Raw genomic sequence first — 144,179 nt, 5'->3', positions numbered from 1 at the left:
ATGAGACCATTGATAGGGACGATTCCGAGTCTACTTCCATTACGCATGGACGATTCTCAATGGCGACCTTCACTCGGATCTTTCTTGCATCCAAGGATGATGCGTGACCAATGGTAATGGTTTGATGCGCCTCTTCCCGTCTAGCTGACGCAGCAGGCGCTCTATTTCTGTAGTGATAGTGGTTCCATTGGTGATTCAGGCGGTTGCGATTTACAGGTGGGCTGCCCGTTGTTTGGCGGAAGTTGCTTTCTCTTCAGATTGGACTTGACCCTTGCTTGCTTCTGCAGACCTTTGCGATGTGGCCCCTCTTTCCACAGGAACGGCAGAGTGCGTCGAGGAATTTGCAGTCAGATCGCGGGTGATTGGCCCCGCAACCGGCGCATTGACGCGAAGGTTTCTGGCTCCTCTGGTCTCGCTGGTCGCGCTCTGACCTGAGTCGGTTGACCTCCTCTTCCTCACTATCAGACGAGGATTCGAGGTCTTCATGGTGAGCCGTTGTTGAGTGCCTCTCGGAAAAAGGCGTAGTATCACTGGCGAGTTGGCGGAGCGGTGCGTTGGTGCGGCGCATTCGAGCGGCCGACGTCCTGGTTGCTTCTGCTGCAGTAGTGTTGGCGATGACATCTGCGAGGTCGATGTCCCCTTTAGCCATGATCTTGCTCTGGGTCGTGTGGTCATCTAATCCCAGAACTATTCGGTCTCTCATGGCTTCCTCGAGGTTTGAAAAACCACAGAGTCCACCCAGGTTCCGGAGGTCAGCGATGAAGTCTCCAACGCTTTCGTTTTTCCGTTGGCCCCTCTGGTAAAACTCGTGTCTCCTGATGAGTGTTGGCACCACGGGTGCATAATGGGCCCGAAGGATAGGAGCGAGGTTATCCCAATCCATTGTCTTAACTTCCGCTGGTTTAGCAAGTGCCTTAGCCATTTTAAAAACAGCAGGCCCGCAATGGGTCAGGAAGACCGCTCGTTTCTTGCCAGGCGCAGCGTCTTTCAGATTGTTGGTCTCCAGGAACATCTGAAACCTGTCTATATACGAGTCCCAGTCTTCGTTAGCCGGGTCAAATGGAGCGGGTGGTATGGCGCCGCTGGTCATCTTGCCGTTGTTGGCGCGCTCTTAGCCACATGCTCTGTTCAGTACTCAGCGAGTGCTCAGTCGTCTCCGCATCCCACCTTCGTCGCCAGTGTTAGATCTGGAGGAGTGGGCGCAATAACGGAGACAAGGCATCGGATAGTGACTCAACTCTTTAATAGTGACTTCAGAACAGAACGAAATACTTGGGCAGCAGCAGCTCTTTTATAGAGCTGGCTGCTGTCACAACAACCAATGAAATTAAATTAACCACTCTAAAAGCATCCAATCAGAGACGGCCCGCTGTCAGCCAGAGGCGGCCAATCACGATTCGCTTATCCGCGGGCCAATCAGAAGTGCAGGATTACGAGCCTGCTGCTGAAGTAAAGCTAGTAGGGTTATTGATGAATGAGTTTGCTTAGTTCGTAACACCGTGCAATAGAAACATTCAAAAACTCTTAAAGGTTACTATCCTGGCAACTTAGAAGATGGCGGTCTTTTATGCTTTTGTGGGAGGATGGCTCATTTTATAAAATGTCAAACATTACAACATTTAGAATTGTGTTTTGTTTTGTGTTATTTTTTAAAGCCTCCTTATTCTGGATGGTAAAGTAATATATACATGGGGGGAAAGCCTTTGTTTGTGTAAATGAAATTGTGATTTACTTGTAACTGTGAAACTTTCTATTAAAAGATGCATAGCTTCAAAATATGAAAAGAAACTTGCAACTGCAAATTGATATGATCAATTTGCTACTCCCCCACCTGTTTAAAGCCAAAATCTATTTATGAGATATTATTAAGTGCAAATAATTCCCAGAGCTTCAGGAGAGAAGATACAGCTGCAGAATGTGGTCTCATTTGCATATAAATGACATGATTTCAACTCAGAGAGGAATATTGAAAAATATACATTTCTACAGTGCAAGTTTGGAGAACTACACATATTAAGGTCAGATTGTGTTATTCCCACTCTCCCCTCCCAAGTTTATTCTTGGCAGTGGCAGCAATTGATTGCATTTCCAAATGTGTGTAAGTTGTGTTAATTTAGCCCACCCTGTATATTTTTACATCTATACTAATTAAGCTACCTTTTTGTAAGCTTGCATATGCACACATATTAAAAACAAAACTAAAATGAAACACCATTCTCAATGAATTAATTCAAGTCCATTAGTTCCCCAGCCAGCATGGGGGTGATGAAAATTCTAGTCCCATAAAACTGAAGAGGGCTGTATTAGGAAAGAATGATTTTTAAAAAATAATTTGAAAAATGCTAAAAAAGAATTCTAGCAATGTTAAATGTTGATATGCTTCCTTCCAGTTCTAAAAAGAAATGATGAGCAAAGCTTCAGATTCAATTCCCAAAAGGAAGAGACGAAGCACAGGAGCATGAATGTACCACATACTTGTGTCTCCTTAATTGTGCAGTGACATTTTAGCAGCATTTTATTCCAGCTATGAAGTGGGTTCTGCTCCAGTTGCATGGTTTTGGAAAAAGAGGTAGCTGATTTAATGGTCATTGACAGGTGTCATCCTTGTCCTTCCCAGGCAATCAAAAGCAGCTTTTCAGAATTAAAAATAAAGTTTTAACAAAACCACACCAACAGTTACACTAAAAGAAACATGTATTTAAAAAGCCCCCCCAAAATTAAGAATACAATTTTGTAAAAGTGTATGCAGATAATCCAAGGAATGCAAGAACCATAAAGTTAAGTGACAATCACAAGAGATCACAAGAGAGAAACTGGTAACTATTCTATCAAATATAAAATCTACTTCTTTATTCTATCAAATATAACATCTACTTTTAAAACTAATGGGAAATATTTCTTTCCATAGTATGCCTCTTTTCTTCTTTTCCTTAAAGTTCTAGTCTTGGTAGGTAAGCATTCTATGGCTATTAACTTTTTGGATTTAGCAGATTAACATTTTGAGATAATTTTAGTCCCCCTCTAAATATGCTTCTTGCTGCTTAACAGTGAGTTATGGAACAACTTCATGGTTGTTCAATATTGAAAGAGACAGACAGACAGAGAGAGGCAGACAGAAAAAGAGAGAGAGGGAGGGAGAGAAAAAGAATCAGAAAGAGAGAGAACCTTTATTTTAATCTTCTTTAACATTTTCTCCTATTGTATATGACCTTGGGTCTTGCCACAGCCTTTGTTCTGTTGGCATTTTTACACAATGACTTATTATTATCCATACTTGCCTCTTTCTGAATGTTTCCTTGAGTGACTTCAGCTATGGATAAAGAGAAGAGAGACGAGGGGACATAAGAGCAAGGCAGAGGGGTGGAATTTACTTCTCGTTTTATAAGAAATGTCAACCCAAAGCAAAAGGTTAGATTAACCTTGGGAAAACAGGGGACAAAAGTTGCAGTCTAAAGAAAGAGAGTCCGATAAGATGCTTCACAGAGAAAAGGGAGAGCGGGTGAGCAAAACAGATCTGAACAATAGGTTGATGGCCCTAAAAGGATCTTCTTTTGGTTAACAAACAAAACACAAATAAGTATTTGATAGGCATATGTCCATTGCTCAGATTAACAAAAAGAATGACCCAGGATGATTATATTCCATAGGGAATCTCTTTAAGGATATCTGCCTTCTCCCAAGACCAGCAATCAAGTGCACCATTGTGCCTACCATCCCTGTCCTATTGTCCCCATTTATTCGTACCTATTTCCTCTATTCTTACTCATGTTTATACTTATACCTATTATCTTGTAAGAGATTGACAAATCAAATAAATAAAATAAAACAAATCAGTTATGCAAATGGGAAGAACTTAGGGGGGAGGTTTGGAAAAATCATCTTTAGGTCCTTTTAATATCATTTTCATTCCCATTTGCTGAACATGAGGGATCATGGTAAGGACAACTACTTTATTTCAATTTGAGGTCCCTGCAGTTTTCTTGGCAAGGTGTTTCAGGAGCGGTTGGCCACATTTTTCTTAGGCTGTGAGAGAGTGATTGGCCTGAGATCAGCCAGCTGGCTTCCTGCCTAAATTGAGACTATAACTCACAGTCTCCAGATTTTTACCCTAATACCTTAACTACTACACCAAACTGGTTCTCTCCCACTGGACCTGCCTGCCAAATTCCTCCTTGTGTACAAGGGTATCAGTTTGACTGAAGGAGATGACCATTCCTGCAATTGGCATTTTTGGCCTCTTGGCTTGACCATAATATTAAATCTCCATAAATCTTGAGTTACATTGGAGGGTTCAATGTTTTTATTTGGGGGGCGGGGTGGGGTGGTATCATGGAACACCTGTCATCAACTCTAATTACTTCAGTGGCTTTTTAAAAATTCCATGTCTCCTTCCAAAAAATAAATTCCTCTTGGCCTTTCAAGAGCAATGAGAGAGAAACTGTGGCTCTTCAAACTTTGGAGAACACTTCAGAAATAATGGTTTAGATGGTGTGATGACAGATCATGTCCCTGGCAACGCCATTTCAAGAGAAGCATGTAATATTAGAGAGCCTATAATGGCCACCAGGCAAAATGCTGGGCTATCAATTTAAATAGGCAGATCTGGTTTAAGGCAGCTTCTGTGATTGCCCTCTAAAAGCATTGCTATTCTTATGTAGTCAGCTCTGTTGAGGAAGAAGGATACCGAAAATTTATTTATTTATTTATTTATTTTATTTGTCAATTGCTTACAAGATAATAGGTATAAGTAAAAACATAGTTATAAATACATGGATACATATAAGATATATCTATATCTATATCTATATCTATATCTATATCTATATCTATATCTATATCTATATCTATATCTATATCTATATCTATATCTATATCTATCTATCTATCTATCTATCTATCTATCTATCTATCTATCTATCTATCTATCTATCTATCTATCTATCTATCTAAAAGAAACAATGGGACAGGGATGATAGGCACAATTGGTGCGCTTATTCACGCCCCCTACAGACCTCTTAGGAAAGGGGTGAGGTCAATAGTAGACAGTCTAAGGTTAAAGTTTTTGGGGTTTGGGGAAAAAACCACAGAGTCAGGTAGAGTATTCCAAACATTGACCACTCTGTTGCTGAAGTCGTATTTCCTGCAATCAAGTTTGGTGCGATTAACCTTGAGTTTGTATCTATTGTTTGCTCTTGTGTTGTTATGGTTGAAGCTGAAGTATTCATTGACTGGTAGGACACTGCAATGTATGATTTTGTATACTATACTTAGATCGGACCGAAGGCGGCGTAGTTCTAGGTTTTCTGGGAACTGAAAACCACAAGCATGTAATTTTAATATGTTGCCTTTCTACTTCACTCAGTCAAAAAAAAAAAAAGTGCAAATCAATTCTCATCCTTTCCAGTCATTTGCTGGAAATGATGCATTCTCAGATCCAGAGTGTTGAGGAAGGGTAAAGAAAGACTAGGCTGATTTAAAACCTGCCCCTCTTGCTGAGATAAGTTTGTCCCAGGCTACTCAGGGGTGGGATTCTGCCGGTTCGGGCTGGTTTGGGTGAATTGGTAGCTCCGAAGATCAGCTGGGAGCAAACCAGTTGGCTCTAAAGGTCAAGGTATTTCCCACACCCACCCCCCACACACACTGATCAGCTGTTTACCAAAGATCCGCTGTGCTGCGCGATTTAGATTAGCTAGAAAGCAGGAAATCGTTGGATTTCTTGCTTTTTAGCTAATCTAAATCACGCGGCACAGCTGATTCCACCCCCATCGCTGTTGTATTGCTTTGCCCAGGAGGCTTCCCTGAGGCCCAGAACCACTGTATTAGTAGGGGCTTGGCTAAATTCTCCCTTTTTAAAAAACTGAACTGAAATGCCAACCTGCATTGGGGATAAGGGTGATATAAGTGCTTTTGGGTCCTGCAAGGAAATTAAGCCAGCAGTTTCAGTTGTTGTGATAAGCTTGTTATTCCATAGAAATGAATCCCAACTCCTGCAATTTATATCAACCAATCAGGATATTCTTAAAAGTTCAGGCAATTAATAATATCTCACATCTTGGTAGCTTAAGGAAAACGGTTTTCAAAATTACTGTAGTGTGGGAACAATAAATCCCTGCACTGGAAAGGCTGCATGCCATCTAATTTATTTTAGATTTTCATCTAGGGTATATTCTGACACTCCGCTTGAAAGTCAAATTGTCCATGTAAAATGTTTTGCAGGTGATAAGTTTACCCTGAGGGTTCCAACAAGAGAATAGATTCAAAGTAATATCTGACTTGGATATCTATAAAAGCTGGTTATCAAGGGTTTTTTAAGCATCTTATGAGCAGGGGCAAAAAAAAAAAAAAAGATAATCAGTAGCATTTGGACACCAGCATTTTCTCCTTAATAAGAGCAATTAGCTACTTCTGGATTTGGCAGTAAATATTCTGATGACACCCAGGGCTGGAGTTCTGAGTGATTCAAAGTAGGTTTGTCTAATCTTATTCAGGAGGGCAGGACAAGTAGTAATGGGTGGGAAATCGTTAAAGAAAGATCCAACTTAGTACTAAGAAGTTTCCTAACTGTGAAAAAATTTATCAGTGGAACCGTTTACTTCCAGAGGTTCCAGCCAGTCACATGACCATCAAGCCACGCCCAGTCAGCAAGCTATGACCACCCAGTCACATGACCACCAAGCCACACCCACAAAGTAGGGCATGCCCACAGAACCGGTTGTTAAGAAATTTGAATCCCACCTCTGCTTCTGGAACTTGAAATGTTTTTGCCAACTAGATTTTTAAGCAGGTTGTTTATGGATTTTTTTGTTTTGTTTACTATGTACTGCTATTCATTCCAGATCATTGTAATTTAACTATTGGATTCTATCCGTCACATCAGGATACAGAACAAACAAAAATCATCTTTTTAATGTGGGTGTAAGGAGGGAAGGAAAGAGGCAAAAAGCTTTTGATCAGCAACGTCACTTTCGTCCTATTGTTTTCCAAAATTGCAGTTGAATGGATTAAAATCTGTATTGTGAAATACAATCTTGAATTATTTATTGCCCCTGTTCAATTGAGCTGCAAGCCATGCTATTTTTTTTTCAGGTCTATTGCTTTGAAATTTGTTTGGTTTTTTTTAAAGCAAAATCATTCATAACTCTTAGGAAAGTACAAATTAACTAGATGGGAATATTAATCTGCTTCTTAAAACATATTCAGCTAGCCCAGAAAGATTGGACCGGTTCTGGAACGGATGTGGATCTCCTGCAGAGATGAGAGCATTTTCCTTCCTGGATGAGTCCCATGTGGTCAGATGGAGAACTAATCCTTTCCTTTCCCAAGAATCCAGAAGAACAAGTCATGATTAGGCAGCAGGCGTTGTTAGGAAGGAAGAAGGCAATGACCTTCTTAGTCATGATCTCTTGTTGGAAGAAATATCCTTCTGGGTTCAGTTCCAAGTGGGGAAAAAGACACTGGAAACAAGGAGGCTGTTTGGAAAGGTGGTTTAATGGTGGACAGGATCACATGGCTTGGAGCGCCAAAGTGAAAAGGACGATCACATGCTTCAAGATGTTGGGTGAAGGAAAAGAAGGAAAAAGGGGCAAGATGCTGATTGTTTTATACCCTCTGTTGGGCCCCACCTTAGTGTTTCCTGTTCCTGTGTTAAGAAATGTATCTCATTGGGTGTCAGACTGCCAGGGTCAGGGGTTTTAGCTAACTTTGTAGGCTTTGTCTGGACCACATGGCTTCAACTGAGTGCTGGCTGATGCAATCTTCCCAAGCCAGGTGGTGAGATGGGTGGAGGCCTTTGTTATGTAGAATATTCTGGCCCAGGCCTTAATGGCCTTTAATGGTGGGGGGTGAGGTTCTGCTTCTGAGGTGAGTTTCTATTTCTAAGTTTCTACTTCTCTTTATAGGGGACATAGTCTGCCTTTTAAACATTTCTTAAGATATTTCATTTTTCTAGGAGAAGGGTGGGTGCTAACTTCCTACACTCTATTATTTCCTTTGCCACCAAATGTTTTTACATATGATTACTTATAGCAAAGAAAGGCTTCTCTCTCTCTCTCTCTCTCTCTCTCTCTCTCTTTCTCCCTCCCTCCCTCCCTCCCTCCCTCCCTCTCAGTAAAGATTGATTTTATTTCTCTTTTGAGGCTGATCTGTCTCCCCAAGTGTTAAATGTACACCAACACTTATCTCATTAGGGAAAAGAGGCTTGTAAAATGTCTGCATTTGAAAAAGTCAGTACAAATATGCCCATTTGGGTGAACATATGCATGTATATATTCATATATGTGTATATAACTGCATGATTTGGGACACAGGCAGAGCGAAACCAAAGATTCCTTCTAATGTGCGTCATGATGTCTACAGATGTGAAAATCACATCTGGTAACACTGCGGTCAACTTCTCAGAATCCTGTGCATGCAAATTTGAGTCTAGTTACCCAAAACTACCGTGTTTCTCATATAATAAGGCTGGGTCTTATTTTGTTTTGAACCCTGAAAAAATGGCTAGGCGTCTTTTCGGGGTGACTTAATTCTCCCCCCTTGCATCTTTGGGTGGGCGGGCGGCGACGGCTTGGATGTTGACCTCGGCGTTGGTGGGGCACCGTGCTCGGGTCAACGTAGGCAGCACCATATCCAGGTGTGCAACAAAGTACTTCCTAATGGCAAGCCCCCCCACCATTCCCCCATTTTGCATGTTTTAATATAGGCCTTAATTTGGGGAGAGGGGCTTAATTTCATTTCATGCCTATAAAACATGCTGGGACTTCCTATTGGGGGAGGCCGTATTGTTGGAGAAACAGGGTACATCTGATGAAATGGGCCCAGTGTGACTGGTGCATCCTTCAAACAATATTTTGAACAAAACCAAAGAAAATGAAACACCCTTCTCTCTTCCTCTTATCTTTTTCACAACACAATGTTTTTACTCATTTGAAGAAAGACTTGGAAGCCTCTCATCCCTGCATTTATATTCTCATGTGGTGCAGAATTGAAATGCGAGGCGCCTTTGCTGGGAAATGGCATTAGCCAAATGGCATTTCATGTCCTGGCTAACATCTGTAAACATCTGCCCTTGCCTACCGATTTCAACAAGAGGTTTCAAAACATATTTGTTTAAAAGGTCAAGGAGGAATACAAGCCTCCTGATGCACCACACACTAAGTGGTTTAATATGGCCTTCATACAGGTCTCATATTGGACATTTTCCCTTCCTAATTATGCTAACAGCCTCCAGCCTGAGGCATGCTTAAGAAATCTCCATCTGTTTGATGGGGGTTGGATGGGGTGGGGAGAAGCAAGCAACCTCTCTCTCTTTTGAAACCCAGCATTATGTTTTTTTTCCTGATATCAGCCCTTAAAGGAACATTACCTCTTTTTAAAAGTAGCTTTGCTGGCTGAGGAATTCTGGGAGTTGAAGTCCACAAGTCTTAAAGTTGCCAAGGTTGGACACCCCTGGTTTAGCATATTGAGAAAATTCCCTCTGCTGGCTACCTCTAAGCATGTTTGGCAAGGGATAGATCCCATTGATGACAGGGGGCTTACTTCAGAGAAACGGTGCACAGAATTGTATGTCTGCACGTGTTTTGAAATGAAAAGCTGAAGGACTAGCAGCCTTCCAGAAAAGCCATCTATTATATACCACGTCCGGTTCCATTGTTTTCCTGGTACTTTCCTGTTATGGACCTCAGCTGTTCTTTCTCCTTTGCTGCAGCTTGGCTCACACGTGAGAACGAGCAAACAAGGTGCCTAAGACAAGAAAACCCTGGCACTAGATTAAAACCTTGGCGAAGCAACTGTTCCCGGACACAGCAGGTAGGCAGATGAAAAGAGCTTTGGTCTTGTCTTTGCAAGAACCGGTTGGGAAGGCAGGGCTGCAAGAATCAAGGATAAGAAGTGCCTCTTTCTTTAGCTGAGGCTAAAAGGGAGGAGCAGAGCTATCCAACGTTTTCGTGTGCTGAGCTCTACAGATAGATAACCCATTTGTGAATCATTGAACAAGAAATGTTAATCCAACTCTCTGTGGTGAAACATGACCAGGTGACTCAAATCCCTGTCTCTTGTCCAGAAGTTTGTTCTACCTTCTGATGGTTGATACGCCTACATGCAAATACATCCACGCAGGTAGCCACCATGTGATTACTTTCAAGGTAAGTAAAAATTATGTATGGTGCAGGAATAAAGTAAGAAACAGCAAGGCAACTAAATCAAAGGCCTGAAATGGGAAAGAGAAAAGAAAGCAAAGATATAGTTCACCCCAGCATCACTTACTGTGCTTTTCCATCCAAATCAAAAGACCCCTTGTAAATCATCCTTACTTATCCAATGTTGTAAATCCTTTTAAAAATAAGGGTTAGAAAGCCTTGGGATGTTCTCCCCATTAACCAGGATAAACCCTGCTGAGACCTTTTGTGGTATCTAGGCTCTCTATAGGTGTTGCAGGGTTTTGAGTAGGGAAGTTAAAATTCAATGTCATGATTTTAAAACTGAATAAGAAGTCGATGGGAAGGAAATCAACTGATGAAAATAAAGGTGAGTTTGAATATTTATTTGATGCATCCATTATTTGCTTTCCCCTCTTCAGGCACACAAACTCCCACAAACAGATGTAGCCCTTGTCCCAGAAAAGGTTGTCCATCCATGAAATATAGGAAGTATTCCAGCAAACGACAATCCATTAACTAACCATCAAATGGCCAATCATTTTTGTTTATTTCAGTGACCGAAAGAACTTAGCAGAGTGCTGAATGGAGGAACTTATGACTGCTCCCCAAAGCTATGCTCCCACGGTGGCGCAGTCACATGAGGTCATGCTTTACGATGCCACTTTGCAATGGAAATTCCAGTCCTAACAGCCATTGTTAAGTGAGGACTATGTGTACTAGGACACTTTGCAAATATTAAGGCACTGGATTGAAATATTTTATTACTATTACATTACTTTTTATTTATTGACCTTGTAATGATTTCATTTAAGATTTAGTGTTGCAAATGAGCCACTCACTGTATTTTTTTTCCAACCTAAAGTACAGACAGTTCTCATACATGTCTATTTAGTATATCAGGGGTGGGTTTCTACCGGTTCTGTCCACCTCTGTAGAAACCGTAGTTCTGAAGAGTAGCAGACATAGAACCGGTTCTATGTCTGCTGATGTTTTTGCCCACCCACCCACCTGGGCTCTTACTTGATCTTTATTTCCTGATTTTTCAACTTCAGCTGCCGAGCAAAGCACAGCTGCAGTTAAAAAAACAAGAAAAGAGGGCTGTTTCAAAGGCTGCTTCTCGGCAGGCAGCGTGCTAATGATGTGCTAATGATGATTTATGATGATTTACAGGCACATGGCTCACAGGGGGCAGGGAAGCTCATAAATCCCGAACCGATAGTTAACCCTTTCATATCCCACCCCTGTAGTATATTCTCCATTGAGTTCAGTAAGGTCAATATTGCAGAAATGTAATAATTGGCTGGGCAGTTCTGTATGTCAACCACACTGAATTCAATGGGTTTTATTGCCAGACATGCTAATTGTTGTGTGCACCACAACAAACTATCATTGGCTCTTAAAAACATAGGTGTACGAATCAAAACTGGGACAAGAATGTGCTGAAGCTACATCCCATCACTCTATTTATTTACCTTGCATGCAGAATATATAAGGAAAACTAGGTTAGGAGAAATAGAATTTAAATTTCTGGGAGAAATATCAATATTCTCAGATATGTTGATTACACCCTTTTTGATGTGTAGAAGTGAAGACTCTTTTATCTCTTCTGAAAGTAAAAGAAGAAAATGCACAAGCCGATTTCTGGGGGGAGGGGCGGGAGAGAGAGTCAAACAGGCAATGCCAACCTCGTGAAACAGAAGTGGAAGGGCGTGACTGAATGATGGGATTTATAAAAATGCTTCCATTTCCCACCATTCAGTCAGAACTGAAGACGCTTCTTGGATGAGAAGTGAAATGTCTTAAAGGAAAAAAAAAACAAGAAAGTCCAGTTGCCTTTTGGAAAAGCACCTTGGGAACAACCATGACCTGGATAATTGAGAATCTCCATAGACAGATGTGGAAGAAGTTGAAAGAATAATTTATTTTATTTTTCTAGGCTCAAAATTTAGCTGGGACAGTGACGATTGCCATGAAATTAAAAAAACAGAACGAAAAGCATCGGTTTCTTGGGCGAAAGACTGACAGAATATTGAAGAACATACCGGTAAGCAAAGTATTATCAAGGTCCTGTTTTTTTCAAGTTATAATACATGCTTCTGAAATCTGGATCAATAATAAAGAAAAGAAAGTGCATCAATAAACAGAACCTGAATATTTCAAATTGCAGAATGTTTAATTTGTCTGCGCAACGTAATGGCAGCCAGTGAATCTCAAATATCTTTCTATATAAATGTCACATTCTCTTGAGCTATGTAGCTGTATCCTGAGTTTAATTTCTTGGTAACATGATAACATGACCCTGTATATGGAACATTGTACATTCATGTGTTCATCTTTGAATTAAAAGCTTCCATATTAAACTTTCAGAGGCAGAATGAATTAATCCAGATGGAGCTGTAAATACATAGACAATCCAAAGGAAAATTTCCATAGTTTTCTCATTTCTTTTGTTCAATAAAAAATAAAGCCTTCTGCACTATGATAGCCAAGAGAAGAAAACGTGCATACTAGCATACATAGAGGTTGATTAGCTTGGGAAAATAATGAGAATACTAAATGATTACTAATAATACTTAATCAAGATGCCGGTAAGCCTTTTCTATATTAATTTTCTCTTTTGAGGATAGTTTGAACCCCACTTTATTAAAGAAAAGAAAAAGTAACTCAGGAGTAACTATTTAATCTTCAAATGGAAAATGTAATTTTGAAAACCATTATCTTAGGAATGCAGTAATCAAAGCGAGTAATCATAGGAGTTAAACTTGGTTTGAATGTTATTTAGAATACATCCTGGATGAAAGCAACAATTGGCAGGCCCATCCCAGCATCTGTTGGACTCTTGTTTTGGTCTAAGCAGTTGCACATTTAAGCAATAAATGTGTATTCAAATATATATTGTGACAGTGCAATTTTTTCTAAAACCATCTGAGACCATGTTAGCCTTGCGAGATGGTTCCCACACACCATACGATACAATACAATACAATACAATACAATACAATACAATACAATACAATACAATACAATGAATCATGAACATTTTCATTTTCCATTTGGAGGTATGGAGATGGTTAGAATTAGACCACAATTACTCTGCCAACAGCAGCAAACCCCATGGGGCCTACATTGGTGAAAGTGCACAGAGGAGCTCAAGTCATGAGCTAGCCAATATATACCTGGAGCACTCAAGCTATTTGAAGCCAAGCCAATAGGACAACTTCTTTACAATGCCCAGCTGGGCTCCTTCTCCAACCAGGCACAATTATTACAGGTGGTCTTTGACTTACAACCTTTCACTTAGCAACCAATCGAAGTTACAATGATGTTTTAATATGTGACTTATCACATTTATGCATTGTGTGATCAAAATTCAGACACTTGGCAACTGGCATGTATTTATGATGGTTGCAGTGTCTCAGGGTTGTGTTTTTGTCATTGGCCACCTTCCCAGATGGCCTCTGGCATGCAAAGTCAATGGGGGGGAAGCTTGGGTTCTATTAAGAACCACGTGATTCACTTAAAAACTGTAGTGATTTGCTTCACAATGGCCAAAAAAGGTCATAAAATTGGGTGCAATTCACTTAACAAGCTGCTTTACTTAGCAATGGAAATTCTATTTTCAGTTGTGATCATAAGTCGAAAAACTTGTAAAAACTTGTTCAATCTGCCTGTAAAAACTTGTTCAATTTCTCATTCCAGGTCAGCTCTTCAAGTCCCCAAATGTGTTTCTAATGCCACCCTGAGACTGGAGACAGGTCTCATGAAAGTGTGTATAGTCACATGGGTGACTATACTCCATTGGCTCAAACTATCTCCCCACCCCCCTTGGCCTCATTCTACTAACTTTGAAGGATGATTTTCAGTCTACATGGAAGAAGGCAGTATCAACTTGGAATTTCATCCTTCTCTCTCGGTCTTCTACTGAGCATGCTCAGGCCATTAAACAGCACGTAGCATGTAGCAGACTCAAAGTGCCAAATGGACCTAGCGGTGTCCTGATCTTTACTGTCAATAAATACAATACTGCCTCTTCTATGGTTTAGTTACGTTGAATTACCTAGCCCTGAAGAAGGGATGCGGTGGCTCAGTGGCTAAGAGTTTGTCGATCGAAAGGTTGGGAGTTCAGTGGTTCGAATCCCTAGCGCCGCATAACGGAGTGAGCTCCTGTTACTTGTCCCAGCTTCTGCCAACCTAGCACTTCGAAAGCACGTAAAAAAATGCAAGTAGAAAAATAGGGACCACCTTTGGTGGGAAGGTAACAGTGTTCTATGCGCCTTTGCCGTTTAGTCATGCCAGCCACATGACCACGGAGACGTCTTTGGACAGCGCTGGCTCTTCGGCTTTGTAACCGAGATGAGCACTGCCCCCTAGAGCCTGAAACGAGTGGCACGTATGTTTACCTTTATCTTTACCTAGCCCCAAAAGGCCTTTAAAGTGCATGATGTCATGCTCTCCCCCAGCTGTACTTGAAGGCCAATATAAGGACCTGTATTGAGGACCCAGGTTGTTGGGGACAATATGCTGACACTGTAAACTGCTTAGAGAGGACTGTAAAGCTCTATGAAGCAGTATATAAGTCTAAGTTCTATTGCTACAAGAAAATTCCTTATCCAGAGACAATCTCCTGTGACTCTGGACACACAAAAACCACACAGCGTGTACTCCTCTTCCGGTCCCTGTATTACAGAGACATTCCTATTAGCATCATTTCACCATTTACGTGTGAGCCCAGAGTATACAGACAATTCTACACATCCTTGCTGCTAGTAGATACTAATCCTGCTACAACATACACTTTTTTTTACATGCAGCAGTTTTCAAAATCCATCAGATGATGACCTGTGCCTCAAACTAGTTTTAATGAGCATCTCTAGTTTATTATTTAAGAGCACCTTACACTGTAATAGATTTGGTTAGCCATATACCAACTTTTATGCTCTGCTTATCCATTTAATGCTTTTATCCCTCCCTTTAGATTTTGCTTGTAGTTTTTTTGTTTTTATATATGCCTTTTAGCACTTTTTAAACATATTTTTATGCTTTTTAGCCTTGTGTAACTTTGTTTTCATATTTTCTTAGCCTTTTAAAAATCATTGTGTGTATCCCATCCTCCTTATGGGTCTGTGACCATAATCAAGATTTGATTTGTTTTGACCACAGTTACAGCTGGGTTTTTTAAAATTTTAAAATCATATACTTCTGAGAGGAATACAGTGATATTCTCCAGCAGCAGAATGAACCTCAAGATTATACAGAGGAAAAGAATGAAAGTAGAATTTGGCTATTTCTATTCTAATACTGCATTTTAATCTTTTTATGTCCATCTATAACAGGGGTGTCAAACTCACATCACGGTAGCGTCACATGACGTATAGGAACTTTCCCCTCTTCATTAAAACAGGTGTGAGTGTGGCCAGTGCATAATGCATCTGGCTCGCTGGCTGGGAGTTTGACAGCCCTAATCTATAGAAATCGGTAACTCTGGGTCTCCCATAAAACAAGGTGTATATTACTGTGGATGGATTTCACCTATTAGTAGTTGTAACTCCCATATTTCCATTGTATTCTAGGTCAGTGTTTCTCAAGCGGGCCACCTTTAAGATGTGTGGACTTCAACTTCCAGTATACTCAAGCCAGCTTGGCTGGCTGGGGAATTCTGGAAGTTGAAATCCACACATCTTAAAGGTGGCCCGTTTGAGAAACACTGTTCCGTGTAGTATTGGGATACATAACTTTGGCAAAAGGTGCAGCCTTCCAGCAAACCAGAGCTACTCCAGATGCTGGCATTGATTTGCAATTTGGGTGCAAAATTATGTCAAGAAAGGGATAAAGGAAGTAGAGAAAACCAAGCTGGATTTAGAACTGGCCATAGTTGCATGTTCCCTTAATCCAGTGTGTGTGTGTGTGTGTGTGTGTGTGTGTGTGTGTGTGTGTTACTGGGAGGGATGAACAAGGAATGCCAGGAATCCAAGTGTATTTAAGTCCAGAAGGGTCATCCAAGGTGTGAACACACTCCCAGCTGCCAATTAAAACAAGCAGGCATATCATTTGTGTTAAAGAACAGTAGAAAGGAAGAATTGTGAGCTTTTGCTAGAGAAATGTGAATATAAGCCTATTCTTGGTTGACTGCATCAGTATATGATAGGGCAGAAATCTACATGTTTGCATGTTAAAGATTCCAGATGTAATTCCTTGCGTGTCCAGCTAAGACACTTAGGGTAGGCTCTATTGTATTGGATATTTTTGGGGGGAGGGGGGATGGTAAAGCAAACATTATAGGCTTGATGGCCTAACTATGAGATCTGTATGCATTTTAAAATTCAAATTAAAGTCAATAGGAGTGGTACCAGGGAGCAATGTCACAAAGAAACTGCCTTATAATAATAAGAAGGTGCCATCTGCTGGCAAGAAAATGTAAAAGTGGAAATATAAAATGGAATGCATTTTATATTCATGCAAGGGGCTTTTTGAACTCTTACAATTGCACTGCACAAGGTATACAGCATGTTACAGTGAAAGCTAGAAGTTATAACTTTCTTTGCATGGTGGAAAACCTAAATATTGCTGAACTATAAAACCCTACATCCTTAACTGTTAGTTATGCAAACGGAAGGATCTGAATTTAGCAACATTTGGAAAGTCAGAGGTTTTCCCAGAGTTGTTACAAAGTATATCCCATGAACTGGTAGTTTCCTTAATTCTCTCATATGGTATCATTTAAACAAATTGTGAGCAATCCAACCAGGCTAACGTGTTTGTTTGGACTTTATTCCTCCCCTGTTTGGCTTTGATTTCCTTGCAAAAGCAAAGCAAAGCAAAGCTTGCTGTGGCCATGGGTTCATACTCATGTTAATTTCCCAATCTTGCTAGAATTCCAGGGAAGCAAGATTTCTCACATAACCTAAATGCAAGCAATAATGACAAAATGTGTTGTTTGCCACCTCCTTCTCTCCCTTCCTTGTCCACTAGTGAAGACAACAAGTGGAAAGGGATTAAGTGTAAAAAGAGGCAAGAGAAGCAGGCTCATTCAAAGATCTATCACAGGAAAGAGCCATCCATGGAAAAGAAAGAATGATTCTTTGCCATTGGTAGGAGGAATAAAGAAGCAGGGGAATCCACTAAGTGAAGCCTGGAGAGAACAGTAGGTCATCACCATGAGATTTGAAAACCAGAGAAGGATTTCTTAAGCTAGTTTCATTTCTAGTGGTTATGCGCTGGAGTCTTGCAATCTTAAAAGTTATAGTGTGAAAAAGCCCTGGGAATTTTTCTATAAACCCTGCAGAGGAAGTTTGAGAGGGCAGTTCTTTCTTCTAAAGACCATTTCTCTCTTACTAACGAAGAGAAATCTATAAAAGCCTCTGCCTCTCGTGATGCCTTTTTAAAGGTCATTGGGTTGCAGCCTAAAATAAAATGGAAAACACTGAGTATTTCCTGATAACATTGGCCATAATGATTGGATGAGATGAGAGATGAGAGATGAGAGATTATATATATATATATATATATATATATATATATATATATATATATATATATATATATAGAGAGAGAGAGAGAGAGAGAGAGAGAGAGAGAGAGAGAGAAAGAAAGAAAGAAAGAAAGAAAGAAAGAAAGAAAGAAAGAAAGAAAGAAAGAAAGAAAGAAAGAAAGAAAGAAAGAAATAAATAAATAAATAGATTTGGAGGGGGGGAAGAGAGGGAGAAATAGATTTGTAGAAATGTAAACATGTCAAGTAAAATTCAGCAAAAGAGATTTTATTGGAGAGAATTACAACTAATTGGGTTATTTAAAATTACTTTAGGGTTTCTTTGTTTTTGAAACTTAAATATAGCATCTAGTTTACACATAGACACCAATGTATTTATATGCACCAGTGTCCGTAAGAACGTCTTTTGTCATCAGCTTGTTACTGTATCCAATATAGCTTTTCCATATCATCATCTTTATCAGATTGCATTAATTAATATGATTTGAAAGTAACAAGCAATCTTACTAATTTACTGTCTGATAAATAGCTATTTTGTAAGCAGTCATCACCCGACTGCTATTGTTAAATGATTAGGCAAGCTTGCCCTTGGCATCCATTTTGTAAATATCTGTTACATGCTCTCAAAATTTCATCTATGCTTCCCAGTACTAAAATGACTAAAGTCAGTTTCAGGTTGAACTTGGCTCTTAGTGTCACATAACTTGATTCTTACACATTCACATTCATATGGTTCTCTTGGCAGTAATGCTAAACTAATTTATTCACTGCTTTTTCCAAGAAGCTACGGTCATCTCACCCTTTATGATTTACTGCATCATCTTCAAGTGTCCAACTAACATTCCATCACCATTCTGAGGACATATTTATATATTGGCTGGATAATGCTATAAGATGTAATGTTACAATCGAGGATGTTACATACCTACACTTCTGGACCTTTCATATGGGCCCTCATCCATGTCCTAACCCAGTTTTCTTAGTTGCTTAGTTTTCTACATAAGACAAGCTTGGCTAAGTGCTTTCTATTCCATAGCAGTTTTTTTCCCCAACCTGGTGCTGTCCAAATGAGTTGGAATTATGATTTCCAGAATTCTCAGTGTCTACATGGGATAGCAATTCTTGGAATTGCTAACACATTTGTGGGCACCAAGCTCACAGAACTGCAGTGTAGAACTCAGTTACCACAAGAATCACTGAGGAGAATTGCTCCATTTCAAACTTCCCAAGATTTTTTTTTTTTGTTTAATTTTTCTCAGTTATGGGTTTTGACATATTGGGAATCCATGTGTTATAGTAGTTAATAGAAATTTTAGGTTTGACACACCCAACTTGTAAAGAAGATGACTAAGGTTTTCTTTTAAGTGTCTTATTTAAATAAAAAAAACTCCCCCTTTTATTTTTCAAACCAATTCTAGTAATTTTAGAGCACTCAGAACAAAGTGGCAAGTAAAAAATAGGTCAGCTCTTGATTTGAAATTGTAGATGAACATGTATTTGCAGTGTTCCTAAGATTTGTTTCCTTAGAGTAAAGTTGGCAGGTATGAGAGGAAGTTAAAGATTTATTTTTGGTGCTACTTACCAGATGTCATACTTGTTCTTCTGAGACAGTTGCTTTCATCCTCAACAGTATTAGTTCTAGTAGCAATGAAAGCATGATTTCCATTCCATTTTAAGCAGTATAACACACCCTGTTCAACATGCCATTAAAAGTAGGGAGCTGAATTGTTTGAGAGACTGCAAGCAGAGAATTAGCTGTCATTTGAAAACTAAAGGTATTTATACCAGCTTTCTTGACTTTGGAAGAATCATTAAGGCATCCTTTATTCCCAAGATGAATGCTGCCCTTATGTATTGTTTGATAGGTTATATTTTCAGTATAACTGACAGGCTAAGTTCTCTGCATAGATTAATTAAATAATCTGAATAGAGGAAAGAAGAGAGTAAAAGGTAAAAACTACTATCTCACTGCACTGTAACCTTTAAAACCTTTCAATATGAGGGAAGATTGAAGTCTTTGCTTGGCACTGAAAAAAAAAATCTCTTTATGGGGACTAGCCTGCCTCCCTTCCTGGGAAGGCCATTCCACCAGCAGGGCTCCAGAATTTAGAAGCCTGTCCTTAACTTTACATGATATGGAGTATCTTGAAAAGGGCTATAAACGGAATACCTGGGACAGGTGAATATGAGATGAGATGTTTCTCATGATATCCTGGCTCTGAAACATTCGAGGCTTCACATTTTCTCCCCCCCATCAGGGGGAGGAAAAAAAAGCACAAAACTGGCAGCCAGTGTAGCTGACAAAGGACTGGGACCCCAGGGATCAGAGCAGCCGGTTTCTGCTAATAACCTAGCAGCTTTGCTTTGTACAAAGTTTTTGAGTCATCTTCAAAGCTTGTAGAATGCATTGCAGTAATCCAACCAGAAAGTTACCAGAATATATATAACCGATGCTATATTAACCCTGCCCGAGAAACTTTGCAGTTAGAATATTAGCCTAAGGATATGAAGCCCAAGATATTTAGTTGCCTGAGGCAAAGTATAAAAGGCTGCCATTTTGTTCTACCATACCATAGCAACAGAACAGTATTCATCTGAAGGCTGTTAGTGTGGTAGCATGAAACGTAGCCTCCCAGCCTCTGCCAGTTAAAGGACTACCTCAGTCTTTCTAGTGTCAGGAATGGCCTTCAGAAGAAAGAGGTGGAGAGAGGTTCTCTTCTCTGGACATCTGCACACAAAGGCTGGATGGTGATCTGTCCAAAATCTTTTAGCAAATTCTGCATTAATGACAGCTGATTTCTGACATTTCTTCCAACTTGGAGGAAGGACTGTATGGAAAGTCTACAGCTGTAGGTATGTAACTTCCTCAGTTGTGACATAGCATCGTATAGCATCATTCATACATCATTAAACTAATATAAATCTTCAGTATGCTTCTATTGGTGGAATAGCAATAGTGCTTAGCCTTATATATAGTGCTTTATAGCCCTCTCTAAGTGGTTTACAGAGTCAGCATATTGCCCCCAACAATTTGGGTCCTCATTTTATCCACCTCGGAAGGATGGAAGGCTGAATCAACCTTGAGCCTGGTGAGACTCAAACAGCCAAATTGCAGGCAGCCAGCAGTCAGCAGAAGTAGCCTGCAGTACTGCACTCTAACCACTGCGCCACCATGGCTCAGTGATGTAATGATGGCTAGATGAATGTCGATGACGCTAGAGGTCACAAGTGATGAAATTATCTTAGACTCTTGCAATCCCAAAGATTGGGGGAACCTAGAAAGCAGGCAAGTGTGGGGGAGAAGCCTGTTGATAGCCACCAATTAGTAAAGTACTGAAGGAATACTAGCTGTTTGGGAACTTCAGGCAGGTGGTGCTCCTTCCCATAGACATCCCACTTGTCTCTGAAAAATGAGAAAGCTAGATTAAATATGCCTTTTGTTGGATCCACTATAGGTCTTCTTTTGTTCTTATATAGGCACCAGTGCTTTTCAAGTTATAGGTGGAAGGTTCTCTCAGTTTAAACAATTTTGAAGCCTTTTCACTGAAATAAGATTCTCAGGGATTTTCAAATGCTATTAAGATTTGTTCCAACAACATATCTGTTTACTTCATTGACTATAAAATTCTTATTATCTGTCTGATATATTCTCAAGTGTTGGTTTACTCGGAAGCAGGACATCAGAGAGGAAGGGCTCAGCAGAATAGAGAACAGCGTCCAGGGCTTAGCTACCTCAGAACACCACAATAGCATATTTCATCAGTGTCAACCGGAGCGTAATCGAAGAACAACTGAAATAATAATATAAATTAATAATATTTACCTTGCCACTGAGGATCATTATGGAGTTAGGTCAGAAGGGAAAAGATGGGGCTTATTTTAAGTCTGAAATTCTATTCCATCACACACACATTGATATCCCCTAGTGTTTTTTCTTCTTTTGGATTTCAGACTGCCTTACTTGAAAGGAGCTTGAACAGTAGGAGAAAGACCTGACAATTTGTCAATCAAAACAAAACAGATGGTCCTTACAGCTTGAAGAAAATAAGGGTCTCAAGAGTGATGTTGTTAGCTAAAGCAGTGGTCCCCAACCTTTTTTATGCCGCGGCCCGGTACCGGCATCAGCTGGGCGCCGCGGCCCGGTACCGGCATCAGCTGGGCGCCGCCATCTTGTTTTGATGAAAAAGTGCTTCCGGTGAGCTTTCTACCCGGAAAAACTCACCGGAAGCACTTTTTCATCAAAACAAGATGGCAGCGCCCAGCAAACCAGCGGCCCGGTAGGATTTGTTCCACGGACCGGTACCAGTCCGCGGATCGGTGGTTGGGGACCCCTGAGCTAAAGGATCTACAGCATCTTTAGATTATAGAACTCCTGCTGATTTCAAACTGAAGTCCATGAGGCCTCTGAATGATAGTGATCACAAGATCACCATAGATTCAGCTGAATAGCAATGAGATCCCCTCTCCCTTGTTAGAAAGTGAATGAGTGCATTCAAAAAAATGCTTTCGTTGACATATGCTGTACAAGCTTCTAACTTCCTTTTTCACATTTTAAAATTAAAGATACATAAATGAATGGGAACCTGAAAACCAAACTGCATCATCTATTTCTAAGAATTGCATTTTGTGAGATCACCCACAACATGCTTTTAAAATGCCAGGTGCATTTTACAGCTGCTGTAGGTGGTTCTTTGTCTGTCTTGAACAATTCGTCACTTTAAGGACCAAGAACCACCTAGAGCAGCTATTTAGGTTGATGAATGCATTCACAATTTTGGAAGCATATTATGGGTGATCTCACAAAATGCAGTTCTTAGAAATATTACAGTTTCTCGGTTTTATTAATATAAAATAGAAGTGGGGAATGAACAGATTTGGTACAAAGTAAGTGGTATAAAACAGATCAAGGAAATAACAGATAAGGGCCATGCACTTATAAGCACTGAACGCCGTCTGCCACAGGGAGACGCATTACACAATTAATACTTAGAGCCAACATGATTTTCCCAAAGAAACAGAATCTCTTGACTTTTTGCACAGTATTAGTATTTTGCCCTGAGACTTATAAATTTAATGTCCTTTTTGGACTAGAGACAAACAAAAAACAAAAAAACCCCACTGTATCAGAAAAAAAAGATATTTTTCCAAGGTTTGGGCTAATGGTGTTTTAAATGACCGTGATAATTTATTTATTTTTTATTCATTAAGAAAAATTATATGGCTGCCAAACTCACATTGATTCCAGGCAGCTTACAGAAATAAAACCCCAAAAATAATATCCCCATGATATTATTGTGTAGTATGCAGATGACTGATCGCTGTCCTGTTTGTATAAATTGTTACAGTTTTTATTATAATTTATTTCATACTAGTAACCACACAAAGTTTATGAAAGGGTAGTGTGTAATACTAATTTGTTTATTTCCAATGTTTCTAGCCCACCCAATTCCCAAAGGACTTCGAGTAGTAGGCAGGATAATAATAATACAGTATTCTCAGAGGATGAACAGCGTTTGAAACGATTAATGGGAAAAGTAGGTATTTGTCAAAATGAAACTTCATGAATGACTAATACCTAATCAATTTGGCAGTGTATGTAAAGCAGCTTCTGAATCTTATTCTGCTGACTGATTCGTCCAGGAAGATGTGAGACGATTAGTCTATGAGGATCATCTCTCTCTCCCTTTCTGAAAATTAATGTTCCTGTTTGAAAGCAGTTCATTAAAGCATAGAAAATTTGAATTTAAGTGTGAAGGACAGTACAGAAATATGCTCCACCACACATCCTGTGCTTGAGCCTTTGAGATTAGAAAATTAAAATAGTGGAAGATGTCAGTTGGGTGGTAATATGGATTCCGTGTTTTATCTTATTTTTAAAGTCAGACCTGTCAGGAATTATTTAGACTGATGCAAACAAGGAAAGATGCAGTTTATAGGTGTTAGGAACTTGTGAAGGGATACAGTAAAAATAAGAGACTATTAATATAGAAGTCTCTGATGGAGATAATAATAATGCCATTTGAGTATGTACCTCTTTGGGACATATAATTATGGACAAATCTAAACTGGTCTTATTCTTTTTTTAATTAATGCAGCTGCCTCTAATTGATAAAGTTTCACTCTAAAGGACTTTAAGAAACCTAATTGGTTACTTCATAGGCTAGTCAAACAACTATCAAATAAACCAAACTTGGGATAGCAGTTCAGGGGCTAATAGGAAAATTAGCAAGCAAAGATAATGCTGGAGATGTAGTCCCGAACTTGAGGAACAGAGATATTAATAAGGATATATTGGACAGCAAAATATCCAGATTAAAATACTGAGGTATCTAGGTTAAGGCTTCCCAACTTTAGCATATTGGCTGTGGAATTCTGGGAGTTGTAGTGCCAGAGTTGGAAAAACCTTGATTTAGGTCAGGGGTGTCAAACTGGATTTCTTTGAGGGCCAGATCAGCATCATAGTTCTCCTCTGCAGGCCGGCTGGGTAGGGGAAGATGGGCCAGACACCTCCTGCAGCACCCTGCCTGCCAAAATGGAGCACAGGGGGCCACACACGTCCCTCCACACCCCATTTTCATCCTGGACAGCCTCCTGTAGCACTTTGTTGGCCAAAACAGGGTGCGGGGCAGGGCAAAACATTTTGGTCAGCAGAGTGTTACAGGAGGCCGTCATTTAATTAAATTAACCTCTTGCCACAGAAGTGCATTTATATTAATAGAACATTAGAATATCCTACAATATTCCCTATGTTAATGGGGCAACTTTAAAATTAAAGTCTTAAAAAAGACCAATCAATTCTATATTTTCATATCTAATACCTCTTACTTTCAAGAAAATATTAGTACATTTTGATGTATGGAGAGATGCAACAGCATTGAGATGATCTATGGAAATGAACAGCACATTTCCATGAATGCTCCAAAGCTCCCATACTTTTATAAAGTCATGGGGACTATAGCCTTTATTATTCATAGTAACAAGCAGCAGCATTTGCAAGGTGTTGATGCTATTATGGGGAAGGTTCTACTTTATGCTATAATTTCACCAGAAGTCTTATTTTCTACCCTTTTCCACTGAATCAACATGGTGAAAACGTGGAAGTGGTAAAGTGGTTTGTCATTTCAAAGAAAATGAATCACTAAATGGGAACATGGAACATTTAAACTGACCACTTCTACATTTAGTTTGGGCTAAAAAAGCAATAATGGATGAAACATAATTCCAAATGGAATAAATACAAAGACTGAAATTTGTACATACTTATGGTTATTGTATTTAAATGTTATCATCTACTTTTAGCATGAAATATTTTTAAAAGTATTACCTACATAAAAACGTAGGAACAGAATTTCTAAGGAAATCATACAACTAAGAAACATAGTTGGATTATACCACCATTTAATAACATATTTTCATTACTATTTGTTCAGTTGATTATACATCTTTTTTGGGAGTCCACTTTATTTGAAGAAAGAAAATTCAGAACTAATTCTTTGTAAATTTTATTGAGAATTGTAGTTTTACACATCAATTATTGTACTGTACATAATGTATTGCGACATTACAAAATGTTTTAATGAAATATGGTCGTATTTACCATATCAGAAACACTTAAATTTATGCTAGTTGTTGCATGATATGCTCAAGTACACAATGGCATATATATCTGTCTCTTAAACTTTTATTGAATATCCTATTTATTTATATGAAGAACCAGAGACTAACTTTTAAACAGAAGTAGAAGTCTAATATATTCGATTGGGAGGTAATACATTTTTTGTGTTAGCACTTCGTACATTATGGGATGTGATATCGTATTATCTGAAAATTAAATAAGATGTGGATAGTTTTATAAGAGCTAAATGTCATCTTGCATATCTGTAAATTACTGTAGAATGAAACAGTATTAGATATCAGTGGCTGGAAAATGTAATGTCCTTCTTCCTCATCTGAGAATACAACTACAAGCAAATTTTTTTTGATTCTGTGAATGGGCATGTTAATATCATGAAAGGTATCCTGTCAGTTGGCACACTGGAGTGGGAATGTCTTCTGTTGACATTATAGCAAGTGAGTATTCAAAAGACATAGGACTAATTGTTGGGACTATATGACTGCCACAGCTTCTGACTTGTTTCTGAATCCAGTGATGTTAAATATTACCTTTAATCTCTAAATGCCTTAGATTCTAAAACCTAAACATTGCCTTCTCCAATACAAGTTGTGCTCAACTTATAACCTTAGTATTACGACCTACCAAGAAAAAGGAAGTTATGACCCAGTTCCAAAGTTCTGACAGTTGCCTCCCCCCCTCCCCCGAGGTGCTCAGCAATATGGCTGCTTTTACAGTCATTTTTAGTGTCCTGGGGTCATATGACTGCATTTTATGACAGTTTTGCTGAAAAAAACCCCCAGAAGTTTCTCTGAATTTTTAGCAAAACCATGGGATAGCAAATAATGGTTCACTTAATGACTATATCATTCATGTAATGAGTACAACATTGATTTTACAACCACTGTGGTTAACAACTACCACAAAAAAAGTTATAAAATCAGGTTGATCATGGGACCAACCCAATTTACCACCATTACAACATATGACCGTAATGGACAAGCTCCATTACAATTGTATGCCGAGGATTACCTATACAAAGCTATATATAAAAAGGTTGGTTAGGCTGCTTTGTTTTGCTCCTAGTTATGCCATGTTTAGCTAGCATGTGAGATCTTCATAGTGGCTGGATCCAATTGTCATCCAAGGAGCAATTGACCTTCACTATCTCTTTGTTGCCGTGTAAAATTCTTTTTATTTTAGGAGATGTCTAACCTGCTGATTTGCTGTTTTTATGATGTTCTCATGCTACTTAAACAAATTATCATCTGCTGTTTCTCCATTTTCCAGATTGTACTGCATCCATTGCTAGGTAATGAATTGCTTTATTGGCTTTGTCTAAGCCATCTTGGGTCTCCAGTATTGGAGTACAAATCATCCTAATAAATATGTAATAGTATTTGTAGAAACCCTCTGCAGCTCTTCTAAGGAAGGTCCAGTGCTCCACATATAGTATTTAATCCCACTCAGAATCATTAATTCTCTTGGCAATGTGTGGATATAGAAGACAGTTCGTCCACATAGAAGCATCATTCCAGGTCTTTCCTACCCTGTTGTGTTTAGAAAAGTGTATAAAGCCACTTTATACACTTCTCTGCCTATGGTTTGAAAAATATGTTTCTTATTTCATGTTTCTTATCCAGGAAACATGGAAAGAAACAGTGCTGCTATAATTCTCACAATGCTGGGACAATGCATAAAGTTTTACTGATTTGACAGCTTCAAGTTACATTTGAAATTGGAAATATTTGTTGTGTACAAGGACTATTTTTCAAAACAACTGGTTCTTTAAAGCTTCAGTGCACATCATCATATCTACGACTTCACAGGAATCTTTATTAAATCATTTGTTATTCCAGTGCCTCTGATTATCTTATACAAGAGCATTAAAATAAGAACTTTAAACCTGTAAGATAGGCAGAAGAGAATGTGTGATAATATGTGTGCAATGTTGTAATCATATAGGTGCTGCAATGGTATATGCAAATATAATTTACACCTCCTTCTAGCTTTCACCTGCAAGCACCAATGGTGGTGGGGCATTCAACATTCCAATCACCCCGTTGATGCTTATTTACAAATAATGTTTTATTTAAGTTCTTAAAGTTATGTAAAACTTCTTTCACCGAGAATTGAAGGAAACATTAATTTTTTAACTTCATCAGAAAATCAAGTTAATCATAGGCAAACATGCAGTGTAAACTGCTGGAAATATCGAATTACTAACTAGAGCATACAAAACTTTTGCCAGACCAATACTCAAATACAGCTCATCAGTCTGGAATCCGCACTGCATATCAGACATTAATACGATAGAGCAAGTCCAGAAGTATTTCACGAGAAGAGTACTACACTCCTCTGCTCACAACAGAATACCCTATATCACCAGGCTTGAGATTTTGGGTTTGGACAACCTTGAACTACGCCGCCTACGTTTAGACTTAAGCATAGCACATAAAATTATCTGCTACAATGTCCTACCAGTCAATGACTACTTCAGCTTCAACCACAATACAACAGCACACAACAGATACAAACTTTATTTTTATTGTATTTATTTATTTTGTCAAGCGATTATAAGATAATAGGTATAAGTATAAACATAAGTTATGAATACATGAAATGGATACATATAAGAAAAATACAGGGATGGTAGGCACGTTGGTGCGCTTATGCACGCCCCCTACAGACCTCTTAGGAAAGGGGTGAGGTCAACAGTAGACAGTCTAAGGTTAGTTTTGGGGGTTTGGGAAGAAACCACAGAGTCAGGTAGAGTATTCCAGACATTGACCACTCTGTTGCTGAAGTTGTATTTCCTGCAATCAAGTTTGGTGCGGTTTACCTTGAGTTTGTATCTATTGTGTGCTCTTGTATTGTTATGGTTGAAACTGAAGTATTCATTGACAGGTGAGACATTGCAATATATAATTTTATATACTATATTGAGATTGAACCGAAGGCAGTGTAGTTCTAGGTTTTCTAGGTCTAGAATTTCAAGTCTGGTGGCATAAGGTATTCTGCAATGAGTAGAGGAGTGGAGAACTCTTCTTGTGAAATATTTCTGGACTTTCTCAACTGTATTATCAGATACGTGATGTGGGTTCCAGACTGATGAGCTGTATTCAAGTATTGGTCTAGCAAATGTTTTGTATCTCTAGTTAGTAGTGTGATATTACCAGAGAAAAAGCTATGTAGGATTAGGTTAACAACTCTTAATGCCTTTTACAGTGGGCTCTATCACTTAGATCATTAGAGATGACAGAGTTTTGGATCATCAACGTCTTGACTATTCAGCTTGTATTTTATTTTCTGATTTTTTTTACCAATATGTAAGACAGAGCATTTATTTGTTGAGATTTGAAGTTGCCATTTGTTTGACCATTCTGATACAGTTGAGGTCTTTTTGAAGGGTAGCAGTATTGTCAGTGATGTTGAATAGCTTTACATCATCAGCGAAGAGAACCGCAGTTGCTCAATGTAAGCCACTTCAAACTTGATTGTAAAAAGTACAACTTCAGCAACAGAGTGGTCAATGCTTGGAATGTGTTAGGAATATAAGTCACCTAACAGGTATTTGGGTTAGAAATATATAAACCAGGATAAACATTTTAGTACTATATCTTTAAGAAAATGCAAAACTGTAGTTGGGTGTGGTTTCTCAAACGGCCATAAGATGGAGCCAGAAACCTGGGTTGTTTAGTCTTAGTCTCTGAAGAGAGTGTGTCTGAGTGAGTATCTCTGTTTCCTTCTGTTGGAAAGTATTGCTGTTCCTCCATTTCTTCTAATTGACTGATATTACTGGATTTAATGTAAGTCTGATACTGAACTGTTTTTGACACTGGACTTTGATATTTGGATTATCCCTGGATTGAAAACTGACTGATTTAACTTGTTAATGACTTTGGATTGCTTGTTTGGACTTTGCTTAATGTTTCTGGAAGTAAAAACCTACATTTACTGTACAGTGTATCTGTGTGCTCTGTGTGTATTATTCCTACACTACGCTCTATACGTCTCCCTGTATGCGCTCATTCTCCTAACGGGGAATTACCTCAATAGAATGCACTACCAGACTCTGTTGTTACATCCTCTAACCCTTTTAACACTCCTTTAACCCCAAATTAACCACTATTGACGTCACCCCATTCCTAAGAGGTCTGTAAGGGGCGTGCATAAGTACAGCATTGTGCCTGCCATCCCTGTCCTATTGTCCCCATTTATTCGCACCTATCTCCTGTATTCTTACTCATGTTTATACTTATATCTATTACCTTGTAAGTGATTGACAAATCAAATCAAATCAAATCAATCAATCAATCAATCAATAAATAAATAAAATTTATTATAATCAGGATCTTATATATGTGACAGATATACCTATCGGTATGAACAGTTCAAAACGTTCCTCCAAATGCCTATTTTGTATGTCCTGTGAGGGTTTCTGGATACATATGGAATCCAAATAACAGGTTGTCCTCAACTTACAATAGTTCAGTTAGCGACTGTTCAAAGTTACACTGAAAAAAATGATTTATGACCATTTTTCACACTGACAACTGTTGCAGCACCCCTATGGTCACATGTTCAAAATACAGATGCTTGTCAATGAATTCATATTTATACTATTTGCAGTGTCCTGGGGTCACGTGGTCAGCTTTTGCTACCTTCTGACAGGTAAAGTCATTGGGGTAGTCAGATTCACTTAACAGCATGTTACTAATTTAACAAATGCAATGGATTCATTTAACAAATGTGACAAGTCATAACATGGGTCAAACTCACTTAACAAATGTTTCACTTAGCAATAAAAATTTGGGGCTCAACTGAGGTCGTAACTTGAGGATTACCTGTATATATTCTGGAGAATATGGACAGCACTATTTCATGCAGAAGCACTTTTGACCATCTAGGGAAAAAGCTTCCCAGGTATAAATAAATTTAAGAGAGCCAGTTTCAGTTTGCTGTTGTTGTTAAGGCATGAGGCAAGAAACTAGAAGAGTATAAAGTTCTAGCTTTCCCTAGGCACAAAGCCATTTGTGTGACTTAGGGCCAGTCACTTGCTCTCAGCCCTAGAAAGGAGACAATGGCAAGCCACTTTGGAAAAACCTTTTCAAGAAAATATCTATGGAGATTCTCAGTCATCCAGATCATGGTTGTCCCAAAGATGTTTTTTTCAAGAGGCAACTGGACTTTCTGTTTTTTCTTTGAAGACATTTTGCTTCTCACCCAAGAAGCTTCTTCAGCTCTTTCCAAGAAAACCCGCAGGGACTTATTCAGGCAGTTGCCAGGAGTCAAAATGGATTCAAAGGCACCAAAAATAATAATAAATAAATAAATAATAATTAAATTAATTAATAATAAATTACTAATTATAATTTACTAATAATAAATTAGTCCACGGGCACAGATATTGTCAAGCATCACATTGCTTGCATTCGGCACCTAATATGCTGATTTTTTTTTTTTGTAAGAGCAAAAACTCAAAAAGACATTTACGTCCATATTGAAATTAAAGAGAACAATGCATACGGAACCACATCATTTAATTTGAGGTGTGGATGGGGGCCTAATTTTCTATTCCTTTATTCTTAATATTTGTGTACAAAAAATCCCACCCACCACTCTTGAACACCATTAACATACCACCTTCCTAAACCCGTTTAAAGGAAAACCTTATGGAAGATGGGAGCAGATGAGCCACCGGTTAGGCTAACCACCCTAAACTTAAGTATCCAAGAACTAGCTCAGTGTCCAAGAGCTAAGCTCAGCAGTGGAAGGAATAAGGCGAGCGCCTCTTTTTGCGGCCGAGGTGAACTGGTAAGGCTCCCTCCAACTGCTCATGGAAGGAACCTTTTTCTGGGAGCTGAGAGGCTCTGCACATGCGTCCTCCCGGGCAAAGTAGGGCGGAGGATGTGCTGGATGAGGGGGGAATCCAAGGCGAGGTGGCGTGATGTCGTCATGACGCTCCACGCAACTCCCCCATTCCGTCTGACGCACGCCCTGTTCGAGCCCGTGAGTTTTCCGTTATGGTTATTATTAGTATTATTATTAGTAGTAGTATTATTATTTTCAACGGGGGCGGGGGAGGTATGGGGGAGGTGGGGGGGGGAACAGGGAGTGAGGTGGGGGCAGGCGGAAGAGCGGGAACCTCGCGCGGGTAGCCAGGACCGAAAAGAGGTTGGAATGGAATGCGCGCGCGAAAGGGAGGAGGCAGAGCGGAGAGGAGGAGGAGGAGGAGGGGGGGTCTTGACTCCATCCTGTCGCATCAGAGAACATGGCGGCTGCCGCTGTTGCGGCAAAGGGGCTCGACCAGGCCGGGCTTGGGCCGTTGGAGGTAAGTAGTCGAGAGCCCGGGAGAAAGGGCGGCTTGGCAGAGAGGTGCCTTGGGAGCTAGGCCGGTGTTTTGAAGACTTCGGGGGTGTGGAAAGGCGACAGAGAGTCCCCGGCCCCGTTTTGCTTTCCTTCACAAATCTGTTGCGGGTCGGGACTGGGCCGGGCACAAAGAGCTGCTGCGCTGAGGAGGGTTTTGTTCGGCGGTCACATGAAACGGCGTAGCCAGTGAACGCGGAGTTAGGAGACGCCGCTGGCCCCCCGAAAAGGAGCCTTGGCTGGAGTCGAGAGGGAAGCCCCGGAGCAGGAATGACTTGGGCGACCCGAAGAAGGCCGCGGAGGGAATGAGGTCACCCTGGCAGCGCCTGGTTTGAGGCGGGGAGGGGGGGCATATCGTTCCTGTAAAGCAGGATACTGTAGTGTGGAAGGTGTCCCGGGCCATCCTTGGCCTCCAGTTCCTCCCCCCCCCCTCCCGGGGAGATGGCCTGATCTGTTTGATATTATTTCAGAATTATTAGCGTTAAACCTGAGCCGGCGTACCTGAGTGTGAAACGTACATTTCACAGCCATGCTTCTTGAAAACTCTCCATATTTGGTGTCAGACCTTTCCACCCTCTGTACGTTTCTAGGTACACAAGTGGCCATTCTTGCTGCCCATGGTGGCCACTAGCCAATTTTAAGGAGTTCAGGTGATCCTGAAATTACCTTAACTTGTTGGACATAAGGTGTGGACGGAATGTACTTTGTCTCCTCCTGTTCCTTCTCTCCTAGTTTCTAAACTTTCTATTGCACCCAGTGTTCTCCCACTAAAGACCCAGGCAAGGGGTGTGAATTTGGCTTGTTTTGCACTTTCCAAAGCAGGGTAAAATAAGTTTATTTTAATGCACGGAAAAATAAATAATACACATAATCTGATGTAGGAGTAAGTAATACAGGGGAGAACTGTACTTTTCAAATTGTCAGAGAAGACAATTTACTGGGTACTAATAAACACGCAGACACACATACATACTTGATGCCCTAAGTTTTGGTGTTTTGCTTTATATTTCATATTTTTTCTTTAGGGTATCATTGGTGAGGTAACTTTCAGTATAGGCATTCACACAAACATATTTAAATTTGGATGGGTAGACTAATGTTTGGAATTCTTTACTGCATATTTCTCCTTGGTAGATGAAAGATTCAAGATGTGAAAATATTGGGCAGAAGAATTCTGCTGCTATAGCATAGGTAAGATTTCAACAGACCATAGTTTTCTATATTGCCTGATATGAAAACTAAATATTCTCAACAGAGCAAATACTCCAAAATAAAACAATTTGATTTTTAGGAAATTGTAACAATTTTTAGACTAATGGACAGTATTAATGGCTCTAAAGAGTTTTGGATTTAGGACTTAAGTTTATTCTGGATGTTTCATGGAGCTGAGAACATTTTGGGATAGCTAACTTCAAATATAAGAATAACTAGAACGGAGCAACCAAACCCAGGGCAAAGAGATGTAATGGTGGCTCACTTGTGGATTATACTATTTAGCAAACAGGTGATTTTGGAATATTATCATGATTTTCTTGTAAAAATATTTTTAAGAGAGAAGAATATACATAGAATATAAATATTATGTGGAAAAATCTGCCTAGTAGTATAAGATAAACTATTCCATTGGGGAAAAACACATTAATTCTTATATATCACCTTGGATTGAAATCAAGATAAAGATAGTTTCACAACAGTTTAATATTTTAGCACTTTCAAAACTTAATTTAACTTATTAAAGTCAAAATTTACATTAGCTGAGAAATCCATACAATATAAATAAGAATCACAGTTAAAACATCGAATCTTATTTTTAAGAGGATTGAAACCTTGGATTTAGTGGGAAGCAATGTACAGATTTGTTCTCAATTAACAGTTTCCAGTTTAAATTGAAATTAAACTTCTCGTGTACGACTGGAAATTCTCAGTCATCCAGGTCATGGTTGTTCCAAAGGTGCTTTTTCAAAAGGCAACTGGACATTCTGGTTCTTCTTTGAAAAGTTTTACTTCTCATCCAAGAAGCTCTCAGCTGAAGAAGCTTCTTGGGATGAGAAGCAAAATGTCTTCAAAGAAAAAACAGAAAGTCCAGTTGTCTCTTGAAAAAGCACCTTTGGGATTCTTGTGTATAAGTATTTTGGACATAGATGTGTATTCCTAGAGATTAAGCTTGCATTCTTCTAATCAGAGTATTTCATATCATTTCCAGGAATATGCATACGTTATCCTGGTAGCTGTTATAATAATATGCAAGCTCAGTGTGTCTAATGATTTCCTTAGGATGGCTATGAAATGGTTCTCATTCCTGTTTATTTTTACCACTTTCTTGTGCCTGGAATTTTAAGTTCCTGTAAGATATGGATGCAGCATACATTTTTTTTTCTAATATTGTAGTACAGAATATACATTAATATATATATTTAACAAATTCATTTGAGCTTAACTAGTAAAAGTGATTTGAGCAGTCTGTCTTGATGTCAACTGAATTAAATGGGAGGTATTCATGAGCAGCAAGGGAAGAGTATGTGACACAAGATAAAACATAGATGGACTGCATATAGATGGATTATAGGGTCATTACTATAAACAGTTAAACCAAACTATAGCTAGAGTTGTCTCCAGTTACATTTGTTTTCATGTAGCTCTCCAAAATATAATAGGAATCTGAAATTTGACCTATCTCACTCAGTTACATAGTTTACTGGATATTCCAAGGCAATCATTCTCTCAGTTGACTCCTTTAGAGTTATGTGGAGATAAAATGAGATCAAGCATTTATTTTGCCCTGAGCTCCTTCATGAAACAGCTATACAAATATGATGTCCAACATTCACGAACAGATTTCCCATCATTTGCATTTTCTTTTCATATACTCTGTGTCTTATCTTAGAGAGTCCCTCAGCTTCTTGAAAAGTTTCCTGGGAGAAATACAGAAGAACAATATGCCTCTGTTGGCTTCAAATGATGAAGGGAGCTTCTATCAATGGCAGTGCTGATGTTGCCCCTGAAATGTAACTGAAGTAGTTCAAACATTAATTAGCAGATATTGTTAAGTATATATCTTCCTGGGTGTAATAGTGCAGTAATCCATATTATAATTTGAAGAATTAAATAGGTTTGTGTAGTAGAAGGAAGAATTGTTTAAGATTTAGCATATTTAAAATATTTTTACCGTGTTTCTCATATAATAAGGCCGGGTCTTATTTTTTTTTGAGCCCCGAAAAAATGGCTAGGTTGTCTTTTCGGGGTGACTTAATTCCCCCTTGCATCTTTGGGCAGGCGGCGACAGCTTGGATGTTGACCTCGGCGTTGGTGGGGCACTTCGTATCGGGGTCAACGCAGGCAGCACCATATCCGGTGTGCAACAAAAGTACTTCCTAACAGCAAGCCCCCCACCATTCCCCTCATTTCGCATGTTTTAATATAGGCCTTAATTTGGGGGGAGGGGCTTAATTTCATTTCATGCCTATAAAACATGCTGGGACTTTCTATTGGGGGAGGCCATATTGTTGGAGAAACAGGGTATGATTTTAATATATTTATATCCCTAATATATATATTTTTGAAATATAGACATATGAGTCTCTGTTTTATTATCCTGTGTGAATCATTTCAGCAATGTTGAAGTAAATAAAAGGTTCTGTGGAGGATGAGTGGGTATGTATTCAGCACTTGCTGGCAGTTCCTTAAACCAGCTGCATTTTTTCCTAGTGTAATTGTAGAGGACAGAAATGATCCTGGGAAAAGGTGTGGCTGCTTTGAAGAGTTTCTGACAGATACTGTGTGAGTGGTCCTGTGTGTTTTAAAGTTTTTTTTTTTGTAAATTTTATTTGAGTTTTCACAAAGAGAAAAAAAATACAAATAAAACATCTTTTTTGAAAGCAGCATAATCCCGGGTTACATTTCTTTGTACAGACACAAATTCAGGTTCATGCTCATTTTTATATTCTATTCCATATCTTATTACTATTTTACATTTTCTGCATAGCTTCTCCCCTCTTTTATTTTTCTCAATTTTATTTTAATTGTCTCGTCTCAATTCAAATAATTGTATTTATATTTTTTGTCTGTCCTGTTTCAATTATCTATTATCTTTTCTCATTAAACAAAATTTCTCCTGTAGTTACTGATTGGATTATGGCGCCTTTATATCTTTTCCCTAAAGTTGTAACATTCAATATAATACATAACTTCCATTCGGATTCTGCTTGGTACATTCTTAAAATACACACTGTATTCTTAAAAAAAGAAAAAAATTATAAATGTATATAATTAAAACAACATTCCATTCCAATTCAATTCTATCATTAATATTAATATTCATTAAAGTCTTAACATCTTTAACATTACTTTTCAATTAAATATCATACTTCTATGGGAACAATTATAAGCTTTCCATAGTTAATTCCCCCCCCCTTCACTTATATTTTATAAAACATTAACTAATTAAAATGTTCCCGTTCCTTCCTAATTCAATTTTCTCATTTATTTTATTTCACTTATTTTATTCACAAACATTTCACTAAATTACACTATTTTATCCCTTATTTTAAACATACGTTGTTTCCAATTTTCTAAAATTATTTCTATTACTAATATAACAATACAATCTTATGTACCTTTATAGAATCCTTTTTCAGTTAGATTTTCACCCATTATCTCTAAATAGGTCCTGTTTCTCTATATCTTGCTCCGGTCCTTTGTAACTTCTTTTCCTTTCCTTCTTCCCTCTCTTCTTCTCTCTCCCTTTTTACCCCTTGTCTCTCTACCTCTATTTCTCTTCTGTTTCCCTTTTCTGTTGCTTTCCAGTATTATACTTATTTTTTGAATTATTTTTCTTTTCTTTGGTTGTTTTTTTAAGTCTTAAATTCTCCATTCTCTTTCCCCCCTTTCCTTTTTCTTCCCCACATAGAATTACTTGTTCATTAAAGATGGCTTCTTCTTTGTCCCAGTCTTCTTGTTTTGCAGTCTTGTTGTTTCTCATAGTTCCAAATCTCCATTTCTAAGAATTGAAAAACGAAGCCAAAAGAACCCTTCCCTTCTTGTGCATCTTCTTTGTACTTTTTAAGTTCCATTTTCAATTCATCCATTGTATAAATTTTGTGGTGCCATTGTATAAATTTTTAAACAACCACCCGATTGATTTTAGTCATTCAAATATAATAACCAAAAATCCAAAGATCACCAAATAATCCAAATACATGCACGCTGTTTCTTTTTTGCTCTTTTTTTTCACTTTCTCTTCCTGGGGTTACTATTTAGTTGCAAAGTTTCAGTTGAAATGTATCTTTTAGAAGTCTTGTTGAAGTTTTACTTTAGATTCCTTTTAATTCCAGGCAGTCTCCTCCCTCTTCCAGATCCTGCCCTTATTCTTTTTCTCTCCCTTCCCGCTTATGAAAAAGAAAGTTTTTAATGTCCAGAAATCTTTATTATCCCTTTGTTTTATTTTGTTTTATTTTCAGCTTAATTGCTTATTGATATCAAAGTGGATTTTTCCGATTTCTTATTTAAATCTCTTAGTTGTCAGTATAGGGAAGGAGAGAGAAGAAAAAAAAGCCAAACCTTTCCCTTTTCACTTTCCTTCGCTGCTTCCGACTGTTCTTTGGGAGCGATGTTATTTTTTGTAAGTTTAAATTCCAGGGTACCTTGGTTGTTGCTTTTACAATTTAACCCAGTCAGCCAAAACTTTCACTTCTTATCTTCCTCCTGCACATTCTTTTCCGGTCGAGTTCTTCTTTGTGGTGGCCATTTCTGACCACCACTGTAACCGCCTTCGGGAAAGGGATTAATGACCAGCTGAGGAGGAGAGATGCGGCTCTCCTCAAGCCTGCTGGCGGTCTCCCCCCTCTTCACCACCTCTACGGGGTGGCTTAGCCCCAAAACCAGCCGGCTCAGGGCGCTCCAGCGGTGAGCCCAGACAGAAACCGCGCATGATCGTGGATTTCTGTCTGTCGCCAAAGCACTGTTTTAAAGTTTTTTTTAAAGCATAGTCCAAATGAAAAGGAAAAAAATATATTTACATTTAAGAAATCTGAATCAAAACCTGAACATAAATTTTGCATTCATACAAAGTTTCTTTAAAACAACAACTAAGTCCTAAGTTAATTATTTAGTGCAGACCTTCAGATTATTAGATCTGATCTTGATCATCAGATACCTTTTTTGAGAATATCATGCACTTTGCAAATATCATTTTCTCTCTATCTGCTGATTAATGTTAGCTGTCTTAAGTGGGACCAAATTGGATGTGAAAAGGTACATGTTTGAATTAAGGCTCAAACACCAAAGGGATAAATGTAGAATATAAAACAGTGCATTTTCATATAATCTCCAGAGAGACCTCTACCTAGCAGAGAGTAGAGAGGAAGACCTATGAACCAGATACCAATAATGTTTCCTAACACAGAAAAAAGGAAGTGTCTGAATAGTTGTTATATTCTGTGTTTCTATGCCTTTACTAATAACTTTATCTTGTATCTCACTTCCTGGGAAAAAATGAAAATGAACACCTGTACAAGGCTTCAGAATGTAGCTTTGTTTAAAAACAGGGATAGAAAGCCAGTTTGCTGTAGTAAAGTCATCCGGTTATAAACTGGGAGACTGAGTTCTAGTCTGCCTTGGGCACCAAGCTAATTGGGTTCATCACCTTTCAGGTCTAGGAAGGAGACAGTGGCAAACCATTTCTGAAATTTGCCAAGAAAACTGCAGCGACTTGTCCTGATAGTTGCCAGGAGTCAAGGTTGATTCAAACACGCATGAAAAAAAGGATATGTTCTGAAATTTGAATTCAGAACTTTGCTATTCCCTAAAGTGTGAGATACCATTTATACAGTATTTATACAGTAATTCAGATTTCTGGCCCTGGAAGTACCAATAGTTCTTCAAGGCTAGAAGGAAGAATGAGAGTTCAATTGATTGTTACAGGCAAGTTGTTGTCTGCAAGTTGTGGTAAGCTGTTAGCCAGAGTATGTCTACCAAATGTGCATTCACGCGCATTCAGATTTACGGGGAAAAATACAGCATTTGAAGTTGTCTATACAAATTTCATTTGGTTCAGTAGATGCCTATACTACCCAAAAAAGCACTGTCGGAGATCATAACCCATTTTTCACATTGTTCTACGACCTGTTGTGTAAAGAGAAAATAACAATGGTGTATGCACCTATGGAATTCGTTTAATTATAGCTGAATGTTGCTAAAGACTTTCAGATATATTAGTGAATAAACAGTAGAGCACACCATTAAGTTTTAAATGTTTTGTTTTACGGTGTTCATTTTAATGAAAAAGTGCACACATTTTTCAAGATCCAATTTCAAACTGTTTTAAATGCTTAGGATTTCTTGGTAAGAAGTGCCAAATTTAATATTCTTCTATAGAGGAAATAAAAGCTAAGGAAGTGGAATCCAAGCTTGGTATCCAGATGCCAATGGTTTTCCTATCTGGGAATCATAAGACTCGCCTGCTATAAACCACTGGAGTAATCAACTGTAGCAATGACTTGTAACAGCTTTCTGAAATTAACTGTCTTTTTAAACAATGAAACTGCACTTTAAACCACAAAATGACTTACAAATATCTTCTTTTAGCTTTTGAATATGATAGCATTTAAAAAAGAGGCTAGAATGAGAGTTGCATTCTGCTTAAAGAGGCATGTCAGCTCAGATAAAGATATCTGCTGTTGATGTTCCTAGTTTTATTCCAGAATTATCATTGCTTATTTTTAAATGAGAGCGGTATAATGGTTAAGGGAAAGATGTTGGTTGCCTGGTTCAGTTTTAGTAGATAAAGATATCCCAAAGGTGCTTTTTCAAAAGGCAACTGGACTTCCTTTGTTTTTCCTTGAACACATTTTGCTTCTCATCCAAGAAGGTTCTTCAATTCTGACTGAAAGGCAGAGAATGGAAGGATTTATATTTGTTGATTTATATTCTTTGACCCCTCTTTCAAACCAGCGGTCCACTCTGTCCAGAATGTGTACATCAAAGTCCACTCTTTGGACAGAGAGGACCACTGGGTTGAAAGAAGGATCAAAGAGGCCATCTACATTACGATTGAACAGCTCTCTCTCAACAGAGGGGAAGGATGCAATACCACCTATGTCCTATCTACAACACAGTACTTTCAGCAGTCCCAAGAAGGTTCCACACATATTTGCACTATCCAGACCCTGAGCGCACAGATAAACCTCCAAGTGGCCTGAGTCAACTCTCAGAAAGAGTGCTAACAAGCAGATGACTGCAAGGAATATAAATTGTTCCATTCTTCACCATTCAGCTAGAACTGAAGAATCTTCTTGGACGAGATGTGAAATTTCTTCAAGGAAAAATAAAGTCCAGTTGCCTTTTGAAAAAGTACCTTTGAGACAACTATGACCTGGTTGACTGGGAATCTCCCTTGATAGATAGAAATACATTTTTGTTTCTTTAATTCTCAAAAGACATGTATTCAAGAGATATCAACTTGGAGATGACAACAGCAGCTGTTGAATTCATTTTAACTGTTTATGTGTGGCAGATCTGAAGTATTTCATTTTTCAATTGGCAGGATTTGTCAGTGGGCATATCACTAAAATTGGTGTGTTAAATTCTGTAATGCTTATTATGTATATGTTTTTTTTATTTTTCCTCCAAAAGAGGAAAAATTACATATCCACACCTTCATAGTTTTCTAAGAACGATACACTCCTATGTATCTGGTGCTGCAGTAATTTATGACTTTTAATGAGCTGTGTATCTCAGATTTAGCCAATATTGGTACAGGCATCAGTGGTATATGTTTGCTGGATAAAAATCCAGTTTTTGATACCTGCTTTGGTTTCATGGTTTATAACTATGAAACAAACAGTAGTTTTGTAGAAATGGAAACTGATGCTTGAATAATTTCACTTGGCTATCTTGGACATTAAGCACATTGAATTCCATACTGACTTAGTAGCACACAAAATTGTGCATGAAGTTGGGATTGGTATGATTGGAATTTTCTACATATATTAAAACTAGGGTTTTGTTTTGAACTATCTTCAATGTGAAACTTTGTGAAATTCCTTTCCAAATGTAAAAACTGTTGCATAGAATGTAAATTGGATAATTTGAATCACTTTGAAAAGATTTTGTACTCAAAATGAGAAATTCTTACAAAGTTTCACACATGAAGTGATTTAGAACAAAGTTTTTGCACACTGCTAATTAAAAATAACATGCTTCATCTGATATAGATTGACAGAAAAACTTGTTTTGTTAATGTAAATTGCACATAGTTGATCTAACACAGTAATTTAATTTGTCTCTGGAAAAAGAACAATAGGTAAGAATTAGAAGAGAATTAGGAAGTTGTGGGTCACATATGTTATCCAGATTCTTGTTTTATGATTCCCAGAACTCCTTTAAATCATGCAATTGAAATCTGTGTTTTTAAAAACTTTTTGATGGTAAAAAAGGTGCAAAATAGTTGCATAAACTCTGTGAAGCTTAATGCATCAAGTTTATCACCTCCAATCCTTTCAAAAGAAAAAAAAATCAGAATGGAAAAGTTATCACATGTTTTTTTTTTTGGTAATGTTTGCCCCATAACCTCCCTGCAGACTTCAATGACCAGAAATCTCCTGCCCTGTACTGATTTCCCATGGATCAGATTGGTAGTAATTGGTATAATATACGGTAGACTAATTTAAATGAGTATACAGAATCTTTGTGATTATGCTGGACTTGCAGTATTACTAGCTCTTCAGAGTAAATGGTACTACAATAATATTGTAACATATAAAATTGGAGAGACTGGATGAGACTTTAGCTTACCAAACATGTTTTAGTGGTCAAGAACTTCAGTTTTACATTAAGGCCAATATCATTATCAAGATATTGCAGTAAAGAATGAAGTCTAAAGAATCTGGATTAGACACAAAAAAGAGGCTAGCAGAGTACTTGTGAAAATCAGAATAGGCCTAAGTATAGTGATATGGAAAAGTGCAGCAAGGTATTGGAAATAATAACTATGAAATTCATCCTATATAGTAAGATGTGGATGAAATGAAGATTTTGTAAGAAAACTTGGCAAGGCTAGTTGTTCCCGATAGGACATTTTCTGGTGAAACAGGAAAGTCTACATGTGCAAGGATTTGGTAAGTTTTTCATTTGAAACGTATTGGGGAGGGTACAAAGAGAAAACCAGAAAAACATAGTGGTTTCCAATTGTTTTCAATGCAATAAAATGCAAAGAAAAACACCTCAACTTTTTGCCTTACAATTCTAAAAGTTTCAAGCTATTTCTCTTAACTACATAATGATTCTAATCACCAAAACCTAAAATCAAAGTTCCATTGTTTTCAGTTTTGAGCAAAAACTGAATTTTTTCTTTCTCTTAGCTTTTTAATGTTTATTTCTTTTTGTATTTTTATTTTACAATGAATTGTAATGAAATATTTTTTTAAAAAAATGAAATGTATTTGAAGTGAGGTTACTGTATCTTACCGATATTTGAAATTGTAGAATAATTAAGGTGAAGCAAAATGAAGTATGTCAAGATTTGTACTGGATTACAAAAAGGGCTGAATCAGTTTTAAATAGGAATATATTGGTGGTTTTTTCAATTATACAGTATGAGATACATACTGTATACATACTGTATACTTACTGTATAATTGATATGATATAATTGCAAAAAACCCCAATGGTATTCATATTTTAGAATTGATCCAGCCCTTTTGTAGTCCAATATGAATATAGATGGAATTTTATTAGACAGAATTCATTTTCAAAATATGATACAGTATAGGAAAATGGAAAGGAGCAGAAGTTTATCATTGCCACCTTCAGGTTTAAAGGGAGAGTGCAGTAAGAAATATAGCCTGGTCAACATTTGATGAAAAATGGAAATGACTGTGCAGCGTAATTACTAAACTGGTAGCAATGCTTGTAATTTTATTTCTGATAGAAATATGGAAATATTCTAATTCTATTTTATTATTTCAAAAAATATAATTATATAAAATATTTTAGAATATTTATGATGATAATATGTGTTAAATGCAAGGACTTAATCTGCAAGAAGCTCTGCAATCTATAACTTCTCTACAAGAAGTTGGATGGAAAAGTAAATTGTTGTGAAAAATAAGAGATGAATCCTGTTTTATTGGACAACCCTAACATTGTTCAAAATCTACTTGGAACCTTAATACGTTTATCATTGTTTTCAAATTATTGTTAAATGCCAGTGGCAAAAATAAAGCTAACGTGAGCCAGCTTTGTCTAGTGGTTAAGGCACCAGGGTAGAAAACAGGAGACCATGAGTTCTAGTCTTGCCTTAGACATGATAGCCAGCCAGGTGACCTTGAACCAATTCACAGCCCAACTTACCTCCTAGGATAGTTGTGAAAAATAGGAGGAGGAAGGCATGCTATTTGTAAAATGAATGAATGAATTCTTTATTGGCCAAGTGTGATTAGACACATAAGGAAGGCAAGATTTAAATAAATAATATAAATTTCTATCCATTTCAATATGTATGTATTTGGTTATCAGTTCTGTTCAAAATGTTAAAGAGCATAAAATAATTAAAATTAGATTAATTAAAATACACACACACACACACATATTTTAAAAGTCAGCAAAAGTCAGTCTTCCCATATCAGTTGGGGACACATCCCAGTGACCCGCTTCGGCTATGGAGAAGTCTTGATCTTGAATTGCTGTGAGATGAGGCCGTGGCAATTGCAAAGCAACTGGATTAAATGAAGAGGGGGATATATAATTATATATGTCTAGTTTTGTAAAATTGTACCAATAGATACTATACCTTACAGAGGTGCATGCATGGGCTTTTCTGTTTCCCTGTTCCTGCTGTTCGATTATTTTGGGGGCAGGAGGAACTCAGTAGAATGAGTAATATGCAGGAAGCAGCTTTTATTCGGCTCCCAAAGAGAATGCAAAGCTACAGCTAGGATAAATTGGGAGAAGATAGTCCCAACTACTGTGTATCTGCTCAGGCACAACCAGTTGGTTTGTTCATATGCTTGCTTAGGTTTAAACGTGATTTCAATCCAAAAACTCCAAGCAGGTAACGGTTCACTTTGATTGGATTTATATACTGCTTCTGTCTATATTCCAAACAGTCAATAATTCCTTACATTACAATAATTAGATTTAAAATTGCAACTTCAATTCATTCCACAGTTGATGTTTAGATCTTGCCCTCAGCAAAAGTCAATTTATTACCTTTCATTTGGCTCATTCCTGATAGCAGCATGCATTTTGGGGAGCCACTTTGTTACCTGGATATGTTAAAAATAACACACTAATAATTTCCAACCTTAAATCTGATAATCTTTCTTAGTAACGAATTCTGTTTCAAGAAGCAAATGTCTCCTGGTGATGTGATCAGATGTCACCTTAAGAAATAGGACCATAACAATGCCTCTTTGCAAATCTCCAAGGTATTCAAGAAGGAACTCTATAATAACATAACAACATGATACACATATGACATGATGACATGATACACATATAACACTGTGTTCCTGTTTTGTCTGTAGATGTTTCCCTAAACAGACATCTTTCAGATGTGTTAGATATAATTGCAAGTCTCCTAACCGAGTATGATCATCATGGTCATGATTGTTGTGTATGCTGTAAACTGTAATATGACACACAGATTCCTATTTGCGGAAGATGATTTATAATTTCAGTCTGTTGTGTAGCTTCAGTGTCATATTGTTATACATATTATTTCTGAATTATGAGATGCTATCAGAAAATTTTCATTCTGGTGCAAAGATATTAGAGCTGCTTAGATTTTATACTTTATAGTAGTAGATGTAAATGTGAGGAAGAAATGTTGAATGTCTAATTATAAATCAACTTGTAAATATCTCTAGACTCTAGAGGATATGAGACTGGTAGTCCCTTGGAATATATGAAATGTATTTATTAACATGAATAGAATAGTTAATTGAAATGATCCCCACAAAATATGATTAGACATGCAAAAATTCTGACCAGCTTTCCTACTTATTAGACTTGTGCACGCACACATGTGCATGCACACACACACAGAATGTGTGCATATGAACTATTTACATATTTCTGTACAGATACATCTGCATTTATACTGGCCATAAACTATTCCAGACAAAGGCTGGAAAAATAAATTAATATTAATTGAATTAATAACTACTGATTAAAACTACATAGCAAAAATGACCCATCAGCAAAATTTATATCCCAACCTGTTGACAAAATGCCTGTGGAAATGACAGTGGCGCAGTAGTTAAAGTGCAGTACTGCAGGCTACTTTTTCTGACTGCAGGCTGCCTGCAATTTGGCAGTTCAAATCTCACCAGGCTCAAGGTTGACTCAGCCTTCCATCCTTTCAAGGTGGGTAAAATGAGGACCCAAATTGTTGGGGGCAATATGCTGACTGAACACCGCTTAGAGAGGGCTGTAAAGCGGTATGTAAGTCTTAAGTGCTATTGCTATTGCTATTCAATAATTCCTCAGTAGAACTATATCAGCAGCTCCTGAGGCAGTCTGAACTCTTTGAGCTGATGCAGGAAGAACATTCTTTGTTGTGCCTTTTAATGATAGTTCTAATGTTAGGTGTCCATTTCAAATCCTGGGAGATTATAGAACGCAGAAACTTGAAGGTCTCTACTGTTGATACTGTGTTGTCTAATATTGTAAGAGGTAGTGCAATATGAGGACTTTTAATCTAGTTTCATCACTACAGTTTTAAGAATGGGTGTTGGTATAATTACCTGAGAATGCCCTTTCTATCTAGAGAGCCTCTGCTAGAGAGCCCAGGATGGGTTAGACTCCTCTTGATGATGTCATTAAGCTGAGTCTATCTAGTATAAAAGGACAGCCTGTGGGAGTGATCCCAGCTTTGGTGAAGATGCTTGACAGACCTTAGTGAGTGTCTCTGAAAACCAAACAGAATCTAGAACGTTAATCTTTCACCAGAATCCAGACGAAGCAAGGGAGGGGCTGGACTCTCTAGCAGCGTAGATAGAAAGGGCGTTCTCAGGTAATTATACCAATGCCCATTCTCCTTGACGCTGCTGCGAGAGCCCAGGATGGGACATACCAAAGCCTGCATGTCCATGGGAGGGTCCTCATCCGGCTGATCACTCCGACTGTGGAACCACACGCTGAATCACCCGTCTGCTGAAGGCCGCACTCGCAGAGGCAAAGGAATCCAGATGGTAATGTCTGATGAAGGGTGATGGGGATGCCCATGTGGCCGCTCTGCAAATCTCCTCCAGGGATGCCTGAGTGGCCCAGGCAGTCGAAGTCGCGGCGCTTCTGGTAGAGTGCTGTTAGGCCTTGGGGGTACCGGAAGAGCTGCCTCCTTGTAAGCCTGTGCAATGCACTTCCTGATCCAACTGCTTAAGGTGGGAGGAGAGGCTTTGTTCCCCAAATGCGATGGGGAAAAGGATACATACCCTCAGTTTTCTGAAAGGTGGTAAATTTTAAGCGGTCTCCTAACATCTAAAGTGTGCCACTTGCGTTCTAAGTTGTGGTGTGAAAGGGGACAGAAATCTGGCAACACAATGTCCTGGGGCCTGTGGAACCAGCTATTGACCTTTGGGATAAAGGTAGGATCTAAGCATAGCACAACTCTATTATGAAAAGTGCATAGATCCTGTCTGACCAATACCCTTCTAGCCGATGTGATGGCTACCAGAAAAATCACCTTCAGGGTCAAGAAATGCAGAGACAATGACCTGAGGGGTTCGAATGGTGGTTCCGTCAGAGCCTGGAGCACCCTTGGAAGGTCCCATGAAGGGTACCTGTCTACTATAGGGGGATGAAGTTTGGAAGCCCCTTTTAAAAACCTCCGGACAGAAGGATGGAGTGACAGGGAAGGAAAGGATTCCCAGGATAGAACCGAGAAAAGGGCTGCTACCTGGCAACGTAGGCTGTTAAGTGCTAGTCCTTTCTCAAGGCCATCTTGAAGGAAACGTAGGACCTCTGCTACCCGAGCTGAGGTGGGAGAAAGACCCAGTGACAGAAAACCTTCCAGGAGGCATTGTAGATGCGTGTCGTAGAAGATCTATGAGACGCCTGGATCGAGCGCACACACACACTCCCCTCGCCCCAGGCCTCTTCTACCGGCCGATCGAAGTGGCTGTTGAGCGCGCTTGGGGAGCTTCCCTCGAGGAAAAGAGTCTGCCCTAAAGGCGAGGGGACGGGCAACCACGCCTCGCCCGAAGCAGCTGGGGACTGTGTCCTTTAGGGAGCTTTCAATGGGCAGATAGAAGCGGCCTTGTGGCGAGGGGAGTGTGTGTGTGTGCTCGCCCCAGGCCGCTTCTACCGGCTGATCAAAGTGGCTGTTGAGCGCGCTTGGGGAGCTTCACTCGCAGAAAAGAGTCTGCCCTAAAGGCGAGGGGACAGGGGCAGCCATGCCTCGCCCGAAGCAGCTGGGGACTGTGTCCTCAAGGGAGCTTTCGATGGGCAGATAGAAGCGGCCTCGTGGCGAGGGGAGTGTGTGTGCGCGCTCGCCCCAGGCCGCTTCTACCAGCCGATCGAAGTGGCTGGTGATTCTGCCTTCAAGGGAGCTTCTATCGGCTATCAGGGTATTCTAGCCTAGGCTACCTGCAAGGCACTCCTAAAGGCAAGTTTTCTCCCCCCCACCCCCCCCCCCCCCCACCCCCATTTCTCTTCACCTCGTGTAGTTCTAACGAACGATGTGAGAAATGACGGGGAAACGCATGCTTTTAATAGGCCTTAATTTAGGGGGCGGGGCTTAATTTCACCTCCTGCCAATAAAACATGGTGGGGCTTCCTATTGGTGGAGGCCGTGTTGTTGGAGAAACACGGTACCTTGAGTGTATTTGCGCATATGAAAACCAATTCATCTTTATACCTTGTTCCTTTAGATTTTGCATCGATTTAAGTTCACCCTTTTCATTCAATATTTCCCCATATCTAACTGTTTGTTCCTTCTTATATATTATAGGATAAGAAAATGCTTCTACAGTCGATAACCAGACTGGAATTTTCAAATAACATTGTCTTTTAATCTTCTCTCAATTTAACCACAAAGACTCCCATATATGGTGTCTTCTAAAATATCCCTGTATTTTAGTTCCCTTGTACCATAAAAATGCGTGCCACCCCAACAACAAATCATGTCCTTCTAATGTCAACAATCTAGTATTTCTTAATGTTATCCATTCCTTCACCCACATCAAATTTGTAGCTTGGTAATACAGCTCCCAATTAGGCAAACCAAATCCTCCTCTAATTCTAGCGTCTTGCAAAAGTTTTAACTTTATTCTCGCTTTCTTACATTGCCATATATATTTCAACACAATTTTATTTAAATCTTCAAAATAGTCTTTTCCAAGCCTAATTGGGATTGTTTGAAACAAGTATAAGATTCTGGGTAGTATATTCATCTTGATTGTTGAAATTCTCCCTATTAATGACAATTGTAGATGTTCCCATTTCGCCAAGTCAAGGGCTATCTGCTGCTTAAGTTTAATATAATTGTTCTCTTTTAATGTACTACATCTTGCTGTAACATGTATCCCCAAATACTTAATTTTATCCGTGAGTTGAATTTTCAATAGTTCTCCTTAGAGCTGCTCGGATCATCCAGAGAGTGGGAGGTGCTTCAGTCTGCGTTGTTGTAGGCTGAGCTTAATTACTGAGGAACGCTCCGCCTTCCATCACGTGGCTCCCTTGCAGCGTTCCCCAGTTTATGCTCAGCCTTCGTGAGAGTTAGGCTGTGTTTCACTCCTTGGCCGATTCAGGACTCTTCTAATAAATTATAAGGTTTGCCATACTATTTTACTTCCTTTAGCCTCTGTGCATCTGGGGTGTCTCTGGAGCAAGGGGAGCGCGTTCCTCGCCCCCAAGGGGGAAAAAGTGGGCGGTTTAGCAGCGCTTCTGCACTAAACCCCCCCTCGATTTGGCTTGCTTTTCCTGCCGCTTCTCTACGCCGCCCTCGTTAGAGGCTTGAACTGATCGCGCTGTAAGCGCAGCTGGTTTTCCCCCCACCACGAATGCCGATCGCCCCAGGAAGGGGCAAATTTTTCTTTGCTGCCCCAGGAAGGGGCAAATTTCTCTTTGCTGCCCCTCTCGGCATTCTAAGCTTGCCGGAGGGGCCTAGTTCCACCCTGAGCGGCCCCGACAAGGAGATCCGTAGGCGGCTGCCATTTTGGGCGCCGCCTCGTGCTCGGGCGCCATTTTCCGACCTCATTTTCGGCTGCGAGGGTGCTAGCTTGCTTACACAGGCCTCCTAGCCCGTTAGAGCTGTTATTATTCTGTACTGTTTTTTGCTCAAAATCTCAGAATTGTTGGCTTTCCACAGCAGCGCTCAGGGCGAAGTATAGCAGTTACCTCCTCCCGGTTGTTGTCTGGGAGTTCAGGCTGCTAGAGGCCTTATCTCCAGCCTCAGGCATTCATTCGACCAAATTGGATAATCTCCTGGGTTACTACCCTCCTTGGAGCTCCAAACCTAGTTAATTAATTATATATTTTGTTATTAAAAAAATAAAAATTAAAAATAAATAAATATTTATATATATATTTATATATAATAATATTAATAATAGTAAATAAATTTATACATATATATATATACATATACGTATAAATAACAAAACAAATAGATATGTATATATATTAATAATAATAATAATAACAATAACAATAATAATAATAATAATAATATAGATTATATACATCTAAATTCCAAAAGGGAGCGCGGGCCAGCTGAAAGGACACCCGGCCTTTGCTGTAGGTCGAACCCTTGGCGAGCCAACCGCCTATAGTATCTTTATATATAATCCTTACTTCTAAAATGGCAGATGACAATTCCGCTAAAGGCCCTTCTTTGAAGGCCAGATCTAAGTCCTACCATTTGCGCAGACAGGCTAAGGAAACTTCTAAGGCCTCTCAAAGAGACGCCTTAAGACGCCATAAGGCATTGGAGAAAGAATTCGACAGGCGATCCAGGGAGTCACAACCGGTGCCTCCAGCCCTCCCACCCTCCATTCCTTCTACCTCTATACACCCCCCCCTCCTCCAGATTGCTCTTCCCTCTCCAGGCACAGCTCATCCCATGGGCATCAGGTCCCTGGACCAACAACCAGACGGACACCCGAAGCTACATTTACTCCCACGGCCGCTGGTCTGCGCCAAGAGGAGCCCGCCACAGTCGAGATCCCTGAACAAATACGGGCATGGATGGAGCTGGCTATCCGCCAGGGGATTGCAGAAGGTCTCCAACAGATGTCCAGGCCCGGCCTCCTCCCGATGGCTCCCGAACACGAGTCTCTATCAGTCAGGTCCTCGCCTAGATCGGACCCTCCCCACGGTCAGGTACCTTTACAGAGGGGCAGCCCTCTCCCAGAAGGGGAACTGGAGGAGGAGATAGAGGGCCTGGATCAGTTCAGGGAGGAAGAAGAATTTGAATGGGGGTCTACACACCACGGTGAGCCCCTATCGGAGATAGACCCCATGGAGGGGGAGATGTCCGAGGATGAGGGTCTCACCCCCGATCAACCCACCTTTGTGGGTTTGTTCAAGCCACACATGTTTAAATCGCTCCTCTTTAAGGTCAAAAACATCTCTGGCCTGTCCACACAGTCTCCTTCTGCCCACCCTTTCCCGGCGGAGGGCCCAGAGGACGCCATTTTCAGGCAGCCCGTTGTGGAAGCGGAGGTTATTCCGGCTCCACCCATCTTTCACGACCTAGTCTCAAATCAGTTGGATTCCACAGGGGCCCCTCCTGCCCCATCCAGCCAGGACAAGAGGTTCTTCAACCTCGACTCAAGCTTCTGCAACCTGCTTAATACTCTTGAGGTTGATGAGCCCATCGTTGGCTTAGCATCCTCCTCCCCTAGTGATCCTCTGGAGGCTCTGAAACCTAAGGACAAGAGGTCCGAACTAGTCTTACGTCGGGCTCACCAAGCCGACGCTTGGGCCATTAGATCGGCCATGGCCGCCTCCTTCACCAGGTCTTCGATCCGGTGGCTCCGCCAACTAAAACAGCATGTCCCCCCCTCTAATACAAGGGCCCATCAGGACATCGCCAAACTGATGGCCGCGGCAGAATTCTCGGCCGACGCCACCTACCACGCGGTTAAGTTCTCCACCCGAGCAATAACCTCTCATGTTACAGCCCGCCGCCTGCTCTGGCTCAAACACTGGCAGGCGGATGTAAAAAACAAAGTTAAGTTGGCCACCACCCCCATCAAGGGGGACAAACTATTTGGCACGGCTCTGGAGCCCCTGCTAGCCGAGACCCGAAGCAAGAAAAAATTTCTTCCTTCTCTTTTTCGGAGGTCAGAGCCAAGAGCCCCTCAGCCATTTCGGAGAGGGTCCTCCCGACCTTTCTACCAGTCTCCCTTCCCACCCAGGTACCCGAGACCCCCTCCTTTCGGCCATTCCAACCCCAGGATCGAGCCGATCCGGGCGATCAGAAGCGTCCCTTCAGGGGGAAAGCCCTTCCGGCGCCCCAGATAGATCCCGTCCCTCCCTTCCCATTGGCGGACGTCAGGCATTTCGCCGACCGATGGGATTCCTCTACTTCCGATGCCTGGGTCCGGGACACCATCAGGTTCGGTCTCGCCCTGGAATTTCAGCGCCCCCGACTTTTTCATGGCATCCCCCTCGAGGATCCCACCAAACGCAGTTTGATGGATTCCGCTATTCATCATCTCCTCAACATACAGGCTATCCAACCCGTCCCACCCTCCCAACGAGGGCAGGGTTTTTACTCCCACCTTTTTGTGGTTCCCAAATCCTCAGGTGGATGGAGAGCAATTCTAGACCTAAAACGCCTTAATCGTTACCTGATCCACCGCAGCTTTAAGATGCACACCTTACAGTCCATTCTACTGGGCACCAGGCAGGGGGACTGGCTCTCTTCTATAGACCTTTCAGAAGCGTATCTACACATCCCAATCCGACCTCCCATTCCAAATTCCTCAGGTTCTGTTACAATCACCGCCACTTCCAATATGTGGCCCTCCCCTTTGGGTTGGCATCTGCCCCTAGAACCTTCACTAAGGTCCTCGCGGCTCTGGCGGCTCACCTCAGAAACCTTCCTGTGCGTCTCCACTGCTACCTGGATGACATCCTCATCCTGTCCCACTCCAGACGCCTAGCAGAGAGGGACACCAGAGCTACTCTCTCTGCCCTCCAAGACCATGGGTTCCTAGTAAACTGGCAAAAGAGCCAATTGTTACCATCTACCCGGATAACCCACTTGGGGCCCGTCATTGACACGGTTAAAGGGAAAGTCTTCCTTTCCTCGGAAAGATTCCTTAGCATCCAGGAATCCGTCAAACATATCCGACGCTCAAAAAAGGTCTAAATTGTCTAAATTATTAGGTAAAATGGTCTCATGCATTTCCATTGTTCATCCCCCCTCAACACACAACTCCCAAGTTTTTTCTCCAGGTACCCCTCCCACGGGGCCGAGAATTACAACGCCCTCCGTTGCCCCTGGCCCCCAGGGCTTCTATACGCATTCCCCCCATTAGCCCTAGTCCCCAGAGTCATCCAGAAGCTGATCCACGAGAAGGCAGAACTGCTTCTGGTGGCCCCCTACTGGCCCAGACGCCCATGGTTTGCGGACCTCCGCAACCTATTGGTGGCCCGTCCCTGGAAAATCCCCCCGAAAAGGATCTCCCTTTCTCAGGGGCCCCTCCGACATCCGGATCCCCAATGGCTCCAGTTAGCCGTTTGGAGGTTGAGCGGAACCGCCTAAGAAACGAGAAGCTCTCTGACCAGGTTATTGATACCATTTTAGCCACCAGGCGGCCCTCAACTACCCGGATATACGATGCCACTTGGAATAGTTTCTGCAAGTGGTGCCATAATTTCCAGGTCAACCCGCTTTCGCCCTCCATCGCTCGGGTTTTGGACTACCTCCAAGAAGGTCTGAAGAAAGGGCTTTCCCCTAATACCTTGAGGCGTCAGGTCGCAGCCCTCACAACTGTCATCGCTTGTGACAACCTTGGTCCCCTCTCCCACCACCCTCGCATTAGGGCATTCCTCAGAGGAGCCACTAATTTGTGCCCCCCAACCGTTCACCGATATCCTACCTGGGACCTCAATAAGGTCCTTGTGTCCCTTACTAAACACCCCTTTGAGCCTCTCAGGGAATCCACCCTCCAGTTTTTAACATTCAAAGTCGTGTTCCTGGTGGCCATTATTTCGGCTCGCCGAATCTCGGAGATCGCAGCCTTGTCGGTGAGAAAGGATCTTTGCATCTTCCATGCCGACCGGGTGGTCCTCCGGCCTGACCCTACCTTTTTGCCCAAGGTCAACTCAGCCTTCCACAGGGCACAGGAACTCACGCTCCCAAACTTCTGCCCCAATCCCTCGCGGGAGAGGGAGAAGCTTTGGCACACCCTGGATGTGAGACGTGCTCTTCGCATTTACATTAAGCGCACCCAGCCCTTTAGGAGGTCCGAATCCCTATTCCTTTCTTTTCAACCCAAGACATTGGGCCACAAAGTGTCCCCTTCAACCATCGGCCGCTGGATCAGAGCTACTATTTCTAAAGCTTACTTGTCTCAGGCTCTGCCAGTACCCAGCGGAATAACAGCACATTCCACCAGAAGTGCGGCTACCTCGGCAGCTTGGGCCACCCAAGCTCCAATCACTGATATTTGCCGGGCCGCCACCTGGGCCTCCCCGTCTCCCTTCATTAGACATTATAAGATCGACATATTTGCCTTGGCGGAGGCTTCGTTTGGCAGACGAGTCCTTCAGCGAGTCCTCAAGGACCCACAGAGGCTCCCAAACCAGACAGAGTCCCTCCCGTAGGACAGCCAAGCTTTGGTATGTCCCACTCTCTGGATGATCCGAGCAGCTCTAAGGAGAATGGGCGTTGGTTCTTACCTGACACGCCATTTCTCTTCGAGCTGCGAGGATCATCCAGCCCCACCCTTATCCTTTCACCGTCTGGTGGGGTCTTGTTTCGGCCAATGAACCCTTAAGTCTAGTAAGATGAGAGTACGGATTTCTCTTCCCTCTCGACTTCGCATAAACTGGGGAACGCTGCAAGGGAGCCACGTGATGGAAGGCGGAGCGTTCCTCAGTAATTAAGCTCAGCCTACAACAACGCAGACTGAAGCACCTCCCACTCTCTGGATGATCCTCGCAGCTCGAAGAGAAATGGCGTGTCAGGTAAGAACCAACGCCCAATCTGCCAATTCTTCCTTTTGTCTTGATAGCATATTCTTTGTCAAAATCTTTGTCTTTGTTAATTTTCAAACCCGCCACCTTGCCATATGCCTCTATCTTTTCCAGTAATTTTGGTGCTGTTTCTAAAGGGTCTTCTAAGATAAAGACCAAGTCATCCGCAAAGGCTTGCAATTTAAATTCTTCCTTTTAAATTTTCATTCCTTTTATACTCTTTTCATCTCTAATATTTCTATTTAGCACTTCCAAAGTTAGCACAAATAGCAAAGGTGATAGTGGGCACCCTTGTCTTGTTCCTTTTCTTATATTAATAGAGTCTGTCAATTCTCCCTCTACCATTACCTTTGCCGTTTGCTTGTAGTATATAGCTTCTATTGCTTGAATAAATTTTCTGGCAAACCCCATCTGTTCCAACAATAACAACATGAATCACCAGTTCACATTATCAAATGCCTTTTGTGCATCCAGAAATATCAAAGCCATTTGCTTTTCAGGGTGTGCCTCATAGTATTCCAAAGTATCCAAAATTACTCTCATATTATCTTTAATTTGTCTCTTTGGCAGAAATCCATTTTGATCAGAATGGATAAAGTTATTTAAATATTTTTAAAGTCTTTCTGCCAATATTGAAGCAAAGATTTTATAATCTGCATTTAGTAGGGAAATAGGTCTATAGTTCTTAATCTGCAATGGATCAGTCTCTTCTTTTGGAATGAGTGTGATATAGGCTTCTGACCATGATTGGGGTATCTTCTTCTTTAACATAACTTCATTCATAACTTCTAAAAATGGAAGATTCAACACTTCTTGTAATGTTTTGTAGAATTCTGCTGGAAGTCCATCTGGGCCTGGTGCTTTTCCATTATTTTGTTTCTTAAGTGCTTCAGTTAATTCCATCATTGTTATATTGCTTTCTAGCATTTTTTCAGTCTCTTTAGGTATCTTGGGTAAGTTAGCATTCTGTAAATACTGCTTAACTCTTTCCTCTTCAATATTCTCTTGCTTATATAGTTTCCCAAAAAAATCTCGGATAATTTCCTTCTTTTCTTTATTGCCATGGCAAACTTGACCTTGGTCATCTATTAACTGCAGTATTTTCCTTGATTCTTTCTCTTTTCTCAACTTATATGCTAACCATCTACCTGGTTTGTTTGCATCCTCAAAGTAGTTCTGTTTAGTACCTCTAATTTTCTGAGTGGCTGAGGGTGGTTGATCTGGGTGCAGATCTTCCTTCTCTAAAAGGTTCGGGTCCCAGATCTCCCCTTCTTCCCGATCCGACCCTGATGAGTGACTGCGTTTATATGGAATTGCGCAGTTGCCTTCCCCATAGTCGTCCCACTCAGAGTGGGTGGAATAGGCCTTTTGCTCCTGAGGAAGAGAGCCTGCTTGTTGAGGAAAAGGTACCTGGGAGTAGGCCGGGAATAGGGAGTGTGCCCTTTCTAAAGGCCTCAGGATTTGTTGAAATCCTTCTGCCAAGCCCCGTCTGATGGCAATGGAGACCACGTCCTGAATCTCACTGGGCCTGGTGGTCAAGGAAGGGTCAGAAGGGCAAAGGCCCACAGCGGAGGGGGTGAAGGTAGCCTCAGGTCTAGGCCGTGAGGTACCTTGGATAATGGAGGGAAGAGGGGGGAAGCTCCAAGTAGTTGAAAATTAGGCCCTGACCTGCTTAGATCTTGAGGCCCTGACTGTTTCTCAAGCCTCTCTGGGGACCAAGATTGTAGGTGGCCAAGGGAATCTGGGATTTCTGATACCCCCGAAGGGCCTCCATGGCTACCCTGGGGACCATGGCTGAGAGGCCTGTTTAAGTTGTCCCCTCATCTGTTCTATAGTTTTGTTGAACTGCCTCTCTAAGGCAGCATGTCTACATTTTTCGGCCTTGAGTTGGGCCTGGGATGTATTTTTGGGAGCCAGTGCCTTTGCTCTAATTTTAGCTGCCACTTCCCTTTGGATGGATTGAGTGCGCTGTCTGTGTCTCTTTCTTCTGGTTGGTTGGAGGCCTTGGGCTTCTGGGCCAGAAAGTTCTGCCTGGCCCGTCTAGATCCATAGTGAAAAGTAGGTCAAGCACAAGAGGTGCTAGAAGCAACCCGCAATATATGCTGCCTATTAGAGGGGTCTTGCTTCTGAAATATGAAGGATAGCTGCTCTAGGGCTGACAGTTAGATTGTGAGGCCACCTAAAATGGCCACTTGCCACGTGCGATAGGGAATTGCTGTCCCAAGATGGTCGCTCGCACCTGCTGCTGAGTCTGGTTAAAATAAAGCCTCTCCTTAGGCTGCTGTAGGCCCCAAGCGGCTGAAAGATTGCTGCCCCCAGTCGTTGATGGAGCCTCTCTTTAGGCTGCTGCGAGCCCCGAGCGGCAGTTGCGGCCAAAAAAAGTGTCAGCCTGAATCAGGCGATCAGCTGGCTGGCGCTTTATCTCTGACCCAATCTTTATGATCGTGGCCGACTGAAACCGTCGGGGAGAGGCCATTGGGGGGGGCTGGATGACACTTTGCTACTTACAGCCCTCCCGATGATGTTTTTGCCTCTCCCTTGCTAGCAAAGTTGAATCCTCGGCCTTGCAAGAGAGCGGAGCCCCGCTCTCCTGAAGGCACCACTTCACTGGAGCCCCGGGAGCAGTGCCTGAAGCTCGAACGACTTCCTACTGTTGTTAAAATTAGGAGTAAATGCGATTAACACGCTGCTTTGAGAGACACCAGCTTACAGATGTAGGAAACAGAGTCAAAGCTGGGGTCAGTCCCACAGGCTGTCCTTTTATACTAGACAGACTCAGCTTAATGACATCATCAAGAGGAGTCTAACCTATCCTGGGCTCTTGCAGCAGCGTCGAGGAGAATGTTCAGCTCCAGATAGACCAGCGACTATTTTATCATTTAAAAACTTCGGTATTTTAACCAAGCAATTCTTTGAGATGCAGTCATTGGTATAGAGAGAAAAGAGTACAGGTAGTCCTCAACTTAATAACAGTTTGTTTAGGGTTCAGAATTACAACAGCACTGAAAAAAAGTGGCTTATGACTGTTTTTCACAGTTACCTTTGCAGCATCCCCATAATCATGTGATCAAAATTCAGATGCTTGGCAACTGGTTCATAGCTATAGTGGTTTCTCCTCGAGCCGCTCGGAGCATCCAGAGACTGGGATGTGCTTCCGAGTCCTCTTCTTGCAGGCTGAGCTTTAGATGAGGAAACGCTCCGCCCCTCACGTGACATCGCGGGCGCCTCCCAGTCTTTGCTCAGCCTCGAAGAGTCAGGCTGTGTGTTAGAGAGCTCCTTGGCTGATCGCAGATTTCCTTCCTATTACACTTTCTGATAAGGTTTGCCTTCTTTCTCCTCCTGCGCAAAGGGTCTGGACTTAAGGGAAAATTTTCCCTCGTCCCTGAGAGAAGCTGCGGGCTGCATAGCGCGTTTGCGCTACCCCCCCATCCTTATCAGATCGCATCGCTGCCTCCGCGTTGCCTCGTGGCACGCGTTGTTTTTCTTTCATTTACGGCTGGATTCCCCCCACCCCAAACGCCGACCGGGAGGTTATTGCCCCTAAGGCCCTAGGCGTGCCGAGCTGACCGGCAAAGCCCTCCTTTTCCGTCGAAGGCGTCCCGACGGTTCAGCTCGCGGTCGCCATTTTGGCTCCGCCTCGTGGTCGGGCGCCTTTTTTTCTGATTCTAGCTGCGGTGAATTAGAGCCCCAGGCCTTGGGTCAGAGCTTTGCTGCCCATTTCTTTCTACCTGGCTCGCTCTTTTATCTTAGTTGGCCTCCCGCAGTCCGTTTCGGGCGAAGTTGCAGCCCCCTCCGGTTTTGTTTTCCCTTGTCTGGAGGCCTGCTGCCAGAGGCCCTCTCTTCTACATAGGCCTCAGGCGTTTATTTGACTGATCCGGCCTGTACTGAGATACCAGTTATTGCTACTGTTCGAGAATAAAGGAATATATTTGCAAAATAATAATAATAATAATTTCTGTTTTTTTGTACAGTAATAATTTTTTTCATAGATATATAGACATTTACGGATAACCTGTATATATATTGCGTACAAAAAAAAAAAAAAAAAAAGAGAAAAGATAAAAGAACAAACAAAAAGAAATCAAAGGAATTACAAATAGAGTATCTATTTTTTCCTGTACATACTATATTATTCAGATACCTCACTGTTATCTCTGTACACTACAAATTCCAAAAGGGGAGAGGGCCAGCTTCACCTTCACCCGGCCTCATCCAGGCCTATTCTGGGCGAGCCAACCGCCTTTGCTAGTATTGTTACCTAACATGGCAGACGACAATCCATCTAAACGTCCTTCTTTGAAGGCTAAAGCAAAGTCCCACTACTTGCAGGCAGGACAAGGAACCTAAGGGCTCCAGACAGGACAAGGAACCTTCCAAGGCCGCACAACGTGACGCCTTGAGGCGCCACAAAGCGTTAGAAAAGAGTTCGACCGGCGTTCAAGGAGTCCCGCTCGGAGACGCCTATACCTCCTCCTCCAACCCCTTCTACCTCTGCTCTACCTCTCCCTCAGACCCTTCTTCCCTACCTAGGCGCAGTTCGCTTCAGGGTCTTCCGACCCCCGGACCTCCGACCAGACGGACCCCCGAAGCCACCTTTACACCCACAGCCGCTGGTCTGAGCCAGGATGAACCCTCTACCTCCGAGGTTCCACCTCACATCAAGGCTTGGATGGAATCAGCCATCCGCCAGGGCATAGCAGAGGCACTACAACACGTGTCCAGATCAGGTTTCTCTCCGCGAGCCTCTGAACACGATTCGTTATCACTCAGATCCCTTCCACAACCGGTCCCCCAACTGATCAGGTACTCTCTCAGAGGGATAGCCCTCCACCGGTTGGGGCCCAGATGGAGGAGGAAGGGGACTTTGGGGATTTCAGGGAGGAGGAAGAGGATTCCCGGATGGGATCCTCCCGCTATAGTGAACCCCTCTTAGAGGCTGACATCATGGAGGGGAGATGTGGAGAGGGCGAGGGTCCTTCCTCGACCAACCCACCTTTGGGGGCTGTTCAAACCACATATGTTCAAGTCCCTCCTCCTTAAGGCCAAGAATGTATCTGGCCTTCTTCCCCAGTCCCCTGCTGAACCCCCAGTCCAAGAGGGCCCAGAAGACTCCATTTTCACCCAACCAGTGGTGGAAGCCGAGGTCATCCCATCCCCTCCCATCTTCGTAGATCTGGTTGCAAAGCAACTTACCTCCTCAGGGACACCTCCTGCTCCATCTAGCCAAGACAAGAGATTCTTCAATCTCGATGCGGCTCTGTCTAACCTTCTGAATATCCCGGAGGTTGATGACCCCATTGTGGGTCTAGCTTCTTCCTCTACCCCTAGTGAGGCCCTAGAGGCCTTAAAGCCTGAGGACAGGCGGGCGGAGCTGGCGCTGCGTAGGGCCCACCTATCTGACGCCTGGGCCATTAAATCGGCTACGGCCGCCTCATTTTTCACCAGGTCTTCCATCCGCTGGCTACGTCAGCTCAAGGACCACATCCCTGCTTCCAATCTGAGAGCTCACCAGGATATAGCGGTTAGTGGCTGCAGCCGAGTTCTCGGCTGACGCCACTTACCAGTCGGGTAAAATTTTCTTCCAGAGCCATCACGTCACACGTTTCGGCTCGCCGCATGCTATGGCTCAAACACTGGCAGGCGGACGTAAAGAATAAGGTCAAGCTGGCCACTGCTTCCATTACGGGAGACAAACTGTTTGGCCCAGCTTTGGAACCACTGCTGGTCGAGGGCCGCAGTAAGAGAAAGTATTTGCCCTCCCTTTTTCGAAGATCGGAGACCAGGGCCCCCAGCCCTTTCGGAGGAGCTTCCCCGCCCCTTCTACCAACCCCCTTCCCGCCCAGATACCCTAGACCTCCTTCCTTCCGGTCCCAGGACCGCTCGGACCCGGGTGATAGAACCAGACGCGGTGGCGGCTACAAGAGACCATTCCGGGATCGGGAGGTAGGCCCTACCGTAGAAGGTAGATCCTCTTCCTCCCTCCCCATTGGCGGCCGCCTCTGCCACTTCGCCGCCCAATGGGACATATCCACCTCCGATGCATGGGTTAGGGACACAATCAGGTTTGGTCTCGCCCTGGAGTTCAGGTCCGCCCCTGATTGTTTTATCCCATCCCCCTCCTCAAGGATCCCTCCAACGGGCTCTAATGGATGCAGCCATCCATCATCTTCTTGACATCCAGGCCATTCAACCTGTCCCTCCGGCCCAGAAGGGAAAGGGTTTTACTCCCATCTCTTTCTGGTGCCCAAACACTCTGGGGGTTGGAGAGCCATCCTAGACTTGAAACGGCTCAACCATCACCTCATCCAGCGTAGATTCAAGATGCACACCTTGCAATCAATTCTCTTAGGCACCAGGCGGGGAGACTGGTTATCTTCCATAGATCTGTCGGAGGCATACCTCCACATTCCAATCAGGCCCTCCCATTACAAATTCCTCAGGTTCTGCCATAATAACCTTCATTATCAATACGTGGCCCTACCCTTCGGTCTGGCTTCGGCCCCGGACCTTCACCAAGGTCCTGGCGGCCCTGGCGGCCCATCTCAGGACCGTTCCCGTCCGCCTCCACTGCTACTTGGACGATATTCTTATTCTCTCCCGTCCAAATCCCAGGCAGTCAGGGATACCAGGGTCACCCTCTCCGCCTTACGGGCACACGGTTTTCTAGTCAATTGGCAAAAGAGCCAACTTACCCCTTCTACTCGAATTAACCACTTGGGGGCCATAATTGATTCGGTGTCACAGAGAGTTTTCCTCTCTCCGGAGAGGTTCCTTAGCATTCAAGCCCTGGTCAATCAGATCAGGCGTTCAAGGAGGGTGGCCTTGTTGGACCTCTCTAAATTGTTGGGCAAAATGGTATCATGCATCTCCATTATTCCCTGGGCTCGTCTACACAGCAGATCCCTCCAATGGTTCCTGCTCCCGTTCCAACGATCCGGAAGAAGCAACTCGAGGGTCAAGGTCAGGGTCCCTCCAAAGGTCCTCACGTCTCTTCTCTGGTGGACCAATCCCGCCATCAACAGAGGCCACCTATTCGCGGAACCTCAACGACTCACCGTCACTACGGACGCAAGCCTATCCGGTTGGGGCGCCATCTCGACTCGATCTCTGCACAGGGCAAATGGTCGCTGACCGAGCAGGGGTGCAGCATCAATTGGCTAGAGCTTCACGCCGTCCTTCTGGCCCTGCGCAGCTTTCCTCAGATCCGCAATCATCACGTTCTCGTGCTCACGGACAACGTCACGGCCAAGGCCCATATCAACAAGCAAGGGGTACCCAGTCCATCCAGCTAATGAGGGAAGCCGGCGCCTTTGCCGCTGGGCAGAATCCAACCTCCTATCTTTAAAAGCCGAACACATCTCCGGAGTAGACAATACTCAGGCGGACTGGCTGAGCAGGGCCACGGTGGACCAGGCGGAATGGCGTCTCCATCCATCCCTTAAGCGTCCAGAATATTCGGCCTTCCGGTGGTGGACCTCTTCGCTTCCCCGACCAACACTCAGCTTCCACGGTTCTTCTCCCGGTATCCGTCTCACAGGTCGGAGAATCACAACGCTCTGCGTTGCCCATAGCCCCAGGGCTCCTATATGCCTTCCCTCCGCTCCCGTTAGTTCCCAGAGTAGTTCAAAAACTCATTCAGGAGAGGGCAGAACTTCTCCTGGTGGCTCCCTATTGGCCCAGGCGACCATGGTTTGCGGATCTCCTGCATCTTATCAGTAGCGCCCCCATGGAGGATCCCCCGGACAAGGTCTCCCTCTCTCAGGGCCCCTTCTGCATCCGGAGCCTCAATGGCTCCAGTTAGCCGTCTGGAGGTTGGCGGATCCGTCTGACTTCTGAGAATCTTTCAACTCAAGTCATCGACACTATTTTGACGCCAGGCGCCTTCCCCCACACTAATTTATGATGCCACTTGGAAAGGGTTCTGCAAGTGGTGTGCGGGTCTCAGGTTAATCCCCTCTCTCCTCGGTGGCACAGATCCTGGAATTCCTTCAGGAGGGTCTTCGCAAGGGGCTCGCACCTAACACCCTCAGGCGGCAAGTTTCTGCTCTCTCAACCGTGGTCTCCTGTGATAACTACGGTTCCCTTTCTCACCACCCCAGGGTTAGATCTTTCCTTAGGGCGCCACCAACCTGTGCCCTCCTACCGTTCACAGGTTCCCCACATGGGACCTCAACAAGGTCCTCGTTTCTCTTACACGTCCCCGTTCGAGCCTTTGAGGAGTCATCCCTGCAGTTTCTCACCTTCAAGGTAGTTTTCTAGTAGCTATTACTTCTGCTCGTCAGAGTTTGGAATTAGCAGCTCTGTCAGTCAGGAGCGATCTTGCGTGTTCCACGCAGACTGGGTGGTCCTTCGTCCCGACCCTACCTTTCTACCCAAAGTTAACTCTCCCTTCCATAGATCACAGGAACTGATTTTACCAAATTTCTGCCCCAGGCCTCCAGGGCAGGGAGGTCCTCTGGCACACCCTAGATGTTAGAAGGGCTTTGCGTATTTATATTAAGCGCACTCAATCCATGCGAAGGTCGGAATCCTCTTCCTATCCTTTCAACCCAGGTCAATGGGGCTTAAGGTTTCCCCTTCCACCATCAGTCGCTGGATCAGGGCTACTATTGCGAGGTGCTACCTTTCCCATTCTCTGCCCGCTCCGGGTGGGATAACCGCCCATTCCACCAGAAGTGCAGCCACCTCGGCGGCCTGGGCCACACAAGCCCCCATCGCTGACATTTGTCGGGCAGCCACCTGGTCCTCTCCGTCCCCGTTTATCAGACATTATAAAATAGATACGTACGCCTCAGCGGAGGCCTCTTTTGGCCGACGGGTCTTACAGAGGGTCATCAGTGATCCGGAGGGGCCTTCGGGCCAGACGGAGTCCCACCCGTGGGACAGCCCAGCTTTGGTATGTCCCAGTCTCTGGATGCTCCGAGCGGCTCGAGGAGAATGGGCGTTGGTTCTTACCTGATCGCCCTTCTCGGCGAGCCGCAGGGACATCCAGCCCTAATTTCTCCGTCTGGTGGGGGCTCTTTCTTCAGCCAAGGAGCCAATAGTAGATTAGAAAGAATCAATAACCTCTCTTCTCGTTATCGCAAAAACTGGGGAGCGCTCCGCGATGTCACGTGAGGGGCGGAGCGTTTCCTCATCTAAAGCTCAGCCTGCAAGAAGAGGGACTCGGAAGCACATCCCAGTCTCTGGATGCTCCTTGCGGCTCGCCGAGAAGGGGCGTATCAGGTAAGAACCAACGCCCATTCTGTTTCCCAACATCATGTGATCACATTTGCAACCTTCTGATAAGCAAAATCAGTGGGAAAGCCAAATTCACTTAACCGGGTTATTCACTTATCAACTGCTGTGATTCACTTAACAATTGTGGCAAGAAAGGTTGTAGAATGGGGCAAAACTCACTTAAATGTTTCACTTAACAAAATTTTTGGGTTCAATTGTCGTAAGTTGAGGACTACCTGTAATGGAGAGCAAAACAGCCCTTGGGCGGGGCACCTAATTGAATGGGTATTTTATGTGATTTTACCTAGCTTCTGTAAGTCAGAACAGTAGTTACCGTATTTGCCAGCGTATAAGACGACTGGGCGTATAAGACAACCCCCCAACATTTCCACTCAAAATATAGAGTTTGTTATATATTTGTTGTATAAGACTACCCCCTCTTCCGCACGCCTTCCACTTTTGCACTTTTTTTTTTTTTTTGAGGCACTTTTGTGCACCGTGGAAACGAATCCCGTGAAGCCGAAAGGAGCAGCCAGCCTTCAGGCCGATGTAGGCGGGCCTCCTTCTCCTAGCTCCCAAGGAAACGCGCTCAGCGGCCTCCGCTCGCACCGCCCGGGCTCCGCTCAGATATCCGGCTGGGGCTGTCAGGAGTTGTTACCGCTGGCGCGGCTCCGCGTGACTCCAGTCCCGCGTTGCCTCGGGAAGGAAAGGCAAAAGGAAGAGCCGCGGTGGCGCTTTGCAACGGCAGCAGCGGCTCCTGGTTTTGCCTTTCCCTTCCCGAGGCAACGCAGGACTGGAGCTGCGCGAGCCGCGCCAGCGGTAACAACTCCTGACAGCCCCAGCCGGATACCTGAGCGGAGGCCGGGCGGTGCGGGCGGAGGCCGGGCGGTGCGGGCGGAGGCCGGGCGGTGCGGGCGGAGCCGGGCGGTGCGGGCGGAGCCCGGGCGGTGCGGAGCGGAGGCCACTGAGCGCCTCGCTTCCTTGGGAGCTGGGAGAAGGAGGCCCGCCTACATCGGCCTGAAGGCTGGCTGCTCCTTTCGGCTTCACGGAATTCGCTTCCACGGTGCGCAAAGTGCCTCGCCGCAGGCAGCCGCAGTGCTTCCCAATTACTATTTGCCGGCGTATAGACGGACCCGGCATATAAGACGACCCCCCCACTTGGAGGCATGTTTTTCAGGGCAAAAATGTCATCTTATACGCCGGCAAATACGGTAAGTCAGAGTGATAGCTTTGTTCTCCTCATTCTTCATGTGTTCAGTGGGGAGGGGAGTATTTAATCCCCTGCTGATTTTGTACATTTGCCCACTGACTGGGCAATGATCAGTCTGTAATTTTAATGGTAGGTTTATTTCAACAGTAAGAGGCAGAATAACAATAAAAAATCCCAGAAGGTAAATAAATAACGGTAGCATTTCTCTTTAAAACTTAAAGAAGGAACACATCAGAAAACTTGAAAGTAAATTGAATCATTAATATAGAGTCAGTAAAAATTTAGGTATGGGTATTAGCATGACATACTGTCTATTTGTTACAAGAAAAAATTGGTAATTGTCTCCTTGTGTAGTTTGTCTCTCAATAATGAATATGGTATAATGGCTTTGAAAAAATATGGATAACGTTAATTTACTGTTATAGGCTTGTCTGAGTTTTGAATCCAGACTTGAAGCTTAAAAACGGACAAAACAAGCATTGGTGAGTAAAGAAAAGTTCACTAAATATCTAATATTTAAATATCTATTTTAGTTTGAGTGTTATACAGTTATTGATTTTATGGAACTCTAATTGCTCTCCTTCCAAATGAATATTGAAAATAAAAGTGTTTTATTCTCATACCAGCCTGTCTAGGTCTTAACATTTTCCAGTAAGGAAACTTCTTATTGAAAGGCCCATGCGGCACATAATTTGGGGAGGAGATAAAATTCATGAAGATAGATAGGATCTGCAACACAATGCAAGTCCCTGTCTCCTCTACATGCATTGATGTGACATTACTCTTCTAGAAATGGTATCTGGCTTTGAAGTGCTATTTATTGCATGTTTATGATTGGCTTTGATTTCATTTAAATACAAAAATGTGTTCTACTTTCTACAGTGTGGCTTTATTTCTTCAAACATAACTTTACCTCTTACGCTTAAGGGTAAATGAAAAACATTTCCCTATCCCACACTTTCCCTGTGTGTTATTATCACTTGAACTATAGTTTTATTTAAGCCACATGGCAAAGAAAATGTTGATTTCTCTATGCGAGAATGAATTTGAGTATCTTAATGCTGGGACATAGCTAGTTTATTTATTAATCAAATTTATATCGTTACCCATGTCATGAAAATGATTCGGAGCAGCATACAACAACCAATAATTAAATTTAGTTTAAAAAAATAAAAATCAACATTAAAAATAGAGATTAATTAAAACTAATATATATACAAATCCCAAATAGAGAATGATTACATCCACCTCAATAGTGGAGCCATCTAAACAAGCATAACCAGATTTTGAGAATGAGAATGTTTTGGAAAGGTGGGCATTGTTGCTAAAAATTGCCTTATTTCTGTGTGAGATTAGATTGTTGAATGATTAAAACGCCGAAAAACTGCTGTGTCTAAAAGGAGTAGCTCCAGATACCGTATATGTTCTGACTTAGGCTTCCCCAAAAAGCACTAAGCAGACTCTGTGTCCCAGCAAAACCCCTTTTATTAAATGAAGGTGAATTTCTTGCATGCACATTCAGCCAAATGCCTGGCAAACAGTGTTTCAAGAGTGTAATTAGGAACACAGACCTTATCTAGCTTGGAGAGCTGCCAAATAAATATTTTCAAATGCAGCACTGACAAGGAAGGGCTCAGCACAGAGTCTGAGATGCACAGACAGATGTCCACACTGCTGCAACGAACAAATTGTTTCCTGCAAAGGTCCCCTTCCTTTTTGCTTTTCTTTTAATCCCTATGGGAGGGGCCATTCACCGTCTCACCTGTGGCTTTACTCCCACGTCAACCCTTAGTTCGTAATTGTTCTTTTCTTTTGGCAGCTCTGCGCATGTCCAAGCTGGGAACCGGCTCCAGCTGTTCCCCCGCCTCACTGCTGTCTGACTCTGAAGGCAGCTGACAACTGCCAGACAGCCCTGGCCCCATCTCTGCCTCCGAGTCAGAGCCCTCGTCCGAGCCTTCTCAGCCTCCAGGACTGGCCCATGTTCCTCCCCAACCTCCTCAGTGTCCGACTCTGCTGCCAGCTCCGTTAGCCACCGGCAGGCCACAACAATATAATACAATTTTGAGGGGTGGTAGTTCTTTTTTCAGTGCCTTCCAATCAGTGTTGACTCCTAGCAATTGCCTCAACAAGTTCCTGTGATTTTCTTGGCAAGATTTTGGAAGTGGTTTGCCATTGCCTCCTTTCTAAGGTTTAGAGAGAGTGATCCAGCTGGCTTTGTGCTTAAGGTGGATCTCAATATAGTTTGTAACTTGGTATCTTAACCACCACACAAACTGGCTTTCATGAGGCTGTTATTTTAATATTATTGCTTGTAGAATGGTTCTACTATTTTAAGACTTTGAATCCAGATATGAAAAGATGTTTCAAAGGGGATGTGAACATGATCATTGTATCTGTCAAGCCTCTTTAATGAAGCTTCAGTTTTACCCAGTTTATGCACAGCAGTTGCTGTATGCAAGAAAAACACTTGTTTGTGTTAAGAAACCATCAAAATGCCACAAACAAATTGTGCCATGTTATTACCACAAGGTCATTTTGGTAGCTTTTTAATTCAACTGTGTATTTTTCTGAGATTGCACAGTTACTGTGCAAGCCCAGGAAGAGTTCTGGCATCTCTCTTATCAACCATCAAAGCAAACATATTCCATTCAGTACAACCTACAACATTTTTTTTTCCAAATCCATTTTCAATGAAAATTGCTAGATCATTTATTTTAGCATTATAAATAGCGGTAGGGTGAAATAATACCCACAGTAGTTTAAATTAAGGATGTTAAAAATTAATATTGAATTGAATATGATTTTTGTAATTTCTGAATCTTATCCACCTACTTTTTAAGTATTTGCATTCCTAATAATACTTGCTAATACTAGATTGAGTTTATTTCATGATTAATAGTGAAACACTTCAAATCTGTAGAAAGGTTTTTTTAAGTGGTAGATTGTATTGTCTGTGGAACACAGACTAGGACTACCACTTGGTGGCACTACCTGGTTTCAAGTAAAGCAAGCAGTATTTTGGTTCTGGAAACTGAACATTATACAAGAATCGCTGGAGCTGATACAAAATAAAACTATGTCTAATCTGAATTAAAAGGTGAAGTTGCACTTTCCTTGCATTCTTTCTTGGATGTGCATCCATCAGTTTTACATATAATTTGATGTGCAGACTTTTAGAGTTTGCTGCTTTAGTCATTTATCTCTTCTAGGCAACTCAGTAGAACTTTTGAATTAATTGAGATGTCCCAGTTCCTTAGATGAAGTTGTCACGGGAATCAGTAGGTTCCTACTCCCAGAAGACTTGACATTCTTACCTTGGTTTTAATAGGGGAGAATAGAGTCCACACCATTTTGACTAGTTTCTTGAAATAAAGGGAACATTTAAGTATCCCTGAGAAATTGAATTTAAAACATAATTTGCCCAAATGCTAATCCTTGACTCTTGTACTCTCATCTTTTTTTAAAAAATCTCTAGATATTGAATTACTATAAGTTGTTTTAACTGAAATTCTGTATTTAAAATTTACTGTACATTTGTTGTACCTGTTTTTTAAGATAAATTATTGTGCATGTGATAGACTTTTAGAAAGAAACATCAAGACTTGGAAATGGTAGGACTGTATTTAATGTTTTAATGGGAGAAAATTCCTTTTATTTTGAAATCCTTCATGTTTGTCTCAAATGGAGGATAAACTTCAGGTATTATATGATAGTTACAATATTAGATGATGATTTGAAAATGTATTATTTATCTCCATAAGATAGAGTTTTCATACATGGTAGCAACACTTTTTAATAGTAACATTGTGAGGTGGGCTTCATACATTTTTGAATCATTAAATGCAAAATTAGCAATTGTGTATAAACATGGAGATGCTTTTGAAATATTTTATGCTGGAAGGGAAAATGTTCAAATAGGTTGGCTAAGTGCTTCAGTGTTATGATTATGATTGAAGCAGAAATAGATCTATATCCAAAAACATTAAGCTTAGAGCCAGTTTGATGTAGTGATTAAAGCCTCAGTTTAGGAACAGGAAATCCTGAGTTCTAGTTGTACCTTAGATTCAAAGCCAGCTGGATGACAATTTCTTTCTCTTAGCCTTAGGAAGAAAACAAGGACAAATCATTTCTGAAAAACCTTGCCAACAAAACTGCAGGGACTTGTCTGGGCAGTCTCTGAGAGTCAATGCTGTCTCAAAAATAACATACCTAACTACCTACCTATTTTACTAGACAAAATATTGATCAAGATATTTGAACAAAATATTGGATTATATAAAGAAGGATCGCCATTGAAAAAACTCACGATTGTGATTTATGTAACAAATTTTATCTGTTTTTCGTCTTTCAGCATAGGATTTCATCAAATCCAATTAAAGAGGAGTAAGTCAATTTTAGGATACATTGTATGAATGGTGTATAACTCTTCTGTATTAACATAACTACCAGTATAAAAATGTAGTTTATGTTCTAGGTGTTTTTCTGATTAACATAAATAATGGTTGTTAGAGCAACATCTATGGGCATGGTCTTAAATTATTGAAATTTATACTAAACGGATCTCTCAGCAATCGCAAGTGAAACAAAAATTGCGTATGTAATAAGCAAAAACTTGTTAGCAGCTTTAATGAGTGTTGAATCGCAGCTAGAGGAAACTGCTAGTTATTTACCACTGAAAAGATACTCATTATAAAGATAGTCATGTGACAAAGGTACAAGCTATGCAAATTCTTAGTACACAAAACAGTAACATTTCACTATTCTAAATTGAGAAGTCCATGGTATCAATTTATTTCAGGTAATTGTTTTACCCTTTTCAGATAAGTAAAGTTTGTTAATAGAACATAATGTGTGTTATTAATGTTCAAAGAGAATAACCCACTTTAAATAGATTAAAGGTTCTGGTTATTTATTCGGATGCAGATATGGCAACGTCTAATTTAGTTTAGTTAGTGTCAGGACAGTACTTGTATAGGAGACTAGTACATTTTAGAATATCAGATTTGGATTGTGAGAAACATTTGGAGAAAAGTAAAAGAAGTGGCACATTACAGTGGAGCCTCAGGTCGCAGCCGTAATCCATTTCCGGATTCCGGTCATGGCCTGATTTGGTCGTGTCCGGAAGCACAACCGACTACGCATGTGCACAGTAAAAAAAATGGCGCCAAAAGGGAAATCGGCACGGAAAGGGAATCTTTTCGCACCAATTTTGTTCACCTGGTTTTTGAATCGTGACCTGATTCAAAAATTGGGTGGATTTTTTGTTTGCCACCCGATTTGGTTGCAAACAGGAGCGTTCACAACCCTAGGTTCCACTGTACTTCTATATTGTTCATCAGAAAACTACAATGTTGTGTCCATAGTGAAGGCACCAAAAGCTCAGTTCAAGAGGCTTTATCTTTTTAAAGGTGACAGCACTTAGCCTATTTTACCGATCACGAAAAATCAAGCAGTACTCCTTTGCTTGGTGCAATTTAACAGATTTCCATTCCTTTCCATCCATCATACTTTTGAAGACACTGCCTAAATAATAGCAACAGCGCTTAGACTTATATACTGCTTCACAGTGCTTTATGCCCCTCAGTAACCGGTTTACAGTCAGCATAGTGCCCCCAACAATCTGGGTCTTCATTTTACCAACCTCAGAAGGAAAGAAGACTGAGTCAACTTTGAACGGTCAGGATCAAACTTGTGTCAGTGGGCAGAGTTAGTTTGCAATACTGCATTCTACTCACTGCGCCATCACAGTTCCTAAATAAGACATACAATTATTAACGGCTGAATTGTGACCCAAGGCTGGAATTGGGGATATCGCTTAAATTGAAAAAGACAGGGAGAGGACAGGCACACAATTATATGTTTATTGTTATTCATACAATTTAGAAAAAGTAGAAATTGATAATAAGAAAGTACCTAGTGATTTATAGGAGGGAAAGATGAGAATTCAGGGAAGAAGACAACCCTCTTCATCCAAAAGATTCAGATTTATTATTGTAATAGAGAAATGGTATTGCAATGACAGTGAATGTATATTGAATTTTCTGCACTTCTGTGTTCTTGTTCTTTAATCAGAAATTAAAAATGGTTGCAAGGATCACAATGATTTGATGATGGATCTGTTATTCCTTAAATTCCTTTTATCTTCAGTTGAAGTATGCAGGCTTCTACACATTAATAGATGGAACAGCTGTTTATTTTTTAAATACAATGAAACTGCTGGTAACCTTATTTCATTCTGTCTGCTTCCTTACATAAACATTCTTCTCCATGAACAAAGTTTTATAAAGCTCTCCCAAATATAATGGAAATAAGGGAGAGAGGCTTGTGAAAGAACAGTGAGATATGTGAGCCTGGAGAATTCAGCAGTCAGCCTTACTATTTTGTCTAGAGGATTTTTGCAGTTACGAGAATCAGAGAATATCTATTTCTTTTGATTGAATTGCTGGGGAACTCGTGTGAATGATTTCAGATAAAGAGAAGGAAATTGGGTGAATGATATCAAAAGCCATCAACCTTGATCATCATGTTTTCAAAAGATGTACCATTTTCCTATTTTTTCTTTCTTTAGAACTAAATCTTGTTCTTGAGTGTGTTAACATGAAATGACCCCCCACCCCCCAAAAAAGTATTGTGTAAGAAAACGGGGAGAAAGCAATGATCTATTTAGGGTTCTTGTTTTGCTTGGAAATACAAGAAGTAGGTATCTTGCATGACTATGTGAATATGTATATATGTACTTTCATTGGTAATCAGTTATTTCATACCAAACAATGCTAGTATTTATTTTCCCTCTGTTCATCGCTCTTAAAATCCAATTTATGATAATTTCTAATTGAATCTGACAAATCTTTTAACTTTACCTGTATTAATGGGCATCAGCATAGCATTTAATTTGGTTATATGGTTAAATGAGCTAGCATTTGAATGAGGACACCGTTACAGCTTGTGTAATAATAATACCTTAGAAAAGGTTGTCACTACGCAGGAAGTATTCAGTGAATATTAACCTACTTGTAATAAATACAATTAATAATGTACATAGAAGAAAAATGATGTGCATTTTATTTTAAAAAAAGCTTCATCAAAAGAAAGTGGGCAGCATGATATGACAGGAAGGTTGAATCTAACCTGAATTATAGAATGACCTAGGAAGTTTGCTCAGAGGGGATTACCGAATAATTATGTTAATATGCAATTATCACCTCATTTCTTTTGTAGTAACTTCAAGATGTAGTGTAGTAAGGGTGTTATAGCAAGTGCTGATAGTTTGCAAAAATAGTGATGTTTGTGAGTTCCTAGACAATAAGACTAGCCTGGGGCATTTAAGTGATAATCTGTCATCCTGAAGATGGATCTGACCTTTGTGCTTCATTTCTTAAAGCTTACATGATATGACTACAGGCAGCTCTAACGGCAGAACTCATTAAGATTTTCTATAAAAATAAAATATTTTTAAAAGAAACACCTAAAAAGTTTTATTTTCAGTTTTGAAGGGAAAAAGAAAGAATATCTCAAGACGATTCTTTATAGAGCTGTCTATTTGAACTAATTTGGGCTGCAGTTCAATAGCTATCAGTAAATGAACATTTAATATATCATTTGGGTAAAGAGGATGTCCCTTATCCCAAATGTCTGTTAAATCTGATTTTATGTTATTTGTTTCAGTATGTGGTTCTTCAAAATAAGATTATTTGCAGAAAAATCTGAATGGGCAAACTCTCAATTTAAAAAGTTTGAATGAAATATTTGTCTGTTACATATCAAGGGCTTAATGTAAAGATATAGCACTGACTGGCCTTGTCTGGACTTAGAACTTAAAGAGAGCCAGACATTAATATATGAATGGGAGATCACCAGGGACTACCAGACGTGTAAGCTAAACTGAAAAAAGTTCAGAAAAAGGCAGTGGCAACCCATTGCTATCCTATATTGTTGCCAAGAAAACAAAATTGATTTATCAATACAGTTACCAGGAGTTGAGCTTGACTCAGTGCAACTTTATCTATAATAGAGTTTCCCAAACGTAGAGATATAGAGTAGGTACAGAGTCCAGAGGAGGCATGAATAACCCTTTAATTATCTTGTTGCAATAAGTACACATTTCCCAAAGTTTTATGGTATTATTTTCATTGTTCATTAATGTTCACTTTGGTATTTGTATTTTTAGGTTAGGGCTGTACATTAAAATTGCACAAAAAGGTGATATGATGGCAAAATGTTTTAAGAACTCTTGGCCCCTTACCTGGAAGCAAGCTTGTATTGAAAACAATGTGACTTATTTCTAAATAGATACAAAACTAATTTCAAAAAATAATCTTAATAAGCCAGCTATATGTCGGTGGTATTGCATATTTAGAATGTGAAGGAAGTATTATATCAGTATGCATATATGATGTCATAGCTGGATTTGAATGTATAATTTATAATTCAGTGACTAAAAAAGAGACTATACTAAAATGAATTTTAAATATTTGTATCATTTTAGATGTATATAAAGAGAAATGCATTTCAAAATGCATTAATGAAAGGGAAGTAAATAATTTGCTTTAATGTACTTATTTGTCATGTGTAGTTCTTTATCATTTGTCATCAGAGTTTTGCTAATTTAATTTTTTAAATACAGGAAGGAAAAGTACTTTCAGTGTAGGCATAGAAGGATTTGAGTTTTACAGTTTATAAAACTTCAAGGAGGTAGTTAGATTATTTTATATCATATCTGCAAAACTTGATTTCCTTAATGCTACACCTGTATAAAATGATTATTCAAATATTAAATTTGAAGATTCAACTCAAAGGTTTTTATATTTATTTAATCTACCCTTTAACCCAAGGGTATCAAACTCCATTTCATTGAGGACTGAATCAGGGTTGTGTTTGACCTTGGAGCACCAGGGCATGGCCAGCTCGACATCACTCGTGTCGAATGCACCTGTGGAGGCCTGAGAGCTCCCGAGCTTCGTTTTCAGCTGCAACCGGCTTCTCCAATCCTCTGCCAGTGAAAACAGAGCTTGGGAGGGCCACACGCAGCCTTCCTGAGGTCTTTTTTCACTGGAAGAAATAGTGCGGGTCAGTCCTTTGCTGTTTACAGGGTGGTCCCGCAGGCCAGATCTAAGCACCCTGCGGGCCAGATCCGGTCCCCCACATTAACTGATCACATTTGAATCAAAGCATCAGATTAATTTTCTAAATTGGCAATAATTCAAATTAGGATGGAACTAATTTAAATGCTTTCACTATATAATAAAATCTTATGGCATTTGTTAAATTTCTTAAATATAGCACTTTTTGTATTCAGATTTTAAATTGTAATTTAAACTGAATGTTAAATGTTGAAAACATGCGGGTTTTATACATAAACGAGTCTACTGAGTTCATTGGTTTGTGTTCCTGTTAGCATTGAACTGAAAAGTACACAAATACATTGTAATCTCTTCTATGGTTAATCTTAGAAACTTTAATCTAAATTTACTATGGAATAAAAAAAATTAGAATTTTTAATTGTCAGAATCTGAACCCCAATTTTCCAAGGTATTTCCAAGCACAACCAGAAGTGTTGGAAATGTCCTTAAGAGGGATTAAATTGTTGAAATCAACAATTTGAAATGAGTGATGTAATACATTCTCTGTATAAATTAAAAATAATTTATATAAGAAGACTACAACTTAAAATAGTTTGATATATAGACAGCGAATTTGATACATTAATTAACTGATCCTTGAAAAAGTGATGCATAGCTATTTTCTTAACTTGATGTTTTTTCTGACTATTTTATCCAATTGTTTGATATTCAGAACACTTTATCCAGTTAAATGCCAAATGAATAAGCCTTGTGTGTAAACAAAATTTTACATAACATTTACAGAATATAATTGAATAATTATCCAAAAAATATTGTGTTTTTCAATTTTGCACTCAAAGCAATTGTATCAGAATTAGTAGTGCAGCTTGGTATCTTCATGCAGAGTTAAGAAAGTTTTCTTGAACTAATTCTGAAAATAATAATTGTATTTTTGAAGCTAATATAATCTTAGTTTGTCACCCTGCTGTTCAGGGGGCACCAATAAAATTGTTTTAAATGGGAAGCGTCTGTTCTTTTTTTGAACCCCTAACACCAGAACAGATGGGTGGAACATGGAACATGAAAGGTTTTACCTCAGAGGTGACAACAGTGAAGCCACTCATTAACACTGAATTTACCACTTAGTTAACAACGTTGCTTCCTGTTGAGAAAAGCTAATATAGTTTCTCAAATTGACTGAGCATATATTTGTCTAGGTCTGTGAATTTCATGAGCTGGAGAAAATACAAATATTTTTACAGCACAAATATTCTAGAAATTAAAATAATTTCTCTACTTGAATTGTGAAGAATAGAAATGTGATGCTTTAGATTTCATTTTTTATTTTACTTGAATTTTTTTCTGCTGCTTGAGCTTGTTCTAATTTTTGAATTTCTACGCATATGATTTACTAGTTGGGATGCTGCATTGTCATTTTTATACTGATTACACACTACATAATTTTTTAGGAAATGACGTTTATTCTTTTGTAGACTTATGAAATTGCAGGAAATTTTAAAAGTGAAAGTATTAAGCAATTTTATCTAATGGAGCCATATCCATTCATCTAATGGATATTTTATCCTTGCATATGTATTACTTTATTTTATATGGAAATTGGTAAATTCAACCTTTTTAGTAGATTTAAAGCATAGTTCTGGCATAGCTATTGCTTATGTACTGTTAACATACTGGATTTAAAATCTATTTACAACCTCCCCTATATTTTTTTTAAAAAATCATCTAAAATATTTTCAAATTAAATTGCAGACTATTATCAGATAAGCTGAAACAGCAAGTTTCTTCAGGCAGGATTGAGCCTACTATACAGGAAGGGGAAATTATTGGTGTTAAGATATCTGCATGAGGAGGAGGGCATGAATGGGTACAGGCAAAATTGATTGACTTGCGATGGCAATTCCAGTTGTAATTATTAAGCGAATCATGTGGTCATTAAGTATGATGTCACATGACTGATTTGCAACTTCTTGCCAGCTTCCCCATTGTCTTTGCTTGTCAGAAGCCACAGAGAAAGTTGCAAAAGGCGATCATGTGACTGCATTGTAACAGCAACAGTTGTCAAATGCATGAATTGTGATTGAATTGGATGCAGAGGCGCTGCAACAGCCACATCCTCAAGAGTCAACTGTAAGTCTCTTTCAGCACTGTAGGGACTTCAGAAAGACACTAAATGAGTGATTGCTAACTGAAGACTACCTGTATAACATAAGAATCTAGTAACTCATCCTTTTTCTGCCAGACTATGCAGTTTTCATGTTAATTGTTGAAACAAAGTCCCTCTAAGACAGACATATTAAACAAGCAGGCTGGCCTGCAATAGGCCACAGAGTTGGCCTGCGGGGTTGGCCTGGAGATGGTGAGGTACAGGCCCCTATCACTCTGGGACTTGCCACACACCTCAATTGGCTACGATGACCAGGCCACGCCCCCACAAGGGGAAACAAACTCCTGATGTGGCCTGCGAAGGGATCGGGTTTGACACCACAATCTAAGGACCTTATAAGTGGCAATCACGTGATCCTAGAATGTTGCAACTGGTAAATACACCCTGATTACCAAGTATCCAAACTTAGGTCAGTTGCCCACTGGGACATTGCAGTGGTTGTAAGGGTGAGAACCAGCAATAAATCATTTTGTTTAGGACTGTCATAACTTTGAACAGTTTTTCAATGAATGATTGTAAATCAACAACTCTCTGTTTTCCAAATATAAATTGAAATGGATAATCCTCTAGACACTGTTGAATAATAGTATTTTTTTTCTCAAAAACCTTATGAACATTTGTCCTTGGTACATTAACAATGTAGCAATATCTGGAAGGTTGCAGGTTTTTCACTCTGTATTAGTAATTAACTTTTTTTTACATGTGTAAAGTAGCTCTGAATGGCAGTATAAATCCATAATGTAGCCTTGATAGGAGATACTGTGCAAATCCTTTATATTCCTTTTAAGTTTCTTATCTCCTGGTTTTTCCAAAGTGTTCATTGGGCCTACAAGTATTAAATTGGACAAGATTTCTTAACTTACTGCATATGCAGTGGCAATTATAATTTAAGATTCAACAGCTTAGCATTTAAAATCTCAGCTCTTTTTATTACATGCAGAAATTTTAACAAGATATTTTTCATATACCGTTGCTTGTGGGGGAACTTTTAGAAGTGGTCGGCACTTTAGCTGATTTTACAGTTTTTTAAAAAATATCTAATCTCATATTGACATATAATGGGGATTACAAATGTGATTACACACATGAGTACTGGGATGAATATAAGGTAGACTGTTGACTAGAAATGATCATCTTATATAGAAGTGTTTGTCAAACTTCATCTTTATTTGTAATTTTTATTTTTATCTTTTTTCACAGCTTGTTAAAAATATTTTTGATGAAAATGTGTGGTGCATTCAGTATATAAAATGAATGATGCTTTGCTACTATGCATATTATAATATGGTGTTTTGATAAACATAAAATCTTCCTTGATTTTAATTTGTGGAATGTTTGTAATAGAGTGAAATCCATCTGAAGAAATACTTCCAGACAAAGTGCATATATAGTACATGAAGCTTTGTGTACATCTCAGTGTGTCTCTTTTGAATTATTTGTGCATTTCTGCTCTATAATTCTATGTTGAATTTGAATTTTAGAACTAGGTACACTTCTGAAATTATTAATCTCTTCATTAATGGTATGTTTTTGTACGTGTGATATTCTTGTGACACAAGAATATTTTTAAACAATCAAGTTTAATCTTAAAACTATTGTTATGCTAATATGCATTCTAATATGGATTTTTTTATTTTTACTTTAGAGGAAAAGTGCTTAATGGACGGAGAATGTCAGCAGTATGGATGAGGCAGAAATCAACACTGATATCATTGGTGCTAAAGGACTGCTAGATGACAGTAATTTCATCTCTGAGAAGAGTGGCATTCCCAAATTAGAAGAGAGTGAAACATCATTTCAGAATAATACATTGACTTTGCCTGAAGATCTATCAACAGACAAATCTGAAAACGCCTTAAGTGGGGGCCAAGCACCTATATTTATACATACTGGGGCTCCTGCTGTTTCTAGTGAAAATTTTATTCTGCCTACAGAAACTTCTGTTAATGGACCAGTTCCACACTCCAGTTTAACTAAGATTTCCATTATGAAACAAGGCAGCATTTCATTAACTAATGCACAAGCTGTGGGCCATCAAACAGATTCTCCTTCATCTGTCACAGTGGTACCTGATTTTCAACTTCCCACAAAACCATCAACCCAAAATTCAAGTCCGGTTTTGTTCTTGTTACCTGAAGCAGCACATGCTAAGAACCTATCACATTCCATGAAAAATCTACCTCCCTCTGCTTCAGTTGCTTGTGACGTAGAGCCATCAATAGGAAAAAGCATAAAATCAGATAGCACTTTAGTAAGCCAAGTAGATGTGTGTGAGGATAGCAGAAATTCATTAGGAAAAGAGGATGGTAGCAAATCACTAACAGGGATTTCCTCAGCTGCAGGTGACTTCAGATCAGAAAGTGATGTAAGCTGGGACCCACAGAAAGAGTACATAGAATTCCTTATGACAAATGAAGAAACCGTAAAAGAGTCACCAGTTCAACCTAAAGTTGGCATACAGAAAAGGAGAAAAAGAAAGATGGATGTTAGCAAAATAACTCGCTACACTGAGGACTGTTTTAATGAATCTAATTATATTCCTGACAATTCTGAATCAGTAGATCTTGAATTTTTGGAGCAGAGTGAGAATGTACAAGTAATAGAATCACAAAAATATTCATTAACAAGAATAAAGCCTGAATCTACAGATGAGGAATTCGAAGTTGTGGATGCCATCCAGCAACTGATTTATAATCCAAGTAATAAGTGTGCAGATGATATTTCCCCTGTTCACAGTAGCACTTTTCTTTCTAATACTTTATTGAACAAATGTGAACAAGATGACTTGGAATCACCATCTAATTTCATTTCTGATGAGCCATCTTTTTATCCCTGTACAAAGTGCAATGTGAATTTTAGGGAAAAAAAGCATCTGCACAGGCACATGATGTATCACTTGGATGGCAATAGGCACTTTCGTCATTTAAATGTTTCGAGGCCTTATGCATGTAGGGAATGTGGCCGGACCTTTAGGGATCGCAATTCCCTTCTTAAACATATGATAATTCATCAGGAAAGAAGACAGAAATTGATGGAGGAAATCCGTGAATTAAAAGAACTTCAGGATGAGGGTAGGAGTGCACGGTTACAGTGTCCACAATGTGTGTTTGGTACCAATTGTCCCAAAACCTTTGTGCAGCATGCTAAAACCCATGAAAAAGATAAAAGATACTACTGCTGTGAAGAATGTAACTTTATGGCTGTGACAGAGAATGAACTTGAATGCCATCGAGGGCTTGCTCATGGGGCAGTAGTGAAATGTGCAATGATTACTACAGACATTACCCAGAGAAAAACACACAAAAAGACATTAGTGAAAGATCCCTATATGGAATCCTCAAAAAAGACAGTTGACTATATGTGTAAAATGTGTCCTTTTACTACATCAGCCCGAAGCATTCTAAAAAAACATGTGGAATATTTGCATCCGTCAGCTTGCATAGATCCCTTTGGCAGTCGCCTTAGACTAGATAAAAGAAAAAGGCTCAGTATAGAAGAAGCTTTAAATTTTGGTAGCAGGACTAAACATTTAATCAAGCAAGCCTCTGCCTTTCCAAAGACTTCTGTTTTAAAACAAGATCTGAAACGACCATTTGGCTCTGCATTCCAGACGAGTCACTTTGCAAAACTCCACAAGAGACCCTCCAGGATACAGAAGGCTCGGAAAAGTGTTGCACAGTCAGCTGTAAGTGTGTATAGTCAAAGCTCTGCAGACAGGTTTATTTTGAATAGAAGTAGCACTGATCTAAATCCTAAAGATTTATATCATGCAGGAAATCTAAAAATTATCCATGTATGTGTTTGTGTATATATACATACATACATGCACACATAAGCATATATAGGATTGTGAAATCTAGCAGTCATTTCTTTTACACTTAAAAGGGGATGCGACACAAGATCTGTCAGGTTGTTGCCTTTATTGTCTTCAAATAATTCTCATAGTAAGGTTTATTGTGGATTCTCTTAACTGTGATGAAAAAAGACCCAGAGTCTATAAAAAGTAAGCATGTAACTGTAAAAAAATTGATTAAAAGACCCAAAAGGGGAGGATCTGTAGCAGGAGATGATTTGGACAATTTTCCAGGCATTCTACATAAAATGACTGTTGTTGTTTTGCAGAAACTTGCTGGGAAAAAAGACAGCTATGAAACGGACGATGAAAGTTCATGGGATAATGTTGAACTGTGTGATTACACTACACGGTCTATGGAGGATGGCTCTTACAGTGATATTAATCAGGACCATGTAAACCTGTTCCCTTTATTTAAAGGTAAAATGGAAGAAGAAGGTGGTGGTAAATCGTCTCTTAGATATGAACAAAATGATGGATTTTATTTTGAATATTATGAAGATGGCGAAGGTAACAATTATCTGCATGATTTCCAAGATCATCATCATTTGGAAAACATAGGTACAACATTGCCAAAGCATAATTCAGTTTTTCACTGGACTGATTTATCACTTGAGAAAAAAAACTGTCCATACTGTCCAGCAACTTTTGAAACTGGTGTTGGATTGTCTAATCATGTCCGTGGGCATCTTCACAGAGCTGGATTAAGTTATGAGGCACGCCATGTTGTCTCACCTGAGCAGATAGCTACAAGTGACAAAATGCAGCATTTCAAAAGAACTGTGACGGGAACCCCAGTGAAACGAGTTAGAAAAGGTAAGCTTTTTCTTCAGCAGATTTTCAGCATATAAAAAAATGTGTTAACGTGAATATTAACTTATTTCATAATATCCTGACCAGTTATTTGTTTGTTCTCTTGTTCGAATGTTTTAATATGTATGTTTTAAGTAAGCTGCATCCTAATATCTGGCAAATGGATAAATCACTCATTTTTCTTTGTAGCAATTGAGAAATCTGAAAGTTCTACAGAACACACATGCCAGCTCTGTGGAGGTTGGTTTGACACTAAAATTGGATTATCTAATCATGTGCGAGGACACCTAAAAAGGCTTGGTAAAACCAAATGGGATGCGCATAAATCTCCAATCTGTGTTCTAAATGAAATGATGCAAAATGAAGAAAAATATGAAAAAATCCTTAAGGCATTGAACAGTCGTCGTGTTATTCCCAGACCATTTGTTGCTCAGAAACTTTCATCAGATGATGACTTTTTGTCTCAAAATGTTATACCTCTTGAAGCATACCGCAATGGCCTAAAGACTGAAGATATATCGGTGTCTGCATCAGAGGAAGAAAGGCTGAATTGCCTCAATGAATGTGATGAAGCAAAATCATTATTGCATGATGAAAAAAAAAACCAGTCACTTACACTGATAGAACTCTTGAAAAATAAAAGGATGGGAGAAGAAAGAAATTTTGATATCTCCCCTCAAAAGATTCATAATCAAACCGCAAGAAAGAGGTTTGTTCAAAAATGTGTTCTTCCATTAGATGAAGATGGTCAACCACAAAAAATGGATTTGACTGTACAGTCAGGTAAGCAGTTTTTATAACTGCTATTCTATTAGATTATAATTGAAATCTGTCGATACATTTGTTTGTGTCTATCTGTATTTCTTTATTCTAAAATCAATTCTTACTGAAACTTTTTTCTTTGCAAAGTTCTTATGGGGCGGGGGAATTCTTACCTAAAATTACCTATGTTTTGAATGTGCAGGCCAAGTTCTGAATAGAAAACAATTTTGCTTTGTAGTTATTGAAGGGTAATTGAAATAGATACATGTGAACATCTCCTTAATTCTTTATGGCTTATGTTTATTGTTATGTTTGATAGAAAGAGAATATATGATAATTACTGTTTGATAAAATGTATTGACAGTCAAATAACCAAAAATAGCTGAGACGTTGTTCCTTTATCTGTAATAAAAAATGTCAGCATTTCCCTTAAATTAATATATGCCTGATTGGTGAAATGGATGATGTGTGGTTATATGTGAGCTATAGCTAGGTCATATGTGTCCTAGGAATGTGTCTGTGGTAGCCATAGCTCTGTTTCCCATCAGGGTTCTGGTACAGAATCTCAGACTTTTTTTGAATGAAGATTCTCTAGAAATTTAGTCAGTAATTTCAGTCTTTATTTCAGAGTCCTTAGTATAGTTTTAGAATGCTCTTCTTAAATATGTCTTTCAATCATAGTCAGAGATTATCCTGGAGTTCTTTGCCAAGATCTCTGCATAATGTGTATTCCAGCTACTATAATATCACTCTAGTTTGAGTAATTATTTTGTAATTGCGGCGAAAATGCAGGGTGCTGTTTTATGGGTCTTTCAATAGTGCAGTATGATGCAGCAGTCAGACTGTCACTGGAAGACATTACATGATCAGTAGATTCATGTGATTTGCTTGTTGTACCACTACAAGATTGCAGGTAGTGAAGTCAAATGTTTATTAGGCCTGTGCAGATCTTTCAGTGAACAAACTGCCTCTCTGGATTTGTGGCATGAAATTACGAAAAGCTGCATTGCTCAAAGGCTGAAGTTAGCAGCTTGACACTCTCTTGCATGTGAGTTCTGTCATATTCTGGATCCAAGAGAGTATGTTGGATGAGTGACATGAAGACTCCTGTTCAAGGATCTGCTTATGTCTAATGTTTATATGGATTGAATGCATCATATAAAACCTGTTGCGATTAAAATGATGTCTTAAATGGGAAAGCATTCAAGTGTTTGATTCTCTACTTGCAGTCTGAAATTATATATAGTAAGTCACCTGGTATAGTACATGAGACTGCTGATTATGCTTTTACTTTCACCTAGGTAGATAACCTAGCTTTACAGGAAAACCTCTATTAACTAACTACAAGGGGCTAAAAAGATGAGTTAATACATGAATAATGCAATGAATTGCTTTAAAATAGGTAGCTTAATAACAATAGTTGGCTAAAAATAAATATTTGATATTTGTGTTATGTTACATAATACTGATTAGCTCTTTCCTCTAGGCTTCAATCAAAAATAAAATAAATTGTATAATACCAACTGTTACTAATGTAATTTTTAATTCCAATTAATATAGAATTTGGTTGTTAATTTATAGTGCTACTTAGTTATTAAAACTTTTGTAACCTTGCTTCTGAGCAGTTTAAAATACATGAAAATTGGTTTTTGTGTTGCATATATCTAAAAATGATATCTTACAAGCACCCAATTTTTTCTAATCTACTGAAATGTGAATAATGTGAAAAATAATTATTATAGCATTGTCCAAGACCAAACTTTTATATGTGCATGAAAATACAGTTAAGAAACCATTGGCAGTGTTATTTTTTTCTGATGTAGTTTGGAATTGCTTCACTATGTGTTCTTTTCTGTGATAACTAAGATGTTTGTTGATCATTTATTTAGCACAAAGATTTTAGCAAAAACTACAAATCATTAACTTTCATTATTGATTGCGCATTCAGAGTAATGAAGATAAAATGCACGGAACAAAATGTTTTGTCTAACAGCTGTGCAGTGGTGTGTTTTACCACCTTTTTCTCCAAGCCCTCATCAGCAACCTAATTTAGTATTGAGCCTTTTACAGTCTTGTGGTTAAAACACTTTAATTACCACTTTGTCAACCAGACTTTCTAATTCTCTTTATTGGGAACATTGCAAGCTTTCAAACTCCTTAACAGAACTGTGCTATTCAAATTGCAGAATTGTATTTTGGGTTAGGAAAGAAATCTGTAATGTGAAAATCAGCAGCAAAGTGATAATAGTTGTTAAATTCAGCAAAGCTTAGGGATTCAAATCATGCATTTCATTTTTCTTACCCAAAAGGATGTTTTGTGCCAGATAAGAAAATAATAACCATAACCTAGGTCCTTCCTTATGAAACAATTGCACTGATGCACTGGACATACTTAAAACAACTTTACATTCAGGGTTTTTCAAAACGAGTTGAGAGTTTCATTTTTAAAGAGAGAACTGGATTATAGTTTTCTTTTGAATGATAGGTATGCCTGTGAAGCTTAGAACGTGTGTGCATTGCAATACGGCGTTTACAAGTGCTGTTAGCCTGTCCAACCACTTACGCGCTTATGCACGAAAGAAGAGTGCTGGACTTTTGACTGGGACAGGTATGTTTGTTACAGATGTAAATTCAAGTCTGTCTATCTACATTTTCCTCATCAGACTTGAAAAATCCATATAATTCAGTTGACATTTAAAATTCTCTGAAGAAATTGAATTAGAATTATAGCAACGTTTAAACGTATGTTGCTATCCCATTTTTTCATGAATCGTTTTATTTTATTTTATTTTTTTATCAAGCATTATTTTCATGTATATGAACAGTTCAGGAGTGAATGCTCTGTTTTCTGGCTAAATGCAAAAGGAGCTGAATTTTTAATTAAACTTGCGAAGTTTTGATCAAGAATCTTTACCAATTATTACAACTCATTCTTTAAATAAATTAATATCAAAGTAAACACAGGCATTTATGTGGTTTCTACAATTGTCAGTACATCATGTTCAATCAAAACTCCATTACTTTCTCATATTTGTTATGTATATATTTAAATCTGTTGGACAGGCAGGTAAGAGTAACAACACAGTTATATCTGGTGTGTTTATTTGTTTTAATACTTCGTACTATGTGTTGGATTTTAAATGTAGTGGGATTTCCTGTGAACCTAACTATTAGACTGCTACAATAAAAGCAAACAAAATTCAAGTACAGATAGTCCTCAACTTACGATCACAATGAGACCAGAATTTTGGTTACTGAGCTATAAAGTCATAACACTGGATGTCATGCGACTGCATCACTTACTGACCACAATCCCAGTAATCCGTGTAGCCATCATTAAGCAAATTTTACCAGTCATTAGCCAAAGACTCATCCCAATTCAAGCCATTATGAGCTTGGTCCATGCCAGCCCCAAGCCTCAATAAGGTAAGGGCTTGCTTCCAACTCCCCTCCCCGCAACACACCCAACCATCTGTCTCCACCCCATCTCTGCTCTTTTGGCTGCCCTGCCCTTCGTCTTGCAAGATGGTAAGCAACCCCAGAAACACATGGCCCCATGGCTGCTTGCCACAGCTTGGAAACTGCAGCCACCCCAGCCCAGTTTTTGTCATCCTTGCCGCCCTGCATTTTGAGACACCTGCCATCTTGTGTTTTACTGCTTCTCCTCACTTTCACCATCTTCTTGCTCCTGCTGATGATGAGGCATACCTGCCTGGGTCTGGCTTCACACTATGAAAAGGGGGTTGGGGGAGAAGTTGCTTTCAGCTTTTCTTTCCTTTTTCTCACACAAAGCCAAACCCCACCCCCATCCAGTGGCCTTTACATGAGGCAGTTTCTTTGCCAAGACCTCCTCGATGGACTGGGACTGGCCTCCCGTTGTGAAAAAGGGGAAAAATAACTGCTTTCAGCTCGCTCCCCTCTTTTGGAGTCCCAGCCCATCCAGGAGCTGTTTGCAGAGAAGCACTCCTTTCAGAGATTCCTGGGTGGGGAAGTTGCTTTTCCCTAAATGGAGGGGAGAGAGCCCAATGCAGCCTTTTAGAACTTTTTTCACAGAATGAAGCCAGATCCAGGCCTTCCCTCGATCTGTTCGCAAAGGGATGCTATGGCTCAAGGGATGCTTTCGTCTCTTCCCCACTTTTTCGCAGTGTAAAACCAGCCCCAGGCTGGATGCGCCTCATTAGCAATAGGAGCAAGAAGATGGCGAAGGTGAGTTGGGACAAGAGAATGCAGGGCAGCAGGTGGCCAAAAGAGCATAGATGGGGCAGATAAGCAGATGGTGGGAGTTGCGACACCCATACGGTTGTAAGTGCAGATGGGTTTGCAAATGGCAAGCTGGGCGGATCAAAAGACGCCAGCCACGTTACTCTAGTGGCTATGCCATTTGGAGTTTAATTGTAGTGGCGGTTGTGCTGATAAAACAGGAAGCCAGTCTTAGTCTTTGTGGCGGCTATGCCAGTCAGACCGAGGAAGCCAGCAGAGTCATGAGGCTCATTCACTGAAAAACAGCGAATTGTCTGCAACAGCTTTATTGCTCTCCCGAAAGCTGTGCTGTTCTCCGAAAAACAGCTGATTTGCTGGCAGCTGTGTCACTCACCTGCAAAACTGCTGTTTCCAGCCATCCTGTGTGAGAATCCAAAGAATTCAGCTCTGCCTTTTTTCTCTGAGGAGCTCCTGTTAAACACGTCTCTCTTGGGCTAAGACTGAGTCAAAACTGGGACCTAGTCAGGAGAGTCATGGTTACAAAATTTAAAAGGACTCAGTCTTTGGGCAGGAAGGCAGAGTTAACACATTCTTTGGATTCTCTGCTCAGCACACTGAGAAGGAGCATATCAGGTAAGACCAACGCCCCCTTTGATCACATGATTATAGGGGCATTGCCATAGCTTCAAGTACAGGTCATAAGTGCCTTCATTTAGTACTGTCATAATTTCAAGCAGTTTCTGAACAATTGGTTGTAAGTGAAGGACTGTCTGTATTGGAATAAGCAGGTGTGTAGTATATGAACACTTTTTTCCTTAAGAGTGCCAGCAGAGCCATGTAGAAATTATTATGTTTATTAACAGGAACTAAATTGTTTGGCAAGGAATATAAAGTTTAAAAACTGCTACTAGTTCCTGTCTCTGTCTTTGGAGGATTAGCTGACACTTGGGAAGTCATAGATACTACTTCAGGAGTAAGGTGTATATAACTGCTGAAGTTCTTGACAGTCATTCTCTCAGCCCTTTTCAGACTTGGAACATAGTTAACCTTAACCTCATCAATTGATGATCTTCTCTGGGAAAGTCTTAGAATGCTGTTAATGCTTTAGATGCTTTTGATTTTGTTGATAACAGTATTATAGATTATTTTCTAAATTGAAGGATGAAGTCACTAATATAATTCCTGCTTGCAGGATACTGGAAGTTTTGGAGTAGATACTATCTAAAAAATTTGGAGTAGATACTATATAAAATATAAGTAGATACTTATATTTTGCTACTATTGCAGTTTAATATTTAATTGAAGTTCTTGAGGGCAAATGACAATTTGAGAGGAGGCAAGATGTTTTTAATATACTAGTGACATTCAGCTCTAACGTCAGAGTTGGGAGAAGGTATGCATATTCTGAACTGTTGTCTAAAATAAATTATGGGGTGTATAACTAATTTTACGTAATATTTACATATGTATTATATATGTGATTTTATATTTATATATTATATATGCAAATTTATATAAGTAATAAAGCTCAGCTAATCAATTGAAGAAGAACTGTAACAATGTGGAAATACACATAGGTGTTACCTTGATTGTGAGAACTAGTAGGGATTCTTCGTTTAAAATGGGATATAACTATAGCAGGAATATGTACATCATTTTAGAGAGCTTGTAGAGTTAACTTTCTCAACAAAAACTCAGGGGATCGTATCAGTGATAAATACCATGTATGGATGAAGAGGATTGCTATTTAAAATTTTTCTTTTCCCATCTTTTAATGAATATACCCTGTTTCTCCAACAATATGGCCTCCCCCAATAGGAAGTCCCAGCATGTTTTATAGGCATGAAATGAAATTAAGCCCCTCCCCCCAAATTAAGGCCTATATTAAAACATGCAAAATGGTGGGGAATGGTGGGGGGGCTTGCCGTTAGGAAGTACTTTTGTTGCACATCCGGATATGGTGCTGCCTGCGTTGACCCCGATACGAAGTGCCCCACCAATGCCGAGGTCAACATCCAAGCCATCGCCGCCCGCCCGCCCGAAAATGCAAGGGGGGGGGAATTAAGTCACACACACCCCCGAAAAGACAGCCTAGCCATTTTTTTGGGGCTCAAAAAAAAAATAAGACCCGGCCTTATTATATGAGAAACACGGTAACTCATGTAAAGTATTTAAGTGTATTATTTATTTATGTGAGATGACACAGAAATATATTAAATTAATTGATACATTTATAATTGGTAAATTTTGAACATTGATGGTTGTAGCATTGAAGAGTAGGATTTAAAGACTAATGATGCATATCTTGGGGGGGGGACGACTTTATTTCACTGCAATACTTGAGCAAAAACCCCTTTCTAGAGCAGGGTAAAACAGCTGTTAACTGGCTTCTTTCAAAGTTAAATACTTTTCTCCATTCTCTATTAGTCAATCTCTTCTTTAATTATAATCTTTAGTTTTTTCTGGTTGCCTTTAGAGTCCAACCTTCAAAGTCCTTTTGTAGTGTTTTTCTCTAATCAATTTCTTATACTTAGATTCAAAATCTTCATATATTTTAATATGATTTTAAACAACCCTGGAAGGATTCTTATAATTAATTTCAGAATCTTGTTTCCAATCCACCTAGCTCCTTAGTCCATTTTTAACTTTCCAAAATCAATATTCCAAGAATACCTTTTGCTGTTTTATTTCTTAAGTCCTTAAACTTTGCTCAGGACCCAGTGTAAGGAAACTTGTCACTCTGAAGGTTCTTAATATGCAAAAAGTAGTTAACAAGCAACTTCCAAAAGTGATTAAGAAAAGAAGTAAATGAACCTGGTGTCTGTTTGAAATCTCTGAACTGCAACTTGGACAAAGCTATCCTCCCCTCTGCTCCCAGAACTGTAAAATCTACCAAAGATTTTGGTTATGGTCTCCCCAAGGGAAGCCTTGTATGGAGTGTGTGTGTGCTCCCAACTCCTCGCCAGAGAAGAATTATGAGGCACCAATCTGTTTGCCAGCTCCTCTTTTGCTGTAGTCATCAGTTCCGCTGATAGCAGAGCTATCCTTCCTCCGGCATCAATATATTTTGAGACTATTTTATACTTTCAATGTGATCTGCAAATTCAGTTGCAATTTAAAGGGGAAAAATTAAATTGATTGTGATGAAAATATAATGCTTTCTGCATCAAAGGTCATACTGGGTTTTCTGCCTTTTATAATTTCTTCAATTTGTACCACTTTTTGATTTCTTTGCACATTTTTAGAGAAAATACCATGGCCAGAAATAAGTCCCTTTGAGCATTTTGTTACTTTGTGCCCCAGTTAAATATTTGTATGCATAAATGACCTTTATTTTTTGTTTGACAGTTGCTATAGGAGCTTTTTATATTTTGTGTTTCAACAGAAGAAGAGCTATCAACTATCAAAGTCATTGATGCTGAATGGAATGTCTTTCCAGGGCTACAATTGCTTCTGGCAAGACACTGACTTTTTTTTTTTTTATGTCAGTCTGTCTATTTTGTGGCTTGTTAAGAATATCAGTATACCCCTTTTTTCTTAATGGGTAGTACACCAGTAGCAGATAGAGATGCTACAGTTAGATGAGCTTTTAAAATAAGGGTTGTCAGTGTCAGCCTCAAACATTGCACTGTCCCTGGCCAGCTGCTTAAAGAATTGGCCTCTCCAGTCCCGATGACATCGGTTTTGCTAGCTTGATATTGAGAGAACTAGCAGAGCTGAAAGTTCTTGCTCTTTTGCTGATCATTTCAGACTGACACCATATGAATGAGTACCCTGATTTTCTTAATTCGTGCTGACTAAAACCCAGAAAAAAAATAAGCTCTTATAGATTTCAAGTGAAGTAAGCTACTTTATATTATTCTGAGTGTAATATAAATAAAAAAAGATAAAACTGGAACTCGAGGTCCATTGAAGAATTTGATCAAGCTCTTTTTTAAAAAGTGAGTGGGGGATTTTTTGAACAAAATACAGTGCAGTTGTACTTATGATTTGCTACTACAGACCAGTAGCAGGCAATTAATCACAAATGCTAAATACTAAATGATACCATGTTATTTTTCATCACAACTGTTCATAAAATAATATATACTTCTATTTTCTACTTGAGTATACTCAGTAGGATATTGAGTTCCAAAATAACATGATTCTACAAAAGTTTCATTTGGTGGATTTTGGAGCACTTGGTATCAGATATTTCTATTTTATCATAGTTGTATTTCTAACATTAACATGCCACAATCTGTCTCCAAATTTCATCTGCTTTGGAAAGTGGGATAACATTAGTGATGCTTTGTACTTTTCCCAGTTCATTTTATTATTAGTATAGGATGATTACATCTATACTACATATCCCCAAAATTATATAAGGGTATAATATTCATTGTTTATTTAGAGAATCACTAATGTTATGTTGAAGGTTATATGTGAAAAGGTTTGATACTTCTGAAGCATTTTAAACTAGAATTGAAATATATTAAGTACAGGTAAAGAGAGATATTCTTCATTGATATCAATTAATGTCATTTGTGTTTTAGGACATAATTCTTGGCACTATGATTCTAGGAGTCATAGGGATAGATTGTACATATTGCTGGGGAGGTCTCTGATCTTTGATTGATAAATAGGTTTGGTTTTTTTCTTTCTGATATTTCATAAGCTTCCAGAGTGATCAGAGTTTCCAAGATTGAAAACTCTGACCACAAACAGCTCCAAAACAAAGATGTGGCGGACTGTGGCCAAGGCAGAAGTGAGGATCTGTTAGATCCCAAGGCTTCCCATTCCTTAAATACTTATAGCATTTTGATTAGCTCTCCGATTTCTGCCCTCTAAATGCCTAGAGATTTAGGGATTGCCCTCTAAATTCATAGAGATTTAGAGATTGTCAGTGTTTCAGTAGGAGCTTAACAGTAGGAGCCCATTAAATGTGGCCAAATGTTCTGTCATTTTGAATTATTCTGACACTGAAATAGTCTGTTCTGGGGAATCCAGAAATGTCAGAACACTTCCAGAATAATCCTGTTCAGAAATATTTTGTCTAAAATGTTTCACGATGGACATAGTTATTACCCATATTAAAAATTTATCCAGGAAATATTTGCAAATCAGAAAGCTTTACATATTTCTAGAATTCCCATAGCTTACTTTGCATGTCTTCTTGCAACTGTTTCATTATATCATCACTGAAATGAATTTTTGTCCCATTCCTCTCTCAAACACCTTGAGCCTTGAGTGGTTCTTGGTGCTCTCTGAGCTTGATTATTTTCTTGCAGGCATTTCATTACCCAGACTAACTAACCAAGTTCAGAAAACATCAAGGACCCCTCATTTGAACCCTGAGCTGCAAATATTCTCCTTTATTGGTACCCTGAGCCATTTCTAGTCTTTCCCAAGCAAAATTGCTAGTTTGGGAGTTTTCTGTTAAATCGGCTTAGAACAATAAAGTAATACTTTGACCTTTACAAGTGTGGATTGTTCGTGTCTGACATTGTCCTATCCAGCAAGAACATAGAATACACACACACACACACAAAAGTAGGCATTAGCTCTAGTGACAAAATAGGTTTTACTTAGGTTTTTTGTAAGTCCAAGTGTCTAAAAACAATCTTTATTTCAGAATAAGGAGAGATCCAAATCAGGAAATTGTCAAATTATCATTACAAATAATCAAACTAGTACTTCTAATTAAAAAAAAAAACATGTTAGTAAGATGTAAGCTTATTCTACTTCAACCTCTTTGTCAGGTATTGTACTGAATAGTAGATATTCATTCCAACACCTGCATTTGTTGGTAGATTTTTTTTCATAATCATTCTAGTGCAATATTCCCCAATTTTTCCTGTTTTGCGAACCATGCAAGGGGTGGTGGGGAGGGGATGGTTCTGTGTGGTGGTGGGCAAACACACATGCATGGAGCTCCATTTGCATCCACCGCTCGCGTAAATGGAGCCCACAGAAACTTGTGGCTAGAATGTTACCCAAGAGAATGTTATCTGGCTTATTTTAAAATATATTTATGCATTCTTACTGCCTAACAAAAGATTTCTATTCTGGTGTAGAAGAAAAAATTAATTTGCAATAATTATTTTTCCCAAATAAACATTAATATATTAATAATTCATTGTAGTTACGAATGGTCTATAGCAGATGGCAGCACGTATCTGTCCTTAGTTGATTTAAAAAGCTAAGGAGGATCAGATTTGGATTGGGGCTACTAAATTGGAAAATCAAAAATAACATCCCACAAGAAACCATTGAGCACCCCTTATAGTACAGATGCCGAAAATTCTCTTGTAGAGATATCTGTGTGATCAGTAAGGGTTGAACTTGACTCAAAGATTCATATCTCTAGCAAGTAATTATATGAAGGAAAGATATTTTTAATTGTAGCTAGTCCAGAATCCGTCAGAATGGACAATTACAGGCATGCCATGGTTTGTCCATGTAGTACCTCTGTTCCAGGAGTTACACTACTAGTAGGGTTTCAGATACAACTCAAGTTGCTCATTATCACATACAAGACCTTTGGTGGCACAGGACTTGAGTATATGAGGGACTTCCTGTCTCAGCTGTAGTGTCTGCCTGTTCCGTTAGATATGACATAATTAGCATGCTTTGGGATCAGTCAATTAAATTGCTGGGTTGTAGTGCCTATTCTCTGGAACAGTGTCTCACCAGAAATTCATATTGCCCCTAATTAACTCATTTAAAACCAGTTTTTCCTTGGGCTCATTTGATTGGGCTTGTGAGAATGCTATTATGCTTGAAAAAGTACTTGTTTTGTTCTTTTATGGATGTTCACCATTTTTTATTTGTTGTGTGCTTGTTTCCATCTGGTTTTGATACTGTACACTGTTCAGAGTCATGGGGTTGAATGGTCTTGCAGATTTGATAATGATGTTTAAAAAATGTTTATCTTCATTTATGTTTAAAGGAAGTTAATATAACTTTTCAACTAGAATTACCTTGGGGAAGTCTACAGATGGAAATATCTTCTGTGGCAGAGATCTCTTGCACTTTATTTTTACTGCAAAAATGTATTCATATTTTCACATACAGGTAGTCCTTGACTTACAACCAGTTGCTTAGTGACCATTCAGAGGTATGATGGATCCTGAAAAAGATACTTATGACCCAGATTTGAAGATCTTCTAGCCATCGCCCTCCTGTCTCAGCTTTTTTGCTGGAAATCAGCATTTACCTACAGTTTCCACTAAAAAATGTCCATTATGCATAATCGATTCACTTAATGACTGCAGATTCACTTAACAACCATGGTGATTGCTCAATGAGTGCTGCAAAAAAATAAAAATAAAACCAAGTTTTAAAATTGACCAATGACTGGCATGACTTAAAACCATAATTTTAGGCTTAATTATAGTCATAAGTGGAAGACTACCTTTATTTTATAAAAATATATAAAGCAAAGAGGCTGTCAGGATTCCAGCAGTTGCCCTAATTAAATCATGAGCCTCGAGCCAAGCTTCAAAAACTTCAAAGGATTTATTAGGAGCGAACATGTTGGCATAACCTGTATGAAGCTGATTCTGAGACATGTAATTCACTATCACCTATGACCCTGTTTTCCTTTCACCCCTCTGCGTGTATCATAATTTATATTCTCCAACGAAATATGTTCATAGCTGAGAGTCATCAATCACATTCTCCAATTATGAATTTTCGTGGCAGAAATTCCGGTAGCTTAGCTACAATCTTTGCAGGGTAAGAATGGAATGCACTTTTGTTTTTAAACTGCTCCTCCAAATCCCCTCTCCCCTTCATAGCAACTCTAAAACAGGCATAGAAATGTTTTATGAGTTGACAGAGGTTATGTGGGCCTTAAGAAAACCCTCAAATCCACAAAGGAAATACTTGATTGAAATATTATCAGAGCTTCATGTTTTCAGATTTCTTAAATTTTGTCATCAGATAGAAATATTTAAACTCAGATTTAAATATGAAGAATCTTTGAATCTATACAGAGTATCTTCTTTAGATGCATTGAGAGACAGCCTTCAGATACTGAATTTCCCATAGCTTGCTGTTTCTGTCCAATGACAAATACATCGATTCTTTGGCAAGCAAGAAACAGAATAGAAATCAATATAGCAGTTTTTATAGTAAAAGACCTGGAGATAATTTAAGTTTTTTCATGAATTAACAATAAAGTCAAAACTCTATAGAATATGCTTATTTAATGGTGGAAAAGAATCCACTTCCAATAGCAGAGTCCTATTGGCAAAGATCATGTGAACTCTTGGTTACTGCAACATGGCTGTATTCAGTTCCCATTATGCTGGCTTTTCTAAACTAAATTTCTAAATTGTGTAATGTTGTTTCAGCCCATTTGTCAAATACTTACATTTATTCTTCAATGAATATCTAATATATTGTTTTATTCTAGCTTATCTTGCATAATTTATGTTAGTAAAGTTTGAGCAAAATATCACCAATTATTAACGACTCACCAAGTGAAAATAATATCTCAACAACTCTGCAAGCACAGTGAAGTGACAGGCTCTCCCTCACTGAAGGTCTGGGTGAAGACTTTTGTGGGACTTCTAAATATCAACAGAGTGGAGTCCATCTGGATTTTGTGGGGGGACCTCATTCCAGAGGGCAGGCATTGCTACGGAAAATATAAGACAGCTGAGTGTCCTGTGATATGAAAGGTAGATAAATGGCAGTTAGCATTTTGTTTTGTAAATACAATGTATTGGATTCATATTTATAAGCTTTGCTGATCGGATGCAGATGCGAATTTGTTATTATAATTCCTGACCAGATGGCAGTACCACTTGATAATGTGAATTTGAAATCAGATTCCAGTGTTTTGTATTTAAGCCCTGCATGGTTCCCTTTCTTGTAAGGCCTATGGAAACCTACGTTTTTGCCTTCAGGAGAATGCTTCACATCAGAGTCCCAGAACTATTTTAGCTCTCAGTAATCTATGTAAAAGAAGCTAGCATTAGAACAGATAACTAGTGTAATCGTAAATCCCTAGAGTATTTGCTTTGGCAGAAATCTAATCATTTGGTGAGAGTTGGGAAGCAGGGTGGAAAATTTGCTTTGGAAGCTGGGTATCTTGGGAAATCAAGTTTAAGAAAAGGTAAGGAATATATCAGTGCACAGTAGTGGGACATGCCTCTGTGTTTTTCAAATAGCATTTTACATGATACTTTAGCCTAGTTTTAATGTTTTTACCATTGTCATCCCTGAGACAAAATACATATATTTTTTACTTTTTTTTTTTTTGTCAATATCTGTCTTTTTAGTAATGTCCAAAAATATAATTTGCATATGTTGTCCCTACAAATCAATATAATTCATATTTCAGTTTGACAAGAAAATCTGCATGTTCATATATATCTGTACAGGCCAATTCATTTCTGATTTTTTATTTTTTTATTTTTTTCAATAACCTAGAAGTAGTAGAAAAGACTTGTTATGATACTATCAGTCAGCATTCACATTCCTTTTTCTTTTTTCTTAACTTTTCTTAAGTCGTGGAAGATGCTTGTCCTTAAGATTTTCAGATACAGTATTTTTGACACACTTGATTCTATCAAATCTACTAATCTGACAAAATGTCTGAAAGTTAGTCTGTAGTAGTAAGTACCGATTTTAGTTTGAAATTACAAATTACTCATAGATTCTTGTAAGTGCTTTGGCAGAAAAATTATACTGTCTTGTGTTAAGACCAGTTTTTGTACCTGGTAACATTTTTCCTGAAGGTTTGCACATATATGTAGAAATTAGCAAGTAGTATTCTTGCTTTGTTTACAGCATTTTAGATGTTGACACCTGGGGTGGAGTTGGAGATAGGGGAAAAAGAGAGAAGAGAATAGGCAAATCATTTGGAGAGAAAGGAACTTAGGAGGTATATTATGCATTTGATATTTAAATACAGTATATAGCCAACAGTTTATTTTTGCCAAACCAGAATTTCCTGTGGGTTCTTCTTCCTCCTTCTCTTTTTCTTCTCTCCTCCATGTGAGGCAATAATCTGCATTATTCTGGGTCACCTAATTTAAGAAATATTGAGCAATGACTATAGATGTTGGCTGAAGTCTTCGACAACTTCCAAGCTTTTAAGCTATAGCCAATATATGAGACTCCTTTTAGCATGAAGAACAGAAAACACTTCAAACTAATATATACAAAAATTCTAGTTATGAATTTTCTCAGAACATACTTTGCATTTAATCATTGATCCTTTTGCATTATGATTGCATGCTGAGAACAAGTTATAACATTTCCAGTACAGTAAATAACATTTCAAAATTGCCCTATTCACAAGCAAAGCATGATGTTTGTGTGACCAGTTATAATAGCTTAAAAGTATAAGGGCTTTTTAGAATTATGTATGTTGAGAAATGAAAGTTTAATAACAAGGTCAAACATATATATTTAGTTGTGCATGAAGCTAGAAAACATAGTGCAGCATTATGAAGAACTGTAACATGCATATTTTCTACAGCTTTGTAAAATAATAGAAAGTACCAAAAAATCTTAAATGTACTTTCAGGGGAAATAGGTTTGTCAAGAACAATATATATACTTATATCTATATATGGACTTTTTCTCTCTCAATAGCCATAGATTGTAAGCAAAAAAAATCAAGATCAAGATCTGGAAGCAAGAAAAAAATTCTACCATTACCTCATGGTGCTGATGAAGTTTACATACTCCGGTGCAGGTATATATAGACATATAATAAGTTAATCAAAATAATAGTTTATTAGAGTTTTTATTTAAGTAGCTCTATATTCTGATTATGTACCTGAGATGAATAAGAATATTAACTAAATGACTTTAGCTATTTTAATAATACACATATAACCTTAGCAAAAGAAGATAGGAATATTTTTTGAGTCTGTAGCATATTGACATGGTATAGACATGTCATTGAAAAAAGCCTCACATTTATGTAAAATCAGCAAACTTGAAGTTTTGCCATTTTCAGTTAATACATTGTTGAGAGTCAAAGAGGATATAAAGAATTAATAATGCTATGAGCAAGTACAGTAGTTAAACACCATCATATCTGCCAGAATCTTCCAAAATTTTAGTAATTTTGTATAAGTTTTCTGAACCATTATTTAACTTTATTGGATGGAGCAGTACTGTTCTTGTATTGGGTGAAAACAGTATGCTTTGAACTCTGCTATTGCAGAGAGATACAATGTATCTGGTTCATGTCAAAACAAAACTTTCCAACAAATCAACTAAAATCATTATTTTTAAATTCCAATTCAAATGCTAGTTATTGATTATATAAAGTCCTACTTCTGAATTTATCATACTTCAGGAAACATTGCCACTTTATAATACCTCAGGTTATTGCATTCTATTGCTCACTTTCTCTTCCATCAACCGTGGGTGTTTATCCAACATAAGATAAACCCTTTAGTTTCTCTCAAAAGATTTACTTTTAAAAGCTTTTTATTTGTTACATTGTCAGTGACAATAGGTATGTATGTTGGACTTTCTCATTGGGAAAACAGGAATTTCTGACATGGGCTTTTTGTGCCACAATGTCCTTTGAAAACCTCAAGTTTAGATTGGCATTGACCCTGGTGCCTTTTGGGAAAGCTTTAATGACCTGGATGTTTTCTCACACAAGAGGTTAAGGGGATTATTTGAACACATGAGATGTTATCCTTGTTTTTGTTCTTGGTTGCTATTCAACTTTTTATATTCTTTATTCTGTATTTGGAATTTTTATGTTTATGTTATGGCCACTCAGAATTGCTTTTATTAAGATGGGCAGCCATATAAATCAAACGAACAAATGAATGAAGTGTGTTATCTAGGGAAAGGTAATACTAAGTGATTTGTCACTAGAGACAAAGAATAGATGGTGAAGAAGGTACTATATTGCACTAAATGTGGTTTAACTTTGTACACTGGTTATTTTTTAGCTGGTTAGTAGAAATGCCCAATATTCTGCTAAGTATGATATTTTTGTTGATCTTAAGGAAAAGAATTGATTCATGGGTACAGCTGCACTTTGGGCATTTTAATGTACAGTACCCATGCTCCAGTATGCCAGAATCTTCACTTATGGATATTTTGCCTTGTTTCACAGTTTACCTAGATCTATCATGTTTTTGATGTAGCCAAAAATGAAATTCTTAGGGAAGAAAGTTTACCACTGCTAATGAGCCATTAACCATATTTAATGAGATAAAATTTGGATATAAAGTTATAGCAATTTGTACATCAAGTACACTTTAAATCCAGAATAAAAATTCACTGTATTAATATACATACAATCCATATTTGGACAATCTGTGTGCTAAAGCAAATCTTCTTATGTTACTTTGTGCAATCACTATATTAAATACAGAGCTGCTTAAAAATGTTAATGTACTCTGTTTGGATCATTTAAAAACCATATAGGTTTTGTGGTCTAGTATTTCGAGGACCCTTATCTGTTCAAGAAGATTGGATAAAGCATCTTCAACGCCACATTGTCAATGCAAATCTTCCTCGGACTGGGGCTGGCATGGTGGAAGTGACATCACTGCTTAAAAAACCTGCCTCAATCACTGAAACTTCATTTTCTTTCCTGATGGCTGAAGCAGCTTCATAGAATATGGAAACACTTCATATAGCATTGGATGTACATTTGAAATCCTTTTGTTAGTTTTTTTAAAGTTAAATTATCTGTTTATAAAATTTGAAGCAAGAAAATGGGAGTGGGAGGAGAATGACAGTTAACATCCAAACGATTGAGTACTTAATACAGTTACCGTAAGTAGTCTTTATATTTTATATAGGGTGGAAGATGTATTTTTAAAGTTTACTATGTTTTTGGGTCAATTACTGTGTTCACTATTGATACAAACCCATCACACATAAGAAGATGTTTTTAAATTGTTGCACATGGGATCTTAAGATACATTTTATGAAATGAAAGCATTCTTTACAGTGTTACCAGAATCAATGCTTTGTTAAAAAAAAACTTGCTTAGTAAAATATTTTATTTTGTTTGTATGTATGTAGTGTTTTGTACAATACCAAGAAATGCTAATGCAATTTATTAAATTTAGGGCATTAAAAATCATGTACTTCATAGATCAGGAGACTGTTCCATTCAAATAGGGCAATTAGTACTATTTAGCTGTGTATGTGTTTTTTAATCACATAAGACTTTTTTACTAAAAGTGGAGGGAAACTTGTTAAAACAAATTTCTAAAACCTATGTACATAATACTGGAAATTATTTGTGGTAAGGAAAAATTCTTTACTTCACTTGCATTTCTCACTGACAATAAAATGGTGCATCCATGCTACCTCCAACTTTGTCAGCAGTAATGGTATTTACCCTTTCCATTTGTAGCATCACATACTTACTCATGGTTTTCTTTATTGTAGAACATGCTAATGACATTGTTTCTTTATGCTTTGCTTAAAAGTATGTTGCTTATACAAGTCATTTTGTTGCCTTTTATTTAATAATATAGAAATGTATTAAAAGCATTGCTCACTACATGGCTTAGGTTAAACTAGCCTTTTTGCAGTTGTTTTTAAATAAATCATAATATCATTGGACACAAATAGAAAAGTTTCCACATATGAAGAGAATGTTTACAATTTGAATTTTAGAATTTGTTTTGGGTGTAATTATATGTATGAAAACTGTAACACTATGCTCATGCTAAGGACCTATTTACAGAATTATTAAAATAAATGTGCTGTGAGGATAGAAAAATATGGTGCAAGTGTCTTGATCACAATTAATATTGGCTGTTGACAAAAATGTCACTTTTCAGCAGATAAGCAAATTCCTCTTTGAAAACTGGTTCTGTAATGCAAGTAATGTTTCCTTTTATTCATGTAGGGTGATTAATACTGTAGTTAAGACAAGGAAATGCATTGATATTGTTTTGCGTGTAAATAAAATTATAAAACAGTTGAGATGTGAGGAGTATTTTGGTGGAGAATATACATACCTCACAGCCAGTGAAATTGCGTTCCTCATGGTATATCTCCATACCAAGACTATATCTCTCTAAATAAAAGGTTAAAAGAAAATGTGATATTTGTCTGTAATGTGAAGTAATTCTTGTTCTGCATTACGTAAATGATCTAAAGTTATTTAATCTCTTCTAAATACATACTGTAGAAAGTTTTAACATGAAATATGTTCAAAATATATCATTCATATGGGAACTAATACCTGTACAGACTCTAGTGTTGTATAAATTGCTTTTCCCCATATTCTTCTACAGAATTGTATGTCACCAAAAATTCTACTTTTCCAGAAGAGGTTTGAAACCACAGGAATAAAACTCCAGCAATGCAGTGCCGTTAAGGTGGCAGGAAGAATAGATACTGCTCGATTTGATTTGATTTCTTGCAATAATTAGAATAAATCAACCCTTCCACCCTGGACAGTTTTCAGCTGGGTAGACATCAGCTCCCAGAATCCTCAACAACAGCCATGCCGAAGTTCACATCTAGAAGGAATCCAGGTTGGGGAATAACTGCCCAAAAAACCCCCAAAAAAAAACCCACAAATTTTAAAAAAAAAAAAAAAAAAAAAACCCCCCCCCAAAAAAAAAAAATAAAAAAAAAAAAAAAAAAAAAAGAAAACACCGCGCCCCCCCCCACAACCCCCCCCCACCCCCCCCCAACCCCCCCCCCCCCCCCCCCCCACCCCCTATATAGACCTATCAAAATGAATATCATGTATTTTATTCAAATCATTTTTTAAATTTGATAATGGTTTTAAGACCAGGCAATGAAGATAAGAGGGGAAAGTGTTTCACATGACTGAGGCATGAAAAATCACAGTGCAGACAAATCATATATATATGGACAAGAGAGAAGTGGGTGGGACAACTACAAAGTTCTTCATTGTCCATTGTATAAACTACAAGGCAGAAAATTGCTAGAGTTACGGGTGACCCAGTGCTTTAGCAAATTAAATTTTAAATGGAAGAAAATTTTATTTTTTCTCCCTTACATTACAGAAATACCAAATACATTTAATGGCAACATGTGTGCTTCTCTGTATTATCGATCACTATATGCTGCATGGTCTATTCAGAGCAAAAATTCATATATTTTGTTATGTTACTACAGCTTTGAACTGGTAAGTTCTGGCAGCTTTCCAATTCTGATCAAAACCTAGAACTAACAACTAATCAATTGGTTCCTTTGTATCACTATATCAGTTTCTAAAAATTTCAGTATGTGGATATTGGCATGTGGTGTTTTTTTTGTTTTTTTTGGCTGGACCTAGGTAACTTTTGCTCTGGTCCAGTTGTGCCTTTCCGTCTAACGTTATTCTGAGCCAGCTCCGTGCATTGGAGATTGGAGTCTCCATTTTATGATGGTTCTCTTCCTTTCTCCAGTTCCAATCAGTGGTGGTTGTAGGAGAGAGATCACTCCCTAAGCCTCTCCTGTGTGAGATGGTTACACATGGTTCTACACACACACACCTCTCTTTTCCAACATCTATATGAAATCACTGAGTGACGTTATGCATCGTTTGGGGATTTGGTATCATCAGTATGCTGATGATACCCTATCCTGTCTTTTACCACAGGCCCCATAAGTGAGGCTGTCAGGTCTGCCCTTGTGCATGGAAGTTGAATGGGGAAGAACCATCTCTGATGTAATCCTACCAGACTGAGTGGCTGTAAGTGTCTGAACTGCCCAGATGTGGAGATACACCATCTTTTACCTTGGATGGGGTTGCATTTCTCCCTTCAAGGTTGGTATGAAACTTGGGGGTCTTCCTGAACTTTCAGCTTCTGCTTGAAGAGCAAATGTTAGCTGTGGCTTGGAAGGCCTTTGCACAACTCCCATCTGATGCGGTGGTTATGCCCTTTCCTAGATCACAGGGCTCTTTTCATAAACTAATCAACTTGTGGCTTGACAACTACAATGCTTTGCATGGGACTACTCTTGAATATTACCTATAAACTTCAACTACAGTAGGGGTGTCAAACTCGCGTGGTCACTGCAACGTCAAGTGATGTATTGGGACTTTCCCCCCCTTCACTAAACCGGGCATGGGTGTGGCCAGTGCATGATGCATCTGGCCTGTGGGCCAGGAGTTTGACAGCCCTGAACTACAGGTAGTCCTCAAGTTGCAACAGTTCAATGTTACAATGGCACTGAAAAAAGTGACACGACCATTTTTCGCAGTTACATCATTGCAGCATCCCCATGATCATGAGATCAAAATTCAGATGCTTGGCAACTGGTTCATTCTTACGACCCTTGCTGTGTCTCAGGATGATTATGTCATCCCCTTTTGAAACCACCTGATAAGCAAAGTCAATGAGGAAACCCAAGACTGTTAACCGAGTTACTAACTTATCAACTGCAATGATTTACTTAACAGCTGTGGCAAGGAAGATCGTAAAATGGGACAAAACTCACTTAACAAATGTATCACTTAGCAACAGAAATTTTTGGCTCAATTATGGTTGTAAATCGAGGACTATCTGTAGTCCAAACTGGTGGCATATACTTCGTTTTGTTTGTCTTTTTCCCCCCTCCTTTTTAATGTTTTATTCTAATTTTTTAGTTTCTTATGAGCCAAACAGTTTAGAGTTTGGCAGCATACAAGTTTAATTGATGATGGTGATTAGATTTCATAATTATTCAATGCATGCAAATCTATAGATTTCCCATTCAACATTTTATCTACTACGGATATTAGAGCTTTTCTCGTCCTAATTTGGCTGGGTGTTTGTGTGTTGAATACACTAGCATTTCAGAGGAATTTAGCAACATTTTTCAAGTGACTTGATTTTTACAGTTGTATTTTAACTCTCCCAAAGGAGCATAGGTAGTATCCAGGTAGTATCCATGGAATCACAATCCCATTTTGTTTGTAGGGATTCATTCTTTCCAGTCTATCAGGCCATTCAAAATAACAACAAATTGGTACTTCCAAAATTCTAACCTCCTTCATCTGCATCTCTGAAGTACTCTCAGCATATTGAAAGGTGGAGTATGCATACCTGTAAACATACTTGGTGATACAAAATAATTAGCTATATAGCTAAATATATACTTGTGCTCTAAAAAAAACCTTTGTAACTGGTAGATTTTGAGTAAATATATTTTCTATCTGCATTCTCTAGGTGGCAATATTTAACAGGTTAATAGAAAATTAATTTATTTTAATCAAATTACTGGTATTGCTGAGTTTATAAAATGTAGAATTCTGGCCACATTTTAATTCCTGACCTGTGCTCTTGGTTAATGTTAAGTGTACAATTCCTTAAATGGCTTTGGTGATGTGTGGTAGGAATGAGGAATCTTATCCTCCAGTTATTATAGAAATATAATTATCAGCAGCCTCAACGGGTATGGTCATTGATGAGAGATGCTAGGAAATATAATTCTGTATCATCTGGAGGAATAGACTTCCGTTCTTCTAGTGCCGAAGGATTGTGCTATGTAGAATGTTCCCATGCGACTAGATCTATAATGAACTGATAATATCCATAAATGAATGGATGCTCAATTATAAATGCCCTCATCCAATGCAGGCATGCGTGCCTTATTCCAGGCTCATTAAAAACACCTATTTCCTTTCTGGTTCAGTTTCATAAAAGGAAAGGAATTTATGTTTTTTTTTAAATCAGTTTATTGTAATAGCATTGCTAAAGCCTAACTCTAATTTACATTGTATTTGGACATTCTGAAACTGTCTTAACAGATTACAAAGGTTCTGTTATCAGTAAAATGCATTGTGTGTGTGTGTGTGTGCAACATTTTTGTGTTTTAATTTTCACAATTGACATATTTATGGGTGGCCCATTTTTCATGGTATTGTGGTTAAAAATTTGAGGGCCTGCTTATGTACAGATGGGCCTATGTGCCAATATGTTAGGGGATAAGTGGGATTTTAACAAAACCAAGGGGAAAGCTGGTTGTATATACTTTTGGATAAGCTCATTTGCAGATAATTTGAATCCAATTTTGGGGTGTATTTTGGCACCTAAAATTCTCAGCTTACCTACAAGTAGACACTAGTTACAGTGTAAAGGGGAGGTTAAATTTTGAATGGTTCTGGTGAATTTTCCATCAACGCTGTACAGGTAGTTCTTGACTTATGACCATTCACTTAGCAACTTTTCAAAGTTATGACAAAACTTCAAGTGGGTACATATGCGCCTTTTCTGATGTTCAACCCCCCTGTGGCCACATGACCACATTTCAGGAGCTTATGATAACATAGCCATTTCCTTGCAATTTATAGCAAAACCAGCTCATGAAACTAATAATTGGTTTGCTTAACAATCACAGGGTTTGCTTAATGACCACCACAAAACAGGTTATAAAATTGGGACAGGCATGTGGATGTCCTGGTTTATGACGATCAGAACTTCCAATTTCTCGTGGTTTTTTTTTTCTTCATTTTGGAAAGTGGTCTAAGGTCAGTAAGGATAGATGATACCCAAGGTGAAGCCTTAACAGAACAAAAGAATGATGCCAGAAATCATGAGAGAGAAGACACATTTGTCTTTTGGGGGCCACCCTGAGAATAGTCTCAAAATGAGTTGCAACTTCCATGGTGTTGGCAACCGAGCAATAATTTGGCATGGGACATGAACCTTTATGAAGCATTTGCCTCCATGAAAGATTCCTTTGGATACATGGTGTACCGTAGTTGTTATAAAGCAGAGGTCTCCAAACTTGGTAACTTAAGACTTGTGGACTCTTCTCCGGAGCACGCATGTGCTGGGCTCTCCCCACTTGGCAAGGGCATCTCCCGAGGAGAACCCCCACCCACCAGCAGCGAGCCCAGGTCAGAGGAAGAGAAAGGGGCTCTGGGCGCCTGGCCGATGCCCCATTCCGGACCTCTGAACTGGATGGTGAGCACAGACTTGCCGACTCCGCCCCCTCCCACCACCACCACCAGCCGGTACTTTTCCTGACCCAGGCAGTCCCTATAGCCTGCCACCATCAAGGAAGAGCCCAGGCCAGGAGAGGCAAACTGGAAGGTGCGGGAGCGCTGTGCAAGTAGTGCGGCATTCTTGCACCTTCTGGCCATTTCCATCGCTGCTTCAGCCTGCCTGTGCTGCCAGCCCCCTTTTGCTGCAACATCACTGTTACCTCGTCCTGGCCGGCGAGGGCTGCGCTGCTTTTTGCAGGTTTGCGCTCGGCCGAAGGGTGGGGGCCAGCGGGTGGCCTGGCCATGTGGGCGGCGCAGCCTTGTGTTCCCACACAGCCTGGATTAATTTATTGGGGGGGGCATTTCTCTGTGGACTACCAAATTTTTCTCATGGACCAACGGTTGGTGACCACTAGAGCATGCAGAATTGTCTTCTGTATGCAATATAAATGCGCAATTCTTATAACTCATTTTCTTCATTGCACTTCAGTGTTACTGGCTAATATATAATTGTTAAAATGGTTATTCTTGTAGATGAAGTTAATAGGCCACTGAATTGAGCAGGGCTATTTCCACAGAATATTTAAGTCCTGCCTTCTAACTAGAAGAATTGTTCTTTCCTGTTGGTTCAATTGTTTTAGAGAATAGAACAGGTAAGTCTAGTGCCCTTTTATAATTAAATGCCAGTTTATTCTTAACTTACACAAAGCTCATTTTGTTTAAGAGAAATGTTGTAATTGAAATTAAGGCATTAGGAAATTAGACATTAAAAATGTGTAATTGATGTTAAAATGTGTGTATGTTGGTGAGTGTGCATGTGTGAATGTGCCTTCAAGTTGATTCCTAGTGACCGATTGAATATGTCCTTGCAGTTTTCTGGCAAGATTTCAGAAGTGGCTTCCCATTGTCTGCTTGTCAGGGCTGAGGGAAAATGGCTGGCCCAGTGACTAGAGCTCACCATTTCTTGGTTTCTATCCTGATGCCTTAACCATTATACCAAACTGGCTCTCTTAAAACATAACTAGCCATATAAATATATAATGTTTTATTGTAGGGGGGAAATCTATCTTCTGATATAGCGCTGTAGGATATAAACTAAACATAGTTCTTAGATCTGGTTGAAATCCAATTGCCAGTGCAGAATGTCAATTAATTTAAGCAATCACACATTTGCAGTTATTGTCACCTTTTATGGATTTGGTGTCAGGAAACTCACATTCAGATGGAGAGACTTGTGTAGCAGCCAAGGGAAGTAACGACATAGTACTGATTAGCTGTTCAGATGGAAAAAGGACGGAATTAATGCTTTTTTTTTTCCACGAAATGATAATGAATGCAATGGCTAGTTCTTTGCATACATATGCATCTAGAAGTATATTATTGGATTACCAATAGGGATTGGAGCTGACATCATATAATGATGATGTCACCTGAAAGGATTTAAATTCTAACTCCTTCCAAAAGCTAGATCTTTCTTACCAGCCTTATTTCTCAGTGTCCCTTATTTTTCATATTTTCTTATATGTTCTGTACTTTTTCCTTGGAGTTCTTGTCAGAAACCTTGCTCTCTTTTCATCTAATTGTCATTACTGCACTTCTAGGCCTGCTTTGGGAGGGAAAAGCAAGGATTTGACATTTGCTTATTCACTAGGAAAAGAATTTAGTTTATAAAATGTAGCAAGTGACCCCAGTTACTGAACCTGTTTGTACAATATAACCCAACGTTAATAATTATCATTTATATGTGGCACAGTTGAGTTAAATTATGCGATATGTGGCTTGCTTGAGGAGTAGACAGCTAATGCCCATTTTGCAGCATCCACATTCCAATTTCTACAGCTTTTTTTCTTGGTGAGCTAAGTTGACAAAATGGAACCATTAACTGGGTTTTGGAGTTTCCATTATTGGCTGATAAGGTTGAGACAGTTGATCTCTATGCAAGACTGGTTGTATTTTGGGCTCAATCCTGCTCTGGAGGAAGAGTGGAAAGTTGACTGGATCAATGAATGCCCCTTTTCAATCTTTCCTTCTCTTCTTCCAGTGATACGATTAAACATGAGAGAACCGGATCTGAAAGAGGTTACCAAGTGCTTATAGCAATGTATAATTTCTAGAAGCTGATCCATCTTTACAGTTAAGAGTAATGAACTATTTTTCTGAATCATATGAAATTAGAAAAACGTTTGCATTATAAATATTTCTAATATAGGACACAAAACATTCTCTTGAAGGCGCGGTGGTTAGAATGTAGTATTGCAGGCTAATTCTGCTGATTGCCAGCATCCTGACCGACTCAAGGTTGACTCAGCCTTTTATCCTTCCGAGGTTGGTAAAATGAGGACCTAGATTGTTCGGGTCAATATGCTGACTCTGTAAACCGCTTAGAGAGGGCTGTAAAGCACTAAAAAGCAGTATATAAGTCTGAGTACTATTGCTATTATTGTATGGAATCTCCTTACAGATCATAGATCATGCATCATGCTTTCCGTGTGTGAGAGAAAGAAAGAAAGAGAGAATACTATTACTACTGAGATGCCATTCACAGGATCTGGATCATTAATATCTGACACTCAAAACCTTTAAAATAAAAGAAAGCTAAGAGATATCTAACTATAGTTTTTATTGCTGATGCAAGATATTTTATTGGAGAAACAAGATGTTAAAAAATACATTTTGAGATAATTGTTTTTGTAGAGTTTTGTTAAAAGCACAATTTTGAGACATTTAAAGTAACTGCCCTTGTAACTGTACCTCTTAATTATCTATTACTGTATTGTTGCTGTATCTCTTAATTAACAAAAACAAATTATTATGTTCTCTGATGTTCAATCCAATACAGCTTGTTTAGCCTTCTATTTATACTAGGAAAAAACCCTACAATTTTCATTTCTGCTCATTCTGATTGGAATGTGAAAAGGAAAGACTGATAAGATATGAACTGATAAGATTAAACTGATTGTGCCAGAATAATTAAACTGATTGTGCCAGTAGTGTAACACCACTGACTCTAACTCCCTTTCTTATGCCTTTTTGCATGAAGAAGCCAGTAATATATAAAATGTAGAGATAACTACTTCGTTGCAGAAGCTGTAAGAAACACAATTAAATATTGAGTAGCAAAAACGGGAACAACAACAAAAACCAAGTTCACTGTCTGCCTTGTTACTGTATTTATTTGCTGTTCATCCCCCAGTTAAGCAGCTATATAGATCATAAACTTCACAACTATATTCTTGAAATTTAAGACAACTGAAAGTTATTAGAAAATATTGGCTGGAAACACTATTAGCAATTTAAAAACTGCACTGCAACTTGAATATTGAATATTGAATGGCCAGCATTTCTTGCATATTGATATTTATATGTGTTTGCATGCAAGACTCTCTTGTCGTTCTTTGCTGGCACAGCTGAATTAATAGTTGACATGGCTAAACAAGGAAGAACCCAAGGAAGTAAAATATTACTTCCCACTGCCTTGCCATGGACAAGTTTTGATTCCTACTAGGCTAGACATTGTCCTCTAATCCCATCCTTACTGGGAAACCTTAAATTAAAAAAACAGCTTAATAATGAATGTTTTAGACATCACCAAAATATTCATTAAAAATTCAAGGCAATTTCTGATTTCCCCCCCCTGGAAATATGCCAGATAAGCTCATACTATCACCACCAGAAGCAAACAAATTAAGATACCTACAGGCTAACATAATTTCTTTGCAATATGGAGCAGATGGCAAATGATTTAATTAGGGGTGGAAAAAAAATGCTGGCTTTACAATTCCACTTGCTCAAGGTGTTGTTTTATAAAATAGAGTATGAACACTGTGATGTCAATCTAATACACTTTGAAATCTTGGCAGTTACTAAAATAAAATTACAGCCATATTAAAAAAACAACAACAAGAAAACAAATCCCGAAAATGGGTTAAACTTAAGCCTGGTCTATCTGTCCTCTGAATAACCCTTCTGCTGCTACATGTGCATTGCCTCAAGCTTCACAAATAGCTGTTATCACAAATTTTCACTCTGACATTATTTTTGAATTCTAAAGCATTGCACTTTTGAGGATCAAATCTTTTGCATTTCCACTTTTCACCATGATGTATTTATGAAAAGTCATATGCAGGAGCAGCCCATTCATCGGTGGCTCAATGGCTAAGACACTAAGCTTGTCGATCAGAAATGTCGGCAGTTCGGCGGTTTGAATCCCTAGCACCGCATAATGGAGTGAGCTCCCGTTACTTATCCCAGCTTCTGCCAACCTAGCAGTTTGAAAGCATGTAGAAATGTAAGTAGAAGAATAGGGATCACTTTGGTGGGAAGGTAACAGCTTTCCGGCACCTTCGGCGTTTAGTCATGCTGGCCACATAACCACGGAGATGTCTTCAGACAGCGCAGGCTCTTCAGCTTTGTAACAGAGATGAGCACTGCCCACTAGAGCTGAAACAACTAGCACGTATGTGTGAGGGGAACCTTTACTACTAGTACCTAACACTACTATAGAAGTAAATAGCGTCATGAAAGACTGAAATTCATCCCCCCGATATAAGCAGTCAACACTGTTAAGGATGAATACATCGGCCATCTTTTAAGACACAAATGAACATATTTCCTCCATCAAGAGGAAATTATTGCCAGCCTATTTTAGGCCTCAGGGTTGCAGAGGGCATGGCAGTGACATCACCAGAAACTCTGTCATTACATTTTATTTTATTTTATTTTATTTTGCCTTTTTAAAATGCTTTTAGTAGAGGTTTTAAAGCAAAATACATTATTTATTTTTAAAGCCAACCAGAAATTTAACTTTTTGTTTTCTTAACCTGAGCAATCATCTTTCTGAAAATCAAAATGATTTGCTGCCAAATCTCACAAGCATCATTTTTTGAGGCTTTGATGATCAAAAAGAGGATTTGGGGCTACGAGTTGCTCGCCCTCTATTTTAGTTGGCATTTTTCGGATCCAACAACAATGGTTTTGTGCCAGATGTCTCTTTGCATAGTTCCATTTGCACTACGTGAATCCAGCAAGGAAAAGCCTCCCCTCGGTTAAGACTGTAAATACCCCGGTTGTCTCATAATGGTTTGTCATGCTGAAGGGTGTCCAGATAGCTGCATCCTGAAATTCCTATCTGAGTTGCATGAGCAGAGTCCGTCTCTTGGAAGTTCTGGGTCTTGGGAAAAGAGTTGAAGGCTGCTGTTTTAGAGAAAAGTTTTCTGCTTTTAAAGGAAAAGCTATAGGTTTTTTGCGACTAAATGTTCTCAGAGCTTACTCGCTCTGAGTGAGTCCTAGTTACACATAAAGACAATCTGAGTAAATGAGACCACATTTGGAAGCTTATTTTCTTTATTTTATATGGGGCCTGGTGGCACAGTGGTCAGAATGCAATATAGAATAGAATAGAATAGAATAGAATAGAATAGAATAGAATAGAATAGAATAGAATAGAATAGAATTCTTTATTGGCCAAGTGTGATTGGACACACAAGGAATTTGTCTTGGTGCAAATGCTCTCAGTGTTCATAAAAGAAAAAATACATTCATCAAGCATCAAGAATCATAAGGTACAACACTTAATGATAGTCATAGTGTACAATCAACAATCAAATATACTAGGAAACAGTCAATATAAATTGTAAGGATACAAGCGACAAAGTTACAGTCCTACAATCACAAGTGGGAGGGGATGGGTGATAAGGAGTGATGAGAAGATTAATAGTAATAGTAGTGCAGACTTTGTAATAGTTGAACAGTGTTGGGGGAATTATTTGTTGAGCAGAGTGATGGTGTTTGGGAAAAAAAACTGTCCTTGTGTCTAGTTGTTCTGGTGTGCAGTGCTCTATAGTGTCGTTTTGAGGGCAAGTGTTGAAACAGTTTATGTCCAGGATGTGAGGGGTCTATAAATATTTTCACAGCCCTCTTTTTGACTCGTGCAGTATACAGGTCCTCGATTGAAGTCAGGTGGGTAGTAATTGTTTTTTTCTGCAGTCCTAATTATCCTCTGAAGTCTGTGTCTGTTCTGTTGGGTTACAGAACCAAACCAGACAGTTATAGAGGTACAGATGATACACTCATATTGCAGGCTAACTCTGCCCACAGGCTGGAATTCAATCCTGAGAGACTCAAGGTTGACTCAGCCTTCCATCCTTCCAAGGTCGGTAAAATGAGGACCCAGATTGTTGGGGCAATATGCTGGTGTTGTAATCTGCCCAGATAATGCTGTAAAGCACTGTAGGGCATTTATATGTCTTAAGTGTTATTGCTATTGTTATTTTCTAAACAAATTATCAACTTACAACCTGCCATTGTAATTCCTCTGTGGTTATTTGGAAGATAAACATCACCCAAGCTCATCTAATGGAAGTTCACTGCCACAGTTATTTTTATCTTAATGGAGATCTAAGGGTCACAAAGGTCAAAAACATGATTATTGTAGTCTACAGAGTGTATTCTAGAACATCTGATATTCCCTACTGCAATAAACTGCTAATGTTTTCCTGAAAAAAATCAGGAGAAAGATGGTAATGTTGTCAATGCACATTATTAAGAGGCAATGGAGTTGACCCTAACAATTTCCATATTCTTTTAGTGTAGTATACATAGCTGTTCACTCAAATAGTTACTTTAAAATAACAATAATTACAATAACAACCTTCATATGAAAGTTTTGTTTCTGTTTAGAATGATTTGTGAACAAGGTGATTTATTTATTTGATGTTTATCCCACCTTTATTATTTTGTAAGCAATGCAAGACAGCAAACGTACATAAGATTCCATCCTCCTCCTATTTTCTCCACAATAACAACCCTATCTGGGGTAGGATCAAGCCCATTGTTATGTCCAATGAATTGCCATTGTTATTTCCAATGAATATAAGGCAAGCTTCAGCGCTGGCCCATTTGTTACGGTTAAAAGGAACTTCATAGGCTGTAAATTTTGTTTTACCAAGTGTTCCTGTTCAAATTAATCCAGTGTACCACTTCTAGTCAATTTCAATACTATGTCTCTGCTAAATTGTTCCAAAGGGTTGTTTTACGCATGTTCTGACAAATATTCATGTTTTGCCCAAAGTAGCACAAGAGAAACCTTCCACTTCATTGCTTACTCTTTACAAAAAATAATGTGTTTCTTTATCTTTGTTTAACTGAGAACTTATTGTTGCTAGTTAATTTCCGAGGCAAGCTTACAAAGTCCAGTTTGTGTTTTTCACCAGCAAACTGTCAGGCCAAAAAGAAGATTTTTGATCCTCTGTCTATCAGACTCCAAGGCAATTGATGGCATTACATGGGCCATGCATTCCGGATCTGCTGAGCCCCATAAAAATCAATAGTTTTCCATTATCGGGTCTGGCTGGGTCACTAGCCTGTCAATGAGCTGTTACAATTACCGTCCAAGGGTGAACCTAACCAGTCAATTGCTGCTGACAAGAAGAAAACATGTTGACAGGACAACACCAACAGAGCAAGTCAGAAGGCAGATTCATCAAAAGAGCCGGAGAGTAAGGCCATTGACAAGATGTAGGGCATGTACCAGGGCGACTCTGGAATTACCTGAATCTGATACATGCCTCACACACCTGAAGGCTGTTCTCTGGGCATTTTCTCTTCTGGTCAGGTACATTGTGACATCCCAGAGATGTGATCCTTTCAAAAATCCTGATTTAAAATAGGCCCTGAGGGAACTTCTTTCAAGATCAAACATTGGCTGAAGAGCTGACAGGTTTGCCATCTAATTCAGCCTGACTCCTTGTCTAATAATGACTTTCAAGTTAATCAGCTGCTATAAAAGGAAGGGAATTATCCTAATATGAGATTTAAACTTTTAATAAACTTCTTAAAATGTTACACCCATATTTTCACATTTTATGACTCCGGTTCTGGGTCTTTCAACATTCAGGTGCCATTGGCTTTCTCTCAGCAATTAACAGTAGAAGAGGGAGAGAGGGAAGGGAGGGAGGGAGGGAGGGAGAAAAAGGAAAGAAGGAAAAAATGGAGGGAGAAGGAAATAATGAAATTTCTAGTCAAAGAGAAAGAAAGGAGAAAGGAAAGGAAAAAAGAAATTGGGGGAGGGAGAAGAAAATAAAAATGGAAATCTAGAGCTGTGAAGCACTTTGCTCATAAGTTATAATGAGAAGTAGTCCTCTGACTTCCTTCCGTGGTTCAAACGTCATCTCGGGTTTCTTATAGTATTAATCAAAAAGAACTTTTTAAAATAAAACAATACATAGTTTATCCTCCCTTTGTCCCCCTCCCCCTCCTCTCCCATGTGAGTCTTTGGGCTGAAGGGAATTCAGGTTAATATGTTGACACGCGTAACAACGTGGGGTCAGGTTGCACCGTATGCTCGGCTGCTTTGCTTGAGCACCGCCTCTGACAGGTTCCTAATCAGCCACTGCCCTTAAGGCAGAGGCAAAAGAGAGGGATTTTAATTACTGCTGCAGCGCAGGGTTTGCCAGCATTAAATAGAGACATAATTAGGCCTCTGAATTTTAATAATTGTCCTAGCTAATTGGGCAGACAAGTGCGTTTCAGCAGCATGGCGTGATTAGATAATTAGTACTTCCAAATGACAAAATTGGGCTCTTGATTACAGAGTTGAGAAAAATGAGTTGGGGGCAGGATCGCTCTGGGGGAGTGGTTGGCAGGAGGAGCAAGGCAGTGTCTCTTGATGAGTCCATTAGAGGAATATTTAGGAAAGCGGGCAATTTGGTGTGAGCATTCAAAGAGGCTGGAGGTTGAGCCAGCTTTGCAGGAATGCCTTTCGAATGCCCAGGTCAACTGCCTGAAGAACACCCATACCTACTACAAACAATGCTATTGTTTTACAGCCTCTCCGTGTTCCTTCAGCGTCCATGAATATGTTAATTGATATTCCTTTAAGAGCTCCTTTCCCAGAGCTCTTGATGATATCACTACATGCTTTGAGAGATTATTAGGAAAGTGGTATTTGCCCTACTTTCTCCCCTACACACACACACACACACACTTACTCATTTTCACACTAAGCTTTCTATGACTGGTAGGCCTCAAAACATTTAGACAGCAGGTGAAGGATATATGATTTTTAAAAAATGAAATAATAAGATACTTAGGGGGACCAAGAAATGAAAATGTGGGCAAGTGGGTGTTGCAGAAGAGCGAGCAAACGTTGCACTATTTGCCAGTCTACTCCTTGGCCCTTATATGGTCCATTAGAGCATGCTCTATTTTCACTGAATTGGTTTTGACTTCCTCTTCTATTCAGAAGTTATTGTTATTAAAATACACCTGATTCAAGAAGGTTGATACCAACAACAAGAGGAGGGAGATTCAACTATCTATAGTCACTGAAGCTCTCTGCATGACTTTGGGCCAATCATTCTCAGCCCGGTTTGTCAGCTGGTGGTTCTGAGGAGAAATGGGGAAATGCCATCTTCAATGCTTCCCTGAGCTGCTAATGGATAGACTGGATACAAGGATCTAATTAATTAAAAATAACCAGAGTTCCTGTAAACTGAAGAGCACATCTTTCTCTTCTGCCCATTCAACAACTGACAGTGATGATATATATACTCAAGGCATAATATAAAAACCCAATAATTGAATGACAGTTTGCTGGCATATGAGATCTGCATTTTATGTAAATGTGGGCGTGTCTACCTACCATATGGACGTATTAAGCAATTGGGAGTGAAAGAACTACTCTTTACCTCAGTTTTCCATCAGGTTGATCAGGGAGCACAAGCTTTGCTTATTGTGACAAACCAAAAACCATATGAAATGGAATTGGTGCTAATTCAGGAAACACATCTTAAATTCAAGTGGTGAGCTCACTGGAAAATATTAGCAGTAGGAGCAATTTGGTTGGGATTACTTCAATAGAGAAAGAAAATAAAACCAATCTGATGATTGTATGCGATCTAACTGACTTGGGAATTGGCTTAGGTTCCCCCCAGCTCCAAAAATAGTTATCACACAGCTAGAAAAGTTAGAGAAAAAGACAACCAAAACAATCAGAAGTTTGAGATGAAACAAAGATGTTGAAGACTTCTTTACTTTATGAAAAGAGTGGCCGAGATAGTTTTTGATAAGAACAGAATAAATATAAATGCATATATTTATCCTACATATAACTTGGGATCCTCTGGAGAAATTAGCTTGCAATATATAGTAGACAGATATAAAATACAGTTTAGAGTTAACTATCAAAAGATATGGTGATGACCATTAATTTAGTTCATCAAGGATAGTTCTACAATTAAATAGCTATATGGAACTTACATATTTTGAGGCAGTTCACCCTAAATATTAGTGATGCAAGAATGAGGAGGAGGAGATGATGATGTTGATGAAAAAGAAGACTAAAAGTGCCCACAGGTTATGTTAGAGTAGATCAGATTTATTTTATTTTAATTTTATTGCGGTTGTAGATATAATTCCACTCCCACAGTGGTGTTCAACAAGGTACCAGTCTGAAAATGTTTTCCTATGTTGTCTCGAAGATGCTTTTTTTTTCAAAAGGCAACTGGACTGGGGTTTTTCCCTCTCTTTCTTGAAGAAGAACTTGTTTCACTTCTCATCCAAGAAGCTTCATGGGGGGCGGGTGGGGGGGAAGGAACCCAGTCCAGTTCCCTTTTGAAAAAAAGCACCATTGAGACAACTATGACCTAGATCAGGGGTCCCCAACCACCGGGCCCCGGACTGGTACCGGTCCGTGGAACATTTTCTACCGGGCCGCCGGTTTGCTGGGCGCCGCCATCTTGTTTTGATGAGAAAGTGCTTCCGGTGAGCTTTTCCGGTTGGAAAGCGGCGTTTGGGTCCTGAAGGAATCCTCGCGCTTTAGTTTCATCGAGGGGGGCGGCGGCTTCGAACAAAATGAAGGCGCGAGGATTCTTTCAGCACCCAAGGCAAGGCGAGCCGAGCGACCGTCCCAAAGCCGTCCCAAAGCCCATCGACAAAGGTACAAAAGGAGGAGTTGAAGATGGCGAGGAGAAGCGGGGGATGGCTGGCTAGCCGGCCGCTCGGCTCGCCTTGCCATGCGTGCTGATGCCGGTACCGGGCCGCGGATCATTTTGTGATGCCGGTACTGGGCCGTGGCACAAAAAAGGTTGGGGGCCACTGACCTAGATGACTGCGAATCTTCACAGAAGTTCTCATATATCTATTCAATGGATTCCTTGTCCATGTCTCCTAAGGCAGTTTTGATATGCATGTTATTATGTCTATAGGTAAATATTAGTTGTCTTGGTTGCATGTAAAAGGCCAGCTGTGAAAAAACTGTTGGAAAGATACAGAAACTCCATTTGCAATCTACAATTTTCAATATTTCATCCACATGTGTAAATGGTACAATATAGTTGTCTAGTGATTAAGAAGTACATACAAGTTGATCCTCCAGAAACTTAGTTTATTGTATGATAGCTCTACAAGTTAAGGCACATATAATTGAGACATCCTTTAATGCCTTTTTCCTTGGCTTGGTGACTTCTAGCTATGTTAGAGCTACACTATCAAAATGTCCAGCCAACATGATCAATAACTGTTGCAGTATGTGATCCCACAAAAGCATTTAATACTTCCAAGCAGAGGGACCTAGCTCTCTAGGTTTTTATTTAAAAAAATAGCTGTAGAAACATAAAGGCTTCAAAAGTGGGAGATGTCTCTCCTACCCATGCCAATAAAAATCTGTTAATAAAGTATAGTATAATTATTTTAAAGAAAACATCTCGAAATACCCATTATGTGCAAAGGGAATGGAAGCTTGAGGGAGCTGCAAATAGATAGAAGCTAATTTTCTTCTGCAAGCTGTTACCGAAAGCATACAAATAGGGTGCCACAACACACAAGCAAAGCACTTTGAGTGGGTAGGAGAAAACCATGGCAAAACATATTGGTGACTGACGCTGGCACCAATGTATAAAATGCCACCTTAATCACTGGCAGCAGTATAAAATATCAACCTCAAAACAAATACTTTTTCCCCAAATACAGAAGATTTGATGGCTTTTATGGTCACAGAAAATTTAGGATTGCCCCTATGGCAGATGGAACATGGTAGAAAGAACAACAAAGTTATTTATCTGAATAATTACTACTAGATCTTGTTCCCTAAGGCAGGTAGGTAAGTAGACGAGAGAGAGGGGAGGAGGTAGATGATGGGTTGATAGATGGGGAGATAGATGAGAGGGCGGGAGGGGGAGGAGGGGGGCAGGGAGATAGATAGATAATAGGTTGATAGATGATAAATGATAGATAGATAGATAGATAGATAGATAGATAGATAGATAGATAGACAGACAGACAGACAGACAGACAGACAGACAGACAGACAGTGGTGGTATTCAGCAGGTTCTGACTAGTTCTGGAGAACTGTTAGTGGAAATTTTGAGTAGTTCAGAGAACCGGCCAATACCACCTCTGACTGGAGATTTTACAGTATGCCCACCAAGCCACACCCACAGAACCGATAGTAAAAAAAAAATTGAATCCCACCACTGGATAGAGAGAGAGAGAGAGACAGAGACAGAGAGATAAGAGAGATAGATGATGGATGGATAGATAGATAGATGGATGGATAGATGGATAGATGGATAGATAGATAGATAGATAGATAGATAGATAGATAGATAGATAGATAGATAGATAGATAGATAGATAGATAGGACTAGTATTGACTAGTATTATTTGGGAAATGAAATGTCTGCAAGAATACAACCAAGCTCAGGGACCCTTCATGCATAGATATGGATAGTTGATTGATAGATAAACAATCTGCCACTTATAATATGTTTCTCTTTGAGAGAATCTAGAATCACTTTTTGTTTGCTTTCCACCTGAAGCAAAAGTGTACCTTGTTTTAAGGGAGATGTTTCAGTTTTCAGTTTGGTCACTTTCTCTGGCCATGATAGGATTTGACCATTTGGACAAACAAATGGCCATGTTTGGTTTCCTTACAAACAGCACATACATTGATGCACCCACCATGAATTTAAGTAGACAAATTAGCACAGAGGTGGGGAACTTGTGTCTCTTGACAACCAGCTGAAGAATAACCTAGCATCTTTCGCTATTTGTGAAAGTTGTGGAAGTACAATGTGCCAACATCAGGACGGACACAGGTTCCCCCAGTTTGGATGTAGTGAAATTTGTAAATGTTTTCGTTGAATTCCAGACCACATTTCTATATTTAAATACAATTGGTTTGACCGACGCTTCTATTTCAAACATTGGTTTCCAGGCCACAAATTAGGCCCTCTGCAATATGAGTCAACTTGAAGCAAGAATCAAACTTAAAATAACAATTGTGGAATCAACAATTCTGGAAGAAAAAAACCTGAAAGGAATGGGGGTAAGGATTTAAATGTGTTGCTCTTTTTATGGAGAGGGAGGGGCTTGTATAATTTTTGCCTGCTGCTCTGGGATTCTTTTAGAAAGAACTGAGCTACAGAGCCTTTCCGAAAATTGTTGCTATTCTAATCAGCATTAGTATTGCTCAGCTTTGTTCAAATAAAGGATTGCTTTGCAATTTGACCCAACACTTGACTGGTTTAACTGACTTGTAGATGTTCATGTATGATAAGCTGGGAAAAAAGCCAACATTTTTAAAAAATGCAGTAACTTCCAAGCTCTCCATATTGATATCCTTCAGATACATTGGACTATAAAGCCCATGGTGTCTAGCCAACACAAGTTTGAAAAGATTAGATCGATCACATTTTTTTTTCTTCTAAAGGTACATAATTTCTCAAACAAAAAAAATCAGATTTCTTCACCAAGAATTTCACCTGGAATATCTTAAAATTTCTACCTGGCAAGAAGTTAGGCTGCCATTTTAACTTTCCTTTTGAATCCTAAATATAAAATGTAACATCCATAGAAAGAAGGTGCAACATCAGACTGTCATAAACATTTCATCTTCCTCTACAATGCCAGGATTCTCCCATCTGCCGCCCCCCCTCTTTTCCCCAAGAATTGCTTTTATCACTCAACACCTTGTTGGCTCTGATTGCAGAAAATGCACCTTATAAATATATGATAACCATCCTGTAATAGGGAGTGTGACAATTTACTTCACAGTGCATTTCAGGCTGCTAATTGATCGTTTCAGTCCAGGGACTATGCAGAATAAATTACAGCCATCAAAAGGATATCACAGTTCATTCTTGTAGAATGCCGGCTGTGTCTTTCCTTGCTCGTCTTTTGTTAAAATCAACCACGTGGCTGTAACTGGATGGGCAAACCGTTAAGCAACCATCAGCTACAGACGAAGGCCACAGGAGGGCGCTCTATTTGCATCCTTTTGCAAGCACAGGATTGGGCTTTGCCAGTTAACTGCATGGGTAAGGCTGAAACTCGGATTTAGAAATACTCTGGATTGTTTATAAACTGACAGGATTGTACGAGATAGTGACTATTGCAAATTAGCAAGAGAAAAATTCTAATGAGATTTCTCCCGCTATCACCACTCTTCAATTTTTAAGTTGTCCTTTTTTTCATGATGGAAAAGGAAACAAACGGGCAGTTAATTGTGGGTTAGGAAGCCCCTTTAAACACTTAGAAAGGAATTGTTTTGGTTTCTTCCCAGATCTTATTTCTTTATAAGTAATATTTTTAAAAGTATACCTAAGGATGCTAGTTTATATCAAAGACAAACAATTTAATAAAACCCATGCATGTAATCTGATAGTAAAGTGAAAAGTCAAGAGATGTACTTCATCTGAAATTAATTCTTCCATCATATAAAGTAAACAATATTTTGACTGTATGTAAACTAATATATTTAGGGGTATGCTATTAATACAGAATGCACAATTTTTTTTAATCTCCAAAGACTTGATGAGAAACCAATGATTTTCTTAAATAAAAAGATACAACGCATAGTATATTGCTTCAAGTTATATACAAATTCACAGGGAATTATACCTGTGCATAATATCTATATGTAACTATATACTTGTGTATAAGTTATACACAAATTTTCAGGTAAACTTAGTTCACCATGCTTATAGTAGAGGAATATGCCAGATGTGTTTGGCCTTAGAAAGTTTTGGCTGACGAAGAATGACCTGAAGTGTTTGAAAGTTCGAAGTGAATTAAATAAATCTTTCAGGTATTTGTTTGGGCGGTCTTGCAAAGAGCTGAAAGGATAATAGTCTTGTATTATGGGAAAAAAAGAATATGCATGTAGGAACTTTCTGTAGAAATCAGATATAAGTTATCATTGTTGAAACATGTAACAGCTTTTCTTAATTAGTACTTCCTTGCTTTTTATTCGAGCTTGTACCTCTTTCTTTCACAACACACCTAATCAAATCTGCTGTGAAGGTCACTTACGAGAAAATGGTAGGCTTACACAGTTTACTAATCCAAAATCAAACAAACTGGATTATGTTTCAGAAAGCATGAGTCAAACCATTGTGGATTATAAAGCTGGTTTATGGATAGATTCAATCAATTGTGGCTTATTCAACAAATCATAGTTTGCCATTATAGTATTTTATCAATCTAGCCTTGGGTTATCTGTTATTACCAAAGAAAGACTTCATACATGGGACAGGATGGTCTGACTAAAATTGGAATAGCAAGATATTCGTAATTAACCCAATTCCATGCTGTTTTCAGTGGAGGTATTCTAAACATTGTCCCAAAGATGCTTTTTCAAAGGGCAAATGGACTTTGTTTTTCCTTGAAGAGGTTTTGCTTCTCATCCAAGAAGCTTCAAGTTTCTTCAAGAAAAAATAGAATCTAATTGCCATTTGAAAAAGCACTTTGGGGCCACCATGACCCGGATCACTGAGAATCTCCATAAGCAACTAAACATGACTAAATCAGAATTTACCCCATTAAATATGAGAATGCCTGAACTGGTGAAGAAAATTCATAGCTTAAAATCGGCACTTATCTTCATTTTTTATTCAGGCAAACTCTTGTTGAATTAGTGTTAACATTTACTTCAGTCAAAAGACTGCTGTTATGAGTATGAATTGCCAAAACACATAATTCCACTTCTGATTATTCATGCTGTGCTAATGAGAAATTATCCTTCTCTAAAATGCAAGAAGGGCATTGATTTCAGGATTTTTTTCTCTCCTCCTCCTCCTTCTTAGGAAAATGCCCTTAAGGTTAAAGAAACTATATATACAGTCTAGCTAGAATTCTGCACTCATAAAATCTACCACAGTGAAATGCAAACCTTGTTGCGCTATTTTTGTACAGGCATAATGAAATGTATTTGAAGAAAGGAAAACCAGGACATCTGAGTGAAGTTTCTGAAGTTCCCTCTGCCAGAACAAGAGGGGGGAAAAAACACCCCTGTTGTAGTAAACACAAATGTATACTTTAAAGGTTCATTGCACGACACGCACATCACATGAAATATATCTTGTCTCAATTTCATCTTCAAACTAATTCACTGACATTTTGTATTGGCATAGTTTTATATTACCTGCTTGCATCTAAGTGATAATACAGGTAAAGTATCTGCAAACTTAGCATATATGCATACGTGAATAAATGAAGGAGAGGAGGACACGCTTATTTGCTCTTATTACATTAATTAATTGGTGGAAATATACATTTAGTGAGTAAAATTAACAAAACTGTGGCTATTTCTTAAATACTGTTGGGGATATAGAAAGAGAAATTTGTCAACACTGGTTCCTTCCTTCCTCCTTCCCTCCCTCCTTCCCTCCCTCTCTCCCTAATATTAAGAGCTAGGCTAGCACTCTGTATACCCCCACAAAAATCAAATGTAACCCTACTCTTAACAATTAGCTAGCCCGCACAAGAAAGACCTGTTTTCCAGGAAAGGAGCAAAAGGGAGATAATACTTTTTAATTTTCCTCAGAAAAATCTCTTGAGAAAATATCTAATGATCAAATTCACATGGCCTTGGACTTATCAACACTTACAGGATTCTGTTCATCCAGTTACGACATCCCTAGGCATATCTGTAGCTGCCTTTACCAACCTTGTACCAAAGACAATGTTATCTGGGAATGATGGGATTTGCAATCTTACTGTATTTGGAGCGGGTTAAATAAGGGAAGGCAGCCATATGCCCAAATTTGCCCCTTAAAAATGAATATTATTTTCCCCCTTTTTCTAAATCTCTCTTCTTTCTACACTTTTGTTGCATGACTGAATATAGATGTGGTTAAAAAGATCTTCCCCATGTTTAATACAAAACCCATCCACTGGAATTTTAAAGCATAGCTTTTGGGTCTTACGTTTTTCTGCTTCTCAAGAAAAGAAATGGAATAAATAGAATTTTATTTAATTTGGGAGGCTATAAAGTTCCTTACCTCTCTTCTGTCTTGCTTTTGTTGAAAAAATATTGCAGAGAACTCTGTAGAGGGTTTTGGGTACATCTGAAAAAAAAAATTAACCATCTAAAATTCAGATAATTTGGATATGCCATAATTATAAGATGTCACACTGGCATGATATGTAAAGGAGATGCTACTATATCGTCCTGGGAAACAAGGTCTCTACATCTGCTAAGGGTTTTAACAAATAATTCTCAGCCTTCTTGAAAAACTGCAACTCCTTGTTTCCTCCAAGGAAACCCATGACAATGAAAACTATCATTTAAATTGCTAGTGCAGATGCACTTAACATTACATTCCTCCAAGGACTTGCTAGAACCAAACTTAACATTTTTTTTTTAAAAAAAAGATCATTAAAAAACAATACCCTGGTCTTCTGTTTAGTAGCTGGCAGTGCATTTTTAACATTTTAAAATATATTTCAAAATGTCTAAAACATGTATGGTGGGTTTTTTTTTCTTCTCTCCGTACAGTTGGAACTGTAATTACATTTAGCATCCAAATTATCTGGGCTTTTTAAAATAGATTCCTAAAGGTCTAACAATGAAAACCCAAAGGCTACCTATACCTGTTAATATCACAGCCTGTTTTGCTAGTTTAGAGTTTTAGTGCTGATTATAGCCTCTGGTTCCTCTTTATCAACAGCAGAAATGAAACATACTATTCAAAAATGTTTACTAACGTACAGTTTTTAGAATTTGGCTTATTGTTCCAGCACTCGGGAAGCAAAGCGTAGGATTAAAAAGTATGCCTCTCTCTCTGCCTTGCAGTATCAGCTGTACATAGAAAGGAAAAAAAGGCTCTCCCTGCCATTTTGTCTTCCTTTCCATCTCATCCACAGGGATGGCTGGTGTTACCCAAGGTCCATGGAAGGTTGTTTAAAGCCAACCAACAGTGTGGCAACTTATTTCTGAAAGTTGCTTGGGAAGCTCAAATGTAAGAAAACGCGGTTGATGGGAGTTAATTGATTTAATTGGATGCTGCTGCATTAAAATTCCTTTCTGTAATTACTCTTCTTCTTTTTTCCTTTTTTTAAAGTGCTTTTTACATTGTGAGTGAGCAATTTCATTTCTCCTCCCTTTGGAACGAAGATGGAGAGATGATTCAGGCTCTTCTAAATAAATAATTCAGCCTTTCTCCTCACTCCACTCTCTGATCTCTTGCATATGTAAATTCCCCTCCGGCTTCCATATTCAAGGATCATCCAGATTCTTCTTCTCCAGTCTCTCTCTCCCTCCCACCACCCTGCAGAGCATGGACTCCAGAAGAGGAGGAGTTTGGCTGCCGATGACAAGATAAGATTCACATGCTGACACACCACCGAGTCAGTATCCGGATGGGAAGACATCTTGATCTGGCCCAGAATTCCTCCTGCACTTCCAGTTTTCCCAACAAAGAGCCCCTTCTCTCTTTTAATGTCTTGGTTATGCTCAACAGCAGGAGTGTCCAACCTTGGGAACTTTAAGACCTGTGGACTTCAATTCCCAGAATTCCCTGGGGCTGGCTGAGGAATTCTGGGAGTTGAAGTCCACAAGTATTAAAAGTTCCGAGGTTGGATACCTCTGCACTACAGCATGGTTGCCTAACTCGGGGCGTTCCTGGGTTGTTGCATTCAACCCAGATCAATAGGGATTTTTCCCAGGTCAGGAAGTGGTTCTGGCTCAGCAGGGCAAGGGAGAATCAGGATACATCCTACCAGTGGAGTGCAAAAAACAACATTGAACCTGAAATGTGCCTGTGCTAAAATAAGTCATGGAAACGCCAGCAGAAGCACCATGGACTTTGCAAACTTAAGAACTAATGCAATATGGAAAATCAACGCAAGGGGCAAATCTCGCCCACCATCTTTTGAAGCAATGGATTGTACTCTTTTACCAAAAATTGTATATTGCATTTAGTTCAGTGGTGGGATTCAAGGTTTTTTTTACTACCAGATCTGTGGGCATGGCTTGGTAGGCATGGCAGGGGAAGGTTACTGCAAAATCCCCATTCCCTCCCCACCCCACTAACCTGCTTTCCAGCTCTGTTCTCCTGTGCAGAGCAATAAAAGAAGGCCCAGCCAATCAGCTGGGACTCGGGAGGCAGAGAATAGATGGGGGTGGGGCCAGTCAGAGGTGGTATTTGCCGGTTCTCTGAACTACTCAAAATTTCAGCTACCGGTTCTCCAGAACTGCTCAGAACCTGCTGAATACCACCCTCTGCCTTAGTTCCACTTAGGTAAAAATTTGGTAGCAAGCCAATTTAAAAAAAATGTTGCTCTCTTTTGCCCAGTTCTAGATATTAACTGAGTTTATATCTCTTTAATATTTGTCAGTTGTTTTCAAAGTTGTACACTTTGGTTAAAAATAGTGATAGCCAGGACTACCGCTGAATCCTGTTGTCTTTCCTCCCATCTGTGTGCACTTCTAGGTGTCCCTCCCTTCTCAGTTGTGCTGTTTTTGAAAAGAAAGAAAAAACATTATTTACGAAGGAAGGAAAGACTCCCAGGAAGTTGAACGACTGTTTTTATTTGCAACGAGTAAGAAACGGAAGACGAAAATAAAGTGTAACGCGTTGCAAAAGAAGACCATAGCAAAAGGACAGCTGCCTCAAAAAAAGCAATTGAATATCAAAGGGGGTGTGTGTGTTTGAATTCCCCTGTAAGCTCAATGAAGTACGAAGGACTTGATCATCCACCCCTTCAGCTGCCCTCTGAATAGAATGCAAGGGTGACGTCTTGCTAACAACACCCAAATGTGTATATTTAATTGTGACCTGCTTGCGTGTGTGTTCCCATTCAGGGAGGGTGCAGATGACAAGACAGATATACACACACACATACACACCTCTACACACATCAAGAAGAGAATAATAACTGAATGCAGCCGGTTCTGAGTTCACAGGCAAACATATCAGTACAAAGTCACCTGCTTTCTGTGGAGTTTGTTTTGTTTTTTGCACCTCCCGTGTTTTATTGACTGTTTGTGTGATGTGGCACAGGAGAGGGAAAAAGAAAGGAGAGTTTAAAGTGGCCCAGTTTACGATGCAAACATGCAGATGAGATCAGAGATCTGACACCCGTGTTTCGCTCAGGACTTTAAAGGGAAGAATAAGACAGGGCCTCTCCTGCTGTGGAAAAAAGAAAAGAAAAAAGAAAACAAAAAGGAGAAAAGATGATGTCATTTATTATTTATTTTTTTTAAAGAGAGAGAGAGAGAGAGAGAATGCAACGTGATCTTTTTCAATCACTCAAGCGTTTGCTAGTAGGATCAACACCGCGCCATGCAGCTTCCTATTCCCCCCTCCCCCAAATAAGAAGGAAGGATCCTTGAGCATCTTTTGCAGATTGGATGATCCACCTGCCCACATCTCATTTAAAAAATATTAGATGCAAATCCTGCACAACCTCATTGGTCACGCAACGCACACATACATAGTTAGGAACCCTGGCTCTGTTCTTTGGCTGCTGACAAAACCCACAGTGGAAGATCATTGCCAGAAAACTCGGCCAGGTGATATGGCAATGATCTTCCACTGTCGATTCTGGGGGGTTAGTGAAAAGGGACCCTTTGCTCTCTCTACGTCCTCCTTCCAATAACTACAATTCTATCCTTGGGAAGGTCTGCATGGGTCCCCTTCTTTGTGGCTTTCCCGGTATAGGATAAAGCACATTATTTTATTTTAATTTCTCCATGCCTTTTAGCTTTCGGGATTCTTTATTTTTTATTTTAGTTGTTAGCTTTTAAAATTTCTGATGGCTCAGATATATATTGGTTGTTTGATTTGTAGTGTAGTGTTTGCATTCTTTTTTTTTTTTGGTGGTAAATACAAGCTGCCTTGGGAATTCCTGCGGAAGAGCAGTATAGATATTTCTGTAATAAATAATAAATAATAGCTAAAGTTAGTAGAGTTATGGCATTGCATTGATTTTATTGTGCACTCCATCTTGAAGGCATGAGGCAGTTAAGAGTAATTAAAAGTGTAAAATATAGCATTAAAATACAGTAAACCCCTTCCCCAAGCAAAAAAAATTAATACAATATTCTACTCCCAATTACAGCCTTAATTAATGACCCCTAAAAGCTACTCCAGAAAGGAAAATATCCCAATGCCTCAAAAATCTCTTCATTCCCAAAATATATTCCCTAACAACAGCCATATTTGGTCTCTGTATCTTCTCTTTATAGTGAGAAATATGCACACCTCAATTGTAAAAAATCTACTATTCGCCATTCTTGTGTATCACAAAGAGATACAATTGTATGGTGTGTGTGTGTGTGACAAAATACACAATCTGCAAGCATAAGCTATGTCACTTCTCTTCCTTCTGATATTCGGGATTTGAAAGGCTGTTTTAATGAAAATGACATCACTCATGTTAAGATGGAAACTCTTGTTGCCTTGAGGGAACCTCAATTTTTGAAGAGGATTGAAATGTTTACTGAGCAGGGTGGGGGGGTAAATTAAAGGGCACATCCCGAAACATTTTGTGTCTATGAAATGGCTATAAGATGGGGGGTCTGAAAGGAATGTTTGGAGCAGGAACATTCCGTATTTCTCTGTTGAGTCTACCTACCACTATCAAAAGAAGGAGCTACATTCCTGCATCAGAACTTGTCCATTTACTTACATATACTCAGCATCAAGGATGCAGCTGTAGAGATGGTCCAACAGTATTAAGTATCTGGGGGTGCAGATAACTAACAATTTGAACTGGTCTCTCCACACGTCATCCTTAGTGAAGCATGCAAACCAGCATTTGCATTTCTTGCATTGCATTTCCTTCTGTCCTGGCCACTTTTTACAGAGGCATGATTGAGAGCATCACTCTTTGGTGTGGTGGCAGCAGTGCCTCTGATAAAAGGTCCATACAGAGGGTGATGAGGACAGCGGAGAAGGTAATAGGAAGCTCGCTTTCTGTTATTCAGGATACTGCTTATAAGCGCTATGGGCTTAGAGCTCAAAGCATTGTTAGAGACCCCACATACTCACTTTACGGTCTGTTTCGGTTGCTCCCCTCTGGGAGGCGGTTTCGAAGTATCTCTAGCAGGGCTACCAGATTCTGTAACAGCTTTGTTCCCTATGCCAGGGGTGTCAAACTCATGTTGTCACGGCAGTGTCACATGACGTATCAGGACTTTTTTCCCCTTCTCTAAACCAGGTGTGGGCATGGTCAGTGCGTGACCTGCGGGCCGGGAATTTAACAGCCCTGCCCTATGCCATCCATCTGGTAAACTCGCTAGATACGTTTATCTCACCATGTACATGTACACATCTGGACTAGACTGTCATGGCCCTAGTGGAGACCGACTCTGAGGAAGAGGAGGAACAGCCAATAGGGAGTGGAAGTGTGGCTCTAGAGGTGGTGGAGGAGGCTGGGGAAGGGCAGAGGCCAGCTGGGCAGTCAGAGGAGGACCCAGACCCACCCCCTATCCATCCTAAGTCATGTAGGGAGGAGAGGATCAGGGAAAAGCGAGGTCTACTCAAGAGATTACCATGATCCCCCTCATGGCTTGCAGGTGGGAACTATGTATATAAGTTTCCAACTGCGCAGTTAGAATTGCTGAAGTCAATTAGTGTACACCTTGAAAGAGGCTTATCTTTGCTGGCGTTCTTCCCATGGACTTTTCTCGGCTATTTTCCTAGAGTTTATAATTAGTTATCTCGGCTTGCTTCAGAACTCTCATCAATACGGTTTGTTTTGGTTTCCTGTTTGCCTCCTTAATTACTTTTGTGACTTTAAACTGTGCCTAATAAAACAGTGAAGTTAAGTTGAAGGCTTTACCGGACTTTCATATATGTTTTGGGTTTTGGGTTATTTTGAGAGACTACGGGTCATCACATAGACTGTGTTGTTTCTTTGTGTTGTATAATATACGTGGCTATGTGGGTATATGCATATTTATTTATTTATTTAGTCGTGTTTATGTAGCGTATATTGGAGGTGTTGACCCTTTGAGAGTTGTATTCAATGAAATTTCACGTGAATGTATGCCTATTAGTGTACGTTCAAAGTGACAATAAAGTTATTCTAAGTCTAATAGTGGGATGTCTGTCTGAAGCTGGAAGGAGCTCACCTGTTTTGGGAAGAGCCCGGTTCATTCGGCGTGAGTCTCTTTGGGCAACGTTTGAACACGGATGAGATGTCAACACAGTTGAGGTGAGCTTTTACCTCGGATCCTGTCTCCTCTGCCTCCCCCCCCCCCACACACACCAGTCTCTTTTACTTGTTCACAAGACCATGAGCAGAATTAGGAGGCGTTTAACTTTTTGCCAGACGCTTTCACCGTGGCTTTGCATTTTGTCCCTGGGACTTTTAAAGGAACTAATAACATTCTCAGCGAGGGGCAAATCCTGTTAATGAACAAATTAAAGTTCAACCTGTTATTCAAGTTCACAGCTATGGGCCTCCTTCCAAGCTGCTCTTTTAATAAAGAGTTATACATGTTACTTTCTTTCTGCCCCCCCCCCCACCCCTTTGATTAACTTCTCTCAAGGCTTTCAGATCCATGCCTCTGTCTAAAAGCAGTGCCTTTCCCAAAGCTTTGGATGAAGGGAGCCTTAATCCCACCTTAATTTAACAACTTTTGTAAAACACATAAAAGCTTTGGCACCACTTTTGTGCGCTCGGACGACTCCATCTGAGCCCAGAAGACTCACGAGATGGAACTCCACATCCCCACCAGTTCTTACTGCTCCTCTGGCCAGCTCTTTTTCTTTGAATGTGGGGAAATTCGTTTACTTTCCAGAGATTTCCACGAGCAGCAGAGGTACTGGTGGAATCTCTATGAGCAGATCAGATGCCAAAGGAATCCTAGGCTGACCTCAGCAAAACGGAGGGAAAATGTCCTTCCCCAATGCACTGCTCTGGTTGCGACTTCCTTTTAGTCTAGGTTTCCCCGGTCTGTCCACATCACAAGAACAGGTTGGAAGTATCAATTCTACAGTTCCCAGCCACCCTCAGAGTTTTAGTCTAAGACGGGGGTCTCCAACCTTAGCAATTTTAAGACGTGCGGACTTCAGCTTTGCTGGCTGAGGAATTCTGGGAGTTGAAGTCCACAAGTCTTAAAGTTGCTAAGGTTGGAGACCCCTGGTCTAAAACAACTCTGGATTACGATTCTAGTTTCAGGGTACAAAGTCAGGGAAGATGTGGCACCTGAAATTTGATCAAATGTGACACCACTAAAAGGACAGCCTTTCTTCGGTGATGCTAATGTCCCTTCTGCTAATGTCCCTTCTGCAGTCTTCTTGTACCATCTTTCCTTCCGTTTCTCTCAAGGAAATAGTTGAAGACTGTGTATTCAGCATGGCTGGTTTTCTGGCCCCCTTCCCTTAAATCTGGTTGTAAAGCATGCAAAAACCACCCTTTCTGTTTGAGATGTTGTAAGGCAGACAGGTTTGATTAAAGTTGACGGTGGATTAGATACCAACATGATTGTTGGCGGACCAAAAATACAGCTGAAAACATGGTTCATATTAAGCTGAAGAAACATAGGTGGAGTTTAGGAGCCTTGTTTACATTCTCAGAATCCCTGCTACGTGTCTTTTCTGGAGGTGGTTCATAAACAGTCTTAAGTTGGTGTAGAAGTTAATTTCAGGAGCTTTCTCGTTCCAACTTGTATCCTCGCCTTTGAGCTATACTTCTATTTGCTGCGGCCATTTCCTCCAGTGATATTTAGACACATCTCTGTCCTCAGATGGACCGGTCCCAGAGATGCCAATCTTGAGAAAAACCACTTGTCAGAAATGCCTGTGATTGGGGGATTGCAGGGGTGGGATTCCAAAATCCCAGCAATCAGTTCGCTGGATGGGCATGGCCATGGTGGGTGTGGCCTACCAGAACTTCCGGTAGGGACATTTTTCGCCCTCCCAAGGTTCTGGAGGCTTCCCCCAGACCTCTGGAAGGGTGAAAACAGCCTCCCGTGGGCTCTGGAAGCCCACCGGAAGCCGGAAACAGGCCCATTTCCAGAAAGCCCGTTTTTCCCCCCTCCCAGAGCCTCCTTACCTGCACTTACCTGCATCGCATGGAGACTCCTGGGAGGGGAGGGGCAGGGTGGGTGGAGTCAGCCGGTCAGTTGAAATACCGGTTTGGCATTGGACGAGACCAGCCCTTGGAATCCTTAGAAACCAGCTGCATCCTGAGTCAAGATTTACTATACTCTGTCATGTAGGGAAGATGAAAAGCTGTTGAGAAGTAGGATCTTGGTAGGATGGTTCCTTCTAGCACACTGTCCTCCTTGAGGCAGCATGGGGAACAAGAGGGACTTATCTAGTATTACTACACAGCGCTTCTCCACCCCCCTCTCCAATCTCCCCAATGCCATCCTCACGGTATACACACCACAGCTGATCTTGAGAGACTAGCCAGATGGGATGCTCTTGTTCCCTCCTGTGCTTCAGTTGCCTTTTTTTTTTTTTTTTAAAGGCCCCTGAGCTGCAGAGTACCTTGATATAATCACCATGACAACTTGCCATCTATGAGCATACAAATCATGGAGATGAAATAGACAAAAAGATTAGGCTGCCCTGAAAAGTACAATAAGTTTCTTATTTAGCATTTAGATAACTGCCTTGCCTTTTGGAGCAGGCTTCAAAGTTGAACCCAGTTTAGACCAAGAGGATTAATTCTTTCTCCCGCATGCTTCATTGAATCTCTCATTACCAAACTTTGTCTGTATTGATGTAAGATTTGATTGAAGATTAGAGCATTTAGCAAATCTTGCTTTTCTGCATGTATCAGGCCTTTTCAAGCACAGCCCGGCATTGCACCACTGGTCAATACACTTACTTTTATGCAGTGTCTGCTTCATTTAAACTTAATCAACTCCATCAATGAACTGGAACAGGGAAACATCCCTCTGGTAAGAATGCAGTGCTCTTCTTAGATCATTCCCTGCTCCCGTTCCCCGATCTGTCTGCGTTAAACTCAAAACTGCACTCGGGTGAACTTCATCAATATGATAATGGCAATTGGGGGGTTAGAGCTATCTGTATCTATGTTTACCTAGAAAGGCGGCAGGGAGGAGAAAAGGAGAGCTGAAGTGAAACAGGTACAAGGGCTGGTATTTATTGTTCCTACTAAGAACCCCTTGGTTTTTATTTTGTGCAAAAAAGAGAGAAAGATTCTGTCCCAGCGCCCAGTCTTCCTCAGTCATCCTGGATCTTCCTCAATGCAGTAAGCGTCTTTTTGGTAGGTCTTGTTGAGGCTTGGAAGATATAATAAATCAAATCAAATCAAATCAAATCAAATCAATCAACCTCATCAGCATTTCATTTTCAATTAAATAACACCTATGGAAAATATATGTCTGCATGGAGGGGAGGAACCAAGGGCTGAAGACTAGCACCAACATTTGATTGAGGTTACAAATGCACAAAATGTTCTATGCCTACAGGATCCTAAGCCTCAATTCAGTAAGTATCAAATAAGTATCAAATAAGTATCAAATAAGTATTCAGTAAGTATCAAATAAGTATCAAATAAGTATCAAATAACCTGCACCCAAACCAAAGCATGTGGAATCCTTTTGAGCTGAGATCCAGGTTATATATGACGAATCTATGTATGGTATTTGGAGCGAGCGTGTTCTGGGATGGAAAGCAGAAGGGAAGACAGAAAGCCAGTTGTGTGTAGCAGCACTAAAACAGACTGGATGAGAGGTGCTTGAAGTCGTGAGTGGTGGAAAGGCAGGAACGGGAGGTCAAATGGATGCATCGATTGGATGTGGGTTGCAAGGAAGGAAGGAAGGGACAATGTGTGAGGGATCTTGGAGTCTTATTGGACAACCAGCTAAATATGAGCCAGCAGTGTGCAGCCACCGCCAAAAAAGCTAATGCAATCCTAAGTTGTATTAACAGAGGGATACAATCAAGATCAAGGGAGGTATTAATACCACACAATAAAGCCTTAGTAAGACCACACCTAGAGTACTGCATCCAGTTTTGTTCACCATATTATAAAAAAGATGTTGAGACTCCAGAAAAAGTACAGAGAAGAGCAACCAGGATGATTAGGAGACTGGAGACTAAAACATATGAAGAACGGTTACAGGAACTGGGCATGGCTAGTCAAGTGAAGAGAAGGACCAGGGGAGACATGATAGCGGTCTTCCAATATTTGAGGGGCTGCCACAGGGAGGAAGGGGTCAAGCTATTTTCTAAAGCGCCTGTTGGCCAGACAAGGAATAATGGATGGAAAATGAACAAGGAGAGATTTAACCTGGAAACAAGGAGAAACTTTCTGACAGTGAGAACAATCAACCAATGGAATAGCTTGCCCTTGGAAGTTGTGGGAGCGCCATCAGTTGAGACTTTCAAGAAGCGATTGGACTGCCATTTGTCAGAAATGGTGTAGGGTCTCCCGCTTGGGTGGGGGGTTGGACTAGATGACCTACAAGGTCCCTTCCAACTCTGATGATCTGTTATCTGTTAATGTGGCAAAAAAGTGTAATAGGCTGGTGGGAAAGTGAGTGGGTGCATAAATGGATAAACAACAGTGGTAAAGGCAAAGAAAGATGCAGTCAAGATGGTGTGGAGTAGGTGCCCAAGAGTAGCGTGGAAAAAAGGAAAACAGATTAGCCGTCAGGTTGGCATATAGATCACTTTGGATAGGAAGGGAGAGAGGAGAAAGGAAAACCATTCTTGCCATGAAGACTGAAGCTCAGATCAACCTGAACAATCCAGATAACACTGAACACTATCAGAACAATCCATCCAAATGTCCAAGCCATCCGTGGTTTTCTCTATGCACTAAACTACATTTTGTGCATGTCCCTAAACTAGACCACCTGATTTTGACTGCAAATATCTAGATGACTAGTAAGTTCCCAAAGCTTTAGCTCCTGGATGGCAATCTAAAAGTTGCCCAGTTTTTTTGTTTTAACAATATTAAATTAACTTTGTTTTTCTTGACTCCCAGAATCCTTTCCCTCAAGACTCAGGTCTACAAGCCAGCCAAAGTCAAACCTGCCCAGGAATTCAAGGAATAGTAAGGCCATCGGATTTTCTAGGCTGACCTAGCCCTACGATTTGATTTGATTGTTTTTAAGTAGACTAACTCCTTCACGAAAGGGGAAAGGAGGTTCTGAGAGTGATTACGGCAGATCATGAGAGCTTCTAAGGGACTTATGGGTGAGAAACAGTGATGGCATTCAATTTTTTTTTAGTACCGGTTCTGTGAGTGTGACTTGTTGGGTGTGGTGTGGCTTGGTGGGCATGGGAGGGGAAGGATACTGCAAAATCCCCATTCCCTCCCCACCCACTAACCTGCTTTCCAGCTCCGTTCTCCTGTGCAGGACAACAAAAGAAGACCCAGCCAATCAGTCGGGACTCGGAAGGCAGAGAATAGATGAGGGCGGGGCCAGTCAGAGGTGGTATTTGCCCGTTCTCTGAACTACTCAGAATTTCTGCTACCGCTTCTCCAGAACTGGTCAGAACCTGCTGAATACCACCTCTGGGAAGAAAGAGCTGGAAGTACCCTTAGATCTGTTCTCCATCCAACAAGCTCACACAAAGTAATAGATTATGCTGGCTTGTATTGAAATACATTTCTGTCTGAAGTCCAGAAATCTCTTGTGTCTGATAGTTGTGTCTTCACTAGGTGGCCAAATATCTTGGACTGAAGCTGCTCAGAGCACCTGACTCGAGTTGCAATTTTCATCACTGACAACGCCACCTACTATTTCAGAGAGCACCATGTCCCACATCATCCTTTTTTTTTTTTTCCTTAGAACGTGAACCCTGACCTTCTTGTCAGAGAAAAATTAGCCATTCCCTTTTGCAAGGAAAGATTTGTAGCCGGGAGCCCAATCTGGTGAGGCATGCAAAGCTTCTTGCCTTGAATTATTTGCCAGCTTTCTCCCCCACCTCAACAAGTTTCTCTGTTGTAGAGGACAGATCAATCAAAGCTGACAGGGTGCCTGGGAAGGTTTTACTGTGTAAATCTGGACCTCTTGTCCCGTCCCGTGGCTGCTGCATCTGTATATCATTTTTATATGGCTACCAGTAGAGCAATTTCCAAAGTATTTGCAAGGAAAATGGATGTCCCCATCTGTTCGCAGCATCATAAATGTGCCACTTTTGGAGGCTTTTCCCTGGTAATCATATCTTTAATGATGAACAAACTTGTGATATATATCTTTCCATAAAATGGGTTTTTTTTTTCTTTCACTTTATTGTGATTGGCTGGAATAAATAGCTTTTCCATATGTTAGGGAAATAAAATATAAGGATTAGCAAGGCTTGTTTGCCAGATCATAAACAAAAGGGACGGTTCATTCCAAAGACTCCGTAAACAGCTACAACTACACAACCAGATCAAGAGGCATTAGCAGGGGAGATCTCAGGTCCCCTGCAGCAAAGGAAAAAAGGCATCCCAAGAAAGACCTCTGAAAAGAATAACTCCGAGATGCCGACGTTGTTCGGTACTTTCTGATGAAAGCATAATTTTAAAGACAGAACCATCATATTAAAATATGTTTACTGTAGCTATTATAGTCCTTACCCTTGATCCTATCATGGGTCTTTGCTCTGCAGCTCTTAAGTTGTATTTCACACTCGTGATATTTTTTCGGTCCTGATTTCTTAATTACTATGTTTGCACATGCTAAAGCAGAGTTTGTTCAATTGCGGTGCAATAACTCAATAGTAATTGACTGGGTTCACCCATCATCCTTAGATATAAGCCATGATTTGCAAACATGGGGCCTGGGAGCAAAACAAAATGTGGTAACAAGCCTAAATAAATTACATTTCCCATTTAATACGACATTAGTGTTGCTTTCTGATAGTGCACTGAAAATTAAAGTGGGAGATTTAACTGAAAATCATAGCTTATCAAAAAGCACATTATTGATAGGGGCAGGGTGAAAAGACTGCGAAGTGTTTAATGAATACAGTAAGAAGCTGATGGCTGCTGAAGTTCCAGTGAGTTATTTTGGTGATGGTGTTATGTAGTTGTTTATTTTAATCAGTTTGTGCGATCTTCTTGGGTGAACGAAGAATATGATCTACTGTTGCTTCTGCTTCTTTGTACAACTTGACTTTGAGGATTTGTATTTTTTTTATTAATGTATTATTAATATTAACAAATATTACATCAATTGATATTAAAAATAACTCATTAAAATTAATAGCATATTAGTACTGTTAATTGATTAATGTTTGCTATTAATTTATTATTATGGATCTTTTTTTTCCTTCTTCATAGTGGTTTTTCCTGCAAGTACAGGATCTGGTGTTGTTGTGTTTTGGGGGGGGGGGGGTTGCATTCAACTGAGTGTTGATCCATTGGTTGTAACAGGAATTGACTGGACCAGCTCGTCACTCAAACTTGATGTCATGGGGTCAGGGAAAATGGCTTCCCCAATGTCACCCAGCTGGCTTTCTTGTCTAAGGCTAAACTAGAATTCACGGTTGTCTAGTTACTAGCCGAATATATTGCACGAGTTTACAGTCCAATGTTTACTACAGGCATCAAATGTTCACCAAATGTGCACTGATTAAAAACAAAAATGATGACCACTCAGGTCTTCACAAGATGCTGCTTTGTGATGCTTCTTGCCCATAATTTGAATGAAAGAGTTGCTCCCCCATGTGAACTTAGACTTTTAATATTTCAGATAAACTATCAAAGATCAGGGTTCTCACAAAAGTGGAAGACTCCTTTCTCCTATTCCTCATAGCCATGTCAGATAATTGGTTTTTGAATAATTCAAGCTAATTGTGAAATACTTCTAATTAACTGCCGCAGCTATGATAACCAGCCTCAAGAATTGCCAAAGACAATCATAACAACACATATATTAAGGTTTTAATTTTTCCCCTCCTGATCCTGTTTGTATGATATAAAGGTGAAGAACAGGATAGGTTTATTTTTCCACCAAAATGTGACAAGACTGCAGGAAGACAGCCTTCAACCTATGATATTCAGGGGCAACGTTTTATGAGATCCTTTCTGAGACGGTAAGAGTAAGTCCAAATGAAACCAGTGGACTTTACTTCTAACTGGAGGTATATAAAATGTAAAGATTCCCTTGAGTTGAACTCAGTTCCTGGTTATGATATGGCCGTGTAGTTTTCTTGACAGAAATAGACCACTATTTTTTCCTGGGATTTAAAACAAGAAACCTTCCCAGGGTAACCTCTCTCTTTAGCTTTTCTGTTAACCTCCAATTAAAAGAGGCCGATTTCTGTTTAGTTTTTTTTGAGATCCACCAAAAGTGTGGGGTGCTGATTATGTTATTAAGTGTCTCTAGCCTTACTTAACTTCTATTCTATGGATTGTGTCGCTGGAAAGGGTATAATAGTAGGCTTTCATCATGTTGCTGCAAAGGCCATAACAGTAGGCTCTGCATTTTCGTATCAATCAGAAATATAGGAAGCTGCTTTACAACCTGTAGTCTATTATTGTCTATTTTAGAGGGCAGAAGCTCTGTAGAATCTCAACCAGATCCATTCTCAAACGGAATACTTCAAGGATCAAATCTGGCTTTTAGTGCCTACAGATAGACCTCAATATACAACTGTAATTGAGCCCGGAAATACAGTCTTAAATCGTGCCAGTTGTTAAATGGTTCATTATTGACCATGCCAGATGTTGCAACCATCTTTGCAGCAGATATTAAGTGAATCACTACAGTTGTTAAGTGAAAGCCACGGTTGTTAAGCAAATCCACATTGTCTACAATAGGTTTTTTTTTTTTGCCAGAAACAGGAAGTAAATACCAGCGTCCAATTTTTTAAAAAATCATAAATTGTGATCATGTGAGAGCAGGACACTACAAATGGCCATTAAATGTAGGCTACTTTCTGGAGTGTCCAAAATGCAATCCCCTGACCATGGTTGGCCATTGGAATTTCAAATCTGGGTTTTAAATAGCATTTGGGGAGGTTTGTCATAAGTCACCAGTATGAAATAAGCGTTCCACTACTGAACTTTAGGCCTTTTTCCAAAATAAGTGAATGTTCTCAACTCCAAGCTTAGGGACAGATTTCTGAGGGAGAATAAGAATGCTTCAAGAAGTCCGGGTTGAAATGTCAACTCGCTTATGGATAGCAGTACACAGTTTGAGGTTTCTGGAATAGAGTACCGTACAAACAACTCCTCCAACTTCAACAGAAGATTTGAGTAAAAGTCAACATTGTGTATCTTATCTCCACTAGAATGATCTTCAAAAGCATCCATTTTCTCCATAGAGTGAATAGCTGTATGTTTAGATGGGAGACAGTTCAAGATGGTAGGCAAGAAAACAAATTAGCTAGGGACTACCTTGGCCAGAAACTGTTGGTGATGCCTTTTGAGACCAAGAGGGAAGAGAATGACACAGACCCATTTTTGTAATACCTTGGGCGATCAGATTTAATGAGAAGCATTGAAAAAACGTAGCTCCCTCAGGTAAGTTGAAATCTATGCAGAATCCACTGCATCTAAAATAATAATGTTCAATAATACCATAATGCAGTAATGCAGTAATAACATACAAATATGGCATGAATAAATATATACAGGGTATGTGTATATAAATGAACATGTTTTCAGATAATGTATTCCCTCCATCCTCTTGATGTAGTTTGTAGGTTATCCCAGCAAATACAAGACAACTAAAGAAACAATTTCAGCGTGTGATATAGAAAATAACAGAGATTAAATAAAATACCCTATTACAGTATCCCTATACCGTGACAATAGTTTAATTAATAGTCAAATGGGAGTGCCACCTTTTATGTGAACAATTAATTGCAATCTTAATGCTTGGGACTCTGTTGCAGTGAATTGGTGTGAATTTCTCCTGATTAGTAATCTTGCCAAGCCACCAAGAATATAGCCCCAAGGCAAGATAAGCAGCAAATAAGTTTAACAAACAAATAAACAAATAAAGGAGGTGTTAAACTTTCAGAAATCCAGGCCCCAGTCCTAGAATTATTTCCTATATAAGTAGTAAGACTCAGCGTAAAATAAACGAGTTGAAGCTTGTGTACTAACTAGGAAATTCAAATTGTTCACAGACAACCCTAGCTGATTCACACATAGATGTTAATCACTTAACAATGCAAGGTCAAGGGTTGATTCGCGTGTGTCATGAATAAGAGTGTTGAATCAGATTATATGAAACCTTTTTTAATGTGGACTCAGATCCCACACGCACCAGGCAACAAAGGAACATATAAAGGAGCACATAACGTAGGCCTATGTGTAAACAAGAGCGAACAGAGATTTCTCTACTTCTGAATGGATTCGAACAGTTGGATTCAGCATTAAATGAGAGCAATTCTTCCTGCTAAAAGAAATTTTTTTTGAAACAATGTCTTTGATCTATTGTGTCCGTCCCCGTCCCCCCAGTGCTGGATCAGGCCTTAAATCTATGCCAGGAATGACATGATATAAATAAAACTATTCTGGCTCTCTGGATGCAAAGAAATAATCAGCAAATGTGTGAAAGTGTGAAAATTGTTTTTTTCCTCACTTTCCTGGCCCAATCCAATCACTTCTTAACTTCCACTCACTTCATTACTAAATCTATATTAAGAGGCTTCACAAAGAAACCTACTTCTCCTTTTTAAAAAGAAAGAGGGGAGGGAATATTTATTTTTGTCCCTGCTGGCAACTATGAAAGAACACCTTTCGGCTGAGAAGTTGCCTGAGAAATATTAGCCCACAGAGCTCCCCCCCCCCCCGCTTCTAAGAAGCTGCTGTAATTAAGCTTTCCTAATGAAAGCTTGTCGCCTATTTATCACCCAGAACTTAAAACCTTGTCCACAATCAACACACAATATTGGCTTTATTAAGAGTTTGGTTTGCAGAAATCTAGAGGGAGAAGAGGCGAGGAATTGCTAATTGTAGGCAAGTCTTAAATTTCTGGGTGTTAAATGGAGTAAAAGGGGTAAACAGGGTGATAAATTTTATATATATATATATATAATGTGTGTGTGTGTGTGTGTGTGTGTCTGTGTGTGTACGCACACAAACATACACACACACACATGCTTTGTTTGTAAATTGAATATACATACACCGGCAAGTGTATGATCAATCTATATTGATTAAATATAGCTTGATCATAATGTAAACATTCGTGAAATTGTTTTCTATTATTTGTACCCCATCCTTTCAAAATAATATTCTGGGAGTTGAAGTCCACAAGTCTTGCCAATTTTGGGGACCCCTGGTGTAAATAAGCACAACACAGAGCCGGGGCCCCCAACCTAAGGGCCATGAGGGTTTGCAACTGGGCTGTGGAAATGGGGGCTGGACGCAAGTGCGCATGCAAAACCATCCCCCCTCTCTCCCCCCACCGCCAGTCTACAAACCTGGAAATGTTGGGGAACTCTGAAATAGAGCAATCCACATTTTTATTTACAATTATTATAAATTTTACCACTTCCGTTACTGCAGCAGTACACATTTTTGTGAAAGAAGCAATTGCTTGTTAAATGAACAAATATACACAACCTTTAAAACTACTACTAAACCAACTCTCCACTTTTTACAATGGGCACCACAAATTACTAGTGGGATGACTTGTTTTTATTCCCTTTGCCAAATGTGAGCAGAATTGACACCTGTAATTTTACCTGGACGATGGCATTCTACATTTGAAAGGTGCCTACAGCTATGGTTACATCACATGTTGCCACATATATCTATATATCTACACATACTCACAATAAGACACCTAAAATACTCCCTTGTGCCTCAGATCCTAAAAACAAGGGCAGGCTTAGATATAGGGATATAAACTAGTCCAAACCTGTTTAGTGTTTTATAAGTCACTATCAGTACTGAATTGACCCTGGAAATGAACACAGACCCTTTTTTTTCCAGGATCAAAATTATATTGATTAAGCTTGGCTACGTCCTTGCATTCTTGTATTGACTGTAATGTATGAATTACAAGGTCAGCTTTATATAAAGTGCATTGCCCTATAAGAAAGCAAAAAGTACCCTATATGACTAATTTAATCATGCCTGCAGAATTGTATTTCAGTTTTTAAAAGCCATACATCCTGGTCAAAAGGCACTATCCAAATCATATCTAGTGAATGTGACAGATACATCTGGAGTTGTACAGCTTCTTCTGAGGTCATTGGTATGCAACTGAGTTCAGTCAACAATGAATCAAGGCAATCATCTTTAATGTTGACTGCAATAATCTTTAATGCTAAGTAGAAGCAAACACAAAATAAATAAAAATTGTACACAGGATAGATCTTCCTGTATCACAGACTCAGTCCTCACATCTGATATCTCTGGGACAATTGCTGAAGAAATTCTCACAAATGTTTCATTCAAGTAGATCTCCTATCATATAAACATACATTGGTAATATAATTACATCACTAAACCATGGGCTTGTTAGCAACCTAACAACCATATCTTACACTGAACTTAGAAAAAGTCCACACATCACTCACAGGCCTATATATATCTACTATACAGAATCTACTTAGAATGATGGCAGATGAGATTCTGCCGAAATGTTGCTACAACTTTAAAAGCACAACTACAATGATGTGGGAAAATACCCGAACAAAGCTGAATGCCATACATGTAAGTACCTGCGAAAACTTAAGAAAACAAATATCAAACCTCTACGGGGAGGAAATAAACAGCCAGATCAAAACCTACGAGAATGATGATGGCAGATGAGATTCTGCCGAAACGTTGCTACAACTTTAAAAGCACAACTACAATGACGTGGGAAAATACCCGAACAAATGGTTCATATGGTATTCAGCTTTGTTCGGGTATTTTTCCATGCCATTATTTTAAAAGCACAACTATAATGACGTGGGAAAAGCTGAGCTGTCCTGATTACCTTGCATTTGTTTTGTATTATTTGGGTCTATTTTATCATTTTGATGTTCGGGTAGGAAAACATCCTATTTTCACTAAATTGTGTGTCTCTGAGTTCAGTGAATCTGGGGTTTATTATAATGTTTCTTCCCCATGTTCCGGCAACACTAAGCTTGAGCTAGATGAGTCTCTTTGGGGAGATATCATAAATAACAGTGATTATAATCCCTTAGTAGCAATACAAGGCTTTGTTTAGTCTGGACTTCATTAGGAATTGGGAGCACTTTAGGCCTCTGAGTTAGACACTGCACAATACTCAAAGAAATTTTTCTTCCATTTTTGTTTTTACTTTTCAGGGTATCTTAGAGCTGAATTTCCACACATGATAAATATCTCCCACTAGTTTGATTTTCTTTCAGAATGCAGCTCAAGTACCTTGAGTACCGTCAAGACAACGTTGACTCTTAGCGACAACATAAATACAGCCTATCTGGGATGATCTGTCTCCAGTCTATTGTTCTAGGCCAGGGGGGTCAAACTCATGGCTCAAAGCCCGGATGAGTCACGCACTGGCCACGCCCACCCATTTTAGCGAAGGGGAAAATGTTGCAATGCATCACTTGACGACAACATGCCGATGCGAGTTTGACACTCCTGTTCTAGGCCTTCCAGTGGTGCACCTATCTCCGCTGTAAACAAGTCCATCCACCTTGCTTGTTTTCATCCCTTTCACTATTTCCAGCATTACAGACTTCTCAGGGGAGCTGGGTCTTTGTATAACGTATCTAAAATAGGATACTGAGTCTAGTCATTTTCTGCCTCAAGTGAGAACTCTAATTTATTTGATCTGTGATCCATTTGTTGATTCTCTTGGCTATCTGCGATACTCCCAGGAGCCTTTCCAATACCAAATAAGTTTAAAAATGCCAATGCTGTTTTTATCTTGGTTTTTTTTTTAAATCTAACTTTTGCTTCCATAAGGAAAACCATTGCCTGAATGGTTGTGATTGGCAAATCATGGCATCTGAATATTTTTCCCAATGCCTTCATTCCTAGTTTACCAAGTGTTACCTGCAGTTTATTTCCTAATTGCTTATTCCTTGACTATTGATATTCAATCCTAAAAAGGAGCTGTTACCCACCACTTCAACATCTTCATTGTCAGTTGAAGGCTGGTTGTTGCAGCTGTTCTCATTAGTTTGGTCTTCCTTGTATTTAATCTTGGTCCCATCTTGTTACCAAGTTCCTTCACTTTCCTTATGACGGCTTGCAGTTCATTTACATAATATCAGAATATAGACATCTTAAGCTTTGCATTTAATTATTGCTGTTTTGTCATTTTTCAGAAATCATGTCCTAATTGGTTACATGGCACAGTTCTCTCCCCTGCCTGAAGAATGTAATTTTAAATACATGTATATTAAAATCAGTTCTCTTAAAATCCTTAGGGTTTACTCCCAAGTAAATTATAAGTGTGGTTACTCAGTATTACCATTAAAAAGTGAGCTTTATTTATCAACCCCAACTAGTTGATAAAGTTGACAACTACAACTTAAAATAAAATTCAATTCTGTACTTTGGAGCATCTATTTTTGAATTTTTTTCTGGTATGGAGATGCAACAAGAAAGGGCATTTGGAACAAAGAGGTGCATATGTGGGAAACTTATGCTGGCTTTCTACCAGTTCTTTAAAAAGACATATCATTTGGAAGGAAAAAATTGATAAACTATGAGTCTTTTCTTACTAGGGTTCTTGTTAACGAATCGTAATAATGAACTGTCCTGATTCCTTTTGCTCTTCCCTTTGTTTTGTAGCTGGATGGATGATGCAGGATGAGGGTGTTATGATTTGAGGATAAATAGAGCATCAAGATAAGAGTAAGAAGTAAAATTGGGAGGAGCAGCACCAAACTAATAGTGTAATGAATTATTACTTGTGAAACCTTTTCAGACTACTGTAACTTGATTGCCCCAAGTCCATTGTCTTTTACTTAGTGCAGCTCTCCCACAGTCCCTGGATTGTGATTTCTCTTTTCCACTTGAACAAGATCACAGAAAGGAGGGATATCTTATGATACAAGCAAGATAATTTAATAGTTACATGGTTCTCTATTTTCTTCATATTTGCTAATGGAGCATTGCCATCTACATATTTAACAAAGGATGAAAGGAATGAGAGTAATTAACTCATTCTTTTAAAGGAAAAAATATTGGACCACAAACATAGAAAGGAGAAAATACTTGACCAAGGAGCTATTTTGTTAATACATTTTATTCTGGCTCGGTTTTAAGTAATGTTATAATCCACCAAGAGAACCACAGTCATTGGGAGGATTAGAAACATGAAACCAGTTAAATTTTATTTTAGGAAATAATAGGAAAAGTAGGAGTAAAAGTCCATAATAGGCTAAGATATCGCTAAGGAAGGAAAGTGGGTGGTACTTCCTTTTGAGTGATAAAATAAAGGATCTGCATAATTCTAGCAATGGTAAGAATCTAAAAATAGACCAACTAATTAAAAAGACAAAAGATGGCAATGGAAAGAGTTGATGCTTTTATCACCCATAGAAGTCCATAACAAGCAACTGTGCGTATGACAATGTTGCATAGCGCTTATGATCAGAGACAATACTCACATATCGCCAGCCCAACCCCGGTTTCTTCCAGGCAATTCATTCTCATGAGCAACACATGGATTTTGAATGATCTACAGCAGTGGTGGGATTCAATTTTTGTTTACTACCGGTTGTGTGGGTGTGGCCTGGTGGGCGTGGCAGGGGAAGGATACTGTAAAATCTCCAGTCAGAGGTGGTATTTGCCGGTTCTCTGAACTACTCAAAATTTCCGCTACCTGTTCTCCAGAACTGGTCAGAACCTGTTGAATACCCCCTCTGATCTACAGACAACACTCATTTCTCAGTTTCTTAGCCAGAGCAACTAGATCTGGCCTGCAGTTTTATCTCTTACTGCCCTCTAGTGGTTTCCTGGAGTTTTGCAGTCCAGATATGATTGGCCTACTCTTAGTAGATCTTGAAAATGTTAGCATTATTCTGAGATCTCATATCATTAACAAACATATAACCCCAATTCAACAGCTGTATAGAGCTTTTCCTATCATATCATTTATGCCATATAAATATGACAGCCAGGTACTTCTAAAAGGCTCAGGAGCCAACCCAGAATCTTTGAAGATGATTGTCAGTTTTATTTATTTATTGTTTCAATGTATAAGGCTGTCCCAACTCGAAACATCGATATCTTAAAAAAAAGAAACTTCATTCAACAGGGAGAAACATCCACCACAGTTAGAACAAACAAGGCATAACAACTTATCCAGAAACCAAAATTTTAAGGAAATTCAAAGGTTTGCAGGGTTGGGGTGAACTGAAAGTTTTGAGGGGAGGTTTTATTCCAAAGGGCAGGCGGTGACAAAGAAGGCACACTTCCAAGGACTCATCAGATGCCACTATTTAATTGATAGGGTGTTACATCCATCCATCCTGTTGATCTTACCGAGCGAGCATAAATAATGGCAAAAAGGCAGAGAACTAAGCCATATGCTTCGAAGGGTTTTATAGGTGGTAACCAAGCATCTTGATTGGACCCTATGCAATTACAGATTAAGAAATCCAGAAATCTATATTAAGGAATGATTTGTATGTATGTGTATGTGTGTATACATATATAGTTCAGGGTCATAAAAAATATGCAAGCATTCAAATTCTCCCGAATTCTTTCTCCGGCAAACCAGCTGATGGGATGAGGGGGAAAAACATACTGAGGTCTAAGAGTTTGTATTTAGTGACAGTTTGAAGATTAACTGTGGGGGGGAAAGCCTTTAAGCTTTCAAATTAGGCTCTCTCAAAAGCTAATAGTTTCATGTTGCTCCAAGACTCTCCTCAAGGCTGCTGAAACTAACAAATATTTCTACCTCCATAAGAGGACAGAAATTTAGGATACTTAAAATTACATTTTGCAAGATGAGAGAATTGGGGGAGGCAAAACTTGGCTGGACTCCTGAGCTCTCCTCCACCTTCTGTTTATACAGTTCCATTAACAACAAAACCCCCAAGAGGAAAGAGGGCCTGAAAATAATACGCTTGTGCAGATTAAGGCTGGCGAGGATTAGAAAAATTGGCAACTCTCCTCTCAGGCCGTTGGC

General features: G+C 39.6%; 1 protein-coding gene and 2 long non-coding RNA genes across 10 annotated transcripts; all 3 read left to right on the top strand.

Moving 5' to 3' along the window:
• Positions 1–9,517: 9,517 nt before the first annotated feature.
• LOC113416295 (uncharacterized) lies at positions 9,518–14,187 on the top strand. The gene is made up of 3 exons (XR_003371435.2): positions 9,518–10,139; positions 12,091–12,198; positions 13,854–14,187. It is a non-coding gene; the product is annotated as an uncharacterized LOC113416295 (long non-coding RNA).
• A 16,985-nt stretch (positions 14,188–31,172) lies between these two features.
• On the top strand, positions 31,173–99,111 carry ZNF644 (zinc finger protein 644). Of its 8 annotated transcripts, none has more exons than XM_026674108.2 (8): positions 31,484–31,586; positions 64,625–64,681; positions 77,089–79,128; positions 79,566–80,112; positions 80,299–80,892; positions 83,357–83,479; positions 95,665–95,767; positions 97,474–99,111. In XM_026674108.2, exons 3-8 carry the CDS (start codon positions 77,125–77,127, stop codon positions 97,664–97,666), a joined length of 3,564 nt encoding a protein of 1,187 aa, XP_026529893.1. In that variant the 5' UTR covers positions 31,484–31,586; positions 64,625–64,681; positions 77,089–77,124; the 3' UTR covers positions 97,667–99,111. The 8 variants fall into 8 exon arrangements, with proteins under 8 accessions (XP_087816717.1, XP_087816719.1, XP_026529893.1 ...); XM_087960590.1 differs by lacking the exon at positions 83,357–83,479 and adding an exon at positions 32,756–32,812; XM_087960591.1 differs by lacking the exons at positions 31,484–31,586; positions 83,357–83,479 and adding an exon at positions 31,173–31,264.
• Positions 99,112–99,308: 197 nt separating this feature from the next.
• Positions 99,309–100,798, top strand: LOC148131264 (uncharacterized). The gene is made up of 3 exons (XR_015748641.1): positions 99,309–99,551; positions 100,053–100,174; positions 100,631–100,798. It is a non-coding gene; the product is annotated as an uncharacterized LOC148131264 (long non-coding RNA).
• The last annotated feature ends 43,381 nt before the right edge of the window (positions 100,799–144,179 follow it).

Source organism: Notechis scutatus, chromosome 3 (assembly GCF_049901735.1).
Source record: "Notechis scutatus isolate UNSWTSFEM ecotype Mainland chromosome 3, rNotScu1.2, whole genome shotgun sequence".
In the NCBI taxonomy this organism is placed as follows: Eukaryota; Metazoa; Chordata; class Lepidosauria; order Squamata; family Elapidae; genus Notechis; species Notechis scutatus.
This window is presented reverse-complemented; position numbering and strand designations above follow the sequence as displayed.

Bases quoted from the DNA above. Each gene is read 5' to 3' on its own strand.
- ZNF644 (XM_026674108.2), top strand. From the start codon at position 77,125: ATGGATGAGGCAGAAATCAACACTGATATCATTGGTGCTAAAGGACTG. The intron at 80,113-80,298 runs GTAAGCTTTTTC...TTTTCTTTGTAG, and splicing joins AGTGAAACGAGTTAGAAAAG to CAATTGAGAAATCTGAAAGT. The intron at 83,480-95,664 runs GTATGTTTGTTA...CTCTCTCAATAG, and splicing joins TGGACTTTTGACTGGGACAG to CCATAGATTGTAAGCAAAAA.